Genomic DNA, 144,179 nt, shown 5'->3' on the forward strand with positions numbered 1-144,179 from the left:
GATCTCTGAAATAATATCTCAGCATCCAGTAACCATGGTTAACAGATCACAACCATTTAATACCAGTTTATCTCCCTTAGCACCTCACCATGGGGAAGGACGCATTCATATGCCTTCACCAGCCCCTGCATTAAACATGCAGAGAGTTACACAAGGTAGGGACTGATCTCTGAAATATTAGTGTATAGATAGGCCCCTTGGGTATTACCAGTCATGGTTAACTGATGGCTCTCTCACAATGCCCACCTCACTAGGAACGGCAGTCCCTCCTCGACTCCCTCAACCCCCCTCACCAGCACCCCTCAACATGTGGCAGACAGAGGAGCCTGGACAGGAAGACAGAGGGGGAAGAATGGCCGACAACATTTCCTGCTCTGGTGAGCAAATACCGGATGGTCATTCTGTGCCACAAATTTTGGAAAAAATTCAAATTCACAAGCAATCACATATTTTCTTCAAACTTTGTCAATAACTATTGTCATTAACTAAGGTCAATAGCTAATGTCAGGATTATGAGTAATGAGGATAAACACTGAAACATGTTAATTTTATACTGCTGTTTGTCAACAGCGCCTGAGGTAATCCAGATCCTTAGCCTGCTGGAAACTATTAAGCACAACCAAGACCAGCTGATTGCGAAGGTAAACTTCTTAAGCCTTGAATAGGTCAATAATTCATAATGACATTGATTTTGATTCATTATTATTTTTTAAAGAAAGAAACAGCCTACATGGCAGCTTTGTGTGATTAGAGTAAACATTGCTACATTTTCTTGTTACATTTCACCTGTTTGCTCTTTAAATACCACTTTTAATGATTTTTATTTATTTCGATCGTATTTTTTAAAAATGTGCCCTGGGGCCGTTAAAAAATGACCTGCAGGCCGCAAATGGCCCCCGGGCCGCACTTTGGACACCCCTGGCCTACACGAATACAAACATAGAATGATAGTACAAATATAATAAGAAAACAATGTCAACCTCCCAAAGTTGGGTTATGGATATTTATTTATGCCCCCCACCCCCAACCCCCCGCCGCCGTCATCCAACAGAGCCAAACAAGTACTCTGATCAAGGAACCAAATAACGATATTGTTTAAACATTATGGATGGATTTTGGATGTCTTGCACACCTATACCCTGATCACAAATTCATAGTTTACGCACCTTATTTTAACCACCTCCAGTAACTTTAAGTCATGTTTTTTTTTCAAATGTAATCTCCTTAATACCTATCACATATTTTGTATTGTGTAAGCATACTTGGCTTTGGATGCTACATACCATAAACATAAACGTATCTGTCTTGTAATCTTGTTTGATTACAGGTGCTGTGAGTAAAAATGTGTTGACAAGGTCAGCCACGGACGCTGAGGTCACCAAACACGCCATCAGGTGGTTCAACTTGGCGGGGGATCGGGCAACGAGGAGACGAGTCCTGCTTCCACCTCCTCAGGAGGAATAGAGATGTATATGTATAAATAAACAACCTTTTATTGGACTTCTTGTCATTCACCAGTTATTCATTTTCTGATATGTTAGCTGTGCATGGAGCAGCGTTTCCTTGAAGTTGTAGCCTAATAGATTAAATACGTATATTTACTTTTTAAATATATATTATATATATTTACTTTATAGAGTGAATTGACCATTTTCTGTTTCTGCCTATTGACAATATTGTTAGTTTAAAAATACAAGGCAATGCATATGTAAGCCTATATTGCTGTAGTAGGGCTTAGTGAATTTTTTAGTTTCCTATTTTATCCTACAGCAAGAACAGAAGGGATTTTGAAAATAAGATAAAGGGGTCCAAAACGGCCAGATGAGCCAGGGTTTTTATGAGTCCGTTGCTGGTCCGCGGCGGGAGGTTAGGCTTTGATCATGGGTGCGGAGCGGATGCAGCGCGCCGTCACGGCGCACCCGCCGCGGAAATAAGGCTTTGATCATGGGTGCGGAGCGGATGCAGCGCGCCGTCACGGCGCACCCGCAGCGGAAATAAGGCTTTGATCATGGGTGCGGAGCGGATGCAGCGCGCCGCCACGGCGGATCCGCTACCCGCCGCCACGGCGGATACGTTCCTGAGAGCAAGTGGACGCCGATGCGGGTCCGTTTCGCAGTTCCGTTCCGGAAAGCGCAATACCTCCGCGGGGGATCCGCCGCGGAGTGTTTTTGCTGTGTGGGTAGTAAAGAAAAAGAGTTGCTTCTTTATTCGAATCCCTGGGACCAATCCCGTCCCGACCAGAAATGCCCCGTGGGATATCACACGAAATGACGTCACATAGCTCAGTCATTAGGAGCAGATAGGGAAAGCAGGAAAAACAATGCACCAGAAAAAGCGCTCCAAGGTGTAATAAAGTTCAAAACAAAAGGTATAATCCAATGAATAACTTTACTGAGAGATTTGAGCAGGGTACAAACACATGACGAACACTTTTACGACCTACCGGAAACATAGCAACCAGGCTAGCAACGCACCTCCTTTACGGCAGCTGTCGCAACGTTCTTAAAGCAACCGCAGCACATACATATATATACAACATATATGACATCTCCCTTTTTTAACTTTTGTTTTTCTTTCCTTGTAAACAAAACACAATCACACTGTATATGTGTTGTCTGTCTAATTATAAATAATGCAGACAAGGCGTGTTGGCTGAGTTCTTGACGTTTACTTTCACAGCGTGCTCATAACCTCATTCTTAGCTGCCGGGTGGAGACATGCAACAACACTTTTCGGGGCTACCGCGCATGCTCGTCACTCCCGTTGCATGCTAGGTCACTACCTAGCATGCTACTACCTAGCACTACCTAGTTGTTATATTCCTGGCTCATAACATCACATCGTTCCCCCTATAAAGAAATAATGTTAACTCAATAAAGTGTATTTCTTTTTTTGGCTTTAACTTTTCATTTTTTAGCATTGTAACCACATTTGCAAACAGCTTTTCTCTTCATATATATTTTTCTTTCAATAAAGAAATAAAGTGCAAAAATGTCAAAGCATCATAACAAAGAGTTATGTCAAATAGCAGCAGAAGTGCACTTTTTGGAGAGCTGTATTATTTTCAGTTTTGTGCCCAAGGGACTGATTTTATTTAACACTATAGTATTATTTATACACCTATAGTGATCGCAGAGACAGGTTGTTTTTGTGTTACTGTATATATTTGTTTTTCTGAAAAATCCCACTTAATATACTTTGGGTAACAACAGTCAATATTTATTTTTATTTTTTTTAGGGGGGTAACTGTCAATATTTATTTATTTATTAGATTTTATTTTTTTCTTATATAATAAAAGTGAGGTTGTCATGTCTGTGATTGTTTTGTTTTAGTCATGTTCAGATTTGGTTTTGGACTTTTTGTGCACTTTTATTTGTCACCATAGCAACCATTAGTTTCACCTGGTTCACATTGTCATGTCACGCACCTGTTCACCTGTCTTGTCACGCACCTGTTTTCACTGATCACGTCACTATTTAAATCTGTCTGTTTCTGTTGTTCGTCCTGGCGTCCTCACACATTCACACTCTGATGATCCATGCTGCTCTTTTTCCTGTTTTTTCATGCCAAGTAAGTTTTGTTTATTAAGACCACAGTTAGTGTTGTTGTTTCTTTGTTCATAGTTTTTGTGCCAACGTGCATGTCTTTTGTTTCTTAGTCAAGTTGTATTTCCGCCTTTGTGCGTGCCATTTGTTTGCTTCCTTTTTTTGTAGTTTATTAGTGTTAAACAATAAATCATGTATTCAAACTCACGTCTGGCTCGCGCCAACTTTCCGTTGCCTTCTGGAGAAACAAGACCCAAGAACCCAGTCATGACAGAGGTTTTGTTAAACCAAATATTGTGTTTTTTTCCATATACAACAACCTATCTGGACTCGATAAGAAAATCGATAAGGAATCGGTTTGATAAGAGGATTCGATAATAGGCTCAAACTCGATAATTTCTTATCAAACATCATCCCTAATGGTCACTCTGTCAGAGCTACAGCATTCCTCTGTGAAAGAGAAGAGAACCTTCCAGAAGGACAACCATCTCGGCAGAAATCCACCAATCAGGCCTGCATGATAGAGTGGCCAGACGGAAGACATTTCTTAGTAAAAAAGTTTGCCAAAATGCACCTGAAAGACTCTCAGACCATGAGAAACAAAATTCTCCGGTCTGATGAGACAAAGATTGAAGTCTTTGGCGTGAATGTTTGGAGGAAACCAGGCCAATAGCATCCCTACAGTGAAGCATGGTGGCGGCAGCATCATGCTGTGGGGATGCTTTTCAGCGGAGACTAGTCAGGATAGAGGGAAAGATGAATGTAGCAATGTACAGAAACACCCTGGATGAAAACCAATGCTCCCCGTCCAACCTGATGGAGCTTGAGAGGCGATGTAAAGACGAATGGGCCAAACTTGTGTCACACTGTAATTGCTGCCAAAGGTGCATCAACAAAGAATTGAGCAAAGGCTGTCAATACTTATGTACATGTGATTTGTTTTATTTTTAATACATTCGCAAAAATGTTTCCATTTCTGTTTGTCAAGATGGAGTGTTGAGTGTACAATAATGAGAAATAAAATGAACTTTTTAGATTTTAGCAAATGGCTGCAATTAAACAAAGAGTGAACAATTTAAAGGGGTCTGAATACTTACCGTACCCACACAGCTGTGGTACTCAGTTGTAATACACTTTTACACCACTTGTGGCGGTAATGACAATCTCAAACAAACAGAAGAAGTCTGGAGCTAAAGTCATAGAAATGTTCCTAAGGGCAAAAATTAAGACTACAGTGGTGAAGCTGCATTTTGTATTTGCACATGAATTTTATTGACAGTTTAGTTAGGAAACATATTCATTATTTTGTCAGTTATTCATGAGTCCCTTGCAGTATATTTGGTCAGTACTTATTTTTCTGATCAGCCTGACCTGTGTTAAACAAATACTAATCGTTGTGATTAACACATGATTTCATTTAATTTGACAATGTTGTAAACATTAAGTAGGTTAGATATCATTTTTGAAGACCATTAAAATTTAAGGTAAAATGACTGATTCAGTGGAAATATTTGCCCTCTGTAGAAAAGTTTGGTCCATGGTCAAAAAGGTTAAGAACCCCTGGATTAAGGGCTACAATAAAATGATCAAATATAATTATTTTGAACAGATTTCACTTATAAATTCATGAATATGTATTGTTTCAAGTCAACGGGCAAACAAAAAAGTAATAAAAATGCTCAGTTTGACTGATGAAAAGTACTCTACCTGGTGGTGAGTACTTGTTATTGCAGATACAAATTCATAAGTTTGGAAACATGAGTGAGATGTTGTCACGTGTTAAGGTGCAACAATGCACATGCAGTTAACTACCATCGGTACATTTTGTAACGTAATGACTACTCACTAACTACTTTATTAAATATTGCATTTAATATGCAATGATCACACACTTGTGCACAATCAAGAAACAAAAGTGCAGTGAAGAAGTCAGACTAAGGATGTGGAAAATCTTGAAATCATTATGTGACACAAAACGTTAGTTATTGGTAGAAAACGTTCTCATATCGATTACTATTAAATAATGTCCTGAAAACATTGTGTTGCAAATTATACTGTATCCGTGTTTTATTGTTCAACACACTGCTTGCATGACTGGACCATATTTACAAAGTAGTACATGTTTGTGACTGTTGTACTACAGTAGGGTTACTCTTATTTTATTGAATATTAGTCCAATTACCAAGTGTATGGTTTCCAACTAAATTCATCAAAATGAATATCTGGGCTAAAACACTCCCAAGACATGATTCACATGTTTTGTTTGTATTTTAAAGTGCAAACTGACATGTTCTACAGATTACATGGTCAAATACTGACTTGGTATATTTACAACTGCAGGCCCAGGTCATGAGCATCTATGTCAAGAATGCAACCATCAGCTAATTTGAGACACAGGTGTCAATCATGTATTGAAATGTGTGGGGTGTAAACGTAAAGGCCCTAATAGTGGTACTACTATAGAGTGCATGTCATAATAAAAAGGACAGATAAAGGTATGACCAATACATAACTATAAGTGGTATCTTACAGAGTACCTCATTATTTCACAAGAGTGGAGTGGTTTGTCATAATAATACTCTTCATTATTCATCAGATTAAACAGATTTTCATTGGAGTTTTCTCGCAAAATGGAGTGTGTTCCTTGCTGCAACCAGCGGAGGTGCTGTTGTTTCAGTCTCAACCTGAGCCGTGTATAGAGACCATTTATAATACTGGGTTTTAAGAGCTGGTGTCCTCTTGGCAGCCCTCTAGTCACATAAAGGGCTTTTGACCAGTTATTTAGAACAGGGGGTTCTCAACCTTTTTGACCTTGGGGCCCGATTTTTCCCACTACACAGAGGGCCCACGGCCCATTCTAATATTTTCACTCTTGATTTTAATTGTAATCAATAATTATACCTACTTAAAGTTTACAACCTTGCCAAATAATATGAAAGCATGTGTTAATCACATAAATCTTAGGCTTAGGTCAGATTGATTATAAAAATACTACTGACGAAAAATACATTTACATACAATGATGATGTGTTAAAACAAATAAACTAAATTAATAATAGTTATGTTTTGTAACCAGACTGTCTATACAATTAAAGTGCAAATGAAATCTTGTTACCCTGCGTAATGACAATAAAGCTGATTCTGATTCTGATTCTGAAAATACAGCTTCACCATTTGAGTCATAATTTTTGCGCTTAAGAAACTTTTTTATGACTTTAGCTCCAGACTTCTTCTGTTTGCTTGGTATTGTCATTACTGCCACAGGTGGTGAGAAAGTGTATTACAATTATTTGTACTTCTGCGGCCCGTACCGGCCACAGCTGAGAAACACATATTTTTGGCGGATCTCAAGGGAGCGAAGCCTATGGTTAAGAAACACTGATTTAGGAGATTGTCTGCCCATACTCTCTGATTGGTCAAAAGCTCCTCACGTGACTACTGGGCGCCATGTTGGACACCAACCCCGTACTCGCTGGTTTCAACCAGTCTGAGGTCTGGAGAAGACAGCATCTATGTCATTTCCCACGCAGACCTTTGCTATGACAATAGGGCTATACATTCATTTGAAAGAAAAACTTTTAGTTTTATATTCCGTTGCTTCCATTAATTGTTCAATGAGTGTAACTACTAAAAAAGCATACTATCCGAACCGCATGGATTGCCCAGAATTTTAAATATGCAGACATATTTTCCGCACGGCGCCTGCAATAGGCGGCACACAAGTGGACACGTTAAAAGTGCAATTTCAACTTTGATGATGTGCAGTTATCAAGAAAACAAACTATGAAGGTTATGGAAAGCATGTTTCCCTAAAGTACGCATTGAGGCTATAAGGTGTTTATAGCTCTGAGTAAGTTAGATATAATTATTGAATATGATAAAAACAAGAGTAAGATTACTAATTCAGTGTTAATAATTGCGCTGGCCCCTCTATAGTGAAAAAGTTGGGCCCCGAGATCAAAAAGGTTAAGAACCCCTGGAATACAGTATATGACAATGGCTTCTTTGGACAGCAACTGGTTGAGACAGACTCAACAGTGCCTCTGCTGGCAGCAGCCAAGTAGTGCATTCCATCAGACACTACAGTCACAACCCGACAGAACTCTCCACTGTAACAGTTACTTGATTTTTATCCCCGTGTTTACGTCATTGTTGGAAAAATAACAATTAGACTACGTTCACACTGCAGGGTCTGATGACCAATTCGGATTTTTTGTCATATGCGATCTATTTATGTGATTTCTAACCCGACCCGCAGGCGGACGTGACGTCATGATGTCATGACATCGCACGCACTGCAGTGTTTATGGAAGTAAACATGGCTTCGCCTCTAGTCGGTCTCAGTACTGGCACTTCTGTGGCAATTTCAAGGATTTTGTGCAATCAAAGTCAGCATTTTCTAAAGCGAATTATTGTGCGTAGAAGATTAGGAAGGAAGAGGACAAGTATTTTGCCGGTTTTACGGGAAGTGGGCGAGCAGTCGTAGACAGGAGTGCTGGAACTTTCACTTTGGTTCCTAAAACATTTTATTTTCCCCTGTTTTCTGACCCGTTTTAAACTATTTTGTAACCGTCTATTTTGGCGAACTATTCTGAAGCTTTTTGATGACAATCTGGTTGGATGAATGCGACATTGACGTTGTCCCGATACCAATGTTTTGGTACCGGTACCAAAATGTATTTCGATACTTTTCTAAATAAAAAACATACAAGAGAACTTGTCTTTTAGTAGCAAGTAAGGAAACAAAGGCTCTTAATTTAGCTGCTGATGTATGCAGTAACATATTGTGTCATTTCTCATTCTGTTATTTTGTCAAAATTATTAAGGACAAGTGGTAGAAAATGAATTATTAATCTACTTGTTCATTTACTTTTAATATCTGCTTACTTTCTCTTTTAACATGCTCTATCTACACTTCTGTTAAAATGTAATAATCACTTATTCTTCTGTTGTTTGGATGCTTTACATTAGTTTTTGATGATACCACAAATTTAGGTATCGATCCGATACCAAGTAGTTACAGGATCATACATTGGTCATAATTTAAGTCCTCATGTGTCCAGGGACATATTTCCTGAGTTTATAAACATAATATGCATTTTTTTTTAAACGAAAAAAAATTTGTGATGCTAAAAAATATCGACATAATCATATTAGTATCGACTAGATACGCTCCTATACTAGGTATGATTACAGTTGATTTCAGGGTGCAGATCCACCCATGGCGTTTGTTTACATTGTGACGCAGGTGAGCTATTGTATCCTCCTACGGTGTGTAGTGAAGCATGTTTAGCTATTCTTCGTCCTGCAAGGATGATACTTGTATTTGTCGCCATGGAGGCGAGGATTAGTGATTTACAAGTAGTTAGAACACTGCAGCCTGCGGATGGACTTTAGCCGCTAGCGAACTAGCCATGTCTTAAAGCACCTCTTCCTGAGGGTGTTTCAGTGTAATAGCTTCACCTTTATTGTTAGTTTTTAGGTCAAATGTGTCCATTCTCCCTTTTCTGTCTACACACTGTGTTTGCTTGTAAGTACTCCGTGATTGTGCGTTGCCGAACATGCTTCTCTGCTCGTAAAACCAGCAATGACACGGGCGGGGTTCCGGTACTTTTTAGAGGCGGTATAGTACTGAATATGATTCATTAGAATCGCGGTACTATACTAATACCGGTATACCGTACAACCCTACATTGACAACACATCGCTCTTATATCCGATTTATTTCCACACACAAAGGGGTCCTGGGTCGGAAATGAGAACATTCGGAATCGCACTGTTCACATGGACATAGAAAAATCCGATACAGGTCGCATGTGGGGGGAAAACAAATGGGAATTGACCTGCAGTGTGAACGAGGCCTTAATCTCTTAAGACTGTTCACCTTCTCTATGGCCGATCAAAACCACATAGTCATTCCACGTTTCAAGGCATGTGTGGGAGACATAGTACATTACGGGAATACATTATTTCTATTGCTTGTTTTGAAAACTGTTTCAGACTTCCAGGTTTTGGGAGAAGAAAGAAGCTTGTATAAAATGGCATTTGTTGTGTTTGAAAGTTTTCCTTATGATAATGATTCACCAACACACTGGAGCGTCATTGCCCCGAGAAGTAGGACCCCTCACGCGTGTGCGTCTGGAGATGCCTTTTGATTTTGTCGGAGCGGCTGAAGCACTTGCCGCACACCGGGCAGCTATATGGCTTCTCCCCCGTGTGGATCCTCATGTGTACTTTGAGGTGCGCCATCTGGGTGAAGCCTTTCCCACAGATCTGGCACCTGAAGGGTTTTTCCCCCGTGTGGCTCCGCTGGTGCTCCTGGAGTCGGCCGGAGGAGCTGCAGCACTTCCCGCAGACGCCGCAGCGGTAAGGTTTTGCCCGTGTGTGGACCTGCACGTGCACGTGTAGGTGTCCCACGTGACTAAACGCTTCGCCGCATACCTTGCAGCAGAAGGACGATATGTGGTCTTGCGGGGGGGATTTCTGATGGGGGCAGTCTGCTTGGTTGCGCATTTGAGACGCCTGTCCTCGGTTTGCCACGGGTCCGTTGGCCTTAGCGCCGATCATCTGCCCGCCATTCTCCACCCCGATGATGTCAATGTTCTCATTTGAGCAATTGGGGTTGACTGGCGCAAGGGGCTGGGGGGTATTGGAGGATGTGGGGCCCCTGTGAACCCCTCCAGTCTCCGCCTTCACGTGCCTTGCGGGGCCGCGAGAGTTCGGATCCCGCTCCCTGTTCTCCGCGTCTTGACTCTGGGGGTGGTTGGACGCGTGAGGGCCGTCCTGCGTGTACTCGTTAGCGACATGCTGGGGGGAGAACATGTTTTCTGACGCACTGCAGGAACCGTGGTCGCGGAGCTGCTCGTCTACTTGGTTGGTCCGCAGATCTCGCTTGTCCTTGATGTGGATCGGGATGCGCTCTTCGTGCCCCATGCTGGGACTCCACTCACGCCGGGGATGCTCGCCATCCTGCTCTGCGAGCAGCGCCATTGATGGACGGTCTGAGGATGAAACCAGACGTCCGTGTTGAGCAAACTATTCACCGTTGAATGTGTAGATTTGAGAATGGGCTAATGACTTTTCCTGCACACAAACACATTGCGCTTCATACAAATGAACACTAAGTCGCACAATTTGAATTTACAACCTAACTTTCCACCTCAGTTCAGCACATATAAAAACTAAAACTGACAGACTAGAAAGAGTAATGCATGCCTTTGTCTACAGCAGGTTAGACTGCTGGAATGGCCTTCTCACTGGGCTCGCTAAACCAGGTGCAGTACATCCAGAATGCTGCTGCTCGAGGCCTGACTAGAAACAGGAAATACGACCATATTAGTCCAGCGCTAAGGTCACTGCACTCGCTTCCTGTCGCTCAGAGAATAGACTTTAAAACAGCTCTGCTTGTGTACAAGTCTTTTCACGGTCTTGTGCCAAAGTACATCACTGACATGTTAGAACCATATGAACCATCTCGGGCTCTGAGAACCTCAGACCGTGGTCTCCTGCTGGTTCCCAGAATCAGGACCAAACATGCTGAGGCTGCGTTTCAGTTTTATGCTGCTAAAATCTGGAATAGCCTTCCTGAAGATGTGAGACAGGCTTCAATGTTGGCAATGTTCAAATCCAGGCTGAAAACACTTTTATTTAATTGTGCATATGACAACTGAAAATACTGTACTTACACTCTTTGATTTTATTTTGAATTATAACTGTTTTTTTATAATTATAATTATGATTATTTTATTTTTAATTTTGCCTTCTTGTAATTTTCTGTGAAGCACTTTGAACTGCTTTGTGTGCGAATTGTGCTCACTAAATAAACTTGCTTGATGTTTTGCTTTTTCTTTGTCTTTCTAAAAAGAATGACTTTATAACTAACTGAAAGCAAAAGTTAACAGGCAATGAAACGTGACACCGACTTCTTATTGGTGGGGAAAAAATGCTTTTCAGAATAAGCCACTTTATTTTGTTGTGTACTGGACATACTGGAGGTAATAAATTGTAACAGCTTGGGGCCTTGCCTGGTTTTGAAGTCTTTGAATTATACATTTTACATTTTCACCCAAGTTTTTTTTTAACAGGCATTTTTACAGTATTAAAAATTTAAATTGTTCCAGGGTTTATCGATTAGAAAAAAAAATTATATTCGTATTTTGTTGCTTCAATTAATCGTTTAATGAGCACAACAAATCCAAATGTATACAATAAAATAATTATTGATAGCTGCAAACCTACATTTGTCCTACACCGATTTTTGGGGTTTTGGGTGGTTTTAGGCCCAATGTGTTAGGAGTGGGTCGATAAAACGATATCAAAATATATCACAAAAGACACGTAATCGATATCAAAAAAAAAATGCGTTCGATAACACATTTGATAAATATATCTTTTTTGGTCGGAAGAAATCAAATCAGAAATCAGGTTGGTTGCATGAACAAAGGCACTCACTCCCTGGTTAACGGAGCGAAACGGAAGTGATTAGTGAGCAATGGGAAGGACACGCTAACAGCCAATCACGTAACAGTATCAGATTTGGTTGCGCCATCTTGCTGTCTTGCTGTTGATTCTCTGCATGGTGTGAGAAGAGAAAGTAAAAATGAGTGCTGCACAGAGCGCAGAAATGGTCGATAAAACAGGAAAAGTTACCTACACAGGGAGGCAGTTTATTGAATTTTTTTACAACGAACTGTAGTCCGTAGCCGCGCTCACATCTTCTTTTTTTTTCAACCCTTGTCTGATACCTATTCGGGTACATGGAAACAACAGGTAGGAACTAGAGTGCAGGACTGTATAAATAAAATAAATAACAAAATATAACAAATGTGCGACTGTAAAATACTAGTAATTTGATCCAATAATATCTAAATAATATTTACTGCATACTGGTAATGCATTTCCATACTTAAATAAGAATAACGCAACGTTACACAGACCTTGGAAGTTCCTGGAACTAATCCTGCAAAAAGTAGTTATTCTCAGGTTTTTTTATGTTTAAAGGCCTACTGAAATGAAATGTTTGTATTTAAACGGGGATAGCAGATCCATTCTATGTGTCATACTTGATAATTTCGCGATATTGCCATATTTTTGCTGAAAGGATTTACTAGAGAACATCGACGATAAAGTTCGCAACTTTTGGTCGCTGATAAAAAAAGCCTTGCCTGTACCGGAAGTAGCGTGACGTCAAAGGTTGAAAGGCTCCTCACATTTCCCCATTGTTTTCAATGCAGCGAGAGCGATTCGGACCGAGAAAGCGACGATTACCCCATTAATTTGAGCGAGGATGAAAGATTTGTGGATGAGGAACGTGAGAGTGAAGGACTAGAGTGCAGTGCAGGACGCATCTTTTTTCGCTCTGACCGTAACTTAGGTACAAGCTGGCTCATTGGATTCCACACGCTCTCCTTTTTCTATTGTAGATCACGGATTTGTATTTTAAACCACCTCGGATACTATATCCTCTTGAAAATGAGAGTCGAGAACGCGAAATGGACATTCACAGTGACTTTTATCTCCACGACAATACATCGGTGAAACACTTTAGCTACGGAGCTAACGTGATAGCATCGGGCTTAACTGCAGATAGAAACAAAATAAATAAACCCCTGACTGGAAGGATAGACAGAAAATCAACAATACTATTAAACCATGGACCTGTAAATACACGGTTAATGCTTTCCAGCCTGGCGAAGGTTAACAATGCTGTTGCTAACGACGCCATTGAAGCTAACTTAGCAACGGGACCTCACAGAGCTATGCTAAAAACATTAGCTATCCACCTACGGCAGCCAGCCCTCATCTGCTCATCAACACCCGTGCTCACCTGCGTTGCAGCGATCAACGGTACGACAAAGGACTTCACCCGATCACCGATGCGGTCGGCGGCTAGCGTCGGATAGCGCGTCTACTATCCACCTCAAAGTCCTCCTGTTTGTGTTGCTGCAGCCAGCCGCTAATACACCGATCCCACCTACAACTTTCTTCTTTGCAGTCTTCATTGTTCATTAAACAAATTGCAAAAGATTCACCAACACAGATGTCCAGAATACTGTGGAATTTTGAGATGAAAACAGAGCTTTTTTTTATTGGATTCAATGGCGTCCGAATACTTCCGTTTTTTGAACGATTGACGTCACGCGCATACGTCATCACACATAGACGTTTTCAACCGGAAGTTTAGCGGGAAATTTTAAATAGCACTTTAGAAGTTAACCCGGCCGTATTGGCATGTGTTGCATTGTTAAGATTTCATCATTGATATATAAACTATCAGACTGCGTGGTCTGTAGTAGTAGGTTTCAGTAGGCCTTTAAATTTTCACACTTTCCACTATTTTGTTACACTTTATTAAACATTTCTTACATATTCCTTTCTTTTAACCTTAATTCTAAGAGTTTATTGTTAAATGTTCAATGTGATTTTAGAATTGTGTGTACGTAGTTTGAGTGTTTTCAATGCTTGTGTTGACATTTCCTTTCCTTTCTGCCTTGATACCCGAGGAAGGTTACATTTGAAAAAACGTGTTTAAATTTACTATACTTTTCTCCTGGTCCTTATTTTGATAAGTCATAAAAAATATCAATAATTATCGATACCGACCGATATAAAACACTTCTATCGTGATACAGTACTGAAGACAAGGAAAACAAATGAGACAAGTTTAACAGTTAAGCGTGAATTAATGCAAGTATGTAAAAAAGAAAACCTACCCTGAGGTTAAAAATGTATTTAATTTATTAGCTAAATAAGAGTATCTGCAACACTACTGGATAAATGAGAACATTCATAGACACCGTAGACCAGTGTTTTTCACCATAGGCCCAGGGCCCACTGTTGGCGCTCCCAACAGGGCCACTAAAAATATGTTCTCAGCTGTGGTCTGTATGGGCCGCAGTGGCACTCAGTTGTAATACACTTTTCCACCACTTTTGGCAGTAATGACAATATCAAACAAACAGAAGAAGTTGGGAGCTGAAGTCATAGAGAAGTTTCTTTAAGCGCAAAGAATGTGACTAAATTAGTGAAGCTGTATTTTTATTTACACTTAAATTTTATTGGCAGTTAATTTAAGAAACAGATCATGATTATGATGATTTATTATTAATTTAATTAGAATGTATTTATTTGACAGGCGTCAAAGTCGTTTTCACTGAGGGCCACATCACAGTTATGTTTGGCCCCAGAGGGCCGATTTTAACAGTGAACACTATTATTACACAATTTTGTATGCATTTTATTAGTAGATTTTTTTTTTAACTAAAATGTAAAAAAAATATGCTAAGTTGCAATAATTTCACCTCAAAATTTAGTGTATATTACTGTGAATGGAAAAACAGTACTGCTGTTTTTATGGGGGGGGAAGGGCAGCTCAGTTGCCATAATTTTACTGTAAAATGTACATTTGTTTTTTACTGTAAATAAAAAAATTGCATTTTTACAGTAAAATGTTGGCACCAGAGCTGCCAGTTTGTTTTTTTTGTTTTTTTACCGCATATCAACAACTCTATAGTTCGGCGTATTACTGCAAATGCCAAAACGGCACCACAGTTTATTACAGTAAAAAAGTAGTTTTTTTTCATTTAAAAAAAAATGCTGTAAAAAAACACAGTACATTTTACAATTTTACCTTTGAATCTATTGCTACTTTTACATTGCACAATTTGATGGATAACTTGCTTTGAAATCATTATTATTAGTATTTATTTCTATTTAAAAAATGGTTTGAATGTTTGATATTATATTTTTGCATAACTAGACAATATTTAAGTTAACAACATTTGTGATTGCATGGAGTACATGTATTTTTTTTTTTGCCAACATAGAAAGAAAGAATACATTTAGTAAGACAAGTTAGAGTACTTTATTGATACATATTATTTCCAGGATTTCGAGGGCCAAATAAAATGAAGTGTCGGGCCACATCTGGCCCCTGGGCTTCACACCTGCATTTTAGCACACACACAAAATTATCAGTTTTTAAGTCTATAATCTGTGATGGCCCTGCGATGAGGTGGCGACTTGTCCAGGGTGTACCCCGCTTCCGCCCGTGTGCAGCTGGGATAGGCTCCAGCACCCCCTGTCACCCCGTAAGGGACAAGCGGTAGAAAATGGATGGATGGATGGATATTTAATTAAGAAACATATAATATTATTGTTATTACTAATTTAGTTAGTTATTTTTTTGCACTGTGTAGTAGTGTGTAAAGTGATCTTTCATCAGTTTCTATAAATCCCTTTTTTGCAGTGTAATTTGATTAGTTTTTAATTTTTGTAATCAGCCTGACACAAGCCTTGATCATTAACACATGCTTTCATACCATGTGACAAGTTTGTAAACTGCAAGTACGTTATTTATTATTATTGTATACGATTACAAATCAAGCGTAAGAATACTAATTGAGTCACTGTCAAAATTTGAGTGGGCCGCGGGCTCCTCTGTAGTGGAAATGTTGGGCCCCGAAGTCAAAAAGGTTAGGAATCCCTGCTGTAGACTACTGCAGAACGAGACTATAAGGACACGCTCTAAAATGTCTGCATTTAATTACGCTTTAATGTTCTTCCGTGAAGACGACGTCAAAATGTGATCAATTAATGCTACAAGTGTACCCCTTATGCTAGGCTAATAAAGCTAACGAACAAAGGTTGCTAATAAGCTAGCAGTATCACAATAACAGTTGCTGCTAACTAGCGGCTAACGCTCCCTTGACTGAGAGTGCTTGTTTTGGTTGTTCTGTTCGATATTTGACTGTTTTGGCAACCAGCAGACACAGATTACTTCTCATTTTGATGGATGAAATAAAAGGTCAGGCGTTCCAAGGTGAGTTTAGAGTACAGCTGACCTGGCCATATTTCAATGCCAGCATCTCGCAGCCTTCGCCTCAGATGGTCGTTCTCTCGCTCCCTAATGGCTATTTCCTCCTGGTACTCCAAGACCGTGTCTTCCACGGACTTGTAGATCTCCTGTGCAGCGAGCATGAGTCGTTCGGTCAAGAAAACGTTTAAAAACTGCAGTTTGGTCATCTTCCTGGGCTACCTGGCGCTCACTCGCGTTCCTCCAAAATGGACCCCCCCAAAAAATGATGCTCCACTCGGTCACGTGACAAGTAGCAAGTCTCTGTCTCACACATATGGTTTTCTTCACCAAAATTTATCGATGTATTATTATTCCTCTACTTCTTCTCCAGATTTTGGCGTGCTCTCCCGTCCACATTTTTCATCCGATTCAGCCTATCGGGAATCGCGGGCTTTCCCTTGACAAATTCCAAACATTCCCAGAATTCCCGGTTTTCCGGGACATTTTCCCCATTTAAAATGAATTGGCCATTTTTCAAACTTCCACCATTTCCATATGCTTCAACCTATTCATACCATTCCACCTTCAACACATTCCACCATCCTGGAAAAAACGAACCTTTTTCCAAGTAAAAAAAAAGAAATCCAGGATTTTCTTTTTTTCTTTCTTTTAGTTTATTTCGAACATGAACACACTTACAGTATAATACATCACACAATGTCATATCATTTCACTTTACATCATGTCCGAAAAGGAGTAGGAAGAAGCAAAGCTTATTTAATCCTACCCCTTTCCCACTTCAGAGCGTTTACAATTATATAGAATCATTTACTGACCTTTTTATATAATAAAATAACATCTGTGAATTAGTATACACAACTGTTTTGTAATATATAATTAATTAATTCAGTCATTATTAACATACTGAGATGAAGAATATCTTACTTTCAATAAGGTTAAACGTATTTCTCATAATTCTTCTTCTTTGTACTTTGTAAGCACTATTATTTTGAACAACCTCTTAAACTGGATCATATCAGTACAATGTTTAACTTCTTTACTTAATCCATTCCATAATTTAATTCCACATACTGCTATGCTAAAGGTTCTAAGTGTTGTACGTGCATACAAATGTTTACAATTATTTTTTCCTCTAAGGTTATATTTCTCCTCTTTAGTTGAGAAGAATTGTTGTACATTCTTTGGTAGCAGGTTATAGTTTGCTTTGTACATCATTTTAGCTGTTTGCAATTTTACCAAATCACCGAACTTTAATATTTTTGACCTTATAAATAAAGGGTTTGTATGTTCTCTATATCAAACATTATGTATTATTTTAACTGATCTTTTTTGTAACACGGTTAACGAATGTAGCGCACATTTGTAGTTATTTCCCCATATTTCTACACAATAACTCAGATATGGTAACACTAGCGAGCAGTAGAGAATATGAAGTGATTTTTGGCCCAGGACGTATTTTGCTTTATTCATTATTGAAATGTTTTTTGCCACTTTATGTTGTATGTTTTGTATATGAGATTTCCAGTTCATTTGATCATCTATTAATACACCCAAAAATCTTGTTTTTTTTACCCTTTCAATGTCTACTCCGTCTATTTGTATTTGTGTATGATGCTCTTTTCTACTGTTACCAAATAGCAATATTTTAGTTTTACTGAGATTCAAAGATAGTCTGTTTTTATCAAACCATCTTTTTAATTTGTTCATTTCTTCTGTTATTATTTGTATTATCTTCTGTGTGTTCTCTCCTGAACAGAAAGCAGTTGTGTCGTCTGCAAATAAAACTAACTTTAGGTCTTTTGTAACTTTACAAATGTGTTTTATATAAAGATTAAACAATCTTGGTCCCAGTATTGATCCCGGGGTACACCACAAGATATATCTAGCCGTGTTGACATATTTTCACCCATCTTTACATATTGCTTCCTGTTGGTTAAATAGCTTCTTACCCAGTTCAAGACCAAACCTCTGATGCCATATCGTTCTAATTTTCGTATTAAAATATCATGATTAATTGTGTCAAATGCTTTTGTTAAGTCCATGAATACTGCGGCCGCACATTCTTTACCATCTATTGCATTGGTAATTTCCTCTGTTATTTTGATTATTGCAATGGTACATTCTTCAAAGTTCCACAATTCCCACATTTTCCATCTGATTCAAACTGTTCCAACTTCATAATATTCAGCCTGTTTGGGAATTGTTCAATATTAAAAAAAAAAAAATCCAGGATTTAAGTTCAACGTCAGGATTGGAACATTCACACGCAATTCCTTCAGGAATTGCCTCATCTAGTTGTATTGTAGTGTGTTGTATTTTATTATATGGATATGTGTAATTGATTTTTAAATAAGAAACATGTTCTTGTGGGTTCCCTCCAGGTACTCCGGCTTCCTCCCACTTCCAAAGACATGCACCTGGGGATAGGTTGATTGGCAACACTATATTGGCCCTAGTGTGTGAATGTGAGTGTGAATGTTGTCTGTTTATCTGTGTTGGCCCTGCGATGAGGTGGTGACTTGTCCAGGGTGTACCCCGCCTTCTGCCCGAATGCAGCTGAGATAGGCTCCAGCACCCCCCGCGATCCCAAAAGGGGACAAGCGGTAGAAAATGGATGGATGGATGGACATGCAAAAAAAATTGCGCCTTGATTTCTGCTACATTACGGTTACCGTAATACTTTTTTGGAAGAACTATAGTAATACACCTCCGGGTCAACAGGTGGCGGCATACAATTGTGTAAAGGTTTGTTTGAAGCGGAAATGACGACACGGTCTCTCATTCTCCACGTGCAGCAGAAGTGCAGTCACATTGGAGTCCTCGACACCAGTCCAAGATGAAACGACCAAGTAAGTCCAAAAATTGTCATGTTTTATAACATTATTTGTTCCTAAAAGTCTACATTAGCCGCTAACAACGACATACCCCTTTTTCTCGTGTCCTCAGAGCTAAAGAAGGCGAGTAAGCGAATGTCATGTTCCAAACGGTATAAAATCCAAAAGAAGGTAGGCCGACGATTTGGAAAAAACGCCTTGATACTCATTGGTGTAATTTACATTAACTCCTATTTTTTAGGTCCGAGAGCACAACAGGAAGCTAAAAAAAAAGGCAAAGACAAAAGGAGTTAGCAATCGACCCAAGAAAGATCTCGCAGTTCCCAATAGTGCTCCTTTTAAAGAAGAAGTCCTGCGGGAGGCTGAGCAGAGAAGACTGAAGGTTAGCGCTTGTACTCTCGTCTTTTAAGCTATTAACCCCTTTTTAAACATTACCAGAAATCTAATTACCCGTGTAAAATAATTATTAGTACACTGTGTGGTTATTTCCACTGCACCTCAATATTTCCTGTAATGGGAAGTGTGAATAATAGGCCCGGGCGGCAGACCCTAACAAGTTTTGCTGTGCGAAAATCTCACAATTTTTGCATATAAACTGGTATTGTCATTATAATTTTCAGATCAAATTGAAGCACTAATGTAATCATAATACAGTGTTAGAGCTAAGAATTTTCAAAATGCGGTCCCAGAGACCCCATCAAGTCATAAAAATGGGGTCCCCAGTACATTTTTGGGGTCCAACTTTTTTGTAAGCGTTTTGAAAACAAACGATAAATGTATGCATTATCCTGTTATATCTCACATCTTATATTGTGTTTTGGAAAAAGGTTCTCATAAACGTTAATTCATTAAAAATAATAATACAAAAGAAAACACATTTTTATGCATATGTAAGTTTATTCAGTTAAAAACATTCATTCACTTTCTTCTTTCCTTTATGGATCTAAACTTTACCGCTGCCGGTAGTTTTTTTCTGTATTTTCATTTAATAAGTTGTAGGCGTATTTATTTCAGTATAAAAGTGTAAAGTTTTTTGCTTCTGTCATGAAATTATGATAGTGTGTCAGGGCATGCATACATTCTTTAACGCTTAAATCTTTAGAGGCTACATTAACTTCAAATCAATCCGTCAATTCTAAGTTTTTCTTTTAATGTTGTTTTTTTGTTTGTTTTCTGCCCTTTTTTTGTCAAAGAAAACTGTTTTTTTATGGTAAATATGCAAAAAATCTTCCACAAAAAATATTTTTCAAAGTGGAATATTTGATGTGAAGTAATTAGAGCCTTGGATAGGTCACTAATTCATAAAAACGTTGATTTCGATTCAATATTATGTTTTGAGCAATGGCAATTTTAAAGAAAGAAAAAAGCTTTGTTTTATTAGTCAACATTGCAACTTTTTCTAAATTACATTTCAACTGTAAGATTTTTATTCCACTTTTGTTATGTTTTTTTTAATTTTAATAATATTTTTAGAATAGCAAATATAAACCATGCAAAACACCGGCGGAAAGCTAAAATCGATTTAAAAAAAAAAGCAAAGCAGCGTTTTGACTGAGACGGCAGGGTTGGTAAAAAAAATAACATAAACCCACGGACTTTTGGAAATGTGCGTCCTTTCTGATTTCCATGCATAAAAAGACACAACAACCGTGGTAATATATATGTAAGTAACCCTTCCAAATGCAATAAACTGTTATTATTCATTGGGACAAGCGGTAGAAAATAATGAATTGGTATTTTTTACCATTGTAACTGGAAGATCAATAACTTTTGATTATCCTACATAAGCAAACAAACATTAAATTGACTCGCAATCTATGTAAGCAAAACATTTTCTCCAGCTGAAAAAAATGTGCCGGTTGTGTTTTTTTTGGGGGGGTTCCATATCTAACTGCTTCTCGGCAGCGACTACCGGGTTTCCCCCAGATTGCCAAAATGCCTGCAGCGATGTGGTCAATATGAAGTTATCGTATAATTTGCATAATCAATGTTGATACATATTTTCTTTAAAAAGGCTTAAAAGGTTATACATAATTAATAAAACCAGTTATTAATTAGTATTACTGTATTTTCTGCACTATAAGGCGCACCTAAAAACCTCCAATTTTGTCAAAAGCTGACAGTGCGCCTTATAATCCGGTGCACCTTATATATGGACAAATATTGAGCCACAACAAACTTCATTTTCACAAAGTTTAGGTCTCGCAACTACGGTAAACAGCCGCCGTCTTTTTTCCCCCGTAGAAGAAGAAGCGTGCGGTGCATGCTGGGATATGTGACGTTTCATTTCCATTTGTGTGTTTATGTAAAGACCCCAAAATGGCTCCTATTAAGTGTGTTGTCTGTCTAATAATAAATAATGCAGACGAGGCGTGTTGGCTGAGTTCACAACGTTTTCTCACAGCGTGCTCATAACCACATTCTAACTGCCGGCATGGCGAGTCTTGGCGACATACAACAACGCTTCTCAGGGCTACCGCGCATGCTCGTCACTCCCGTTGCATGCTGGGTAGTGTAGTTGTTATATTCCCTAGCCTAGCTCATAACATCACATTAAGAGACACGCTTACGCGCTTAATTCAATATTCGCTGTCATTCCGGGTGGATTGACAAAAGAACTCCAGCCGCTAGATATTGGTGTCAACATGGCATTTGAAGCTAGACTGCTAACTGCGTGGGAACAGTGAATGACAGAAGGCGAACACACGTTCACCAAGACGGAAACAGCGCCGGACGACATACGCAACTATCTGCCAGTGGATCGTAAATGCCTGGGCTGATTCAGTCTCAACTGTGGTCCGAGCTTTCAGGAAGGCAGGAATTGTCACTGAACTGCTGGACAACAGTAGCGACACTGACTCCATTAATGACGACTTCGACGAGACATTTTGGATGCCGTATTCGCCCACTGTTTAATTCGGACACTGAAGAAGAAGAATTCAAGGGATTCGTAAATGAGGAATAATTTCATAAAGTGAGCTTTACATGTTTATTTTGTGTTGTGTGACATTAACGTTTGAGCAACGTTGAGATATTGTTATTGCTCTGCACTATTTTGAGTGTTACTATTTTGTGATCGCACGTTTGATTTACCGTAGCACGAGTAAATCAGCTGTTTATTCATTTTGTGAGTGAACAGAGTTGTCAGAACGCTGGTTTGTAATCTATTAATAAAGTTTGACTGACCTATCTGACTGTTTTGTTGACATAGGTGCGCCTTATAATCCGGTACGCCTTATATGTGAACAAAGTTTTGAAATATGCCATTCATTGAAGGTGCGCCTTATAATCCGGTGCACCTTACAGTGCGGAAAATACGGTAACATATTTTTTATTGTATTATATGATTTTGCTCTTTCAATTGCTGCTTATTGTACAATGTACTTTGAGATTTTTACAAGTGTCTAGAGACTTTTAGTGACTTTTTCCTTTATTAAAAACGACTACCAATAAATTAAGCATCTTTTTCTGGTGTGGTTAGAGACTCTATACTTCTGTGGCTCGTAGCCCTGTGATAAACAGCGAGAGCTGCAGCGAGCCTGACTTCATACTTGCGTGGCGCTGCTGATCCAGCTGCTTTTTCTCTCTTTAAAAGCCACCGCTAGGCTTGGGTATCGTTTGAATTCGAACGATTCCGATTCCTGGCGATTCTCGATTCCGATTCTTTTAAGAGGCAGGGTCAAAAAAAAGTTTAGGATATTTTAAATGAGCTAGCTAACCTACAGTCTTTCTGAATGAAATAGTCTGACATTCTCCATCAATTTTAATTCTATTAACTTTTTATGAACTTTACTATAAATTCCTCACAGGGCTGTTTTCAAGTAGAATATAAATATCACATCTATGAACTTGAATATAAATATTATAAATTATGAATACATTTTCCCAGGGGTACACTTTCCTCAAGAGAGCTTTATTTTTGAAAACCTCATGAAAACACATTTACACATAAGTGTATGATGCTGCAGGAAACCTCATGAAAACACATTTACACATAAGTGTATGATGCTGCAGGAAACCTCATGAAAACACATTTACACATAAGTGTATGATCCTGCAGGAAACCTCATGAAAACACATTTACACACACAAGTGTATGATGCTGCAGGTACTTAAAAATGTTACCGTGCTCCCACTGATGGGCTAACCTGGTGCAGAAAAGCAAATAAACAATAAGAAACAACTTGCAAAACCCAGTCCAGATTAGCAGCAGGTACAGTATAAAATCAGAGACAGTTTTTGTTTAGGAAAATGACCATATCCTTCATCATATGCCTTCTCAGGCAGGATGCGTGAGCGTTCTGGACAGATAGTGTCTCCTGCTGTGGAAAATACACGTTCGCTGGGTGTGGAAGAAGCTTGAACACATAAATAGGAGAAAGCGAGATATGATAGCAAAGGATAAGTCTTTTGTTGGTTCCACCGGACCACCACCATGCAGCAGGGTCGTCAGACATAAGTATCGGTGGAACGTCCTGGTACATCTGCAGCTCTCTCTCCACTCGTTTCTTGATGGACATGGAGCTCTGTTATTTCGCGGTTATTTCATTTTTTTTTGTAAAGTAAAGCCACACTTTCGACCGCCGACGCCCGTTATCCATGCTTGAGCTTGACTGACTCTCTCGGCTATGCTAACACTTCCGGCGGTGGGCGCTTCTTCGTTGGTGTTCAGCGGCTTCTTCTTCCGGTTCGGCGGGCATATTTTTTTCCGGTCGGCGGACTGGTATCGAAAATAGGAATCGAAATTTAAACTTTTGAACGATTCCGGGAGAATCGGAAAGTTAGTCCCGGTTCCAATCGATACTCGATACCCAACCCTAGCCACCGCTGTCCTTAACATTTGCACATTTTGTAGATCGCAATGTGGGTATATCTCGGATATATTAAAGTATGTCCACATTGCAGGAATTCCTCCTTTGCTCCAGACAATCATGTGCGTCTTGCCAATGTTATCACAACACCCTGTTTCAGCAGTGCTGTTTTGGTGATCAAAGTCTTTTTTTGGTGCCTCACCAGTTAGTAGTGCAAAAATAATAGGCTACATATATCCATTCATACTGTAACAACCTGCTGGTGTCAAAAGTTTCTGTTGGTATGTTAGTGATGTTAATTTTCACATGATCGTGAATACGCCGTGCCTGAAGTGAAAGAGGATTGGTGGAGAATGAGAAAGTGTTGTTTGTCTGCACGGAGATGGACGTTTGTGCACACAAGGGAATACGTGTTAGGATTAGGTTTGTTACAAGATTGGAAATAAAAGTTAAAGAGCGTCATACTTTCTTAATCTGGAAGCTACAATACATTATATTACTTTAATTTATCGCGTTAAAAAACCCCACACATTTTTAAGGTGTGGCGGCTTTTATTTTGCTGTGGCGATGTGCCACAATCGAATACATTTAGGGGGAACCCTGACGAAGACGCCATGTTTATTTTGTTCCGTGAGGTCATCATACAATTTGCACGTTATACATGCGGTCCAACCAAGGTGCGACTGTATGCATATTGCCTAAAGCAGTATTTGGCCCGCTAACAAAAAATACAAGTGTGAAGGCAAACCTGACCTAATTGAAGTGACCATCCAATATATTTTATACAATTTTTGGTCTGGACCACAGTAGCGAATTCCAAGTGCAAACGCACAATTCTAAACAAGTAAAACAAATATCCTGGGATATACTAAAATTAATTATAGGTAATTCTTGCAGTGGAACAAAAGATCAGTCAAGACTATACATAACCACTCACCATCTTGCATTGTTCCTGGAATGATTTCAGTTGTTTTGTCCAATTTCACCTTAGATTGAAGAGGAAAAGGAGAGAAAGAGAGAAGCTGTCAAAGAGGAACGAGCTAAGAAGAGAAAAAAGGAAAATGAGGTTGCTCGCAAAGAACCAGAACCCAAAGCCAAAAAAGCACGCCAGGTAAGAGAAAGGCAGAAAACAATGGCAGAAACATGGAATAATTCCATTATTATTCTTGTTTGTTGTGACTACTCTACAGGATGAGAAACCTCCAGAGAAAAATTGTAAAAAGTTTATTTGCGGTCAACTAAACAATGTAAGTAGAGGACACCGTAGGAGGTTTCAATGTTTGCTTGATGAGATGCTCTTCCTCTCCTCAGGTTATCGATGCAGTGGATGTTATCATAGAGGTGCTGGATACTCGTGATCCGCTAGGATGCAGATGTCCACAGCTGGAGGAGGCGGTGCTGCAGAGGGCCGGAAACAAGAAATTGTTTCTTGTTTTAACAAAAATAGGTAAATGGCATGACATCTGAGTTGTACAAGTTGTCTTTTTTTCCCAGTGGAATCTTGATTTTAATATCAATTGAGTCGCAGATCTGGTACCAAAAGCAAATGTGGAACGGTGGATTGAGCGATTACAGCAGGAGTTTCCAGTTGTAGCCTTTAAAGCATCCGTACAAGCTCCAGCAAAAAAGGTAGGAGGGTAATGCATTCTTTGTTTTATTTCAATTTTGTGCTGACACCCAACAATGTAATTAGTGAAAATTGCAATTATGATGCTTAAAGGAAAACTGCACTTACCGGTAGTTGAACCTTTGCCCATCATTTAAGACAAACACACATCTTCTTTTTCTGTTCGTTCTATTCAGTGGTATAAAATAAAAACTTCTAGCACAAGGCGACTGACAATGCAGGTAATGGAGTTTCCCCTACTGCAAATATGAAGCCCTCTCAAAAACTTCAGTAATGTTTTCTGTACATATTGTAACCATGTAGTAACAGACTCATTTATGATAACATTTAATTCTAACAGTATTTTGATCACTTTCAGCATTACCACAACTTATTTCCTGGCCACATTGATTTCATAGAGCACATGGCAACTAACACTAACTGATGGGATGGTTGTATCTTTCAGCACAGACTTGTGCTCCCTGTTAAGATGATGAATTCAGCATGATCCTCACTCGTCCGGTAAAAAAAAATGCTGGGATGAAACTATCACCTTGCTGCAACTTTCTAGCGATTCATTTTTAAAGTGGCAACTTTTAAAAACTCAAAGGCGATGTTACAGCACATTTCAGTAGGTAGCGTTACCTTTCGACTCTACAAAATAGTAGAATTCCAAATACCTGCATTGTTATCCACCTTGTGCTAGCAGATTTTGACTAAGTAGGATGAACAGAAAAAGGAAAGATGTATTTTTTGACTGTCCAAAAAGATTGAATGAAATGTCAAATCAATTTGACAATGTTTTCCATTCTTAAAATGATGTAAAAAGACTGTTAGAAAGCAGGGGTCTATTGGCCGTCTGAACCAGCAGCTATAGTCAAGAAATTAATTCCAAATGCATTTACTGTATTTTCCGGACTGTAGAGCGCATCGGTATATAAACCGCAATCTCAAAATTTTAGAGGAAAAAATATGTTTTCCATATATTAGCCACACCGGACTATAAAGATATATATACGTTGTGAAATTAGTTATTTACATACCTTAATTGTTTCCAAATGTTGCCTGTAACAAATAGCTGCGGAAGCTAGCTCTTCAATCAGCTAAACAGACTCAATAACTCCACGATGACATCTTGGTGGACTTATGAAAATAAAATAATACAAAAAGAATGGCATTGTAAGTTAACAATACTAACGCAGACACTTGTAAACGTGTTAGCTTATTAGCCAATGCTAACAACGTTAGTTTGATTACATTATGATAGTACATACAAATATGCATGAAAACACTCCTCCAGACATCAAACATGGGACGGTTTAATGAGTAATAATTGTTTGTTATATTGTAAAACTATTATTTACATATCTTGCATACCATAATTGTTTCCAAATGTTGCCTGTAACACATAGCTGGGGAAGCTAGCTCTCCAATCTGCTAAACAGACTCAATAACTCCACGGTGACGCTTTGGTGGATTTATGAAACAAAACAATACAAAATGAATGGCATTGTAAGTTAACAATACTAACACAGTATTAGCTGATGCTAACGACGTTAGCTTGATCCTGATGACATGTACAAATATGCATGAAAACACTCCTACAGACATCACACATGGGACGGTTTATTAAGTAAGGATTTTTTCAGTTACATTATAAAACTTAAACTTTGGTTGGAGTGATGAATGAAGAATCCATACAAGTAGAAACGCTATGTTTGTCTAGAAGACGGACTGGCACTAGTACCTCCGGTTGAAAGCTTACTAAATAGAAGAGCACTCCAGCACCTGCAGTGAGCAAACTCGTCCAAAAGATGGCGCAATAGCTCAAACAATGACACACCTTAACAGTGTCCTTGCTTGTTTTTTTTTTAAACTATTTGCATTATGCCCGCTATCAAAGAAAAATAAATTTGCCGCACCGTTTTTATAAGCCGCTGGGCTCAAAGCGTAAGAAAAAAGTAGTGGCTTATAGTCAGGAATTTTCAGTAAATTAGTTCATATTTGATAATGTGTTAAGTTTTGACATTTTTATCATAGACTTTACAGTACTGGTTGATCTGATCCATCCTGATATCACTAAAATAGTATTTTGATGTATTTATATACTGTTTATAAATACATGGATAAATAACGTCTTAAATTACTTTTCTTTTTAAAGCATATGTGTAATTTGCGCGTCGTCATAGTCACCAATGGACACATTTTTTTTAGTTTGATGTATCTTGTAGTTTTCAAATGTGATTGACTTTATATGACACAAATACAGCACTGTATAGTCATTCAGTTCCGTGGAGGTCTGAGAAGGTTGAGCAGCTTGTGTGGTGCTGCTTCAAACTGGTTACAACCTCCAACATCAACAGACAAACACAACATCAATAAGCTCCACTCACGTGTGCTGAGCTTCACCTTGTGTTTGTCGACACCTTTTGTTTTTATCGCTGCTTTGGGTGAGATTGTTTTTAAGGTGTGTTCTTTTGTGGTCCTGAATTGATCTGCAGGCAAAGAAGAGGGGCATGTTGGGGGCCTCCAATGAAGTCTTGGACCGTTCCAGAGGAGGGGCCTGTTTCGGAAGCACTCTTCTCACAGAGATGCTCACAAGTTACGCCGCAAGCAAGCAGGACCACTCAACGCTCAGAGTCGGCGTAGTCGGTAAGGACGTTCGTAGAATATGCCAACTGTGAGAACCAGTACTATGGCTGGGCGATTGTATTATCGTTGATCGCGATTAATTTGAGTTCGTGATTACCTCGACTAAACATGGCGGAACTGACTGTTAGACGTTACCGCTCTGGTAAACAGTGGGGAAGCAGCAATATTTGGTATAATCCTGCACGGAATAATCCACCGTTATTGACCGTGATCCTGTGTGTGTCTGTGACCTCCCGTTCCACCATTGCGAAAATCAGGCTCGTCACGACGTAATTAATGTTCAATCCGCGTTGTGTCTCTTCCCCTTACACAGCTGGAAGTGCAGTCCAGAAGAACAAAATAGCTAAATGACTAACACTAGCATAGTAGTTGAAACACAACATTTAAGAGCAGCGACTTTAGTGACATACTTTAGTTTCACTATCTGCTGCAGCTCAACAGTAATCCTGCCCTGAATGAAGACTTGCAGGCACTCACAGGAGTCTTTATTAGTCCCGACTGGGAGAATAAAAACACCCACTAATTTATTCAGAATAAGGCATTTTTATATCTAAATATTTCTGAATCAGACTTTTTGTTAATGTCTGCAAAGATTCCACTGATATAACATGTAATAAAAAATTCTACAGACACTTTGTTCTTTTTGTCTGTGAATTAAAAAAAATGTTGTTCCTGTAATAATCATTAAACTTGATGTATGTATTTTTACACATTATTTTACATCACCTCAAATTCAAACTGCACTTAAATGTATTTTCATTCAATACAAGATACAGAATTTGGGTTTTAAAAACTTCACAATGTGGGCCACCACTTGTTGTGGTGAGAAGCACTGATGTATACGGGTAATTAAAGAAAACTAATAATAATTTACCATTTGTAAGTGTTTAATGTTAACTTAAAGGCCTACTGAAATGAATTTTTTAAATTTAAACGGGAATAGCAGATCCATTCTATGTGTCATACTTGATCATTTCGCGATATTGCCATATTTTTGCTGAAAGGATTTAGTAGAGAAAATCGACGATAAAGTTCGCAACTTTTGGTCTCTGATAAAAAAAAGCCTTGCCCCTACCAGAAGTAGCGTGACGTTGTCAGTTGTTCACTTCCTCATATTTTCCTATTGTTTTCAACGCAGCTAGAGCTATTCGGACCGAGAAAGCGACGATTACCCCATTAATTTGAGCGAGGATGAAAGATTCGACGGACTAGAATGCAGTGAAATACATATCTTTTTTCGCTCTGACCGTAACTTAGGTACAAGCTGGCTCATTGGATTCCACACTCTCTCCTTTTTCTATTGTGGATCACGGATTTGTATTTTAAAGCACCTCGGATACTATATCCTCTTGAAAATGAGAGTCGAGAATAAGGCTGCAGCTAACGATTATTTTTCTATCGATTAATCTATAGATTATTTTTTCGATTAATCTGTTAATCTATAGATTATTTTTTCGATTCATCTATAGATTATTTTTCCTTTTACCGATTATTTTTTATTTTATTTTATTTAAAATGAAGATGAAAAAATAAAAGTAGGCCAGTTTTTTCAAAAGGCATGGCTTTTATTTACAAAAAAAAAAAGTATGGCCACTCAGTCAACATTGACAACAACATGACAAAATATTTTGTAACAATGTAAACATTTAAAACTTTTAACATTTAACAAAATTAAAAGTAGCTTATTTGCTTTTTAATGTGCAAATATAAAAGTAAACATCCAGTGCAAATCTTAATATTCTGCAATAGTATAAGCATTTCAAAAGTAAAAGTATTGCTTATTTTGCTTTAAAATGTGCAAAAATAAAGATAAACATCCAATACAAAAAAGTGCAAAACGAAATATTCTGTAACAACAGTGTAAACATTTCAACAAAAGTGAAAGTATTGCTTATTTGCTAAAATGTGCAAAAATAAAGATAAACATCCAATACAAAAAAGTGCCAATCTAAATATTCTGGAGCACTGTAAACATTAAGTATTGCTTTTAAAATGTGCAAAATAAACATCCAGTCCAACACAGTACACAAGAACCAATTCTACTCATTCCAGTGAGTGACTAACAGTTGTAATGAAGAAAGGTTAGCATGTCTACTTGCTTTGCTTCTTTTCTTGTTTACAATATTCCCAGCAGCTGAAAATAGGCGCTCAGAAGGGGTCGATGTGGCTGGAACTGAGAGCTAATTAGCCTTCACCTCAAACCAGGACTGCGAGCGAGCTGAGCTGCAGTTTAAGTTTCTAGTAGGTCAACGGGCTCATAGTGATGTTACTAGTAGTTGACTGGGAGGTGTTTATTATCATTTGGGGAGAGTCCGCTGCCTGATGCTCACCTGCTAAACACCTATCCGCTCGACGCTGAAGCGCTGACTACATGCGCTATGAATACGCACTGCTGATTGGCTGATAATGCTTTGTGTGTACCAATCAGATGGTTGTGTGGGTGGGACAATGCTGCGTGTTTACCAATCAGATGGTTGTATGGGTGGGACAATGCTGCGTGTGTACCAATCAGATGGTTGTATGGGTGGGACAATGCTGCGTGTGTACCAATCAGATGGTTGTATGGGTGGGACAATGCTGCGTGTGTACCAATCAGATGGTTGTATGGGTGGGACAATGCTGCGTGTGTACCAATCAGATGGTTGTATGGGTGGGACAATGCTGCGTGCTGAGACAGAGGCAGAGAAGCAAAGCAACTCGTTAAGACTTTAGCAGCTAAAGTTAGCTTTAGCTTAGAAACTCGTTCGGTACACCCCCGTACCGAACCGAAATCCCCTTACCGAAACGGTTCAATACAAAACACATACCGTTACACCCCTAGCAGATACAAATGACACATTCATGTTTTTGTGTAATGATGACAACGTATGCTAACGCGGACGATTGACTAGTTGATGGTTGATGGTTTTCTTTTCAAATGTTCGTTCATAGCTGTTGTGCTGCTATGATAGGCCATTTCCGCTCGACACAGTGTGCATACAACAACATTATTAGGCTGTGTATTGAAATACTCCCACTTTTGACGACTTTTGGCGTGCGTTTTTCCGCTCGCTCGCACAGTCTGCTTTGCGCTCCGCCGTGACGTAATTATGCGACGCGTCGACGCACAAAAACGGCATCGACGTATTTACATAACCGATGACGTCGACTACGTCGACGCGTCGTTTCAGCCTTAGTCGAGAACGCGAAATGGACATTCACAGTGACTTTTATCTCCACGACAATACATCGACGAAGCTCTTTAGCTACTGAGCTAACGTGATAGCATCTGTCTCCAATGCAGATAGAAACAAAATAAATAAATCCCTGACTGGAAGGATAGACAGAATATCAACAATACTATTAAACCATGTACATGTAACTACACGGTTAATAATACTCAGCCTGGCAAAGCTTAACAATGCTGTTGCTAACGACGCTAAGGCTAACTTAGCAACCGGACCTCACAGAGCTATGATAAAAACATTAGCGCTCCACCCACGCCAGCCAGCCCTCATCTGCTCATCAACACCCGTGCTCACCTGCGTTCCAGCGATCAACGGCGCAACGGACTTCACCCCAACATAGATGCGAAGGCGGCTAGCATCGGCTGGCGCGTCTGCTATCCAAGTAAGTCCTTCTTGTTGTGTTGCTACAGCCAGCCACTAATACACCGATCCCACCTACAACTTTCTTCTTTGCAATCTCAATTGTTCATTAAACAAATTGCAAAAGATTCACCAACACAGATGTCCAGAATACTGTGGAATTATGAAATGAAAACAGAGCTTTTTGTATTGGCTTCAATGGGCTACCGATACTCCTGTTTCACTGGCTACGTCACGCGCATATATCATCATCCAAAGGCGTTTTCAACCGGAAGTTTAGCGGGAAATTTAAAATTGCACTTTATAAATTAACCCGGCCGTATTGGCATGTGTTGCAATGTTAAGATTTCATCATTGATATATAAACTATCAGACTGCGTGGTCGGTAGTAGTGGGTTTCAGTAGGCCTTTAAGGTAAAAGTACTGTAGTATTCAGTACAGCACTGATACTTTTTTGTACTGATGAATGCACTTTTTGATGACAAGCAAAAACAATTTTGAGAGCAAAAGTTGTCTTTACTCCCACAAAATGTTGCGAAAAAGCAAAACCGTGCTCTAAAACCAGGTACAGACCGTAGCGTGGGTTACCTGTTCTGTTGCACCTCTAGTAAACACAATTTTATATCTATGAACAAAATGACCGTTAGCATATATTACCTTGATCAAAAATGGTGGAAATGTCTCTTACAAGATACTGCAGTAGTAAACAGTAGGGATGCAACAATACTCTGTATAATCCTGCACGGAACAATCTGACTTTAATTTTTGAAAAATTATCGTGATATTAATCGAGATCGGATGGTACGAAAAAATTGGGATTATTTGTTTTGCCATATCGCCCAGCCCTAACTAGTACAATGTCATTGAAACTAAATACTGTATAATATTGCTTTTCCATGCAGGCTTTCCCAATGTGGGGAAGAGCAGCCTGGTCAACAGTCTGAAGGGAAGTCACGTGTGCAACGTTGGGGTGAAGAGAGGCATCACAAAGTGAGTTCTTCAACATCGTACAAATACTCAAATAATGCTGTCTCATCGTGTTTGAATGTTCTGTCTTCAGGTCCGTGCAAGAGGTGTGCGTCTCAAGTCAAGTCAATCTTCTAGACAGCCCAGGAATCGTGGCGTGTCCATCCAACCCAGCAGCTTCCTTGGCTCTGAGGAGCCTGCAGGTGGAGGAGGGCGAGGAGAGCGTGCAGGAGGCTGCCAGGACCGTGCTCAAACTGTGTGACAAGACCCAGGTACCGTTGTGCCGCCGGCATTTGAGGCTGCACCGTTGAGGAAAAAACTCATTGTGAGTTTTCTATCAAATAACGATTTTTATATTTAATACATACAAATGCGTAAAACTGCGGAAATAAGGAGTGAAGGAAGATATGTTACTTATCGACTGCGTTTATTTTTCAACTCACATTTAAGCAAATACGGCGCAGCGTCAATTCCAGTCTTTCAACAATCGCTATTTCTTCAGAATCAATATATATTCATATATTACATATAGCCTATTATTTGTGCACTATTGACAAGTGATGCATCGAAAATTGGGGCGTCTTAAATAGACTTTCGAAACCAGATGTCGTGATGACTTCCGCTTGCGACTGCATCTTTGCCCGCGCACACGAGTGACGTAGCTCGCCCAAAGCTGACGAAATAGTCACATTCAGGTCACATTGTGTTTAGACTGAAGTCACATTTGTAAAGATCAGATCATCCTGATTTAGGACTACCTCCTGATGTGGTCTGAATCTGATGCCAAAAGATCAGATTTGGAGCATTAAGACTGGCAAACAAAATCAGATCTGTGTCACTTGAGGGCAAAAACATCAGATTTGGTGTGCAGTGTTAACAGGGCCTTAAAGGCCTACTGAAATGAATTTTTTTTATTTAAACGGGGATAGCAGATCTATTCTATGTGTCATACTTGATCATTTCGCGATATTGCCATATTTTTGCTGAAAGGATTTAGTATAGAACGACGACGATAAATATTGCAACTTTTGGTATCTGATAAAAAAAAAGGCTTGCCCCTACCGGAAGTAGCGTGACGTAGTCAATTAAACATATACGCAAAGTTCCCTATTGCTTACAATGATGGCCGCATGAAGTGAGAGAGATTCGGACCGAGAAAGCGACAATTTCCCCATTAATTTGAGCGAGGATGAAAGATTTGTGGATGAGTAAAGTGCAAGTGAAGGACTAGTGGGGAGTTGAAGCTATTCAGATAGGGAAGATGCTGTGAGAGCCGGGGGTGACCTGATATTCAGCTGGGAATGACTACAACAGTAAATAAACACAAGACATACATATACTCTATTAGCCACAACACAACCAAGCTTATCAATATGCCACAAATTAATCCTGCATAAAAACACCTACGTGTTTGTTATGCTAGCTCCTAGCTCCTCTGCTAGCTCCTAGCTTCATAGAACACGCCAATACAATTCAAACACCTGATCAACACACACAATCACTCAGCCCAAAAGACCGTTCACCTAACCCAAGGTTCATAAAGCTCATATATTTTTAAAAAGTTACGTACGTGACGCGCACGTACGGTCAAGCTATCAAATGTTTAGCAGCCAAGGCTGCATACTCACGGTACCTGGTATTCAGCTGGGAATGACTAAAACAGTAAATAAACACAAGACATATATTTACTCTATTAGCCACAACACAACCAGGCTTATATTTAATATGACACAAATTAATCCTGCATAAAAACACCTACGTCTTTGTTATGCTAACTCCTAGCTCCTATGCTAGCTCCTAGCTCCATAGAACACGCCAATACAATTCAAACACCTGATCAACACACACAATCACTCAGCCCAAAAGACCGTTCACCTAACCCAAGGTTCATAAAGCTTATATATTTTTAAAAAGCTACGTACATACGCAAAAAAAAGTTGCGCACATACGGTCAAGCGATCAAATGTTTAGAAGCCAAAGCTGCATACTCACAGTAGCACGTCTGCGTCTTTGTCATCCAAATCAAAGTAATCCTGGTAAGAGTCTGTGTTGTCCCAGTTCTCTACAGGCGTCTGTGTATCGAAGTCAAAAGTCCTCCTGGTTAGAGTCTCTGTTATCCGAGTTCTTCCATCTTGACTGCATCTTTCGGGAATGTAAACAAAGCGCCGGCTGTGTACTGTTGTTGCTGACTTCGTTCGAAAAATACGTCCATTTCGCACCGACAACTTTCTTCTTTGCTTGCTCAGCTTCTTTCTCCATAATGCAATAAACATGATTGCAACAGATTCACGAACACAGATGTCCAGAATACTGTGGAATTATGAAATGAAAACAGAGCTTTTTCGTATTGGCTTCAATGTGGAAGGCATACCCGTGTTCCCCGGGCTACGTCACGCGCATACGTCATCCTCAGAGGCGTTTCGAACCGGAAGTTTAGCGGCAAATTTAAAATGTCACTTTATAAGTTAACCAGGCCGTATTGGCATGTGTTATAATGTTAAGATTTCATCATTGATATATAAACTATCAGACTGCGTGGTCGGTAGTAGTGGGTTTCAGTAGGCCTTTAAACTATCAATCAACATATTCTTGTCTCAAGATGCCAGCTCATTTGCCAGAAATGTATTGCAAAATTATAATTTTTCCATTTACAGTAATGCACTGTAAAACAAGCAACATAGATTTTACGGTGAAAAAGCAGCTCAGTTGCCCGAATTTTGCGGCAAAAATGAAGAGTGGTACCGTTTTACAATTTATATATTAGTAAAGCACTGTAAGAAAATTTCCGTAGATTTTTCTGTTAAACTGGCAGCTCAGTCGACAAAATTTTCTCATAAAAAATTTCAATGGTATTTTTAATTTACATTAATGCACTGTAAAAATAAAAGCTAGACTTTACTGTAAAATAATTATAAAAAAACAGTATTTTGGTGTACAAAAACACCGTAAATTTTATGGTCAAATTCTGGTCACTGAGCTACCAGTTGTTTACCATAAAATCTATATGTTTTTGTACAGGCTAACTAGTTGGCCTCTATTCAACCTGTTAGTCTGGACCACCTTCTTCATATGACAGTATGAGGCTGAGTTCCTAGTTAACAATGGCTGCTTAGCCCAACATTGGCACATTTTCGTTTTGGCCCTTTAAAGGCAAAATGTTTGGACACCACTGGTCTACATCATGCTCCCAAACTGAAGAAATAACTGAAAAAAAACTATATAGTGTTTGTAATGTAATAGTAATATATAATTAAAGTAACTATTTTAAAAGGATATTAATTTTTATTTTTCATTAGTCGGATTGTTTACAATTGCACTGCAATTTGAAGGTAAAACACTTTATCCTAAATAACAGTATCAAGTCAAATTGCTTATTTGTTACATACTTGGCCAAATAATTATTCTGATAAATAGACAAACAAAAAAATAGACTCCTTTCTGTAAGCAAAATTTGCCTCAAAGAAATATTAAATATCTTAAAGTGCATTTTTTCCCTTGTCAGGAAATCTAGGTGTGGTCTTCTCGCAAGTCGCAAGGTTCTCAGTTTGCGCTTCCTTCCTCTGCGTGTAAGCAAGCAGAGCCGCTCTCCGCCCACCGAGACAAAGATGTCTGAAAAGAGGGCTCACTGCGTTCAGTTAGTTCTGCTGTTAAATAAACACGCTCGGGTGCTTAGAGTAACGCACAAAGTGAGACCTCTTTCTCACCGTTTGAAGCAAGAGACGAACAAATGCGAGGCTCAACAATTCTGATTGGCCAACATGTCTGTCACTCAAATGCCGTCGGCGGCAGAGGAAAACAAATCTGCGGTTAGTATATCGCACTAATGAAAACCTTGATGTTGATGAATAAAAACCTCGACGTCGATTGACGACAACCTTGACGTCGGTAACCAGAGCCTCGGTGTCGATTAACAAAAACCTCAATGTTTATTAACGAGAGCCTCTGTGTTGATGAACCGTGGAGGCTATGTGTGGTCATCTTATGAAGTAATTACATTGCATTTGTTGTGGTTTCAGGTCATGCTCCAATACAATGTTGCAGATTACAGGACCGCTCCAGAGTTTTTGACCCTATTGGCCAAAAAGCGAGGTTTTCTGCAAAAGGGCGGCAACCCAAACCTGGTGCAAGCAGCGACCGTGTTTCTTGACGACTGGACAGGGTGAGACCCCTTTTCCCCTCATCCATCCTAAAGACAGATGGCCAGCCTGTGGAAATGAGGACAAAAACGCTTTCACAGATGTCAGAATGAAGACTGTTAATCCAACTCTGATCCAAAGACTGGTGTACTAGAGACCGTGTGGGGATGTAAGAGTACACGCTGAATGTGTCCATGTTGTTTCTCCCAGAGCCAAACTGAGCTACCACTGCAAGATACCAGACAACCTGGGCCTCCCTGCCTACATGACCGCCACCTTGGTCACTGACATGTGGACCGGTCTGGACCGCAACCAGCTGGAAAGTGGAAACCAGAATACTCTGAGCAGTATGTGCATTTAAACTTGAAACTATAGGCCCCTTTCCACCTAAAGTTCAGGAACTAAAGGTTCCTGTAGAAGTGTGTGGTTTGTGTTTGTCACAGTTCAGAGTTTCTACAAATCAGGCTGATGACGTATGGAGGACTGGTTTACTATATTTAATCTACACTGATACATGTAAATAAACGATATTGGGTCACAGTTCCTGTACGAAAAAGTAAGTAAATAAAATACAAAGCAATACAATAACAAAACAATATAATTTAAAATATAAAGTTTACCAAATTGTTCTTAAAAAGTCAGACATTTGTCCAAAAGTCAGAAAGTCTTCCTCTCAGTAAGTAAATGATCAATTCATGAGAGTCAGACTTTTACTTTTGGTCCATTTCAGTTGTAAATAACAATACATCAAATAAATGTCAGTGTTTATCTGTAAATAACAATACGGTATATAAATAATACATGTCAGTGTTCATCTGTAAATATATAAATAAATGTCAGTGTTTATTTGTAAATAATATATAAATACATGTCAGTGTTTATCTTTAAATAACAATATAAATGTCAGTGTTTATCTGTAAATAACAATATATCAATAATTGTCACTTTCTCATGCAGACAACACGAACACATTGACTTCAGTGTTAGCTTGTTAGCATTAGCATTCTGTTCACTTGGGTGTTCACTTGGGTGAGGCTAATAACTACACAAATGGAGTGTCACTGACTACTTTTACAACATGTAATAATTAAATAGTTAATATTTAATGTTATTTACCTTCGTTCCACTTTTGTGCTGCCTCCTTTATTTCACATGTATCCAACAAAGTCAGCGTAGTTAAGCAGCTGAGGTCGTTGCTTCATACTCCTCCGTAAATAAGTTTTAAAGAGTCCGTCCACTTCTCGTAGCTTCACGTATCGAAATGTAGTTTGTAAAAATAATAAACATTAAACTGCATGTAGTTTAAAGATTACGGCTGAGTAAAAACACTAAGATAATTCCACTCATCAGCGTTCTTCAGCACAAAAGTTCCTTTCGTTCTTTCCGCTTGTCAAGTTTGTTGTGGTAGAAATACACAAGAAATAAACAAGCATGTTTTGTAATAGCGGTCGTGTGTTTTTCAAAATAAATAAAAAAATATGTTTTGGGAACGCTTCCACTGTGTTCAACCAATCAGAATTCGACAGCACAGCCCGCCCCCGGAAATGTTTCGGGTACCTCCCAGAAGTTCCACCTAGCAGGCAGGAACTCTGAAAGGTTCCTGAAGAACTAAATCTACCCAGGTAGTTTTTAGTGGAAACATGGGGGGGGGGGGGACTTTTATTTACCCGGTTAAGTGGAAAAGGGCCAAATGGTGTTTGTCACTACTTACTGCATTGTTGTTCTTCTCCAGGTGTAAAGTTCCCCAACCAGTCCAGCAGTATCAGCTTCATGTCGAAAAGTCCTACTGCAGGCCTGCTGGTGGTGAACGACATCCCTGAAGAAGTAGCAAAACCTGCAGAGAAGGAGGTCTTACAGGTAATCATTGACAGTCAGATGTTGGGTCAGTCCACTCTGGAAATGAGGACAAAATGCAAGTCTCGATTCACTGATGAAGACTTCTAATCCAACTCTGATCCTGCTGGGGACCAAAGTTGGAAGAACTCTGAGTCTTCACTTGTGTGACTGTGGAAATGTTTCCTTCCAGCCTGAACTAAGAGCTGACCAGACAAATGCAGATGAAGCAGAGCCAGTGTCCCCTAAAGGTACTTTAATGTTTACTTGCATTTTCTCCACAGCCAATGTGAACCGCCATAAAGACTTTTGTGTTTCCAGGAAAAACAAAGCAAGTCCAGTTCCAGTCGGCGCATATTGAGACCGTCTGTGCAGATGACGCCTATGACTTCAACACTGACTTTGTATGATGGTGGACCCAACAGTTCTTGTTTGACATGAACACATCCTCACTACTCTGCACACTTGTTGAAATCTTGTTCTTAACGTTGTCAAATTTGTGTATGCAAATGTTGTAAATAGACATAACTCGTGTAATAAACCAGTTTCAATCATGAATCTAATAGTTTTGTACATATGACTTTTCATACAGACTTCTGAACTGTTAGCAGAAAGACTAAAGTTTGATGTGGTCTGGAACTAATGTGGATCCACATTGATTGATTGATTGAGACTTTTATTAGTAGGTTGCACAGTGAAGTACATATTCCGTACAATTGACCACTAAATGGTAACAACCGAATACGTTTTTCAACTTGTTTAAGTCGGGGTCCACTTAAATTGATTCATGATACAGATATATACTATCATATATACTATCATCATAATACAGTCATCACACAAGATAATCACAATGAATTATTTACAATCAGGGGTGTGTGTGTGTGTGTGGGGGGGGGGGGTTAGGATATGGACATCAAGTAGTGGACATAGAGAGAGAGAGAGAGAGAGATCAGAAGGCATAAAAGTATCTGCATTTGATTGTTAGCAATCCGGGGAGGGTGTTAGTTTAGGGTTGTAGCTGCCTGGAGGTGAACTTTTATTGCGGTTTTGAAGGAGGATAGAGATGCCCTTTCTTTTATACCTGTTGGGAGCGCATTCCACATTGATGTGGCATAGAATGAGTTAAGACCTTTGTTAGTTCGGAATTTGGGTTTAACGTGGTTAGTGGAGCTCCCCCTGGTGTTGTGGTTATGGCGGTCATTTACGTTAAGTAGTTTGACATGTACTTCGGAATCAGGGAGGTGTAGCGGATTTTATAGACTAGGCTCAGTGCTAGTTGTTTAACTCTGTCCTCCACCTTGAGCCAGCCCACTTTAGAGAAGTGGGTAGGAGTGAGGTGGGATCTGGGGTGGAGGTCTAGCAGTAACATGACTAGCTTGTTCTGAGATGTTTGGAGTTTAGATTTGAGGGTTTTGGAGGTGCTAGGGTACCAGGAGGTGCATGCGTAATCGAAAAAGGGTTGAACGAGAGTTCCCGCCAGAATCCTCAAGGTGCTTTTGTTGACCAGAGAGGAGATTCTGTAGAGAAATCTCGTTCGTTGGTTAACCTTTTTGATTACCTTGGTTGCCATTTTATCTCAGGAAAGGTTAGCCTCTAGAATGGAACCTAGGTAGGTGTACTCATCTTTCCTGGTGATAACAATGTCACCCACTTTTATGGTGAAGTCATTGACTTTCTTGAGGTTGATGTGGGACCCAAACAGGATGGATTCTGTTTTACCCAAGTGTATGGATAGCTTGTTGTCAGCGAGCCAGGTGCAAGTTCTACAGAGCTCAGCACTGAGGATTTTCTCCACCTGTGACTTGTCCTTGCTGGATACCAGCAAGGCAGAGTCATCCGCAAACAAAAACAATTCACAGTCGCATGCCGATGACATTTCGTTTATGTATATTAGGAACCGAGAGGGGGGGGGGGACACGGTGCCGTTCACCTCTACCACCTGCTCCCTCCCCTCCAAGTAAGATTGCATCCAGCTCCATGAGTTTTTGTTAAATCCGATTGCTCTGAGCTTATCCATCAGTATAGCGTGGTTAACGGTGTCAAAGGCCTTCTGAAGGTCCAGCATGACCATGCCGCAGTATTTTCCCGCGTCCACCTCATGTTTGATGTGGTCGGTCAGATAGAGAAGGCATGTGTCAGTGGAGTGGTTAGTTCTGAAGCCGGATTGGAATTTGTACATGAGTTTATTAGTGGCAACGTAACTATCGACCTATTCATAAACAATTTTTTCCTTTACTTTCGAAATGGAACTGAGAATAGAAACAGGTCGGTAGTTGCCAGGTTCCAATTTGCTTCCTTTTTTAAAGAGGGGAGTTACTCTTGCAATCTTAAAATCTTTTGGTACTTGGCCTTGTGTAATTAATAGGTTTATTATGTGCGTGATGATCAGGGCAATGATGGAGGCAGAGTCCCTGAGGAATCTGGAGGGAATATTATCAAGGCCGGTGGCCTTGTTAGGGTGGAGCGCGCTCAATTTTTTAAACACCTCATCAGCTGTGACCATTTCTAATTCAAAATCATCGGATACTCCTAGCTTTCTGTAGAAGGCTTTAATGTGTTCTACACCAAAGCGACCAGAGTGGTGGGACAGTTTGTTGACAAGGGTTGCGGCTATGCTGGTGAAAAAGATGTTAAACCTGCTAGCTACCTCCATTTTGTCTGTAATGAGGGAGTCACCCTCCTTGATGCTGATGTTGGTGAGTCTTGTTTTAAGTTTCTGGCTGCAACCAGGAAGCTAGTTGAGAATTTTCCAGAGCTCACGTGGCTTATTTGTGTTTTCCTCTATTTTGTCGTTAATGTAATTTTTTTTTTAAGGATTTAGTCAGGTTGGTTGACTTATTTCTTAATTTATTGCATTGCTTTTTGAGAGTTGAAAGGAGTAATTTGAGGTTGATATTATTGGGTTGTTTATCTACTTCTGTTTTACATTTTTGGTATTCAGAGTATTTCCTGTCTCTGTCTTTTATGGCAGCTAATAGGTCCGGATTCATCCATGGTTCCGAGCGGGCTTTGATCCTGACTGTTTTCACGGGAGCCATGTCATTTAGTATCTTTAGGAACGCCGTTTTGAAGCGATCCCAAGCAACATCGACCAGGTTGCTCGTGAGCACAGGGGACCAGTCCCACTCATCTAATTTTAAATTGAAATTGTCATTGGAGTATTTTTTGAGGGATCTGGATTGGGCTGTTATGTGGCCATTGGCTTTAGGTTTAGCTATTTTGCGGGTGCAGAAGGTTAGATAGTGGTCGCTAAGACCACAGATCATGACCCCACTATTTTTTATTTTAGGCCGGTCTGAAGTGAGAATGAGATCTATGGTTGATTGGGTGGAATCACACACCCTTGTAGGTAGCGCTATTAGCTGGGAAAGACTGTGCAGATTACAAAACTTGCTGAAGGATCTGAAGACAGGCGCATCTTTGCGTTGAATATCTGTGTTCAGATCCCCAGTTATAATTTTCTCCACGTTGTCTGTCCCTGCCAAGCATTCTTCCAAAACCCCATAGAAATCACTCTTATTAGGGGGTCTATAAACAGTCCCTATTAGTACCGGCTTAGCGTTTTTAAATTTGATTTCCGCCCACAGATTCCAGGTCATTGTGGTTAAGATCAGTGCGAGTTATGTATTTAATATCTTGGTGAATATACATACAGACGCCCCCGCCGTGTTTATTCCTGTCCTTTCTGATAACCGAAAAGTTTTCTATTTCTATCTCTGAGTCAGAAATACTTTGATCAAATTTGGTTTCAGAGAAACACAAGATTTTTACCTTTGTGTTGAGGAACATTTCTCTGATTTGGTCGAGTTTGGCTCCAGAGAGGCTGTTCACATTAAGGTGGATGATGTGTAGTCCACTGGAACCAAAAAGGGCATCAGAGTCCGCTGTGTTGTGGTACTGACCAGAAAAGTTATTGGTTATTATTGCTGTTGAAGTTATTATTGCTGTTGAAGTTGAAGAACAGAAGGAAGGTTATTATTGCTGTTGAAATTGAAGAACAGAAGGAAGAGAAAGGAGAGAGAGAGAGAGAGAGAGGCATATTGTTCTTCCTCCAGGTGAAGGGGGAGGGGCGGAGTTGGAGAGGGGGAGAAGGGGATGCCAGGTAGGGTTGCTGGGGGTGGATTTCCTTTTGGCGGGCTTTTTTGAAGACAAAGAGAACAACGAAAATGTTTTTGTAAAGGCGCCTCTAAATCCAGTGTATGCCGCGTCCTCGACCGTCATGGACCGGGGAGAGGCCGCGTGGACCCCCGCCATCTCGTGCAGTTCCCCGCCATCACCGATGGCTGGGTCGCCGTCCACCGCCGCCGCGTCGTTCACCGCCGCTGAGTCGCTGCCTTCTCTGATGACTGGGTCGTCCTTCAACGCTGCCGCCGAGCCTCCGACCGTGTCGATGAACGGGGCAAAGTCCTCCGCCGAGCTGCCGACCGCTGGAGCACAGGTGAGCTTGAGCTGAGATGAGCCGGTAGCTGAGTTAGCTTCGATGGCGACGCTAGCAGTAGCATTGCTAGTCTTCGCCAGTCGGGACAACATTAACCGTGTTGTTACAGGTTCAGGGTTGAGTTCAGTGTCTCCTGATAGTAGAAGTAATAGTAGTATTATTGACTTTCTGTCTATCCCTCCAGTCAGGGGCATGTTCACTTTGCCTCGATGTGCAGTCAAGCACGATGCTAACACGTTAGCTCCAAAATCAAGGTGCTTCGCCGATGTATTGTCGTGGAGATAAAAGTCACTATGGATGTCCATTTCGCGTTCTTGACTCTCATTTTCAAGAGGGTGAAGTATCCGAGGAGGTTTAAAATATAAATCCGTGATCCACAGTACAAAAAGGAGGAAGTGTGGGATAATCCGAGCAGTTGTTTGAATTCCCGATCGGGAGCGAAAGAGGGTGCGACCGCTCATCTCGGCGCACAAAGAGGTTTAAGACAAATTTGCAATATTTATTTAAAAAATAAAATGACATTTACATCGGTGTGAAATATTTGTGCAAGTGTTTGCTTTAGTGGTTTGTATATTTAAGTCAATATTACAACCACATTGTAACAGCTGGGAAATAAACTATAACGTAAGACTGGTACAAATGACTGATTTAAAAAGACAACCTTTCCACAGGAAGTAATGAAATGAGGTAATTTCAAATTGATATGTAAAAAAGAAATGAACCCTAACAAATGCATCAGATAATCCTACATGTTGAGAGGAGGCTTACCTAAAGATGTTAGAATTTAAGCCAACGACTGACGTATTAATTTAAAAATAATGCTACAATGTATTGACAGGACATTGTGTTAATGATTTGAGGTTATTGTCAAGTTAATACTCAGGATGATGATGGCAAGGGAAGGTTTTAGCGTCTGCACTTGTGCTCCTGAGATATCCCAACAGAGGCGTGTTTCATTGTCTTATTTCTCCCCCAGGTGTTTTCGGACAGGATGAAACTTTCCCGTGGGGTCTGGGATGAACCACTTGTCCCACACCTCAGTGAAGGAGGAGCCTCTCCCCCAAGGCTTGTAGTGGCCATTCCAGTGGAGGAGTTTGGCTGCTTTTACAAACTGTGGCGAATAACGGCTTCCAGCACCTGTAGTGCCTGGAAAACATTGTCATGATTAAAAGTATGAAATATTAAAAATAATATTTTTTTATTGTTGATTAACTGACGAAGGAAACTAAAAAACAATCCCCCGTTTAATCAGCATATGCTAATATAGAATGTAAATATATACACTAATATATATACATATACAGTCGCGTTCAAACATGTACTTGTTGGTCACAAAAAAACATTCATGAAATGTGGTTCTTTTATGAATTTATTATGAGTCTACTGAAAATGTGACCAAATCTGCTGGGTCAAAAGTATACATACAGCAACATACATTATCAATTTAGGTGATGTAGAAATGTTACAATCAAATCAAATGAGCTTCATGGCATGGCCTCTTAACTTCATGTGAGTGATTACGATTGACGACACCTGTTGACTTCTCTGAGCCCATTTAAATAGGGCTCATGTGATGCAGTCATTAGACTCGGTTACAAACGCGACAATGGAAAAGTCAAAGGAACTTGACAGATCTGAAAAAACGAATCATTGACTTGAACAAGTCAATTTCCTTTATTTAACCAGGTAAAGACTCATTGAGATTAAAATCTCTTTTTCAAGAGCGACCTGACAAAGAGGGCAGCACAAACAAAGTTACAATAATAATTACACCATGATAATACAACAGAACAACAGCAGTCATACCACAACAGGTCAACAATATTTTAAAACTATTAAGTAATAATTCAATTTAAAAGCAAGTATATTGCCGAAGAGAACTGGTTTCTCAATCTTTTAAAATGGACTTAAACTCGTCAGCTCGGAGGTTGGATCTTGGGCGCAGTTGGGTGTTCCATAAGGACAATGACCCCAAACGCACGTCAAAAGTGGTAAAGGAATGGTTAAAATCAGGCTACAATTAAGGTTTTAGAATGGCTTTCCCAAAGTCCTGACTTAAACCCTATTGAGAACATGTGGACAATGCTGAAGAAACAAGTCCATGTAAAAAAAACAACAAATTTAGCTGAACTGCACCAATTTTGTCAATAAGAGTGGTCAAAAATTCAAGCAGAAGCTTGTGGATGGCTACCAAAAGCACCTTATTGCAGTGAAACTTGCCATGGGACATGTAAGCAAATATTAACATTGCTGTATGTATACTTTTGACCCAGCAGATTTGGTCACATTTTCAGTAGACCCATAATAAAATCATAAAAGAACCAAACTTCATGAATGTTTTTTGTGACCAACAAGTATGTGCTCCAATCACTCTATCACAAAAAAATAAAAGTTGTAGAAATTACTGGAAACTCAAGATAGCCATGACATTATGTTCTTTACATGTATGTAAACTTTTGACCACGACTGTGTGTGTGTGTGTGTACATACATATATATATACACACACATGTATATATTTATGTGTATATATGTATGCACACACACACACACACACACACACACACACACACACACACACACACACACACACACACACACACACACACACACACACACACACACACACACACACACACACACACACACACACACACACACACACACACACACACACACACACACACACACACACACACACACACACCAGGATTTCCAAGTGTACTTACCAAGGTGCCTGAGGTGCCACATGGGGTCAAGTGTGGAGTGACGTTTGTAAAAAACTATGAGGAGAGGAGGAGTGCTGATGCCCTCTGCCAGTGTTTTACTGTACAGATCCTCTCTGTGGGGGAAGAAGGGAAGGCAAACATGCTCCAATCTGGCAGAAACATGAAAGATGGCCGCTTCTGTGCCGCGTGGTGAATGAGAGAGCTACTGACTGCATGTTGAGCTGCATCCAGTGCTCCAGCTGACCACTGATGTTCAAGTTCCTCCACTCGGTCAAGTTGGCTACCATGACTCCCGGGTTGAAGGAGCAGGTGTTGGCCCTCATCCCCAGTTGCTTAATGGACTCCTTCTTGAAGTCCAGGAAACCTATGTAGTTATTCTAAATCCAAACAACACACTGTTAGAGGGCCTCTTTTCTAATCATATCGTGTACACTGTCAATCTGCATTCTTCCCCTTTTGGCCAAAACACTTTGATTCCTTTCCCCAACCAGGCCTACTCTGTTGCGCTTGATCCAGGGGTCAAAGGTCAGCTCTTGGTAATATTACAATTTTCCATGCTGACAAAGCAAGTACGCCTGTTAGAAAACGCTCCAACGTACAGTAAGGCTCCTCTTTCAAACGTGCTAGCTTGATGCTAATAGGATTTGCTACAAACATGCATGCTAACGATTAGCATTAGCAGTTTTGCATGGCAATTTCAACACATCCAAATTTTTAAGCAAGTGTGTGACTGTAGTGGAATTTCTGACCTTTTGAACCATATTTTGTGTCTGTCGAAGTCCGAAAAGAGAACGAGGTCGAAAAGCATTAAGAATGTCTGCTCGTTTCTTTTTTTTCTATTCTGTACCATTGAAGGAGCATATGTGGGTGAGAGTTGAATATATGGTTGGTCTGACCATTCTACAAAATGTTTTGATTGTTTGTTATGGCTAAAGGATTCAAGGAGGTTGCAGAATAAACAGGTCCAAAACAACAGGACCTTGACCCATGAGAGAAACAGATAAATGGCCAAGTAGACCAAGCCTGTTCATGATTCGCATGATTCTCGATTCATCCAGCGTCTCCGGAGGACGTTGTGTGTTTGCATGGGCAATTCAATCCAACTGTGTACCATTTGATTATGGGTAAATAAAACTTTTGTACTCAATTCACTTTTGTTGCTGTTTAAGATTCGGACCATCCACCACATAAAATTGGCGTCACGAACAGGATGGTCTAGAACGCTGCAGATCGACATCCACTCCCGGTCTCTCTCTAGGCAGACAAAGATTTGCACGTGCGCATCTAAAGGTAAGCAATTTTGCTTAATGTGTAAAAGCTGTCTGTCTGGAGATGATGACTAATTGTTGAACCTGTTTTTGATAAAAGATAGGTCTAGCCAGGTTCTCCAAAAACAACCTGGAATGGGGTATGTTATGGTTGGATTGGGTTGTTATATATGTGATTATATTGTCTGTGTGTTTGTTGGAAAACTTGTGATTTCTTGTTTTAACAATAAGGGGAACTGTTAATAGAATTGTGGTGGTTCAGGAGTGTCAAGCACAAACGATTTGAGGCAAATACATTTTTTAACCTCTTCCCCCTCTGGCAATGTCGGCAGAGGGGGTCTTCTTCTGCAAGTACATCAGATTATCAAATTTTGGAAAGGCATGTTTAACTAACTGGTGGTACATTCGACTATAAAGAAAAAATTGTTACGTTTGTGAATGTGCGACGCATCTGTCTTTGTGGAACTGCAGCGGTAGAAAGGCCTCATTTTAAGTGACCTTTTCAGTGACTCCGGTAAAGGAGATCGACTGAGCTGTCACGACATTCTTATTAATGTGCTGCAGTTAGACAGATGGAGATCGGGCTCCATACGGTAGAGCTTTGGTGAAACTTGGTGAAACTGTATGGAACTGACCAAACATGATGACTGTAGAATTGTTGGCTGATTACCAGTGACTCTACGGTGCCTTTAGGCTGTTGCCGTGTTGGTCAGGGTGGTAAAGCAGGGTCTGCTCCGCTGGACGGGTCAATCGCCGTTTTATGAGTAAGAAGGGACCTGTGTTCGTGTTATGAGACGGCCGTTCCACAAAAAGCACGCGTGTATAATTGTTTATACTGTCCGGACATTGGGGTGGGTATTATATTGTTAATGTGTGTGTATATTGGTGAATGTTGAAAAGTGTGTTGGATGTGGAGTGATTCAGTTTTTGTTGGTACATTTATATATATACGTATTTTAATAACACTTATGTATGAACTTTCGGTTCTGATCTGTTTCATTACCTTGAAAGGTAATCATTACTCCCACACTCCCGCATCCCCCCCCCCTTCACGCTTTCTCTCACATCCCTGCTAATCTGTAAAAGTTTGGAAATTGTCCAAAATGTGTGTGTTTATGAGAAGATAGACAAAGTTTATGTTCGGAAATCATATGAGTGAATGATCCATCCATCTATTTATCTTCTTCCGCTTATCGGAGGTCGGGTCGCGGGGGCAGCAGCCTAAGCAGGGAAGCCCAGACTTCTCTCTCCCAAGCCATTGCGTCCAGCTCAGAGTGAATGATAAATGTTGTTTATTATTATTAAGTTTAGATATAATACAGCTGTGCTTCTGGGTGTGATTGTGACTGTGCGATATTACAGTTGTGTAAAAAGTATCTGAGATTTTGATTACAAAAAGAAAGGCTCGCTCTTTGTTGATTTTTTTGTGCGCGTGTGACGCAGTAAGAAGAAGAGGAGGCTCTGTTAGGAGACATTTTGAGATAAGGTGTGTCGTTGTGACGAGGGCGTGTGACGAGGCTGTGTGACGTGCTGCACGTTAGACGTGGGCCGGAGAGGTGTGTCACTGTTAGCATAGCATAGGTTAGCATAGCATAGCATAAATTAGATTAGCATAGGATTAATTTAGCATTGAGCTAGGTTAGCAAAACATTAGCTTACTGAGGCCTAGTAAGGCTAGGTTAGCATTTAGCTTGGCATTACAAAATGTGAGGACAGCTGTACTCAGTCTGAAGAGAGTTTTGATAATAAGTAAAATAAAAGATACATAAATAAATAAAAATGTAAATATCAATAAATACATTTGGGTAGCTTTGAATAAATATTTATATAGCAAATACATTAAATAAAGTTAAATAAGTAAATTCAATCAAATTGAATTTAAATTTGATAAAGGTAAATTGATTATTTAAATATATTGAAATTTTAATTATTTTAAGAATAATCACGATAAAATAAAATAAAAATTTATATTCTAAAACATTCTTAACTTTTATCTCTGTAACTGGTATTAATCATATATTGTCAACGTTTATAGTCACACCTGTGTAAATCATGGAGTCTGAGTCGCAGGTGAGGAAGAAGTACAGACAAAAGTCGCCACACTCAGCGCTCCAGTCATAACAAAACGTAGAGCAGCGTTAAACAAATTCTAATCAGAGGACATACTAAGTTATGAGAACTTAAGTAAACAGACAGCAAGTAAACCAGAAATAATAATTGAAATAAATAACAAAGGAAGCAAAGTTCTATGTGACACTGAAGCATGTAGAATTACATGTAGAGAATAAAACTAAATGGAAATAAATGTCTGCAAGATAAGCAGTCTGTCCAGTGTTTACAAGGACGAGACGTCATGAACTGTGCTCGGATTAGCAATAGCGTCAGATTATGAAAGAGGAATAACTGTTAAGAGATAAAGAAAGACGCATGACATTATATGGTTTTGGATTGTTGTTGACCCTGTTGTATTTAATAAGACTGATTTATTTTGGATTGATGTGTTTTTATTGTGAGAGAGAGAGAGAGAGAGAGAGAGAGAGAGAGAGAGAGAGAGAGAGAGAGAGAGGTTTGAAAGGAAGGTGAAGAGAATGGATGTTTATAACCTTACGTGAATGGTTTCTAGGAGAGAATAGAAATAGAAACATTGTATGAAGTGTAAGGAAAAGATGGATACAGGATGTGGTTTGTAAAGGAAAAAGCAAGTTGAAGGAAAGATGAGAAAGTGACAAATGAAGGTATTCGTAAATGGTATTCGTGTGTGTATGCTGTTGGTGGTGGTTCGCTGCAAGTTTGTCTGTTTGTTTGTTTGGTTGGTTGTTTGAGTGAAATGGGAAGAAATCAATAGGAATAATTAGATGCAAAATGGAATAAACTATGAGTGCGACAGATAATTAATGAATGAATGAAATACGTTTATTTCACCATTTAACTCCTAAAGCTAAAAAACATTTGTATTTTATAATTGTTCTTACTTTACCTATTTCAGAAATCAATATCCCCGTAAATTATAGTTTTCTCCTCTTAATGTAAATAAGCTAAGAATACAAGCTGGAAGGCTGTTCTTTACTTAAAACATAATTTCCATTGTTTTTAAAAAACAGAATATCTGAACATTTTAACACATTATAACTTATAAATAATGGATTGGTAGGTTCATAGTAGCACGCTTTGTGTATTATTCTAATGATTTTTTAAAGTTTAAGCATTGGGTCTATATTTGTTCCATAAACATTTCCCCAAACTTCAACACAATATGTTAAATATGGAAAAATAAAAGAATAATATAACATATGCAGACATTTCTTATTCAGCATGTGTCTTACTTTATACAGAATAGCAATGGATTTGGATATTTTTCCCTTTATATATTCAATATGCGGTTTCAAGTCTTATCCTGAACAATATACATTTGTATCATCTGCAAACGTAATACATTTTAATTTAGTAGATACTGAACACATATTTAAATAAAGTATAAATAACTTAGGTCCCAATAACGAGGCTTGTGGAACCCCACAAGTTACTCTTCTTGGCTGTGATTTAGTCTTGTTAATTTCCATATATATAGATCGATTACTTAAATAACTACTTAACCACTGTTGTGAAACACCTCTTATGCCATAGTTTTACCATTTATGGGGGTATTGAGATAAGATGTGAGGAAAATGTCTGCTGTGGTTCGCCATATAATTTGGAATGTGCACTCACGCACACACACGACCTTGTGTGTGTGCCACGCTATCAAAATGACTGGAGCCCAACACTGTCTGTGTGTGTTGTGACTGGTTTGAATGAGCAGGTGGAGGAACGAGAATAAATGCACGCTTTTATTCTGTAGAATATCACGCACGACAGGAAGTCAGAGTGCACAAGTGAAGTGTAGCATGACAGCATGCTCGAACCAACACAAATGATAGTTTAATTAACTTATAGATAATCTTTAGTTGATTTAAAATATTACTTAAATATACATGAAGTAGTACGTATAATCTTTGAATTAGGGGTATTGATTAACATTTACTGGGACAATTAATGCTGTGATTTTAAACGTGATATGCAGAATTGGACTAAGCAAGAAGATAACGACAAGGCTGTGACAGAGCAGCAAGGAAACAACTCCTTAAATTACAGATCGCTGAAACTAAATGTCAAAAGAACCGTGAGGTCAAAAATCAGCTAAAGTATATTCAACAATGGGTGTACGTGTTTTGAGCTCCAGCAGATGGAGGAAAGAAACCTCAACAAACGTGAAACCAGACAGTCGGACTCGGGTGGTGGTCGCGGTTATCCTAGGTCAAGCCAGGGTGGAAACTGTTTTGCAGCCGGGTGACTGGTCATGTGACTGTGCCAACTTCTCTAAACAAGACAAGCTCCGATTTGCAGCCAGAACATCATACAGGTGAGACAGAGGACGCCCAAAGCAGGACAAACAACAGGAGATACAAACAGGCCCCTGCTAGACCTAAGTGTCAACGGACAATGTTATCAGTTCATGATTGACACTGGTGCCACACAATCATTGAAGCATCCCTTTGTGGTCGACCTGCACACACCTTGCCTGCTTGGTAATGACCTGCTTTACAAACTGTACCCTGACATTCAATATCACACAGAAGGAACCTTCCTGGTGTTGCCTGACAGCATGACATCTGCTGACATCTACTGGGTACACCTCCTCCCGGGAGCGAGTGAAAGACAAGGACTGCTCGAACTGTCCTATCAGTGAAAGCCCTGGCTGACTGAGGTGCGTCCGTGTGCACCGCCACATGTATGATCACCAATTAGACAACTCATAATAGGAGCCCTTTGACTCCTATATATGTTGGAACTCAAGGTATGGCCGCTCATGTGAACTATCCTTACAACAATTAGCATGGTATAAGATGGACAATTGCTGTCCCACATTGTTCCCTTGCCCTCTGTCCCGCCTACAAAACCAAAGACTTAGGTCGAATGATAAAACAGGGCGTAGCTGCCGCTGATTGAACCAACACGCAAATACCACATTTTCAATTGTTTCGGTTGTCTGTTAAAAACATGGCTGTGGGCTGCAATTTGGACACTCCTGCTGTAGGCTGCGAGGAGCTAGCAGCTACACAACAGCTGAGCTAAAACAACACATTTAAGCATATCAAATAATTATAGTTGCTTATTAAGTCGCTTAGAGACAGAAGTCTGATAGAAAGTATTCAGTAACAAACGTGTCCGCATCATTAAACTTTCTACAACAGGAACCATACTGAATAAGTCCAGCATTTACTGTCAGACTCTAATCTGGGGTACCTTTGTCTATCGGAGACATGGTTAAAACCCACAACACTTTTTGTTCTAATTAATGTCCCGGGTACAAGATTACAATTAAAAAACAGATCAAGTGACAAAGGGGGGAGGAGTATGATTTATGTAAGGGTAAACATGAAAAGTGAACAAATAACCCTCCCAGTAGATCATATTGAGTGTGTTGGAATTAAAATCACATTTTCTTCAGAAATGTGTTTCAAGGTAATTGTAGCATACCAATCAACCACAGCTAAAGACACTAAGGCTGCAGCTAACGATTATTTTTCTATCGATTAATCTATAGATTATTTTTTTCGATTAATCGGTTAATCTATAGATTATTTTTTTCGATTAATCTATAGATTATTTTTCCTTTTACCGATTATTTTTTTTATTCAAAATGAAGATGAAAAAATAAATGTAGGCCCGTTTTTTCAAAAGGCATGGCTTTTATTTACAAAAAAAAAGAAGTATGGCCACTCAGTCAACATTGACAACAACATGACTAAATATTCTGTAACAATGTAAACATTTAAAACTTTTAACATTTAACAAAATTAAAAGTAGCTTATTTGCTTTTTAATGTGCAAATATAAAAGTCAACATCCAGTGCAAATCTTAATATTCTGCAATAGTATAAGCATTTCAAAAGTAAAAGTATTGCTTATTTTGCTTTAAAATGTGCAAAAATAAAGATAAACATCCAATACAAAAAAGTGCAAAACGAAATATTCTGTAACAACAGTGTAAACATTTCAACAAAAGTGAAAGTATTGCTTATTTGCTAAAATGTGCAAAAATAAAGATAAACATCCAATACAAAAAAGTGCCAATCTAAATATTCTGGAGCACTGTAAACATTAAGTATTGCTTTTAAAATGTAGAAAATAAACATCCAGTCCAACACAGTACACAATAACCAATTCTACTCATTCCAGTGAGTGACTAACAGTTGCAATGAAGAAAGGTTAGCATGTCTACATGCTTTGGTTCTTTTCTTGTTTACAATATTCCCAGCAGCTGAAAATAGGCGCTCAGAAGGGGTCGATGTGGCTGGAACTGAGAGGTAATTAGCCTTCACCTCAAGCCAGGACTGCGAGTGAGCTGAGCTGCAGTTTATATTTCTAGAAGGTCAACGGGCTCATAGTGATGTTACTAGTAGTTGACTGGGAGGTGTTTATTATCATTTGGGGAGAGTCCGCTGCCTGATGCTCACCTGCTAAACACCTATCTGCTCCACGCTGAAGCGCTGACTACATGCGCTCTGAATACGCACTGCTGATTGGCTGATAATGCTTCGTGTGTACCAATCAGATGGTTGTGTGGGTGGGACAATGCTGCGTGTGTACCAATCAGATGGTTGTGTGGGTGGGACAATGCTGCGTGCGTACCAATCAGATGGTTGTGTGGGTGGGACAATGCTGCGTGCTGAGACAGACGCAGAGGAGCGAAGCAGCTTGTTAAGACTTTAGCAGCTAAAGTTAGCTTTAGCTTAGAAACTCGTTCGGTACACCCCCGTGCCGAACCGAAAGCCCCGTACCGAAACGGTTCAATACAAAACACGTACCGTTACACCCCTAGCAGATACAAATGACACAGTCATGTTTTTGTGTAATGATGACAACGTATGCTCGCGCGGACGATTGACTAGTTGATGGTTTTCTTTTCAAATGTTCGTTCATTGACGTTGTGCTGCTATGATAGGCCATTTCCGCTCGACACAGTGTGCATACAACAACATTATTAGGCCGTTTATTGAAATACTCCCACACTTTTGACCACTTTTGGCATGCTTTTCCCCCCTCGCTTGCACCGCTCGCATCGTCTGCTTTGATCGTCTGCTTTGCGGTCCGCCATGACGGTAGTGTGACGTAAATATGCGACGCGTCGACGCACAAAAACGGCGTCGACGTATTTACGTAACCGATGACGTCGACTACGTCGACGCGTCGTTTCAGCCTTAAAAGACACTTTTCTCAATTCATTTTCAGACATCCTCAAAAGGCACAGTATGAAAGAATTGATCGTTATGGGGGTTGTTAATCTGGACTGGTTAAATAAATTGCGTAGAAAGAAACTTAAGGATATTATAAACGGCTTTTACATGACACAAATGATAAGCAGCCCTACTAGAATTACATTTGGATGACAAAAATCAAAGAGATCATCTGTAAATACACTAAAACAAAACCCAGAAAGAAAAGTGCTAAAATAAAAATACCTTGTATTAATTAAACAATTTGGATTCTAATGAAAAATCGGGACTCAGCTCTCAAAAGAGCCATTAAAACAGGTCTAAATACAGATCGTATGATTTTAAAAGTTTTGAGGAACAAAGTTACAATGCTTATGCGGAAGTCTAGGGCTGACTTTCACTTAGAATTAATCAAAGCTGCAAAAGGGAACATTAGACAGTTATGGAAAACCATTGATAAACTCACTGGAAGAGAGCAAACAAGAAACAACACTATAACATTAAATATCAATGGCGATACTATCACAGACAGTCTGGACATAAGTAATCATTTTAATGAACATTTCATCCAGTCTGTACAAACCCTGAATAAAAAAATTCCCTCAAAATCAGTGCAAAGAATTGCCATTTATTCAGGATAGACTAATTTTAGAATCAACAAATGAAACAAAGGTAAACAAAATCCTCCCTGCATTATCAAACTCACGATATAGAGATATATACGGTCTGGACACTTTCTTCCTAAAAACGTATAAAGATAGTCTTACTGCTCCTATAACAACATTGATAAATAAATCAATAACAGAAAACACTTTCCCTACCACGTTGAAAACGGCTACTAACATCCCAATCCATAAAGCAGGAAATAAACAAGACATCAACAAGTACAGACCAATTAGCCTTCTCCCCGTTATATCCAAAGGAATAGAAAAATTTAAGTTAAAAAGTGGCTTTGGAGCAATCAAAGCTGCTCACACGGTCACTAAGGTGGGCATTATGTTTGACATATCAACTTAATGTGTATTATATTTATCAATGAGAGCATTTTTGTTGTAAATTGTGAGGTATGGCTGTTAAAATCATGGTTGTTTTTACAAATGATGACAGATGTGAACAAGAGCATGTATTGTCTTTGTAGGATGATGTAAATAAGGTGTGGTTGTATTGTATATTAAGTATGTGTCAATGAAAGGGCATTTTATGACTTTTCTTAATTTGATTACATGCTATAGTATGATTATTTATTGATTAATTATTAATTATTATTAATATATATACATTATTAATTATGATTAATTATTGTCATAATTTTATTGCATGATTTTTGTATTCCTTTAATTCAGGTAGCCAGGGACTGAAGATGGAAAGTAGCTATTTAGATATAATCTGGTACAGAACATATCTGTCTTTGAACTTAATGTTTCTGTGCATTGTCCTATCATATATAGACTCAATTAAATACAACTACTTAGTGAATTATTGTGGCCACAATAATTCACTAGGTGTTGCAAAATATCAAATTACTATTGCAAAAGCAAACATTGACCTCAAACATGACCTGTCCTCCGCCTCTGCTCTTGCTGCGCTTGACTATCAGCTGCCTTTTCTTTTTCTTGGATGTTTCTGAAAGTGCTACTACTACTACTACTATTACTACTACTACTACGACTAACACTGTCACTTTTTCAGGGACAGAGGGGGGAGGAGGTGAGTTTGGATTGTGTCAAGTTTGAGCGTGTCAAGGTTTTTATTTAATTGATATGATCAATCCGGTACAAGGAAAAAGGTACGTAATGACTTGTGTTGACAATTACAGTGGTTGGCGGAAGCAACCCCAACCTCAAAGGAGGATGCCAATTCAGTAATTAAATGACTTGTAAATGATCTAATACCCCGACATGGTTTCCCCAAAAAAGACTAGGTCAAACGGCACCCATTTTAAGAAAGCAGGTTATCATCCTCAGTCACAAGGTAAGGTTGAAAGGATGAACCAGAAAATCAAAACAAATTGGCTAGAATCTGTGCACAGACCAAATTGAATTTGATTGACATGTTGCCATTAGCGTTAATGATCATTCGAATGTCCCTGAATAAAACTGTTTTTACGGCTTTTGAATTGTTCACCCTATGAACTACATACAGATCAGCCCTTCCCAGGACCAGCAGCTCCCTTGGAAGGCGGAATCAGCGTGAGACCAAAATGGTAATTTTACAAAATGCAGAATTTGTGTGCCAGTTCTTCTGTGCAGATTCGAGGATGACAGCCCGCCACTCCAGATTCCCTTCCACCCGCCGAGAGGGTCAGGGTCAAAGTCGGATCCCAGACAACACCCGATACCTGACTGGGAGGAACCTCAGAAGAGAGAAAACACCTTGCCAGCGATGACGAGAACGACTAAGGTTGCCAGCCACGATGTGTCCGTCGGACCTCCAGCAGCTGTGGAAGGAGGTGTCGGGGGTGCCGAGCGGCGAGGAGGCCTTGAAGCAAGCCGAGGGCCTGGACTTGAGCACCAACAGCTCCAACTCTACCTCAGCCTTCCCCAAAGCGGCCAGCGCGCACATGTCACTGCACAGCCTGCCCAATGGACAGAGCCACACCCCAAAGAGAGACAGAGCCAGACTGTGTGAGTGGATCTCCTTCTCCACCAAACTTATTTAGTTATTTATATTTGCACCTTATTGCTTTTTATCCTGCACTACCATGAACTAATGTAACAAAGTCTAAGACTAATCAAAGGTGAGGCCACTAATTGTGTTCTGTGATACGATTTTACTGCAGGCTGATAACGGCGATCGCTCGGTGAGGGTCATAGAGGAATTTCGCCCCGCATAACAACATTGGGGTTTTCGCCTCTATCTGTGGTAGAGATTTTGTAAGGAAGTGGCCTAGGTCAGAAATCTGTATGGTCCAGGGTTCTAAAACCCTGGAAGAGGGGTATGTATTGGAATTTCTGACCTTTTGAACCATATTTTGTGTCTGTCGAAGTCCGAAAAGAGAACGAGGTCGAAAAGCATTAAGAATGTCTGCTCGTTTCTTTTTTTTCTATTTTGTGCCATTGAAGGAGCATATGTGGGTGAGAGTTGAATATATGGTTGGTCTGACCATTCTACAAAATGTTTTGATTGTTTGTTATGGCTAACGGATTCAAGGAGGTTACAGAATAAAACAATAAAACAACAGGAGCTTGACACATGAGAGAAACAGATAAATGGCCAAGGAGACCAAGTCTATGTATGATTCGCATGATTCTCGGTTCATCCAGCGTCTCCGGAGGACGTTGTCTGTTTGCATGGGCAATTCAATCCAACTGTGTACCATTTGATTATGGGTAAATAAAACTTTTGTACTAAATTCACTTTTGTTGCTGTTTAAAGGCCTACTGAAACCCACTACTACCGACCACGCAGTCTGATAGTTTATATATCAATGATGAAATCTTAACATTGCAACACATGCCAATACGGCCAGGTTAACTTATAAAGTGCAATTTTAAATTTCCCGCTAAACTTCCGGTTGAAAATGCCTTTGGATGATGACGTATGCGCGTGACGTAGCCAGTGAAACAGGAGTATCGGTACCCCATTGAAAACAATACAAAAAAGCTCTGTTTTCATTTCATAATTCCACAGTATTATGGACATCTGTGTTGGTGAATCTTTTGCAACTTGTTTAATGAACAATGGAGACTGCAAAGAAGAAAGTTGTAGGTGAGATTGGTGTATTAGCGGCTGGCTGTAGCAACACAACAAGGAGGACTTACTTGGATAGCAGACGCGCTAGCCAACGCTAGCCGCCAACCGCATCTGTGATCGGGTGAAGTCCTTCGTCGCGCCGTCGATCACTGGAACGCAGGTGAGCACGGGTGTTGATGAGCAGATGAGGGCTGGCTGGTGTAGGTGGAGCGCTAATGTTTTATCATAGCTCTGTGAGGTCCGGTTGCTAAGTTGCTAAGTTAGCTTCAGCGTCGTTAGCAACAGCATTGTTAAGCTTTGCCAGGCTGAGAATTATTAACCGTGTAGTTACATGTACATGGTTTAATAGTATTGTTGATCTTCTGTCTATCCTTCCAGTAAGGGATTTATTTATTTTGTTTCTATCTGCATTTGAGCCAGATGCTATCACGTTAGCTCAGTAGCTAAAGAGCTTCGCCGATGTATTGTCGTGGAGATAAAAGTCACTGTGAATGTCCATTTCGCGTTCTCGACTCTCATTTTCAAGAGGATATAGTATCCGAGGTGGTTTAAAATACAAATCCGTGATCCACAATAGAAAAAGGAGAGAGTGTGGAATCCAATGAGCCAGCTTGTACCTAAGTTACGGTCAGAGCGAAAAAAGATATGTTTTGCACAGCATTCTAGTCCGTCACTCTAACGTTCCTCATCCACAAATCTTTCATCCTCGCTCAAATTAATGGGGGTAATCGTCACTTTCTCGGTCCGAATCGCTCTAGCTGCGTTGAAAACAATAGGAAAATATGAGGAAGCGAACAACTGACTACGTCACGCTACTTCCGGTAGGGGCAAGGTTTTTTTTAATCAGAGACCAAAAGTTGCGAACTTTATCGTTGTTCTATACTAAATCCTTTCAGCAAAAATATGGCAATATCGCGAAATGATCAAGTATGACACATAGAATGGATCTGCTATCCCCGTTTAAATGAAAAAAATTCATTTCAGTAGGCCTTTAATATTCGGACCATCCACCACATGACAAGTACAAACCTTACAGCGGGTGTGTCAAACTCGTTTTTATCGAGTCACAATTATGGCTGCCCTCATGGGGCCGCGTGTAACAGTGAATATATAAGAATATAAATGTTTGATAGCCTAATTTGCACAAGAAACACTTTTTGATAACTATAATTTCTTAACAGATTGATGGATGACTTGCTTTGCTGTTGCAGGATCAGACAATATTCAAGTATCCGCAACATATGCAATTGGATGCAGGACATGTTAAAATAATAATATACATTATTATTATATACATATATTTATAAACAATAATAATACATTCAGCCAGAAAGTGCTTTATTATTTCAAGCCTTTTTTTGTGGGCCACAAAAATTATGCACCCCGTAAAATACGGCCTATCACATAAAATAATGTAGCATGTCACATAAATAATGTGACATATCACGTAAAATAATACGGCCTATCACATAAAATAATGTAGCATGTCACATAAATAATGTGACATATCACATAAAATAATGTAGCATGTCACATAAATAATGTGACATATCACGTAAAATAATACGGCCTATCACATAAAATAATGTAGCATGTCACATAAATAATGTGACATATCACATAAAATAATATGGCCTATCACATAAAATAATGTAGCATATCACATTAATAATGTGACATATCACATAAAATAATGTGACATATCACATAAAATAATATGGCCTATCACATAAATAATGTAGCATATCACATTAATAATGTGACATATCACATAAAATAATGTGACATATAACATCAAATAAAATGGCCTATCACATAAAATAGTGTGGCATATCACATAAAATAATGTAGCATACCACACAAAATAATATGGTCTATCACATAAAATATTGAAGCGTGCCACTTAAAATAATGCGCCATATCACAAAATAATGCAACGGGCCACATAAAATAATGCGACCCTTCACATAAAATAATGAAGCGGCCCACTTAAAATAATGCGGCATATCACATAAAATAATGCGCCATGTCACAAAATAATTCAACAGGCCACATAAAATAATGCGGCATATCACATAACATAATGATGCTGTCCACTTAAAATAATGTGGCATATCACATAAAATAATGTGACATATCACATGAAATAATGTGACATATCACATAAAATAATGATGCTGTCCACTTAAAATAATGTGGCATATCACATAAAATAATGTGACATATCACATAAAATAATGTGACATATCACATGAAATAATGTGACATATCACATGAAATAATGTGACATATCACATAAAATAATGATGCTGTCCACTTAAAATAATGTGGCATATCACATAAAATAATGTGACATTACACATGAAATAATGTGACATATCACATAAAATAATGTGACATATTACATAAAATAATGTGACATATCACATGAAATAATGTGACATATCACATAAAATAATGTGACATGATAATGCTGCATAGCACATAAGATAATGCAACGGGCCACATAAAATAATGCAGCATTGTAAAAAAAAATGTTGTTTTTTATTATTATTGGCTAATACCAATAGAAGAAAGCTAATATTGATATGTGTCAAAATGCCAAATATCTAATATACATATTTATTAACATTTATCAACACACACCAAAAATTGGTACCGATTGGATTACCGTAATTTCCGGACTATAAGCCGCTACTTTTTCCCCTCGTTCTGGTCCCTGCGGCTTATACAAGGGTGCGGCTTATTTACGGCCTGTTCTTCTCCGACACCGACGAAGAGGATTTCGGTGGTTTTAGTACGCAGGAGGAAGACGATGACACAATGATTAAAGACTGACTTTTCATATACCGGTAGGCTGGTTATTTTGATAACGTACAGGCAAGCACTTTGTATTACTTTGCACCGTTGTATTATTTGTACTCTGCACGAATGCTGTTCGCCATGTCAAAGATGTGAAAGTTTGATTGAATGATTGAAAGATTTATTGTTAATAAATGGGACGCTTTGCGTTCCCAAACAGTCATCTCTGTCCCGACAATCCCCTCCGTGGTAGCAGGAACCCCTATATACTACGGTAATTACACATCAAAACCCTGCGGCTTATAGTCGGGTGCGGCTTATATATGGAGCAATCTGTATTTTCCCCTAAATTTAGCTGGTGCGGCTTATAGTCAGGTGCGGCTTATAGTCCGGAAATTACGGTAATTGATTGGATTCCCACGTATGAGAATTGGTACCGTACTGGCTCAAATGTGATAAGTACCCATCACATCCTGCAAGGTGTTCCAATGACCCTACACGTGTGTTCTGTATGTGCCAACTAATAGTTACATACAAATCCATAATATCAATAAGCTTAGCCGAAAGACAAATTATTTGTGTCATTATTGGCTCATGCCTACTGATGCTGACTAGCAGTAAATACTGTACGTATGGTAAGAGGTTCCCACCTGATTTCCCGCCCCTCGAACGATGCCTTTAGCGGAAGCTGAATCGCAGTCGTCAGAGAAGGCTGCTGCATGTCCAGATTTTAAACTGCTTTCATAAAGCTCTTTAATATCCCCTGAAAGCAAAATGACAGGTCAGTTTTACTGGCAGAACACATGGAACTAGAATTTGCAAATCCGGTAGGAATTTCGTATGAACGCCCGATGTGCGCAAATCGCTAAATCGCCGATACACGTGAGCGGAACTGAATTGCTTGAATGTCCAAGGTGAGTGGAGTGTGTGGATGTTGGAACGGTTCAAATCGGTTGAGAAATGTGGGATATGGAGAAGTTTGTATATTGTCCATTCATTTTCAATGGGGGAAATTCAACCCGGAGATGGCTCTCCACCCTTTTCCGGGTGAGAACCATGGACTCGGACTTGGAGGTGCTGATTCTCATCCCAGTCGCTTCACACTCAGCTGCGAACCGATCCAGTAAGAGCTGAAGATCCTGGCCAGATGAAGCCATCAGGACCACATCATCTGCAAAAAGCAGAGACCTAATCCTGCAGCCACCAAACCAGATGCCCTCAGCGCCTTGACTGCGCCTAGAAATTCTGTCCATAAAAGTTATGAACAGAATCGGTGACTAAGGGCAGCCTTGGCGGAGTCCAACCCTCACTGGAAACGTGTCCGACTTACTGCCGGCAATGCGGACCAAGCTCTGGCACTGATCATACAGGGAGCGGACCCCCACAATCAGACAGTCCGATACCCCATACTCTCTGAGCACTCCCCACAGGACTTCCCGAGGGACACGGTCGAATGCCTTCTCCAAGTCCACAAAACACATGTAGACTGGTTGGGCAAACTCCCATACACCCTCAAGGACTCTGCCGAGAGTATAGAGCTGGTCCACAGTTCCACGACCAGGACGAAAACCACACTGTTCCTCCTGAATCCGAGGTTCGACTATCCGCCGTAGCCTCCTCTCCAGTACACCTGAATAGACCTTACCGGGAAGGCTGAGGAGTGTGATCCCACGATAGTTAGAACACACCCTCCGGTTCCCCTTCTTAAAGAGAGGAACCACCACCCCGGTCTGCCAATCCAGAGGCACCGCCCCCGATGTCCACGCGATGCTGCAGAGTCTTGTCAACCAAGACAGCCCCACAGCATCCAGAGCCTTAAGGAACTCCGGGCGGATCTCATCCACCCCCGGGGCCTTGCCACCGAGGAGCTTTTTAACTACCTCAGCAACCTCAGCCCCAGAAATAGGAGAGCCCACCACAGATTCCCCAGGCACTGCTTCCTCACAGGAAGACGTGTTGGTGGGATTGAGGAGGTCTTCAAGACATTCACACAATAATAATAATAAATAGATGATTTTTTTTGGTTTAGAATTGTATTTATGTGAATGCTTTGACATTCACACAATAATAATAATAATAATAATAATAATAATAATAATAATAATAATAAATAAATACAATTCTATACTTAAAAAAATCATTATGTGAATGCTTGGACATTCACCCAATAATAATAATAATAAATAATTTTTGGTGTAGAATTGTATTTGTTTGAATGCTTGGAAAATTCACACAATAATAATAATAATAATTAATGATTTTATGGTGTAGAATTGTATTTGTGTGAATGCCTGGACATTCACACAATACGTTCATATTCGTGTCTCACCTTGCACGATGATGTCATCGTCCAAATAGATGGTTTTCTCCGCCTCAGGCAGGTATGAAGGCAAATAATATCTGGCAAAAGTCAACTAAAAAATACAAGATGTGAGCCAAGGTTGCAAAAAAGTTTACGGATGGAGTGTGTAGGATGAACACCCTCACCGGTTTGGTAGTATCCGCCAGCTGAGGGTCTGTAGCTACCTTCCCAATGAGCAGCTCAGGCTTGAAGACAACCATCTTGTATTTGATGTGTTGTAGTCTGGGAACACTCAGCCACGCCCTGGTGATAAACAATCCCAAATTAAAAAGGTGTCTTCTCTGATGGGCTGTATGTGTGATTCTGCCTTTACCATGCTAGTCACTGTATTTCACGTTAAAATGGTATGAATTTTCAGTAATACAATTAGGGCCTTTGCGTTTATTCTTCTATACGTTTCAACGCCTTTATGAGGTCCTTGACATGCACGGAAACTCACCAAATTTTCAGTGCATCAGGTCTGGCGATATAATTTTACATTGTGGTGTTCAGGAAGACGAAGTTTCCAAATTGAAAAAATGAGCCCCTGCCAGCAGATTCACATATTGTCACAAAAATCCCTGGAGACGTCCCAAGAACCCATATTTAAAAACAACATCTTGGTGTCTGTCTGCCATTTTTAGGCCAAAAGCAGGGGTCGTGCTTTAACAAACTGCTCCCTGGGGCGTTGAACAAATGAGTCGCGGTTAAAATGACGGAGACTAGACAAATGGGCGATGCTGAATTGCGAAGGAATTTTGCCTATGCCGTGGGATGTGGGCGTGGCAAGGCGCCAAACTTTCAACTAATGGTTCGCCACAAAACTTTTAACATTTATAACTCAGCTCCAAAAGTTCAGATTTTGATCATAATTGGTTCAAATGAAGATGATGACACCCTGAAGTGCCAGCTGGGTCACTACCTATTGGTACACATTTGTGGTGGGCGGACTCTGGTGGCGACAACTGCTGCTCACCATCACCAATTAAACTGTCATTACTTCACTTTAGATGACAGATACTAAACTGATGGGCGATGATAAATTGTGAACAAATTTTGCCTACTGCATCAACTATCATTACTTCACTTTAAATGATCAGATCTCCTTCCAAAAGAGGCTTTAAGGTTGGGGTCTGATAATGACTAGTCAAACTATGGCCCACCAGCGTCCTCAATTAGGCCTGGGAGAGCTTTCAAATTAATCTGAAATACCAGGCAGTTTCCAAATGCTGCAGATTTGCTGCCATCTTATGGACAATGTAAGTAAATCAATGACCCATAAATGCTCTTTGATTTAATAGCACAGCATTTACGTATATGATGCAATCCAAACAACCTTTAACGACAACCAACACACAATGCAACCAACACAAAAAGTCAACACACATGGTCACACTTAAAAAACAACCTGCTCACTAAACTTTGTGGATTTTATGAAAAATTACCAAACACCATAACAATTTCAAAAGTACACCCATTTGAATCTATTAGAGTGCATGATGGCAAACATGTAAAACACTTTCTCCACACTTATCCATGTTTGGCGCATTTTAACTGCTTGATATTTCTGATCGATTACAAAACTTAAACAAGGTAGGAGTTGAACTCTCACAAACTTGTAATATTCAATTATATATATTTTATATTCATTATATTAACTATATACACTACCGTTCAAAAGTTTGGGGTCACATTGAAATGTCCTTATTTTTGAAGGAAAAGCACTGTACTTTTCAATGAAGATAACTTTAAACTAGTCTTAACTTTAAAGAAATACACTCTATACATTGCTAATGTGGTAAATGACTATTGTAGCTGCAAATGTCTGGTTTATGGTGCAATATCTACATAGATGTATAGAGGCCCATTTCCAGCAACTATCACTCCAGTGTTCTAATGGTACAATGTGTTTGCTCATTGGCTCAGAAGGCTAATTGATGATTAGAAAACCCTTGTGCAATCATGTTCACACATCTTAAAACAGTTTAGCTCGTTACAGAAGCTACAAAACTGACCTTCCTTTGAGCAGATTGAGTTTCTGGAGCATCACATTTGTGGGGTCAATTAAACGCTCAAAATGGCCAGAAAAAGAGAACTTTCATCTGAAACTCGACAGTCTATTCTTGTTCTTAGAAATGAAGGCTATTCCACAAAATTGTTTGGGTGACCCCAAACTTTTGAACGGTAGTGTATGTACACACACAAATTATATTTATATTGGTGGCGGGCCGTGCGTTTCCCACCTAGGCCTTCAGTGATGTCCTGTGTCCAATGATTACCTCTCAAAATACCATCATTTATGTCACCACATGACCATTGCTGGAGAAATACTATACAGAAACACATTTGCGCACTACTGAGCATTGAATCACCACCAACAGTGTACAAAACGGGTTATTTTCTGGCGCATTTAAGAATGTATAAACCCGCACCAGCAATTAAAACATATCTTATGTGGTACTGTCAAAATTAAAATTGCAAAAAACATATTAAACGTGAAAAAATAAAGAAATAAAATATCTGAACTCACAATTTGTACGAGCTTGGCCGACATCGTCTCACAAGACGTAGTTTCTCTTTAAATAGCCTTCTTGAAAATGACCTTGCAAATATATCTGTTGTCTTGTCTAATCATAACAGATGCAGATGAGGCGTGTTGGCTGAGTTCTTAAAGTTTACTCCACAGGGTGCTCATCAAAAACATCCTGCTGCCGGCGTGGCTAAACGGGGCTACTGTGCATGCTCTTCACTACTGTCGCATGCTGGGTAATGGAGTTCTTATGTTACCTAGCTCATAACATCACAATAGATATCTGCCTTAGGACAGCTAGAAGGCCTTACTGACAACAATTCGTGATCTGATTGGCTATCGCAAATGTCTGTCAAATGTTTGTGTCCATTCACTTAAAGTGCACCGCATTGTTGATCCTGAAGGCCTCAGGCAGATTTCGTACAAACAACATAAGCTAGCTGAATGCTGATTGGATAAAAACTCTATAACCCAAAAACAACAGCACTGGAAGGAGCATAACATGACATGAAGAGAATATGAGTACTTTAGGATATTTAGGGAAAGTAAAAAAAAAAGACTTTCTTGAATTATAATCATGATTTCTTTCTTTTTAATGATTGTCACACACACACTAGGGGGCGGGGCGGTATAGCTCGGTTGGTAGAGCGGCCGTGCCAGCAACTTGAGGGTTGGAGGTTCAATCCCTGCTTCCGCCATCCTAGTCACTGCCGTTGTGTCCTTGGGCAAGACACTTTACCCAGTAGTGTCACCAGTGCCACCCACACTGGTTTAAATGTAACTTAGATATTGGGTTTCACTATGTAAAGCGCTTTGAGTCACTAGAGAAAAGCGCGATATAAATATAATTCACTTCACTTAACTAGGTGTGGTGAGATTATCCCCTGCATTTGACCCATCCCCTTGTTCACCCCCTGGGAGGTGAGGGGAGCAGTGAGCAGCAGCGGTGGCCACGTCCGGGAATCCTTTTGGAGATTTAACCCCCAATTCCAACCCTTGATGCTGAGTGCCAAGCAGGGAGATAATGGGACCCATTTTTACAGTCTTTGGTATGACTCGGCCGGGGTTTAAACTCACGACCTACCGATCTCAGGGCGGACACTCTAACTCAGGGGTGTCAAACTTACGGCCCGAGGGCCGGATCAGGCCCGCAAGCAGGTTTCATCCGGCCCGCGGGATGAATTTGCTAAGTATAAAAATGAACCTGAAATTTTTGAACGAAAAAAACAGCTGTTCTCAATGTGTCCACTGGATGTCACAATAGCAATTCTTTGTATCTTTGTAGATGATGCTACATATGGACAAAATAAACCACACAATGTTAGTACACCAGTCGAGGAAAATGATCAAACTACATAAATAACATACTGTAATTAGATTTTTATATTATTATTTTTATCTTGATAGATTGAAATTTAACACCAAAGAGTTGACTGATGAACATTATCACATAATTTATTCAGAAAATATAAATAACGACAAATAAAGATAGAATACTACGAACCGCAACATGTGTCAGGTTCAAACACTGATGACATCTATCAAACAGACGAGAAGCAAGGAATCATGCAGAGACAGAGTTAAATTTGGCTCAATTGAGGAGACACGTTTTTTGGGCTGTACTCTAGTTACAGATCCAAACTACGTTCTAAATGTCCAGCCCACGTGCTTCCTCTATTTATTTGGGAGGTCCCTTGTTACATCACTGAAGCTGTCGCTGAGGTAAGGGGGTAATCTCGACAGCTCCAGTTAGACACAATATATAATTATACAATAATGCAGTTGTCATATCGCCCTGTCTCTGCTCTATCTGCGTCACGGCGGCGGTGTTCGGCCTTGGCAGTCAGTGGGCCATTCCTGGACACAGACACTGACACGAGACTGGCTTGCAATCTTTTGGATTGCCAGCTTTGCACAGACAAAGGAAAATACCACTTCAGCACATTTGATAATAACTATAGCAACGGCCCTTAAGAATAAGCGTTGTGTGATAATATATACATAATTATTCTAACATTTCCCTCCTGTTTATCACATAACTTACCCAGAATCTTCTTATCCCTAATAACTTCTTCTTGCGTTTTTTCAGTTAATAGTTAATTTCTTTAGGGCCAAGTTATGTTTACACTCAGAGTTCAACATCATCATATTTTTATATTTTTTATATATATATAGTCACCAGGGTCTGGAAACAGAAGCAAAAAAAATATGATTTGTACATTTTCAGAATGTGCTTGTTATATTTTTAAACAAAGAAAACAATCTGAAGTTGTCTTTAATTTTAAATTATTGTGCCGTGATTTTACCAGTCCGGCCCACTTGGGAGTAGATTTTTCTCCATGTGGCCCCCGATCTAAAATGAGTTTGACACCCCTGCTCTAACTGGTTATGTTAGGCCAGCAGAGAAGGCCTTCCTGGCCCTGACGGCACACCACTGATATATACACGCGCACGCACACACGCGCACACACACACACACACACACACACACACACACACCACACACACACACACACACACACACACACACACACACACACACACACACACACACACACACTTACTTTACATGGAGTCTGCTTTCGGCCCCCGGCCAAATTTTTTGAGCCCAATGCGGCCCCCCCATGTCAAAAAATTTGGACACCCCTGGACTAGCCGTTAATATCGACAACAATATCGTTGTGGTGGAAAATCATAACAGTATTAACTTGCACCTCCACATGCACCAATCTTTCTGAATGTATTTGTGGTGGGTCTCGGCATTGGGAAGGACGTGACAGCATGAACCCCGAATTGGCAGGGGTGCGAGGGTCCCTTTAATGTTGCTTGCAGCATTAATTGTTATTAGAACTACACTACATCGTACTGAGATGCATTTCTTAGTATGACGCAATGACAACAATGATCAAATAAAATCCAATTCAGAAAATATCAAGTCTTCGCAAAGTTAGCATGCGTTGGGGTTGTCAATGGGTTGCACAAAGTATACCTGCCCTACTGCCTTACTTCAGGTGTTCCACTGTGTCATTCAGGGTGACAATGGTGAAGACAACATTGGCCTTGGTGTTGTGGTAGATGCTGTTCATAACAGCAACAGCAGCACCAAGCCTCTCCTCAGCAGCACTGATGACAACAGGGATCTGGTCGCCTGTCCTCTCCACGTCCACTCTCAAGTCTGGAGATAATTCAGCTTCAAAAGGAAGAATGGCGCCAGTATCTGGAGGAGATAGATCAGTGTTAACTTGCAGGTGTGTGTAATGGTGGCCATGTTGTGCCAGCACCTACGTGTGATTTCTTTGTGTAAGAAGTCGCTGAGGTTAAGAAGATTCCGTTGTATTATGATTAGGAAAGCCACGGCAAGCAGCACAAGAATGACCACGTTAACTGGAGATAAAAGTGCGTTCGTTAATTATAACCTTCAAAAAAGGACAATATTATATAAAATGCAAACAAGCCTGAACGTACCTTTCCTCATTGCCGTGTTGGTCTCTATTCAATTACTGACACTGAGACGCCACGTTACTTTGGCAATCGGCGTGAAACTAATACACTACTACAAAGTAGCAAAAACAAATGTTATAACATTTAACCGTCCGCGCATATGTTAACTGAGTAAAAAAGCAAGTAGATAAAACACTGGAAATATTTGGACCAAACTGCCAACTCAACATCAACTCCTCTCGCCCGTACAAATAGTCTCCCGCGGCGTGCCTGACTAGAAGTTAAGACTATATTATTTGCAGTCTGAATTAAACAATTGGTTTCGTAAGACGTATAGGTTTAAATAGGGGAGATTTTTTTTTTAAATTACAAAAAAATATGTAAACGTGAAAACATTTTTAGACTGGCAAATAATTAAGCTACCTCAGGACGCACTCATGTTAGAGAGTAGACATTACTGCGTCCTTATGATTACGTCACTTAACTTAATTTATCCTTACTTTTAGACATGTTACATGTTTTATTCAAACAATGTCCGTACAAAACTACATATATACGTCAAACAGATGGCATCAGCTGAATTTTCTAAATAACTATAGAACGCGGATAACTCATCGCGTTGGTGGTATAGTGGTTAGCATAGCTGCCTTCCAAGCAGTTGACCCGGGTTCGATTCCCGGCCAACGCAGATCTTTTTAACCCAGATGCAATATATTCTTAAATTGTTTTCAGATATCACAAAACTATTCATGATACATTTTGCCTGCATAACTCATACATTCGAAAAAACTCGACAAACATTTATGACGTAATTATGTTTTAAAACATTTATTTTGGAGTCTTGAACTGAAGGTAACAGTAAGTTAAAGTTAAAGAATTGTACTGCACATTTCCATGTCCTTTTCAGCTTGTTTTTTGTTCAGCAAAGACGATGGCGGCACATTTACGGCAACAACATGACACTGTTATAGGGCGAAATGATCCAGCCTTTTTAAAATATTAACGTGACTGTGTGTGTTGACCAGAAAATATTCTATCACGTTTTAATTAAACCACAACCAGCGTATTGCGTGATGTCATCTAAAAGAGCCGGCCGCCAAAGGAGTCGCATTAACATGACGTCTCTTTTCTTGCCGGATATCTAATCGGTTAGGTTGTCGTGTCTCAAGTCGAAGACAAAATGAGGCTGTCTATATTTAACTCGTTGCCCACTCATATGGTAAACTTAATTTTTTTTGTCACGTTTGCTATTTTATCATGACCCCAATGCGCTCTAAACTAGCCTGATATGTAATAGCTAAACGCGTGGTGCTGCCAACGAGAGTGATGCTAAATTGTTACAGCTAATATCGACTACGGAGTACACCTGAGCTGTTTATTGTAGTGTGTTCAGTGCTTCCGACATTGAGTGAATAGACTAGTCTTTTTTAGAAATTATTTCATTTGTATTTGTCCTTATGCTATTTTAGAATGTTTCGGCCTGTCCCGCTTCTGTTAAATACCTGCATTAGTTATAAATCATGGTCTGATGGAGCTGATTCTTTTCATTCTATTCAGGACTATAAAGGTCAAAAATTGGCGGAACAGATTTTCCAAGGAATAATTCTCATCTCTGCGGTAAGTTTGCACACACATTTAGCACGTTTTGTTGTGTATGTATGATGTCAAATGATGTTGTCTCTGCAGGCGATTGGGTTTGTGTACGGTCTGATCATTCAACAGTTTGGGTGGACTGTATACATAGTTCTGGCTGGATTTGTTATTTCCTGCTTTGTAAGTTTATTTCCTAATACATCTGTAGTTTTTACCAACATACTGCATGTCCTAAATCGAATGTTTATCTATTCTAAGCTGACCCTGCCCCCGTGGCCAATGTACAGAAAGAATCCCCTGCCCTGGCAGCCTGTTATACCAGACAGCACTGCAGAGTTCAGCCCAAAGACCCAGGAGAGTATGAAGAAAAAGAAGCACAAATGAGTGCCCCTCATCTGGATATCTGTGCATCTTTTTTATATAGTAAATCATTTTGATCCAGTTACGGCTTTATAAAGAAACAAAATATTACAGGGATGACTTCGATGTGTGTCCAATAAAATGTCAAAATCTGACTTTATTTGGTGTGTGTGACTGTACACCATGTAGGGGAGAACTTTCCTGATACAAGAACCACAGCATTATAAATAATGGTCAAAATTGTGTTTTTTAATGGAAGGATTAATCAGAAATAATTTCCGTGTTAAAATCCATATTATGTGTATCAGACAAATGAAAATAACGTATCTGCAAAAGCTACAAAACAGCTACAACATACAGTAATATTTTGGCTCACAAGATAAATTAACAACTAACTACTCTACTAGAGCAAGTCAAAAAACATTGACTAATTTCAATGTGATTGAAAATGTTTGCATAGGCGTTATAATAAGCTACAACTAAAGGTACGAACCAAGGGTGTCCAAACTTGTTCCACTAAGGAATGCGATGTATTTAAGCTTTCTGAACAAAAACGTTGAAACCGAATTATAGATGACACAGCAAATTAGTGTAATATCTAATTGTATACCTCAATAATGAATTACATTTTTTACAATATATTGAGAACCAATTTAAAAAAGAACCTGCACTTTGGACACCCCTGATGAAAGCAATAGCGTACAGTAATTCATATTCAAGTGTATGGCATCAATACCAACAAGCATCAATGTTTATAAAAGCAGGAGTACCAAAGTGGCAACAGAAGTGTCATGGCACCTGCCTCTTTGGGGAAAGTGTCCATAAGAAAACATTTTCCCCCCTAAACCTTGAAGGCTATCTCCTCAAACAATTTCAGTTGTCTCACCATTACAGCATAATTTTGATACTTTTCATCGCCCATCTGCTGACGAAGACGCACCTGCGATTAAAGAAATAAGTGTCAAATGTCTTATACTTGGTACTTTTAAGCTTTAATCAACCAGACTTAACAACTTTGCACACTGGACAAATAGGTCAATATTGCTGATTTAACAGATGGTAATACACTACCGTTCAAAAGTTTGGGGTCACCCAAACAATTTTGTGGAATAGCCTTCATTTCTAAGAACAAGAATAGACTGTCGAGTTTCAGATGAAAGTTCTCTTTTTCTGGCCATTTTGAGCGTTTAATTGACCCCACAAATGTGATGCTCCAGAAACTCAATCTGCTCAAAGGAAGGTCAGTTTTGTAGCTTCTGTAACGAGCTAAACTGTTTTCAGATGTGTGAACATGATTGCACAAGGGTTTTCTAATCATCAATTAGCCTTCTGAGCCAATGAGCAAACACATTGTACCATTAGAACACTGGAGTGATAGTTGCTGGAAATGGGCCTCTATACACCTATGTAGATATTGCACCAAAAACCAGACATTTGCAGCTAGAATAGTAATTTACCACATTAGCAATGTATAGAGTGTATTTCTTTAAAGTTAAGACTAGTTTAAAGTTATCTTCATTGAAAAGTACAGTGCTTTTCCTTCAAAAATAAGGACATTTCAATGTGACCCCAAACTTTTGAACGGTAGTAATATTGTGAGGGGCATACTTTCCACTTTAGCATGGATTGTTAATTTAGCTCTTCTCTTGTTTGGAACACAGTTTTTTTCAAGGCCAAATACAATGAATCCACTCTGTTCGTATTTTCGCTCATACACACACAGGATACTTCCTTTTTGTGATGACGAGAAGAGGTGCCCAGTACAAGGTGGAGCAAAAGCAGAAGTGCATGTCAAAAACACACACTAAGGTTAAGTTTTGGTTGCGATAGACTGAAGCCCAAGCAACTCTGCTTGGGAAGAGTAGCAGAATGGACACTGCAAAAAATAGCTGGAAAAAATAAAATAAAAAGATTAGCTTTTAGGAAAAAAAAATACTAAAAACGAGTTACATTTTATGTCAATGCAGCTAGTTAATTTTACTTGATAAGACATCCTAAATTAAGAAATATATATCCAGTGTTGGGACTAACGCGTTACAAAGTTACTGTAACGCCGTTATTTCCGGCGACAACGAGTAGTCTAACGCGTTATTTTTTATATTCAGTAACTCGGTTACCGTTACTACATGATGCGTTACTGCGTTATTTTACGTTATTTTTTATATAGTATCGGATAGAAACTGAGAAGATCTGAGTGTGTTTTATTGGAAAGACCAGTCAGCAGGAACCATCTCGAGCGGAAACGGGTCAGCAGCGTAGAGATGTCCCCATCCGATGCACAGGCTAGCGGTCCACCCCCGGGTTGGGAGCAGAGTAGAAAAGAAAAGAAAAGAAACGGCAGATCAACTGGTCTAAAAAGGGGAGTCTATTTAAAGGCTAGAGTATACAAATTAGTTTTAAGATGAGACTTAAATGCTTCTACTGAGGTAGCATCTCTAACTTTTACCGGGAGGGCATTCCAGAGTACTGGAGCCCGAATAGAAAACGCTCTATAGCCCGCAGACTTTTTTTGGGCTCTGGGAATCACTAATAAGCCAGAGTTCTTTGAACGCAGATTTCTTGCCGGGACATATGGTACAATACAATCGGCGAGATAGGCTGGAGCTAAACCGTGTAGTATTTTATACGTAAGTAGTAAAACCTTAAAGTCGCATCTTAAGTGCACAGGAAGCCAGTGCAGGTGAGCCAGTATAGGCGTAATATGATCAAACTTTCTTGTTTTTGTCAAAAGTCTTGCAGCCGCATTTTGTAGCAACTGTAATCTTTTAATGCTAGACATAGGGAGACCCGAAAATAATACGTTACAGTAATCGAGACGAGACGAACGCATGAGTAATGATCTCAGCGTCACTAGTGGACAAGATGGAACGAATTTTAGCGATTATTACGGAGATGAAAGAAGGCCGTTTTAGTAACACTCTTAATGTGTGACTCAAACGAGAGAGTTGGGTCGAAGATAATACCCAGATTCTTTACCGAGTCGCCTTGTGTAATTGTTTGGTTGTCAAATGTTAAGGTGGTATTATTAAATAGATGTCGGTGTCTAGCAGGACCGATAATCAGCATTCCCGTTTTCTTAGCGTTGAGTTGCAAAAAGTTAGCGGACATCCATTGTTTAATTTCATTAAGACACGCCTCCAGCTGACTACAATCCGGCGTGTTGGTCAGCTTTAGGGGCATGTAGAGTTGAGTGTCATCAGCATAACAGTGAAAGCTAACACCGTACTTGCGTATGATGTCACCCAGCGGCAGCATGTAAATACTAAAGAGTGCAGGGCCAAGAACCGAACCCTGGGGAACTCCGCACGTTACCTTGACATAGTCCGAGGTCACATTGTTATGGGAGACACACTGCATCCTGTCAGTAAGATAAGAGTTAAACCAAGACAAGGCTAAGTCTGACATACCAACACGTGTTTTGATACGCTCTAATAAAATATTATGATCGACGGTATCGAAAGCGGCGCTAAGATCAAGAAGAAGCAACATAGATGACACATCAGAATCCATCGTTAGCAATAGATCATTAGTCATTTTTGCGAGGGCTGTCTCCGTAGAGTGATTTGCCCTGAAACCGGATTGAAAAGGTTCACAGAGATTGTTAGTCACTAAGTGTTCATTTAGCTGCTGTGCAACAATTTTTTCGAGAATTTTGGAAATAAACGGAAGGTAGGAGTTTACCATGAGGTCAGGATCGAGGTTAGGTCTTTTGAGCAGAGGATGAATAACCGCTTTTTTGAATGCTAGGGGAACAGTGCCGGAGGAAAGTGATAAGTTTATAATATTTAACACTGATGGACCTAATAATACAAACAGTTCCTTGATAAGTTTCCCAGGAAGTGGGTCAAGTAAACATGTTGTTTGTTTTATCCCACTTACACGCTGTAATAATTCCTCTAATGTTATTTCATCAAAAATAGAGAGACTATTTTGGAGGGCAGTGTCCGTCGTATATACAGTTGTATTTGTGTTAATGGAACCCAGTTGTAGCTGGGATGCGTTGTCTTTAATCTCCTTTCTAATGAGTTCAATTTTCTTATTAAAGAAATTCATAAAATCATCTGCCGAGTGGGTGGAGCTACTGGGAGGAGTCCCTTGTTGGGTTAGCGATGCTACTGTACTAAACAGAAATTTAGAATAGTTTTTGTTGAGGCGGATGAGATTTGAGTAGTATTTAGCTTTAGCTAAGGTAAGCATGCGTTTATAAGTTATTAAACTATCACTCCATGCTTGATGGAAAACCTCAAGTTTAGTCGCGCGCCATTTGCGTTCCAGTTTTCTACATGATAATTTATGAGCTGTAATTTCTTCTGTAAACCATGGGGTGCGCCTTTTAGGGGCCCTTTTTTGCTTTAGCGGTGCTATACTATCAATAATTTCGCGCAAGGCATCGTCAAAGTTGTTAGTGAGTAACTAGTGTAACTAGTTACTGGTTTTCAGTAACTAACCCAACACTGTATATATCAGGAAATTAGCAGGACTTTTAAACTAGAAATAAGTATTTTATTCTGAAAACAAGCATTCAACTATCCATCCATTTTCTACCGCTTGTCCCTTACGGGGTCACGGGGGGTGCTGGAGCCTATCTCAGCTGCATTTGGGCAGAAGGCGGGGTACACCCTGGACGAGTCGCCACCTCATTACAGGGCCAACACAGATAGACAACATTCACACTCACCTTCACACACCAGGGCCAATTTTAGTGTTGCCAATCAACCTATCAGGTACATGTCTTTGGAACTAAAAATTCTTAAATCAAGCATTTTTGGGATGTTGCAGAATCTTTAAACACAACCAAAGTAGTTATTTTCCCAATTTTTACAGGCTAAAACTGAAATAGACAAAATATAATTAATAATGCTAAAATTAAGATTAGGATGTAAAGTCAATGACTAAAAAAGGTAAATAGCTCTTAAAACTAGGGACATTTCTAGAAATACAAATTTAAATCTTGGCAAGTAGCAAATAATTTGCAGCGAAACAAAAGCATGTGAGCAGTGGGACCATTTTAAGAGAATGTGCCAGACTTTGTAGAGCTCTGTCTTTACTCCAGCGCTAGTTTTGCTAACGTTTCACTGGAGAAACTCAATCTCACCAAGTATATCATTCTAATTTCTAGTCAAAATATCTAAACAAACACAAGTTACAAGTCACAATCCCCTAAATTATGATCCATTAGAACTTTTTTTTTTTAGCCAGTAGCTCTTCTGAGGAAAAAATAACTACTCTTGAGCATCACAAGTTTTGTTATAAGACACACAACTTCACAATACTAGTAAGTACATATAATGTTTTCATTGCTAGTTTCCTATCTTAGGAAGTTTTACCAGGACAATTTTGACTTGTTCCATTGGCAGATTATTATTTTTTGCTCATTACAAGCAAAAATAACTTGTACAAGCAAAACATGACAAAAAAAAATCTGCCAATGAAACAGATCAAAATTGTCTCTATAAGATTTCTTGAAATAGGAAATCAGCAATTAAAACTTATTATTAGTTATACTTAATAGTATTGTGAAGTCGTGTGTCTTTTAACAAACTTGCAATTCTCAAAAGTAGTATGTTTGTCCTCTGTTGCCTAAAAACAAGTTATTATGTCTCACTGAACAGATAATATTCAGGGGAATGTGACTCGTATTAAGTTTGAGTTTGAGTTTTTTGAGATATTTTGACTGGAAATCAGTAATATATACTTGGTGAGATTGTGAGTTTTTCCAGCGTTTGTTACTCCATTTGTAAAATAAACTGATGAACTTCAGTTCGAGTCTCCACGCTTCATTTAGACAATTGTGCAATAAAAGAAACTGGAAAGACTTTGCCCTTCAAAGGGGAAGCCCAAACAATATCATACTTTTAAAGCATACTTCTCGTTTAATGTCATCCTCCTCCTCCATGATTTCCAGGACTTTATCCAACAGCTTGACTCCCAGGCCCTTCACCACATCTGTTCTCAGGAGCTCGATGGCCCTCCTGATCTTGGCTGGACCTGACGAGGAGCCTGCAAAAACCGAGTAGTCGTTAATGCCACACCACCTTAGTGAACTGGAGTTTGCCTGTATAGTATCTGACCTAGTGGAATTTCACCCAGTGACAGGTTCTCTGCTTCCTGCCGAGCTTTCCCGTGAAGCACCAGGGTGTCTCTGTACTTCCTGTTGAGTTTGAACTCTGGTAACGCCGTGGAGCCTAATTCTCTGTCTTCACTGACCATCCTCAAAGTTTGGGTCATCATGTGGACTAAATCTTGCATGTCTTTGGATTCAGCTTTTCTGCAGCAATGACAAAACATAATCCACAAACCTTAGTGGTGACCTTAGAATCACACAGTGTTCAATATTATGCATGTTCTCAGCTTCATTGCCTCACCTTTCTCTGCCATCTCCCTCTGAATGCTCTGTTGAGCTTGTGGACGAGCTGCACTCTTCTTCATCCAACATTTGCTCCAGCATTTTTTCTTGCTACAAAAAACAACAAAGGTTTGGATGATTCTAACTTCCATTTTTACAACAGTACCATATTTTCTGGACCATAGGGCGCACCGGATTATAAGGCGCACTGCCGATGAGCGTGTTTATTCAGGTTTTTTTTCAAACAAAAGGCGCACCGGATTATAAGGCGCATTAAAGTGGTCATATTATAATTTGTTTCTGAATGTAAAACATTTCCTTGTGGTCTACATAACATGTAATGGTGGTTCCTTGGTCAACATGTTGCATAGATTATGTTTTATAGATCACCTTCAAGTCGCTTCAGGATGTGCTGTTTTGTGGGCGGTCTTATTTACGTGGGTCACCTTCGGCAGCTTCTTCTACCCGTCATCTTTGTTTTACGGTGTTGTGTGCAAGGACGGGGGTTGAAGAAGTGTCAAAAGATGGAACTAACTGTTTTAATGACATTCAGACTTTACTTAAATCAACAATTGGCAGTATCTTCCCATCCGTGGCTCACTAGAACCTTTATTTAACCAGATAAGAAAACCCATTGAGATCAAGATCTCTTTCACAAGGGTGACCTGGCCAAGAGGTCAACAGCACATGTCACAGAGCAGTTTCAAAATAAATACATTAAGACATACATTTTAAAATACATAAGAGAACTGTAAAACAACAGAGATTTACATCTTTAAAAACACAGGCACTGTGCAAACGTCTCTCGCTGTTTGTCCCTCAGGACAGAACGGAAGGCTCCAAATGGAAGTAGTTCTGTAAGTTTCAGTTTCGTCTGCAATTCATTCCATGCCATAGGGGCAGCAATGCCAAAAGCAACAACGTGTGTCCCGTGAAAAACCGTCCAACCGGAACTCTCTAATTACTAAAGTTCCGTGGGTTCACCCCCTGGGAGGTGAGGGGAGCGCCCGGGAATCATTTTTGGTGATTTAACCCCCAATTCCAACCCCGTTCCAATTGATGCTGAGTGCCAAGCAGGGAGGTAATGGGTCCCATTTTTATAGTCCTTGGTATGACTCAGCCGGGGTTTCAACTCACAACCTACCGATCTCAGGGCAGACACTCTAACCACTAGGCCACTGAGTAAGTAGTTTTTAGCACTTCCATAGCGAGATATAAGTTACAAATGTACACTACTTTATATTAGAAATGGCAACATCAGAGGGTGAATGTCCCATAACAAGAAGATAGTAAAAAAGAAGAAGCTTATCGACCAAAGCATAGGCACAGACTACAGTGGCGGACGTGCGCAAATTTTCAGGACTTATGCAGATCTCAAATTATTATCAGCAAGTACCAGAAGGTAAGAAAAGTTGGTTTTGCATAATATTGTGAAACAAAAAGCCAGATAATATGTCTGCTAATGGCTTACACACACACACACACACACACACACACCATAGTAATACTTGTATCTCTGACTACGGTAGCCATAATGGGCCGTGTATCCATCAAGCGGTGCGGCTTCAAAATCATACTAAAACATTTTGACAGATTTTTGAGTGCCGTCTGCAATGTTCTTTATTTTTAATGGAAGATTTAAAGTTTTGGTGTTGTTTACTGGTGTCATATTGTAGTCTACACGTATCTGTTATGTGTGACTACCAACTACTGGTCACATTTTATCATTACACCACGTACCAAATAAAATAGTTTTGAGGTCGGTAAGCACAACCAGAATTATTCTGTACATTTTTGAGAAAATTAAAGGATTTTAAGTGCACCTTATAGTCCGAAAAATACGGTAAGCTTACCTTAGTGGTCTCAGTGGTAACATCTGAAACAGAGCTGGTTACAGAAGAGTTGTACCGTTGAGCCTCGGAAGCGGTGACATCATAAGATGCTCTTGCGGCACCTTTAATAATGATAAACCGGACCATTAACTTAGGCGCTGGTGCTGTTGAAGTGTAAGGCTAAAACAGTAATATGCAAGTACCTGATTGGCAGGTAGTGTCTTGGGACTGCCTCAGTCGTCTTCTTTCTCTGGCAGATAGAGGACGCTCCTGAAAATGAACATTTGCATTTCAAAATATGGGGAATTTCCCAGGAAAATAAGAGATCGTTGTTCTGTTTTCTCTCCGACTGCAGTCCTGGACAGCAAATATCTACTCTACTTTGCCGTCGGGGTAAAGATGAGAACACGTGACACAAGTGGGGAAGGCTCGACTGTACAAATGAACAACGCTGGTTGCGGCTTGAAGAGGAGCCTCCAAACGTGTGGACACTGTCCACCGCATAGGCTGGGTCCTTCGAAGGATGCAGACCCTGAAATTGGACACAACTCGAGGGTTGCTGAGGCCAAATAGACTGGAAGCTGGCCCGTCCCGGCTGTCGGCAGTACCAGAGAGGATTTTTTTTTTCCATGGAAGGGAAAAAAAAACATAAATGGGAAGATAAAGAAGGGAAATATGGGAGTTTCTCATGCATTATTGTGAGAGGTTCCATTTCAAAATGACATGCAAAATACTACCACAAAAATAAACTTATCGGGAAATTAAGTGGAAATCAAAACTCAGCGTAAATTAAGGCCGATTTTTTGATAGCATTTATCGGTTGGATCTTGGGTGCAGGGCCACCCCAGGCTAAACTGGGGTACAAGGCCCCCGCCCTCTTCCCATTACATTGTCTTTTTTAGATATGTGAATCGATTTTTATTTTTTTCATATTTCTTTCTTTAATCAAACATGAATTAATTCGATGTATTTTTCGTACCAAAACAAGTTCATGGGAAATAAATTGTTCAAAATGATTTTTTAGTGCAGAATAATAATTTTAACATTATTAAAACATAAATTACCATATTTTACGGACCATAGGGCGCACTGCCGATGAATGGTCTATTTTCGATCTTTTGTCATATATAAATCGCACCGGATTATAGGGCGCATTAAAGGAGTCATATTTATTACATTTTTTTTTCTAAATTGAAAACAACCATAACATGTAATGGTGGTTATTTGGTCAAAATGTTGCATGGATTATGTTTTACAGATCATCTTCCAGCCGCTTTCTGACAGTTGCTTCCGGATGCACCGTTTTGTGGGCGTTCTTATTTACGTGGCTCACCTTCGGCAGCGTCTTCTCCCCGTCATCTTTGTTGTACCGGTGTAGCATGCAAGGACGGGAGTGGAAGAAGTGTCATAAGATGGAGCTAACTGTTTTAATGACATTCAGACTTTAGTTCCATCAATAACGGAGCAGCATCTCCTCATCCGGAAACAACAAGGTGTGTCCCGTGAAAAACCGTCCAACCAGAACTCTCTAATACCTAAAGTTCACCGGTATGTTTTAGCGCTTTCATGGCGAGTTTACTGACAGATATAAGTAAGAACTTTACACTACTTTATATTAGAAATGGCAACAGTGGAGGATGAATGTCCCATAACAAGAAGATAGAGAAAAAGAAGAAGCTTATTGACTACAGAGTTGGCACGGACTACAAAGGCGGACGCGCGCAATTTTTCAGGATTTATGCAGATCCCATATACAGATACACAGGTACCAGAAGGTAGGAAAAGTTGCTTTTGCATAATATTGCGAAACAAAACGCCAGATAATATGTCTTACCTTATACACACACCATAATAATACTTGTATGTTTAATGCGCCGACTATCCATCAAGCGGTGCGGCTTCATAGCTTATCAAAGTCCTACTAAAACATTTTGATAGATTTTTGAGCGCCGTGTGTAATGTTCTATATTTTCAATGGAACATATAAAATGTTGGTGTTGTTTACTTGAGTCATATTGCCATCATATTGCAGTTTACACATATATTATGTTTGACTGCCATCTACTGGTCACACTTATAATTACACCATGTACCAAATAAAATAGTTTTGAGGTCGGTAAGCACAACCAGAATTATTCTGTACATTTTTGAGAAAATTAAAGGATTTTAAGTGCACCTTATAGTCCGAAAAATACGGTAAGCTTACCTTAGTGGTCTCAGTGGTAACATCTGAAACAGAGCTGGTTACAGAAGAGTTGTACCGTTGAGCCTCGGAAGCGGTGACATCATAAGATGCTCTTGCGGCACCTTTAATAATGATAAACCGGACCATTAACTTAGGCGCTGGTGCTGTTGAAGTGTAAGGCTAAAACAGTAATATGCAAGTACCTGATTGGCAGGTAGTGTCTTGGGACTGCCTCAGTCGTCTTCTTTCTCTGGCAGATAGAGGACGCTCCTGAAAATGAACATTTGCATTTCAAAATATGGGGAATTTCCCAGGAAAATAAGAGATCGTTGTTCTGTTTTCTCTCCGACTGCAGTCCTGGACAGCAAATATCTACTCTACTTTGCCGTCGGGGTAAAGATGAGAACACGTGACACAAGTGGGGAAGGCTCGACTGTACAAATGAACAACGCTGGTTGCGGCTTGAAGAGGAGCCTCCAAACGTGTGGACACTGTCCACCGCATAGGCTGGGTCCTTCGAAGGATGCAGACCCTGAAATTGGACACAACTCGAGGGTTGCTGAGGCCAAATAGACTGGAAGCTGGCCCGTCCCGGCTGTCGGCAGTACCAGAGAGGATTTTTTTTTTCCATGGAAGGGAAAAAAAAACATAAATGGGAAGATAAAGAAGGGAAATATGGGAGTTTCTCATGCATTATTGTGAGAGGTTCCATTTCAAAATGACATGCAAAATACTACCACAAAAATAAACTTATCGGGAAATTAAGTGGAAATCAAAACTCAGCGTAAATTAAGGCCGATTTTTTGATAGCATTTATCGGTTGGATCTTGGGTGCAGGGCCACCCCAGGCTAAACTGGGGTACAAGGCCCCCGCCCTCTTCCCATTACATTGTCTTTTTTAGATATGTGAATCGATTTTTATTTTTTTCATATTTCTTTCTTTAATCAAACATGAATTAATTCGATGTATTTTTCGTACCAAAACAAGTTCATGGGAAATAAATTGTTCAAAATGATTTTTTAGTGCAGAATAATAATTTTAACATTATTAAAACATAAATTACCATATTTTACGGACCATAGGGCGCACTGCCGATGAATGGTCTATTTTCGATCTTTTGTCATATATAAATCGCACCGGATTATAGGGCGCATTAAAGGAGTCATATTTATTACATTTTTTTTTCTAAATTGAAAACAACCATAACATGTAATGGTGGTTATTTGGTCAAAATGTTGCATGGATTATGTTTTACAGATCATCTTCCAGCCGCTTTCTGACAGTTGCTTCCGGATGCACCGTTTTGTGGGCGTTCTTATTTACGTGGCTCACCTTCGGCAGCGTCTTCTCCCCGTCATCTTTGTTGTACCGGTGTAGCATGCAAGGACGGGAGTGGAAGAAGTGTCATAAGATGGAGCTAACTGTTTTAATGACATTCAGACTTTAGTTCCATCAATAACGGAGCAGCATCTCCTCATCCGGAAACAACAAGGTGTGTCCCGTGAAAAACCGTCCAACCAGAACTCTCTAATACCTAAAGTTCACCGGTATGTTTTAGCGCTTTCATGGCGAGTTTACTGACAGATATAAGTAAGAACTTTACACTACTTTATATTAGAAATGGCAACAGTGGAGGATGAATGTCCCATAACAAGAAGATAGAGAAAAAGAAGAAGCTTATTGACTACAGAGTTGGCACGGACTACAAAGGCGGACGCGCGCAATTTTTCAGGATTTATGCAGATCCCATATACAGATACACAGGTACCAGAAGGTAGGAAAAGTTGCTTTTGCATAATATTGCGAAACAAAACGCCAGATAATATGTCTTACCTTATACACACACCATAATAATACTTGTATGTTTAATGCGCCGACTATCCATCAAGCGGTGCGGCTTCATAGCTTATCAAAGTCCTACTAAAACATTTTGATAGATTTTTGAGCGCCGTGTGTAATGTTCTATATTTTCAATGGAACATATAAAATGTTGGTGTTGTTTACTTGAGTCATATTGCCATCATATTGCAGTTTACACATATATTATGTTTGACTGCCATCTACTGGTCACACTTATAATTACACCATGTACCAAATAAAATAGTTTTGAGGTCGGTAAGCACAACCAGAATTATTCTGTACATTTTTGAGAAAATTAAAGGATTTTAAGTGCACCTTATAGTCCGAAAAATACGGTAAGCTTACCTTAGTGGTCTCAGTGGTAACATCTGAAACAGAGCTGGTTACAGAAGAGTTGTACCGTTGAGCCTCGGAAGCGGTGACATCATAAGATGCTCTTGCGGCACCTTTAATAATGATAAACCGGACCATTAACTTAGGCGCTGGTGCTGTTGAAGTGTAAGGCTAAAACAGTAATATGCAAGTACCTGATTGGCAGGTAGTGTCTTGGGACTGCCTCAGTCGTCTTCTTTCTCTGGCAGATAGAGGACGCTCCTGAAAATGAACATTTGCATTTCAAAATATGGGGAATTTCCCAGGAAAATAAGAGATCGTTGTTCTGTTTTCTCTCCGACTGCAGTCCTGGACAGCAAATATCTACTCTACTTTGCCGTCGGGGTAAAGATGAGAACACGTGACACAAGTGGGGAAGGCTCGACTGTACAAATGAACAACGCTGGTTGCGGCTTGAAGAGGAGCCTCCAAACGTGTGGACACTGTCCACCGCATAGGCTGGGTCCTTCGAAGGATGCAGACCCTGAAATTGGACACAACTCGAGGGTTGCTGAGGCCAAATAGACTGGAAGCTGGCCCGTCCCGGCTGTCGGCAGTACCAGAGAGGATTTTTTTTTTCCATGGAAGGGAAAAAAAAACATAAATGGGAAGATAAAGAAGGGAAATATGGGAGTTTCTCATGCATTATTGTGAGAGGTTCCATTTCAAAATGACATGCAAAATACTACCACAAAAATAAACTTATCGGGAAATTAAGTGGAAATCAAAACTCAGCGTAAATTAAGGCCGATTTTTTGATAGCATTTATCGGTTGGATCTTGGGTGCAGGGCCACCCCAGGCTAAACTGGGGTACAAGGCCCCCGCCCTCTTCCCATTACATTGTCTTTTTTAGATATGTGAATCGATTTTTATTTTTTTCATATTTCTTTCTTTAATCAAACATGAATTAATTCGATGTATTTTTCGTACCAAAACAAGTTCATGGGAAATAAATTGTTCAAAATGATTTTTTAGTGCAGAATAATAATTTTAACATTATTAAAACATAAATTACCATATTTTACGGACCATAGGGCGCACTGCCGATGAATGGTCTATTTTCGATCTTTTGTCATATATAAATCGCACCGGATTATAGGGCGCATTAAAGGAGTCATATTTATTACATTTTTTTTTCTAAATTGAAAACAACCATAACATGTAATGGTGGTTATTTGGTCAAAATGTTGCATGGATTATGTTTTACAGATCATCTTCCAGCCGCTTTCTGACAGTTGCTTCCGGATGCACCGTTTTGTGGGCGTTCTTATTTACGTGGCTCACCTTCGGCAGCGTCTTCTCCCCGTCATCTTTGTTGTACCGGTGTAGCATGCAAGGACGGGAGTGGAAGAAGTGTCATAAGATGGAGCTAACTGTTTTAATGACATTCAGACTTTAGTTCCATCAATAACGGAGCAGCATCTCCTCATCCGGAAACAACAAGGTGTGTCCCGTGAAAAACCGTCCAACCAGAACTCTCTAATACCTAAAGTTCACCGGTATGTTTTAGCGCTTTCATGGCGAGTTTACTGACAGATATAAGTAAGAACTTTACACTACTTTATATTAGAAATGGCAACAGTGGAGGATGAATGTCCCATAACAAGAAGATAGAGAAAAAGAAGAAGCTTATTGACTACAGAGTTGGCACGGACTACAAAGGCGGACGCGCGCAATTTTTCAGGATTTATGCAGATCCCATATACAGATACACAGGTACCAGAAGGTAGGAAAAGTTGCTTTTGCATAATATTGCGAAACAAAACGCCAGATAATATGTCTTACCTTATACACACACCATAATAATACTTGTATGTTTAATGCGCCGACTATCCATCAAGCGGTGCGGCTTCATAGCTTATCAAAGTCCTACTAAAACATTTTGATAGATTTTTGAGCGCCGTGTGTAATGTTCTATATTTTCAATGGAACATATAAAATGTTGGTGTTGTTTACTTGAGTCATATTGCCATCATATTGCAGTTTACACATATATTATGTTTGACTGCCATCTACTGGTCACACTTATAATTACACCATGTACCAAATAAAATAGTTTTGAGGTCGGTAAGCACAACCAGAATTATTCTGTACATTTTTGAGAAAATTAAAGGATTTTAAGTGCACCTTATAGTCCGAAAAATACGGTAAGCTTACCTTAGTGGTCTCAGTGGTAACATCTGAAACAGAGCTGGTTACAGAAGAGTTGTACCGTTGAGCCTCGGAAGCGGTGACATCATAAGATGCTCTTGCGGCACCTTTAATAATGATAAACCGGACCATTAACTTAGGCGCTGGTGCTGTTGAAGTGTAAGGCTAAAACAGTAATATGCAAGTACCTGATTGGCAGGTAGTGTCTTGGGACTGCCTCAGTCGTCTTCTTTCTCTGGCAGATAGAGGACGCTCCTGAAAATGAACATTTGCATTTCAAAATATGGGGAATTTCCCAGGAAAATAAGAGATCGTTGTTCTGTTTTCTCTCCGACTGCAGTCCTGGACAGCAAATATCTACTCTACTTTGCCGTCGGGGTAAAGATGAGAACACGTGACACAAGTGGGGAAGGCTCGACTGTACAAATGAACAACGCTGGTTGCGGCTTGAAGAGGAGCCTCCAAACGTGTGGACACTGTCCACCGCATAGGCTGGGTCCTTCGAAGGATGCAGACCCTGAAATTGGACACAACTCGAGGGTTGCTGAGGCCAAATAGACTGGAAGCTGGCCCGTCCCGGCTGTCGGCAGTACCAGAGAGGATTTTTTTTTTCCATGGAAGGGAAAAAAAAACATAAATGGGAAGATAAAGAAGGGAAATATGGGAGTTTCTCATGCATTATTGTGAGAGGTTCCATTTCAAAATGACATGCAAAATACTACCACAAAAATAAACTTATCGGGAAATTAAGTGGAAATCAAAACTCAGCGTAAATTAAGGCCGATTTTTTGATAGCATTTATCGGTTGGATCTTGGGTGCAGGGCCACCCCAGGCTAAACTGGGGTACAAGGCCCCCGCCCTCTTCCCATTACATTGTCTTTTTTAGATATGTGAATCGATTTTTATTTTTTTCATATTTCTTTCTTTAATCAAACATGAATTAATTCGATGTATTTTTCGTACCAAAACAAGTTCATGGGAAATAAATTGTTCAAAATGATTTTTTAGTGCAGAATAATAATTTTAACATTATTAAAACATAAATTACCATATTTTACGGACCATAGGGCGCACTGCCGATGAATGGTCTATTTTCGATCTTTTGTCATATATAAATCGCACCGGATTATAGGGCGCATTAAAGGAGTCATATTTATTACATTTTTTTTTCTAAATTGAAAACAACCATAACATGTAATGGTGGTTATTTGGTCAAAATGTTGCATGGATTATGTTTTACAGATCATCTTCCAGCCGCTTTCTGACAGTTGCTTCCGGATGCACCGTTTTGTGGGCGTTCTTATTTACGTGGCTCACCTTCGGCAGCGTCTTCTCCCCGTCATCTTTGTTGTACCGGTGTAGCATGCAAGGACGGGAGTGGAAGAAGTGTCATAAGATGGAGCTAACTGTTTTAATGACATTCAGACTTTAGTTCCATCAATAACGGAGCAGCATCTCCTCATCCGGAAACAACAAGGTGTGTCCCGTGAAAAACCGTCCAACCAGAACTCTCTAATACCTAAAGTTCACCGGTATGTTTTAGCGCTTTCATGGCGAGTTTACTGACAGATATAAGTAAGAACTTTACACTACTTTATATTAGAAATGGCAACAGTGGAGGATGAATGTCCCATAACAAGAAGATAGAGAAAAAGAAGAAGCTTATTGACTACAGAGTTGGCACGGACTACAAAGGCGGACGCGCGCAATTTTTCAGGATTTATGCAGATCCCATATACAGATACACAGGTACCAGAAGGTAGGAAAAGTTGCTTTTGCATAATATTGCGAAACAAAACGCCAGATAATATGTCTTACCTTATACACACACCATAATAATACTTGTATGTTTAATGCGCCGACTATCCATCAAGCGGTGCGGCTTCATAGCTTATCAAAGTCCTACTAAAACATTTTGATAGATTTTTGAGCGCCGTGTGTAATGTTCTATATTTTCAATGGAACATATAAAATGTTGGTGTTGTTTACTTGAGTCATATTGCCATCATATTGCAGTTTACACATATATTATGTTTGACTGCCATCTACTGGTCACACTTATAATTACACCATGTACCAAATAAAATTGCTTCGAGGCCGGTAAGAATTATTTCGTAAATTAGGCGCACCGGGTTATAAGGCGCACAGTCGAGTTTTGAGAGAGAAAAAATAATTTTAAGTGCGTCTTATAGTTCGGAAAATACGGTATAAACATAAAATAATTCTAAACCAGGGTTTCCCCTTAATGTAATCGATTGTGGCGCACCGCCACAGCAAAATTATAGCCGCCAGACCTTAAAAAAACTTCTTTTTTTTTTACGTGAAAACAAATTAAATACCTTGTCATTAATGATTTGGAGTTTTAAATGCATATCTTCACCCAAAACGCGGCCCTGCTTGTGTTGATGATGCAAGTCTCATACCTGTGGCATAAGGAATGGCCCGTCCTCAGAAGAATAAACAGCCTTTGGGATCACCGTCGCATTAGCTTTCTTGCTCTCAGTGTCCTTGTTTCTCTTCCTCACCTCCGTTGCTGCCGCTTCAGAAGCAGGAGGTAGAGGTAGAGGCCTGGGAGCTGCCGCTTCAGGCTGAAGAAATAAGATCAAGGATTTTGAAACGCTTTTGTCAATATTTAATCACTGAGCTCTTTACCATTTCCTGAAAGCCGGTGGTCCGGCCTTTGCTCCTCCCACTGTGCTGATGTATGCCGACAGGTTCCAGTGTGGTCACAAATGGAGCATTTAGACTTGGTGTGTTGATTAGTGAGGGACACTCCTCTTCGATAGGTTCCTAAACAGACACAATTACTGAAGCGTATTTGAAAACCTCTTTTATCAGTCTTATGAGGCAAAAAAAGGGTCAAATAATTAATACTTTTTCTTTATTTTAAGTCCTGTCCAGCCACTCAGGCAACTCATATTGTTGGTGTGGATCAGGCCTGGGCAATTATTATGCCTCCGGGGCCACATTAAGAGAAAAAATTGTGTTTGGGGGCCAGTATATCTATTTTTAGGAACACTAATACAAAACCTCACAATAATGTATGAATGCTAAAAACTTTATGACAGACCGCCTTAAAAATTGGAATGAGACACCCAGAATGTACATGAAATTAAAGAATGTGGGATTTACAATATTAACTATGAACAATAAAACACTGAATATTGACAACAAATGAACGCCACACCCCCTCTCGATCGACATATTTTACAATGAAGCGAAACGCAACAAACAGCGAAATATGAACATGAAGGGTAAAAAAAAAACCCACCTACAATCTGATATATCACTAAGCTTTAGAACTTTGTTATAAAAATCTCCTTCCGCGTCTGTCCCGGACACCCACATTTCAGGCTGGCCGCTCTGGAAACACTCTGTGGAAACGCTCCCTACCCTGAGCTGCTGTGACTTAGATTACCATAGTAACTAGTATATAATGCAAAATCGCAGAGTCCAACCATTGAAACACTTTGTATAGTTCAAGACTTATGGTAATTTGAAAACATCACTGCACATCGTAATCGCGGCTACAGTTTTGATCTTAAAGATCTAAAAAAATTAATTGATAATGTCCGGCGGGCCAGATTGAAAAGCTTAATGGGCCGCATGCGGCCTCGGGCCTTAATTTTCCTAGGTCTGGTGTAGATGATCATATCTGCTGTACACATTGACTTTAGAAAAGAGAAGGGTTGGATACCTCTCTTGTGTTTGACATTATTAAATGGATTTATTTAACGTTTGGCGCAGCTAGACCTGAGCAGGAGGGGATAGAAAGAAGAAGAAAAAGGAAGACAGAGGGGGAAATTGCAGGGACAAGAGGCGGATAAGACAGAGACAACAATAACAACATCAGCAAATACAATATGTACACATATGATATGACAAATTACCTCAATTATCAAAAAGACAATTTTTCCAAATGCAACGATACATATATGTAATGACAATTTGAATTACAAAAGAAAGCAGATAAATTGGAGGGGAAGAAAGAAAAGCAAACTATATTAACCTTGTAGATTGTTATAGTAAAAATAGGTTAAGCTTTATCAGTGTGCCATGTTTTACCTCATTTCCCCTGGGGGGGGGGACAAAGTTAATATATGTTTGATGAAACGTGATTATATGCCTGAGTGTATGTATGCATATGTGCTTGTATATGTACAGTATGTATGTATGTATGTACTATGTTTCTACAGTGAATGTATGTGTGTGGATGTATGTACTGTATTTGTGTATGTACAGTACAGGCCAAAAGTTTGGACACACCTTCTCATTGAATGCATTTTATTTATTTTCAGGACTATTTACATTGTTGATTGTCACTAAAGGCATCAAAACTATGGATGAACCCATGTGGAGTTATGTACTATACACAAAAAGGTGAAATAACTGAAAACATGTTTTTGTATTCTCGTTTCTTCAAAATAGCCACCCTTTGCTCTGATTACTGCTTTGCACACTCTTGGCATTCTCTCGATGAGCTTGAAGCACACCTGTGAAGTGAAAACCATTTCAGATGACTACCTCTTGAAGCTCATCGAGAGAAGGCCAAGAGTGTGCATAGCAGTAAACTTTTGGCCTGTACTGTAAGTGCGAGCGTATGTCCCTATGTATGTGCGTATGTATGTATAAATGAATGTACGTATGTATGTATGTATTAACAATTTTGCGTATGTGCGTATGTATGTGTGTTTGTAAGTACAATATACAGGGTGATTAAAAAAGAATATGCCAAAATCATCACACATTTATTCAGTTCTCAAGCATTGTAATGGACTGAATCAATGGTCATTTGATACAGGAGTTATCCAAGTTTTATTGTGTTAGTATTTCACCGTTGTGGTCATGTAATCCTTTCGGCGCCGTTCAATTGTAGGAAAACCACGTATTTGTTTACCCTCAAAATGGTGAATAACAGCAGCAATCAACATGGTGGATCGCGACATCGCGCGTTTGGGATGAATTCTCATATCGTCTTGAGGTTGTCCGTGCTGCCAGTGGTGGCCATACTGAGCACTTGTAAAGCATGAAATAAATACTCAAAGTCATGTACACACATGTGTTCAAGCTAGGTTTTCTATTGTTTTTCATTTTTGAAATATCAAATGATAATTTTGGCGTATTCTTTTTGAATCACCCTATATTTGTTTCCCAGTCGAGTCAAAGAATGAATACAATTATCGATCATTTACCACAGTTGGAGGTAAGGCTTCCAGCAGCTTTTCTGTCGACTCCAGATTTTCCTAAAAAGGCATCGATTCACACATGAGAATAACCAAAGAGCAGACATCTATTGCTGTTAATACACTTCTTACTTGTATGTTTTCATGTTGAGTTGGAGATCTCGTCCCTGACCCATTTTTATTCCCCTCAACGTTTCCCTTACTGATTATGTGTGCAGATCTGTTTTCCAAAGCTGCTTCTTGCTCCTCCTCCAATTTTGGATGCGGCATGTTAGCCTCTCTAAGGAGCTCCATGGTGTCGTCACTTAAATCAATATCTGCCGCCTTGTTCTCAGACACACAAAACGTTTCTTTCAGTGGATGAATGTGTGCAAATCCATTGGGCACTTTTCTCTCATCTCCTGGCCTTCTGTCTAATACACACTTCAGTGGGGGCTTATTGTGCGTAGGAGGTAGGGAGGCATCTTTTTTCTCAGCATGGGGTGGTTCTAAGGCTGAAACGACGCGTCGACGTAGTCGACGTCATCGGTTACGTAAATACGTCGACGCCGTTTTTGTGCGTCGACGCGTCGCATAATGACGTCACACTACCGTCATGGCGAAGCGCAAAGCAGACGATCAAAGAAGACGATGCGAGCGGTGCGAGCGAGGGGGGAAAAGTATGCCAAAAGTGGTCAAAAGTGTGGGAGTATTTCAATAAACGGCCTAATAATGTTGTTGTATGCACACTGTGTCGAGCGGAAATGGCCTATCATAGCAGCACAACGGCTATGAACGAACATTTGAAAAGAAAACCATCAACTAGTCAATCGTCCGCGCGAGCATACGTTGTCATCATTACACAAAAACATGAATGTGTCATTTGTATCTGCTAGGGGTGTAACGGTACGTGTTTTGTATTGAACCGTTTCGGTACGGGGCTTTCGGTTCGGTACGGGGGTGTACCGAACGAGTTCTAAGCTAAAGCTAAAGTCTTAACAAGCTGCTTTGCTCCGTCTGCCTCTGTCTCAGCACGCAGCATTGTCCCACCCACACAACCATCTGATTGGTACACACGCAGAATTGTCCCAACCACACAACCATCTGATTGGTACACACGCAGCATTGTCCCACCCACACAACCATCTGATTGGTACACACAAAGCATTATCAGCCAATCAGCAGTGCGTATTCAGAGCGCATGTAGTCAGCGCTTCAGCGTGGAGCAGATAGGTGTTTAGCAGGTGAGCATCAGGCAGCGGACTGAATGATAATAAACACCTCCCAGTCAACTACTAGTAACATCACTATGAGCCCGTTGACCTTCTAGAAACTTAAACTGTAGCTCAGCTCACTCGCAATCCTGGCTTGAGGTGAAGGCTAATTAGCTCTCAGTTCCAGCCACATCGACCCCTTCTGAGCGCCTATTTTCAGCTGCTGGGAATATTGTAAACAAGAAAAGAAGCAAAGCATGTAGACATGCTAACCTTTCTTCATTACAACTGTTAGACACTCACTGGAATGAGTAGAATTGGTTATTGTGTACTGTGTTGGACTGGATGTTTTTTTTGCACATTTTAAAAGCAATACTTAATGTTTACAGTGCTCCAGAATATTTAGATTGGCACTTTTTTGTATTGGATGTTTATCTTTATTTTTGCACATTTTAGCAAATAAGCAATACTTTCACTTTTGTTGAAATGTTTACACTGTTGTTACAGAATATTTCGTTTTACACTTTTTTGTATTGGATGTTTATCTTTAGTTTTGCACATTTTAAAGCAAAATAAGCAACTTACTTTTGAAATGCTTATACTATTGCAGAATATTAAGATTTGCACTGGATGTTGACTTTTATATTTGCACATTAAAAAGCAAATAAGCTACTTTTAATTTTGTTGAATGTTAAAAGTTTTAAATGTTTACATTGTTACAGAATATTTAGTCATGTTGTTGTCAATGTTGACTGAGTGGCCATACTTCTTTTTTTTTGTAAATAAAAGCCATGCCTTTTGAAAAAACGGGCCTACATTTATTTTTTCATCTTCATTTTGAATAAAAAAAAAAAATCGGTAAAAGGAAAAATAATCTATAGATTAATCGAAAAAAATAATCTATAGATTAACCGATTAATCGAAAAAATAATCTATAGATTAATCGATAGAAAAATAATCGTTAGCTGCAGCCTTAATCGGTTCGCAGCTGAGTGTGAAGCGACTGGGATGAGAATCAGCACCTCCAAGTCCGAGTCCATGATTCTCACCCGGAAAAGGGTGGAGAGCCATCTCCGGGTTGCGGAGGAGACCCTGCCCCAAGTGGAGGAGTTCAAGTACCTCGGAGTCTTGTTCACGAGTGAGGGAAGAGTGGATCGTGAGATCGACAGGCGGATCGGTGCGGCGTCTTCAGTAATGCGGATGCTGTATCGATCCGTTGTGGTGAAGAGGGAGCTGAGCCGTAAGGCAAAGCTCTCAATTTACCGGTCGATCTACGTTCCCATCCTCACCTATGGTCATGAGCTTTGGGTTATGACCGAAAGGACAAGATCACGGGTACAAGCGGCCGAAATGAGTTTCCTGGGTGGCGGGGCTCTCCCTTAGAGATAGGGTGAGAAGCTCTGTCATCCGGGGGGAGCTCAAAGTAAAGCCGCTGCTCCTCCACATCGAGAGGAGCCAGATGAGGTGGTTCAGGCATCTGGTCAGGATGCCACCCGAACGCCTCCCTAGGGAGGCGTTCGGGGAAGACCCAGGACACGTTGGGAAAACTATGTCTCCCGGCTGGCCTGGGAACGCCTCGGGATCCCCCGGGAAGAGCTGGACGAAGTGGCTGGGGAGAGGGAAGTCTGGGCTTCCCTGCTTAGGCTGCTGCCCCCGCGACCCGACCTCGGATAAGCGGAAGAAGATGGATGGATGGATGGACGATTATTTTGATTGATAGTGAAATCACGATTAATAACACGATTATTCATTGATTTGAAAACATGAGTATTTATTGTACCACCAAAACTCAACTTTAAATGTAATCTAAAAGAACAAATGATACAAATTAGAAACAAATAAGCAATTAATAAAATAACAATAGCAATAAAAAAAAAAAAACTATACAAAATAAGGGTTTCCGTTTAAAAAAAAATGTATTCCGTTTTTTTAACTTTTCCACTGATTTTATCACCATAGTGTGTGCGCGTTTTAAGAAAAATAAATAAAATGTTTGTTAATTAAATGCAACAATATTCACATCAATAAATCTTTGAACAATTTTGACCAGCATTTTAAGTCAAAGCATAATCATTTTGTAAATGTATCAGTAAGCGCTTTAAGTACATTGTGCTTGTGTTAGGTACTTTTTCGAAACCTTTATTTTGTTGGCACAGTCAACCGTAAGCACAGCGCTTTTATTGTGAAGGGGTGAAGTATGGTGCTGTTCTATGCTTGACATGTGGAGACGACTTAAGGCTGTTTAAAAAAAAAAGGCGAGAGCCTCTCAAGCCTCTCAGCTAGTACATTGGTCTTACATTGATGATGCAAGCAGATGAGATGTGTTGTGAGTATATGGATTGTTCTTGCTAGCTTTAGGCCATGTCTACACTGAGTCGTTTAACCCCTTAAACGAATAATTATTTAGCCTAAGCGCCGTTTCAGCCACACTAAACCAGTGTTTAAGGTCCCCTTTCTCGGACAAATTTTTACACGGGTAAGTGTGCCGTGTATTTCTTGAATCTCCGGCTCTTAGCTTTGTATGGACTCATTGATTGTTTACAAACTGAGTTCGGAGAGGAAGTGACGCCAGAAAGACTGCGACCCACACAGGAAGTGACGTCAGAAAGAACGTGCCACAGCCAGCTTCATAATAAAGCGGTTTCGTAACTCGGAGCTAACCACTGGAACTATGGAGGCAAGTCATCCAGACATGTGTTTCTCCTTCCGTCTGTACAGACGCTTGTGGAAATCACACATGAGTACCTTAAGAGAAAGCGATTGCAGCTATTTCAGATACAACACTTCTCAGACGGCAAGAGAACTTTCGAATGTCGAGGTCAGCTGTTATTTTACTTACCAAAAAACTTTGTCCATTTGTCGAAGGAGAGACAACGAGAATGCGGGCTCCTGTGGATGTGATAAAAAAGGTAGCGTGTGCTTTGTATTACCTGGTCATCGAGGGAAGACTACGGAAAACATTGAATGCTTTTGGACTGGCAAAGCAGACTGTTTCAGTTATTGTCCGCGATGTATGTCTAGGTCCAGAGCATATAAAGTCACCAAAAGCGAATGGACAATGAAGGTGAAGGCAAAAGAGTGAGGAGTGTCCTGACCAGATATCTAGATCACTAGTTTGATTGATGTAAAATGTTCTTTATCACATTGTTTACGTGTCTAATAAAGATTTGATTAATTTATGATGGCTCAGGTGTGACTCACTACAATAGGGCCCCACAGCGCACTGGATTCCAGTTAATTAAAATACCACAACAGTGGATATTGTTCAGATAAGTTAAATTTAAGAACTTGCACACAAAGCAAGTTCAGCAACACTGGAGGTGACTATGACGTGTGCACTTTCCGCGCATGCGTATTAGGTCGCGTTGCACCGGCGGACGGAGGGGGGAGGGGGTCTTAAACAGTGGCATTGTTGTGTGGGGACATGGATAAGTTTACGTAGGATTTACCCTGGATAACCTTATCTGGCTTAGTGTAAACGGGGCCTTAGGTACGTAGTTTAGTTGCTGTTTTAAATGTCCTGTAGTAGAATTTCTGACCTTTTGACCTATATTTCTTGTCTTTTAAGAATGTCCGCTCATTTTCAATACTCTTGTATTTTTGTGCCATTGAATGGACCAGTTGTGGGACAAAAGTGAATATTAAGTCGTGCCAACCTGTCTACAGAATGTGTTGACTGTCTAAAGGATTCGAGTTGTTATGGAACAGATGGGAAAAACAAAACAAGATATTGACGCACTCGATAAGGAACGATGACGCACAACAGACATATAAAAAATGGCAGAAGACCGGAACTCGGAAGTGATTTTGGCTTGTGTGTGTCTTGTTTGCTCCGGAGTAACTTGTGGTTTGTCTGCACGGCCAACTCAATTCAACCTGCACTTCTGATAATGGGTAAATAAATGTGTTGTACTAAACTACTTTTGTTGCCTGCTTAAGCTTCGGACAATCCACTACACAAATTGGCGTCACGAACAGGATGGTTTAGAAGCTACAGGTCGACAGCCGCTCCGCGCTCTCTCAGTCAGGCAGACAGTGTGCTGCACGCGCGCATAACAAGGTAAGCGTTTTGCTTAAAGTGTAAACATTTTCTGCCTGGAGAGAGCCGGATCGATAAGACTAATTGCTGAATCTATTTTTGATAAAAGATAGGTTTAGTCAGGTTCTCCAAAAACAACCTGGAATGGGGTAAATTATGGTTGGATTGAATTGTTTTATATGTGATCATTTGTCTGTGTGTTTGTTGAAAACTTGTAATCTCTTGTTTTTAACAAATGGGGATTGTTGATAGAATTTTGGTGGTTTGGAGTGTAGAAGCATAGACGATGTGAGACGAAAAATTTCTTTTAACCTCTTCATCCTCTGTCGTTGTTGGCAGAGGATGCTTTTTTCTGCAAGTACATTAGGTTAGCCGGAGTTGGACACAGCGAAATTTAAGGCAAGGTTGGCTAAACTGGTGTGACATTTGGCCCACACAAATTTATGACGTCTATGAAGGTCCTACGTATCTGTCTATGTGGAAGCTGCAGCCGGGTAAAAAGCCTGATATAAGGTGATCGTTCAGTGACTCCGGTAAAGGAGATCAACTGAGCCAAGTTGTCACGAATTTGGAAAATTGCTGCAGTATAGATGGATAGAGTAAGGGCTCCATATGGTAGAGCCTTGGTGAAACTATATGGACTGACCAGACACGATGTACTGTAGGATTGGGGGGTGATTCCTGGTGATTCTACAGTGCCTTAGGCTGTTATCCGTGTTGGTCAGGAAGGAAAAGCAGGGTATGCTCCGCTAAACGGGTTAATCGCCGTTATATGAGTAAGAATGACCTGCGTGTGTGTGTTATGAGACGGCCGATTCCACAAAAGCATGCGTGCATTAGTTGTTTATATTGGTCCGGACCAGGGGGGAGTGGTTTGTGGGATAAAAATGTGTGTTTTTTATATTTATATATATATATATCTGCGTATTGTAATAACATTTGTGTAGCACCTGGTTTCTTATGTTTTAATTCCCCTCTGAAAAAATCAACCTCTCCCCTCACGCTTTTTTCGCACCCACGCTGATCTGCAAGAGCTGGGAAATTGTCGGTTATGTGTGTGCGTGTGAGAAAATAGACAAAGTTATGTACAGAAAACACATGAGTGAATGATCCATCCATATAATTATTTTCTTCCGCTTATCAAGAGGTTGGATCGCGGAGGCAGCAGCCTAAGCAGGGAGGCTCCCCCTCTTGGGCGCTGCGAGCGAATTCCAGTCATTTGAATTTGTTTTTAACTATACTGGTGATTGTGACTGTGCGATATTACAGTTGTTTTACACACTGAGATTTTGAGTACGGGAAAAAAGGCTCTTGCTCGCTGGTAAATTCTCTGTGTGTGAGTGACTGTGTGACGCATATAAAAAAAAAAGCTGGGAGACATTTTGAGATAAGAGTGTGTGCGTGTGACGAGGCTGTGTGAGTGACAGCTGCGTGAGGCATTGGTTCGAAGAGGAGTGACACTGATAGCATTGAGCTGGGTTAGCATTGTGTTAGCATAGCATTGAGCTAGGTTAGCATTGTGTTAGCATAGCATTGGTCTAGGTTAACAAAAGTTAACCTAGACCTTACATAATAGATGTATGGAAAATTACACGTTTAAATATCAATAAATAAATACGGATTGTGGGACATTGAAACATTGTTTAATTCATCATTCATTTATATGTCTAGTATACTTTTTTTTGGTACAGCCTTGTTGCTTATCTGATCCATCCAGTTTCTGTGTGGAAGTTGAGACAAACACACACGCACGAACATCATAGATTAGGACACATTGTAACTTTGAATTAATAGTTATACAACAAATAAATTAATAATATTGAATTTAAATTTGATAAAGATAAATTGATCATACATTGACATTTTAATTTTTTTTAGGAATAAACACACAATAAAATAAAAGTTAAATTTATATTCTAATACATCTAAGGGCATCTGTGAAACATAGAGTCTGAAGAAGTACAGATAAGAGCCACTCAGCGCCATTGTCAAAACAAAACGTAGAGAAGCGTTAAACAAATTCTAATCAGAAGGAAGACAGACCAAAATATGAGAACTTAAGTAAACAGACAGCAAGTAAACCAGAAATAATAATGTAAATAAATAACAAAGAAAGCACATTTCTATGTGACATTGGTGCATGTAGAATAACAAAATGGAATAAAACTATGAGTACGATAGATAATGAATGAATAAATGAAATAGGTTTATTTTGGTCATATAATCAACCATCAACCAATTTGTGTGAGCAGTTTAACAGTAAATTAGACATATTAACAATCATACACATTTACACACAGAAAAGAAAAGAAAAAAGAATGACCGAAAAAAAAGAATAGGCGGAAGCCAAAGCTTATATTGGCCTATGATATACAATTACTGAACATTAAATTACCTGGAACATCAACGTTAAAAGATGAAAGTAATTGTTACTATATTTTATAATGTTGAGAAAACTTTACTTTTCAAGGGTCTTTTAAACCATAACAAAAAACTACATGTGTTCAGCTCATCACTGAGGATGGTACATCATTTAACTCCTAAAACTGAAATACATTTGTGTTTTTATTTTTATTTTACTTGACCTATTTTAAAAATCAATATCCCCCGTAAATGATAGTGTCTCCTCATAATGTAAACAAGCTAAGAATACAAATTGGAAGGCTGTTGTTCTTTACTTGGAAACATAATTGCCATTGTTTTAAAATTAAATTATCTGAACATTTAACACATTATGACTTAAAAAATGGATTGATATGATCATAATAATAATGCTTTGTGTATTATTGAAATGAGCCTTTTAAGTTTAAGTATTGGGTCTATAATTCTTCTATAAACATTTCCCCAAACTTCAAAACAATATTACATATGGAAAAATAAATGAATAATATAACATGTGCAGACATTTCTTATTCAGCATGTGTTTAACTTTATACCGAATAGCAATGGATTTGGATATTTTCTTTAATATGTTCAATATGCGGCTTCCAACATATTAATGATCAATTACTATTCTCAAGAATGTAGTTCATATACTCTGTCAATTTCCACTTGATTCAACTTTAATTTGTGTTTCACAATTTGACTTTGCACCCTGGACAGGTCGCCACCTCATCAAAGGGCCAACACAGATAGATAGACAGACAACATTCACACACTAGGGCAAATTTAGTCTTATTAATTTCTACATATTGAGATCTATTACTTAAAATAACTACTTAACCACTGTTGTGAAACACCTTTCTAATTTATGGGAGTATTGGGATAGGACTGAGGAAGATGTCTGCTGTGGTGGTGGTTAGTTTGGAAATTAATTTAATAAAAGTAACTTTGAAGTGCAGTCTGACATTTTAGTTTGGAGTAATTTATAGTTTTATTTGGACATTGCAGTGCACCATACCATGCGCCCGGGAATCGTTTTTGGTGATTTGGCTCCAGAGTTTTTTGTGGTCTTTGGTGTGACTCGGCTGGGGTTTTGAGCTTGCGACCTGCCGATCTCAGGGCGGACACTCTAACCACTAGGCCACTGAGATGAAGGAGGCAAACCAAATCTCAAACAGCTTTCAGTTAGCTACAGATTTTGAGAGTATAATGCGAATAACTATAACGTTACAACTGTTTGCTGTGAATAGTGTTGAATAATAATTACAAATAACAGCCTACATTAATAATTAGAATAAGAGCCGATATGTAAAGTTAAAAAAAAAAAAAAGAGGAGAAGTGTGATTAGGGCTGGCGCTTAGAGCATGGCCTTGTGTGTTTGTTATGACTAAGTTGGATAACCAGTCGGAGACATGCAAGGCAAGGCGGGGCAGCTTTGTTTGTGTGGCGTTTTTCCAGGAAAGGACAAGACTCAAAGTGCTTCACAGACAACAAAGTGAAATGAAAGAAAATAAAAGCAAAATTAAAATGCAGACAATAAAAATAAACACAGTACGGACGTTAAAAGTTAAAAGATTAAAAGATTTAGCTGAAAGATAAGGAGAAACGTGAATAAAAACATTCCTTTGTTTTGGAGAGTATCACGCACAGCAGGAGGTCAGAGTGCAAGCATGACAGCTTCCTCGCGCCTACTGATAGACAAATGATAGTTTAAATTAACTTATACATAATCTTTAAGTGAATTAAAAGGGTACTTAAATACACATGAAGTAGTACGTATAATCTTTGAATTAAGGTTATTGATTAGCAATTAATGGGATAGTTAAGACTGTAATTTTAAAACGTGATATGCAAAATTGAACTAACCGAGAGGATATGAAAACGATGGGTGTACATGTTTTGAGTTCCAAATTCTGGAGGAAAAAAAACCTCAACAAAACGTAAAACCATACAGACGGACTTGGGTGGTAGCCACGGTTGTGCTAGGTCAAGCGAGGGTGGAAAGGATGTGCAGCCGGGGGACTGCCAACTTCTCTGAACAAGACAAGCTCCAAAGTTGTAGCCAGAACATGCTCACAAAAAATACAGGTGTGACAGCAGGACGAACAGCAGGATACAAACAGACCCCTGCTGGACATAAGTGTCAACGGACAATGTTCAACACAATCTTTGAAGCATTCCTTTGTGGTCAACCTGCACACACCTTGTAATGACCTGCTTACGAACTGTGCCCTGACAATTCAATACCGCACAGAAGGAACTTCCTGATGTTGCCTGACAGCACGACATCAGCTGACAACTACTAGGGACGCCTCCCAGGAATGAGTGGAAGACGGGGACTGCTCCAACTGTCCTAGCGCTGGCTGACGGAGGTGCGTCCGTGTGTCCTGCCACCCAAACCGCCAAAGTGTATGATCACCAATTAGACGACTCATAATAGGAGCCTTTTGACTCTTATATATGGTGGGACTCAAGGTATGGCCGCTCATGTGAACTATCCTTACAACAATTAGAATGATATAAGATGGACAACTAATGACCCACATTGTTCCTTTGCTCTCTGTATTTGCGTATTGAACCGATACGCAAATACCACATTTTCAATTATTTCGGTTGTCTGTTAAAAACATAGCTATTGGTTGCAATTTGGACATTCCTGCTGTAGGCTACAAAGAGCTAGCAGCTATACAAAAGCTGAGCTAAAATAAAATTTAAGCATATCAAAAAATTATAGTTGCTTATTACATACACAAAGTCGCAGAGAGACAGAAGTCTGTAGAAAGTATTCAGTAACAAACGTGTCCGCATTATTAAACTTTCTACCCCAGGAAACATACTGAACAAATACAGCAGTTACTGTCAGACTCTAATCCGGATTACCTTGTCTATCAGAGACATGGTTAAAACCCACAACAACTTTCGTTCTAATTAATGTCCCGGGGGACAAGATTACAGAAAAGACAGATCGAGTGACAAAGGGGGGAGGAATTATGATTTATGAAAGGGAAAACATTAAAAGTAGATCAATTTGAGAATGTTGAAATTAAAATCACATTTTCCTCAGAAATGTATTTCAAGGTAATTGTAGTATACCGACCGACCACAGCTAAAGACATTTTTCTTGATTCATTTTCAGACATCCTCAAACAGCATAGTATGAAAGAAGTAACGTCATGGAGGACGTTAATCTGGACTGGTTAAATAAAACACGTAGAAAGAAATTTAAGGATATTATAAACGGCTTCTATATGATACAAATGATAAGCAGCCCTACTAGAATTACAATTGGATGACAAAAATTAAAGAGAACATCTGTAAATACACGAATACAAAACCAGAAAGAAGAGTGGTAAAATAAAAATACCATTGGATTAATAAAACAATTTGGATTCTAATAAAGACATGAGGACTCAGCTCTCATAAGAGAAATTATAACAGGTCTTAATACAGATCGTATGATTTAAAAGTTTTGAGGAACAAATTTACAATGTTTATGCGGAAGTCTAAGGCTGACTTTCACTTAGAATTAATCAAAGCTGCAAAGGGGAACATTAGAAAGTTATGGAAAACCAGATACAAACTTACGGAAAGAGAGCAAACAAGAAACAACACTATAACATTAAATATCAATGGCGCTACTATCGCAGACAGTCTGGACATAAGTAATAATTTTAATGAACATTTCATCCAGTCTGTACAAACCCTGAATAAAGAGTCCCTCAAAATCAGTGCAAATAATTGTCATTTATTCAGGATGGACTAATTTCAGAATTAACAAATGAAACAAAGTTAAACAGAATCTTCGCTGCATTATCAGACTCACGATCTAGAGATATATATATGGGTTGGACACTATCTTCCTAAAAACATATAAGGATTGTATTATTGCTCGTATAACAACGATTGATAAATAAATCAATAATGGAAAACACTTTCCCTACCACGTAGAGAAACTGCTACTATAATTAAATCCATAAAGCAGGAAATAAAGAAGACCAGAACATGTACAGACCAATTAGCCTTCTCCACGTTATAACAAAAGGAATAGAAAATTTGAAATTAAAAAAGTGGCTTTGGAGCAATCAAGGCTGCTCAGACGGTCACTAAGAGGGGCATTATGTTGACACATCAAATTAATGAGTATTATATTTATCTATGAGAGCATTTTTGTTGTAAATTGTGAGGTATGGCTGTTAAAATCTTGGTTGTTTTTACGAATGATGACAGATGTGAACAAGAGCATGTATTGTCTTTGTGGGATGATGTAAATAAGGTGTGGTTGTATTGTATGGTAAGTATGTGTCCATGAAGGGGCATTTGGTGACTTTTCTTATAATTGATTACATGCTACAGTATGATTATTTTTGATTAATTATTGATTATTATGAATGTATATATTTATTATGATTAATTAGTGTCATAATTTTATTGCCTGATTTGTGGATCCCTTTAATTTAGGTAGCCAGGGACTACAGATGGAAAGTAGCTATTTAGATATAATCTAGTACAGAACATATCTGTTTCTGAACTTAATGTTTCTGTGCATTGTCCCATCATAGATAGACTAAATTAAATACAACTATTTAGTGAATTATTGAGGCCACAATAATTCACTAGGTGTTGTAAAATATCAAAGTACTATTGCAAAAGCGAACAGTGACCTCAAACATGACCTGTCCTCCGCCTCTGTTCTTGCTGCACTTGACTATCAGCTGCCTTTTCTTTTTCTTGGATGTTTCTGAAACTACTAATACTACTACTACTATTACTACTACTATTACTACGACTAACACAGTCCCTGTGAGAGGGACAGAGGGAGGAGTTGAGTTTGGATTGGGTCAAGTTTGAGCGTGTTGAGGTTTTATTTAATCGATATGATCAAGGATAAAGGAACGTAATGATTTAGATTGACAATTGCAGTGGTTGGCGAAAGCAACCCCAACCTCAAAGGAGGGTGCCAATTCAGTAATTAAATGTTTTGTGAATGATCTAATATCCCGACATGGTTTCCCCAAAAAGATTAGGTCAAACAACGGCACCTATTTTAAGAAAACAGGTTATCATCTTCAGTCACAAGATCAGCACTTCTCAGGACCAGCAGCTTCCTAGGAAGGTGGAAAGACCATGAGACCAAAATGGTAAGTTTTCAAAATGTAGAATTTGTGTGCCAGTTCCTCTGTGCAGATTTGAGGATGAAAGCAGCCACTCCAGATTCCCTTGCACTCGCTAAGAGGGGCACGGTCAAAGCCAATCCAGGACCAACACCCGATACCTGACTGGAAGGAACCGAGAGGAGAGACAACACCTTGCCAGTGATGACGAGAACGACTAAGGTTGCCAGCCAATATGTGTCCACCGGGACTCCAGCAGCTGTGGAAAGAAGTGTCGGGAGTGCCGAAGCAGCGAGGAGGCCTAGAAGCAAGACGAGGGCCTGGACCAAAGCCCCACGCCCCATACTCTGCCCCAGCCTTCCCCAAAGCCCCCACAGCTCCAACTCTACCTGAGTTTTCCCCAATTTCGGCCAGCACGCACCGGCCACTGAACAGTCTGCCCAATGGACTGAACCACACCCCAAGAAGAGACAGAGACAGACTGTTTGAGTGGATCTCTTTCTTCACCAAGGCAACCAAAAGCCCAACGAGGTGTCGGCAGGCCACCAGCCTGAGGCACCACCGAGCCATCTATACGAGCACTAATCGAACATGGACTCATACGAAATTCAGTTGTGTGTTCAAAATTAATTGGTAATTAACAATATTGGTAACTACATCCATTGCAAATGCCGGGAAAAATATTTTTGCAAATGTCTTACAGTCATAAGTCTATATACATTCATCTATTTATGTTCAATGATGTTCATGATCAAAGTATTTGTTATTCCCTTACTAAATCAAAGGGTAGGCCACTAATTGTGTTCTGTGAGATGGTTTTACTGCAGGCTGGTAACAGCGATCGCTCTGAAGGAGGGTCATAGACGGAATTTTTGCCTCGTATAAAAACATTGAGGTTTTTGCCTCTATCTGCGGTAGAGATTTAAGTTAGTGGTCTATATCAGAAATTGTTTTGGTCCAGGGTCTTAAGACCCTGGAAGGCGGGTATGTAGTAGAATTTCTGACCTTTTGACCTATATTTCTTGTCTTTTAAGAATGTCCGCTCATTTTCAATACTCTTGTATTTTTGTGCCATTGAATGGACCAGTTGTGGGACAAAAGTGAATATTAAGTCGTGCCAACCTGTCTACAGAATGTGTTGACTGTCTAAAGGATTCGAGTTGTTATGGAACAGATAGGAAAAACAAAACAAGACATTGACGCACTCGATAAGGAACGATGACGCACAACAGACATATAAAAAATGGCAGAAGACCGGAACTCGGAAGTGATTTTGGCTTGTGTGTGTCTTGTTTGCTCCGGAGTAACTTGTGGTTTGTCTGCACGGCCAACTCAATTCAACCTGCACTTCTGATAATGGGTAAATACATTTGTTGTACTAAACTACTTTTGTTGCCTGCTTAAGCTTCGGACAATCCACTACAGTCCGTCTCAGCATTGTTTAGTTTAGGACGAGAGGATAATAATATGAGCCCATTAAATGTCTTTTCACATAAAACACATATCATAAAATTAATCATCCATCCATCTATCCATCCATTGTCTACTGCTTGTCCCTCTCGGGGCCGCGGGGTTGCTGGAGCCTATTCAAGCTGCGTTCGGGCGGAAGGCGGGATACACCCTGGACAAGTCGCCACCTCAGACCTCAGACAGACAGACACCAATGCGGAGGTATCATAACACTAAACATCCATCCATTTTCTACCGCTTGTCCCTTATGGGGTCGCAGGGGGTGCTGGAGCCTATCCCAGCTGCGTTCGGGCGGAAGGCGGGGTACACCCTTGACAAGTCCCTATCTCAGACCTCAGACAGACAGACACCAATGCGGAGGTATCATAAGATTAAACAAACAATCTATTAAATAGCCAACCTTTTAATAATTAATCAAATATATAATTGTACACATTGAGTCTATTAGAGCTGTGATGAGGTGGCGACTTGTCCAGGGTGTACCTCGCCTACCGCCTGAATGCAACTGAGACAGGCTCCAGCACCCCCCGCGACCCAGAAAGGGACAAGCGGTAGAAAATGGATGGATGGAGTCTATTAGAGTGATAAAATTGCCAAGAGTTAACCAATAGTCAATATCTTAGTGTGCAGCTTTTCAAACATCACAAAAAGCTTTTCTTTTTGACAAAGTTATATTTTGTGTTTTGCTGTTTTCTTTGTTGCTACTTTAACAGTTCATTTTTTAAACACATAAAAAAAGGTTAATTGTTTTTTTTAGCACTGCGCCTTTCCTTTCTTTTTATATGAAAACATTTTCAGAATCATTGTAATTTTTGTAACAGCTGAATGCGCAGCACAGTTACAGTATAAATAAATATTTATGACTTAACTAGTCATCTTTTTTGTTCGTAAGCACATCCTTGAAATAAGTTAAGCTGCATTTAAAAGTCGATTAGAGTCATTAAATATGTGTATGCTTTATTATCCGACTGGTCGACTAATCGTTAAGGTAGTCGTTGACTAATCGACTGTCAAAATAATCGTTAGTTGCAGCCCTACAGCTGACTTGGTTTACCAATATAGTGAGATACACTATCATTAATATCAGTGCACACTGTTTCAGGCTTCTGAATGGCCAAAATTAACATGACAGCGAGTGATTGTGTTTTTATGTGTACAGACATTGTGGAAAACGTGTTTTTTTTAATGAACCATGTCGGTGTAGACATGCACTGTATTAATAAGCAGGCTGTATGTCAAACACGTACCTGTTTCAACTTGGGAGGAGCTTCTTGCCGAAGACTTGGAGGCCTTGGCTGAGGTGGCGCCACATTGGCTGCATTGTTGTTTATTATGTCATTGCTGCCACCAACAACTTTTTGTCTCGATTTGGCAGTTTTTCTGAGCAAGAAAAACAAAGAAAGACCACAACATAAAAATAGTGTAGGACTTGTTTGAACATTTCAGAAAGAGCACGTATCCTAACACAAACCAGTGAAGAGCTAATACTTTGAGATTAACAGTCATGGTCAAAGCGCTTGGTAGTGACTCAAAGTATATAACCCGGAAAGTATCCGCTTTTTCCACATTTTGTCATGCTACAGCCCTATTCCGAAATGGAATACATTTATTTTTGTCCTCAAATTTCTACACACAATACCCCATTATGACATTGTGAAAAAGTTTATTTTAGATTTTTTTGCAAAATAATAAAAAATATAAAACTAATAAATCACATGTACATAAGTATTCACAGCCTTTGCCATGAAGCTCAAAAGTGAGCTCAGGAGCATCCTGTTTCAACTGATCATCCTTGAGATGTTCCTACAGCTTAATTGGAGTCCACCTGTGGTAAATTCAGTTGGTTGGACAGGATTTAGAAAGTCCTTTCTGGCAAATTTCACTCAAAATCACACCCTGACTTGACTTTAAGACAAAACTATTATCAAGTTTTGACCAAATAAATGATGTGATTTCAAGTAAAACATTTAAAAATGTTCCTGTATAAAATACTGACAATAAAATTGCATTTGTGTCCAAATATCCGGGTATTTTTTCTGGTTAATTCAAATTATGCAAGCGAGTGATTAACCAGGAAGAATCCAAATTCAAAAGTGTAATTAATCTGATTAAAAACAGCACTTTTTAAAATACATTGTTTGCATATCTACTGAAAAAACAATAACAAAACATGTAAGTTGACCTAAAAAATAAATGTGCAAAAAGTGAATATTTATCATGTTGACTCTCACAGTGTGAATGGTTGTTTATTAGGGGGTTTTGAATGAATCGCAATTCTTATTTGTAACAATTCTTAATAATTATAAGAAAATCTAAAATATTTTTGGGGGGGCGGTAGGGATCTGTCCTGTCCAGCCACTCAGACAAATCATATTGTTGATGTAGATCACAGGTGTCAAACTCAATGCCCGGGGGCCAGATCTGGCCCGCAACATCATTTTATCTAGCCCGCAAACACCTGAAAATGATATGTGGCAATAAAGTACTTAATATTTTCTCACTAAAAGGAATTTATTTTTTTCATTTTGACAGAAAGAATATATGTACTGCTTGAAATTGCATCGCTTTTAAACTTTAATAGTATCTATTATTGCAACAAATATTACAGTATATTATCATACTTTCCAAACATGTTTGTTTAAATAAAAATTTATAAAAATACTTAACTTTATAGCAAACTACCCATCAAATTAATAAAAATGACAATACATTTTACGTTGTTCTTTACAGCATATTATTGTAAATTGAAAAAAACGACTACGGTTTTTTGCGTTAAAATTCTGTTGACTGAGCTGCCACTTTTTGACAGTAATATCTACAGTTGTTGTTTTTAACGTTGTATTACTGTAAATAGAAAGACGGTACATTTGTTTTTACGGTAGAAAAACTGGCAGCTAAGTTGCCAGAATAAAAAAATAACTTGTACTGCCTTTCCATTCACAATATAATGTTGTAAAAAACAATGCAAATTTAACACAGCTTTTTCCGTAAAAACCCCTCCAAAAAACAGTGGTACTGTATTTTTATTTACCGTAAAACACTATATTTTAAAAGGGACATTTTGTAAAAGTAAAGTTTTTACTGTAAAATCGACAGTCTACTTTAAAAAAATTTTTTTTTAATTAATTATGAAATCCGGAGGCAAATTCATACATTATTCGCTGTTACAAGCGGCCCTCTGATGGCAGCTATAACTGCGATGTGGCCCTCAATGAAAACGAGTTTGACATCCCTGATGTAGATGATCTATACCTGCTGTACGGATTTACTTCAGAAGAGAGAAGTGTTGGATACTTCTCTTGTTGCCTTATTTGTATTTGACTTTATTAAATGTTTGGGTAGCATTTTATTAAACAAAACCAGTTTTTTTTACCAGATGAGGTGGTTCGGGCATCTGGTCAGGATGCCGCCCGAACGCCTCCCTAGGGAGGTGTTTAGGGCACGTCCGACCGGTAGGAGGCCACGGGGAATACCCAGGACACGTTGGGAAGACTATGTTTCCCGGCTGGCCTGGGAACGCCTCGGGATCCCCCGGGAGGAGCTCGACGAAGTGGCTGGGGAGAGGGAAGTCTGGGTTTCCCTGCTTAGGCTGCTGCCCCCGCGACCCGACCTCGGATAAGCGGAAGAAGATGGATGGATGGAGTTTTTTTTAAGTAACACAAAAATGTATCAGAGCTGTTTATCTATTTTATGGAGGACTGTACAAACCCCGTTTCCATATGAGTTGGGAAATTGTGTTAGATGTAAATATAAACGGAATACAATGATTTGCAAATAATTTTCAACCCATATTCAGTTGAATATGCCACAAAGACAACATATTTGATGTTCAAACTGATAAAAAACATTTTTTTTGCAAATAATCATTAACTTTAGAATTTGATGCAGCAACACGTGACAAAGAAGTTGGGAAAGGTGGCAATAAATACTGATAAAGTTGAGGAATGCTAATCAAACACTTATTTGGAACATCCCACAGGTGAACAAGCAAATTGGGAACAGGTGGGTGCCATGATTGGGTATAAAAGTAGATTCCATGAAATGCTCAGTCATTCACAAACAAGGATGGGGCGAGGGTTACCACTTTGTCAACAAATGCGTGAGCAAATTGTTGAACAGTTTAAGAAAAACCTTTCTCAACCAGCTATTGCAAGGAATTTAGGGATTTCACCATCTACGGTCCGTAATATCATCAAAGGGTTCAGAGAATCTGGAGAAATCACTGCACGTAAGCAGCTAAGCCCGTGACCTTCGATCCCTCAGGCTGTACTGAATCAACAAGCGACATCAGTGTGTAAAGGATATCACCACATGGGCTCAGGAACACTTCAGAAACCCACTGTCAGTAGCTACAGTTGGTCGCTACATCTTTAAGTGCAAGTTAAAACTCTCCTATGCAAGGCGAAAACCGTTTATCAACAACACCCAGAAACGCCGTCGGCTTCGCTGGGCCTGAGGTCATCTAAGATGGACTGATACAAAGTGGAAAAGTGTTCTGTGGTCTGACGAGAGACCCCGGACTGTTGAACAACTTAAGCTGTACATCAAGCAAGAATGGGAAAGAATTCCACCTGAGAATCTTAAAAAATGTGTCTCCTCAGTTCCCAAACATTTACAGAGTGTTGTTAAAAGGAAAGGCCATGTAACACAGTGGTGAACATGTCCTTTCCCAACTACTTTGGCACGTGTTGCAGCCATGAAATTCTAAGTTAATTATTATTTGCAAAAAATAAATAAAGTTTATGAGTTTTAACATCAAATATCTTGTCTTTGTAGTGCATTCAATTGAATATGGATTGAAAAGGATTTGCAAATCATTGTACTCCGTTTATATTTACATCTAACACAATTTCCCAACTCATATGGAAACGGGGTTTGTAGTTTATCAGAGAACTGACACCCGATGTTATTAAAAAAAGTATAGATTTTGAATTGAGAATCGTTTTGAATCAAGATTCGAATCGTTACCCCCAAGAATCATATCAAATCGAATCGTGTGGTACCAAAAGATTCACAGCCGTTGTTTATCTATGTGTGCCTTTTGAATGGCTGGCGACCGGTCCAGGGTACATGCTGGCGATGCAGGCTATCGGTGGAAATCAGCTGATATAGGCTCCAGCTTGACCCTAATAAGGATAAGTGGTGCAGAAAATGGATGGACTCTCACAAACATTTTGAAAACTAAACTACTCACTCAAACAAAATACTGTAGAAGTAATGTAAACCCTAGACATGACAGCAAAGTGAGTCAAAGATCACATTTTAGTCCGTCCAAAAACTAATGCCCAGTCTGGCTCACTTACACTTTGGTGGCTTCCAGGAAGATGGCAATTTGCCGTTTGATGTACGGCTGCCGCAGGATGAAATTGACATTGGGCCTGTCCTCGGGCTTCTTGCACAACATGCTCTTGATCATCTCTCCCAGTTGGGGGTCATATTTAATTGGCATCTGTGGCAGCTGAGGTAACAAAGAACAAATCTGTTCACGTGATTGCCTACTACATGCAATTATAGGAGTGGGTCCGTATCATGCGGGACCTTCTTCAAACATGCAAGTATTCACAGTGCTTCACTTTTCCCACATTTTATGTTACAGCCTTGTTCAGAAATTGAATAATTCATTTTTGTCCTCAAAATTCTCCACACAATACCCCATAATGACAAGGTGAAAGTGTATTTTTTTTTGTGTGAAATATTTGCAAATGTATTATCAATAAAAGACTAAAGTATACATAAGTATTGACAGCCTTTCCTCAATACTTGGTTGATGCACCTTTGGCAGCAATTACAGCCTCAAGTCTTTTTGAATACGATGCCACAAGCTTGGCACAACTATCTTCGGTCATTTTCACCCATTCCTCTTTGCAGCTCCTCTCAAGCTCCATCAGGTTGGATGGGAAGCGTCGGTGCACAGTTGTTTTCAGATCTCTCCAGAGATGTTCAATCAGATTCAAGCCAGGGCTATGGCTGGGCCACTCAAGAACATTTACAGAGTTGACATGAAGCCATTCCTTTGATATCTTGGCTGGGTGCTTGGGGCTTTCATCCAAGATGTCTCTGTACATTGCTGCATTCATATTTCGCTGTATCCTGACTGGTTTCCCAATTCCTGCTGCTGGATAACATTCCCACAACATGATGCTGCCACCATGCTTCACTGTAGTGATGGTATTGGCCTGGTGATGAGCGGTGCCTGGTTTCCTCCAAACATTCACACCAGACTTCACTATTTGTCTCATCAAACCAGATAATTTTGTTTCTCATGGTCTGAGAGTCTTTCTGGTGCATTTTGGCAAACTTTTTACTAAGAAATGGCTTGCGTCTGGCCACTATACAGGCCTGATTGGTGGATTGCTGCAGAGATGTTGTCCTTCTGGAAGGTTCTCCTCTTTCAACAGAGGAACGCTGTAGCTCTGGCAGGGTGACCATGGTCTTGGTCACCTCCCTGACTTGGGCCCTTCTCCCTCGATCGTTCAGTTTAGACGGCCTGCCAGCTCTAGGAAGAGTCCTGGTAGTTCCAAACTTCTTCCATGTACGGATGATGTTCTCACTAGGACCTTCAAGACAGCAGATATTTTCCTGTACCCTTCCCAAGATTTGTGCCTCGAGACAATCCTGTCTCGGAGGTCTACAGACAATTGCTTTGACTGAATTTGTTTTTTGCTCTGCCATGCACTGTCAAGTGTGGAACCTTATTTATAGACAGGTGTGTGCCTTTCCAGATTATGTCCAACCAATTAAATTTAACACTAGTGGACTCAAATGAAGCTGCAGGAACATATCAAGGACTATCAGTTGAAACAGGATGCACCTAATCTCACTTTTGAGCTTCATGGCAAAGACTGTGAATACTTATGTACATGGGATTTATTTGTTTTCTATTTTTTTATAAATTTGCTAAAAATTCTAAAAAAAAAATGTCTTTGACATTCTCATATGGGGTATTGTTTGTAGAATTTCGAGGACAAAATTGAATACACTGTCCCCTCGTTTAACGCTGGGGTCACGTTCCAAAAAATACCCGCTTTAAGTGAAATCCGTGTAGTAGAAGTTAATTAATTTTTTTGTTTTCTATGTGTTTTCGTTCATTTTTTTTTTTTTTTGTTAACACTATGTTTTTCATTTATGTTCATATTTTTTCGTTTACAGGTTTTTTTTAATCTATTATGTTTTTTTCGTTTACAGTACTGTATAGTATGTTTTTTCTTTTTTATGTATGTTTTAAGATTGTAAAACCCCTAACCACACACTTTATAAACTTTTCTCAGACAGGCATTAACATTTTCTCACATTTCTCTCGTTTAAACACTCTCAAAGTACAATACCTTTGTGGATTTAAAAAACAAGTACAGTACACTACTGTATTAAACAATGAAACCAAAGATCAAAACCGTTTTTTAGGGCTCTAGGATTTTTTGACCTATAAATAAATCCGGGTTTTATCATGAAGCCAGCAGCATTTCCACGCATAACCAGTCGCACGATCTTTTGGGGCCTTAAATCCTGCGCTTTTGGCCGTCCTGCATTGTAAAGGTGCGAGAGAGAATTCGTTTACAAAATAAGTCTGTCTCATCCATATCAAAAACTTGTTCAGGATTATATAATTTTTGCGCTTAAGAAATTTCTCTAAAGACATTAGCGCCAAACTTTTTCTGTTTGTTTAATATTGTCATTACTGCCACAAGTGGTAGAAAAGTGTATTACAACTAAGTATCGCTGTGGCCTATGCGGACCACAGCTGAAAAAACAGATACATTACATTATAGGGGGCGCTCGCAGCCTATGGTTAAGAAACACTGGTATGTAGTATATGGCAACAACGTGCCGGCGACCATCTTTTCGCAAAGAAATACGCCCAGGGCTCCCAATACTTCAGCGTTATAGTGAGTTGATTTTTAAAGCTAATTTTTTTGCTGTTTTTATCTGCCACACGTGAAAAGCCGGTCCGTGAAAATAATGCATACATTAAACCGGTCCCTGTGGAAAAAAGGTTGGGGACCCCTGGTGTAACACATACATTTAAAACCTACCTTTCCTCCTACAATGCGATAGACCAGCGAGTTCATATCCTTGGCATTGAAGGCGTGTTTAAGCGTGGACATTTCATACACACAGCAACCCAAAGCCCATACATCAGACTAGAAAAAGAAAACATGTCCATTGTTAAACTTTTCTCTTTATAAACAAAAAAAAGGGATGTAAATGAGATACCTTGTGGTTATAAGGTTTATTAGAGAAGAGCTCTGGACTCATGTAGTAAGGGGTCCCAATGAGCGTGCTGGCCATATCATTCTGGTTCTCCAATACTCGTGCAATGCCAAGGTCCCCGACTTTGATAATGTTGGTCTTTGTCAAGAAGATATTCTGTGTTTTAAGGTCCCGATGAAGAATGTTCCTTTTATGCAGGTACTGAAAGTGATCACGGAAGCGACTTAACATAATTTGACTTCACATAATTTGACTTCACACGGACTAGTAATCTTATGGGAAACCTACCTCCAGCGCCATGGCAATCTGGACGAACCACTCCACCACCTGCCTCTCAGGTAGGAGCTCTCCCTTTTGCTGCTTGAGCCTGTGATAAAGGTCGCCTCCTTCGCAGAAGCCCATGACAATGTAAAGCTGGAGGTCAGCGCCTTCCCAGGACTCCCTGTACGTGACGATGTTGGGATGTCGCAGCTGGGACAGAAGCTGCGCCTCCTGCTCGGCGGCCCGCCGTTCCCGCTTTGACGAGGTGGTTAAATTGAGCTTCTTGATGACATACTTGGAAGGAAATTGGTGAGAATGAATAAGAAGTCATCTTGCCATATGTTTAAGTACATGAAATTCCCAGATCCGGTACATTTACAAATGGCTAAAATAATGCACAGACCTAACAACAAAATAATTACATTCAACAAGAATATGGGAACTTTGAGGAATTGTGCAAGGAACTCAAACAATGTATCATATTATGTTTACAATGCGTATGGAAAAAGCAGAATGTTAACAACTGGAGTGTCTCATATCATGTATCCTAAATTTTATTGACTTATTACTTCTTAACAGGTGATTATTTATCATATACAAACCCCGTTTCCATATGAGTTGGGAAATTGTGTTAAATGTAAATATAAACGGGATACAATGATTTGCAAATCCTTTTCAACCCATATTCAATTGAATGCACTACAAAGACAAGATATTTGATGTTCAAACTCATAAACTTAATTTTTTTTTGCAAATAATAATTAACTTAGAATTTCATGGCTGCAACACGTGCCAAAGTAGTTGGGAAAGGGCATGTTCACCACTGTGTTACATGGCCTTTCCTTTTAACAACACTCAGTAAACGTTTGGGAACTGAGGAGACACATTTTTTAAGCTTCTAAAGGTGGAATTCTTTCCCATTCTTGCTTGATGTACAGCTTAAGTTGTTCAACAGTCCGGGGGTCTCCGTTGTGGTATTTTAGGCTTCATAATGCACCACACATTTTCAATGGGAGACAGGTCTGGACTACAGGCAGGCCAGTCTAGTACCCGCACTCTTTTATGATGAAGCCACGTTGATGTAACACGTGGCTTGGCATTGTCTTGCTGAAATAAGCAGGGGTGTCCATGGTAACATTGCTTGGATGGCAACATATGTTGCTCCAAAACCTGTATGTACCTTTCAGCATTAATGGCACCTTCACAGATGTATAAGTTACCCCTGTCTTGGGCACTAATACACCCATATACCATCACAGATGCTGGCTTTTCAACTTTGCGCCTATAACAATCCGGATGGTTCTTTTCCTCTTTGGTCCAGAGGACACGACGTCCACAGTTTCCAAAAACAATTTGAAATGTGGACTCGTCAGACCACAGAACACTTTTCCACTTTGTATCAGTCCATCTTAGATGAGCTCAGGCCCAGCGAAGCCGACGGCGTTTCTGGGTGTTGTTGATAAACGGTTTTCGCCTTGCATAGGAGAGTTTTAACTTGCACTTACAGAAGTAGCGACCAACTGTAGTTACTGACAGTGGGTTTCTGAAGTGTTCCTGAGCCCAGGTGGTGATATCCTTTACACACTGATGTCGCTTGTTGATGCAGTACAGCCTGAGGGATCGAAGGTCACGGGCTTAGCTGCTTACGTGCAGTGATTTCTCCAGATTCTCTGAACCCTTTGATGATATTACGGACCGTAGATGGTGAAATCCCTAAATTCCTTGCAATAGCTGGTTGAGAAAGGTTTTTCTTAAACTGTTCAACAATTTGCTCACGCATTTGTTGACAAAGTGGTGACCCTCGCCCCATCCTTGTTTGTGAAAGACTGAGCATTTCATGGAATCTACTTTTATACCCAATCATGGCACCCACCTGTTCCCAATTTGCCTGTTCACCTGTGGGATGTTCCAAATAAGTGTTTGATGAGCATTCCTCAACTTTATCAGTATTTATTGCCACCTTTCCCAACTTTTTTGTCACGTGTTGCTGGCATCAAATTCTAAAGTTAATGATTATTTGCAAAAAAAAAAAAGTTTATCAGTTTGAACATCAAATATGTTGTCTTTGTAGCATATTCAACTGAATATGGGTTGAAAATGATTTGCAAATCACTGTATTCCGTTTATATTTACATCTAACAATTTCCCAACTCATATGGAAACGGGGTTTGTATTACGTATAGATTTTTATTAGGGCTGTCAAAAATAATGAATTAACTCATATGATTAATCACACAAATTATCACATTAATCAAGGGTGTCCGAACTACAGCCCACTGGCAATAGTCCAATTAGCAATTAGCAGTGATTTCATATCGTATTCAAAGTGGTCTGACAGACGCCATTTTATCACCATCTGGTCGCAAACGAAAAAGGAACTCATATCAGTGACCATTAATTGTACATCCCGATGAATGTATGCACAGCAGTCATTTATATGACCCAATCCGAACAACCTTCCCTAGTTATGGTGCAGGAAAAAAAATAATCACCCAGCACAAAAATTCAACAAACATGGTCAAACATAACACAACCTGCTCATTTAACTTTGTGGATGTTAGAAAAAAAACGTCCAATCAGCATATAAAAAAAAATTGCAGCCTTTTAAATCCATTACAATAGATGATGGAAAAAATGCTAAACAATCTCTACACACGTATCCATGTTTGCCGCATTTAACTGCTTGATATTTCCAATTGATTAAAAAACTTTAAGGAGGTTGTCACGGAAGTAAACAAGGTAGGAGTCGAATGTTCACATACTTTTAGTAACTAATTATAATAATTATTAATTATATATACATTATATTATTATAATAGTCCATCCATCGATTGTCTACCTCTTGTCCCTTTTGGGGTCGCGGAGGGTGCTGGGGCCTACCCTGGACAATATGTACTTATATATACATATAGTTACTTTGCACGCAGTCAGCTTTCGGCCCTCGGTCTAATTTTTTAAGCCCAATGGTCCCCCCTGTCAAAAAGTTTGGACATCCTTGGTGCAGATTACTTGTAATCACGCAATTTATTTTGTTCGCACATGCTCCTTAACATACAAAAATACACCCTGACTTTAGATTAAAGTGTTGAGCAAATAAATTACATGCATTCAAGTAAAACATTTGAAAACATGTTCCTGGATGACAATAAAATTGCAATTGCGTCCAAACATTGGGGTCTTTTTTAAGTTGATATAAATTATGCAAGTGAGTAAAAACATGTGATTAATCATGATTAATCCAAATTCAAAAGTGTGATAAGCTGCAGCACCCCCGCAACCCCGAAAGGGACAAGCGGTAGAAAATGGATGGATGGATGGATTAATCAGATTTTTTTTTTTTTAAATCATTATTTGAAAATACTTTTTTTACAGTACCGTGTTGCTATTTAGTGTTTATTATTTTCATTATTGAAAAACCAGGAGTTCTTAACTTTTTTTTGATCTCGAGTCGAGACCCAACTTTTCCACTACAAAGAGGCCCAATCAAATATTGACACCGAAAAAGTAAGAATACTCTTGATTTTAACGATATTCAATAATTATATCTAACCTACATACAGTTTAACAGAATAAATCTTGCCAAATTATATGAAAGCATTGTGGTAATCACAAATATTATTATTAAGGCTTAGGTCAGGCTGATTACAAAAATAAATGCTAATCAAATATAATGCAAAAGAAGGCACTCATGAAAACTGATGAAAAGATAAATGTACATACAATTAGGCAGTGTTAAAATAAATACATTCTTACTAAATTAATATATTATAATAATAATAATATATGTTTCTTAGATAAACTGTTAATAAAATTTAAGTGAAAATGAAATCAAAGTTTCCCCACTTTAGTCCTAATTTTTGCGCTTAAGAAACTTTTTTGTGACTTTAGCTCCAGACTTTTTTCGTTTGATATTGTCCTTAATGCCACAAGTCAGCTGAGAAAAAATATATTTTTGGTGGCCATCGAGAGGGCCCTCGCAGCCCAACAGTAAGCATCAGCCCTACGGTTATGAAACACTGAAATAAACTAAACAACATGTCAAACCCAAGGACGGGGGACATATTTGGCTCGCCATATAATTTTATGTGGCCCGCAAAAACATGGAAATTATATGCGTCAATAAAATACTTTCTATTTCTTCCTAAATATATTCGTTTTCTCCATTTTGATAGAACAAATGTATGTATGCCATGACATTGCATATTTTTTCAACTTTAACATTATCTGATCATATTATACATATTCACGCATACTGTACAGTCATCCCTCGCCACATTGCAATTGGAATATTGCAGCGTCACCACATGTTTTTGAATTTTTTTGGTCCTAAATTAAGCATTTTCAAACATACGAATGGCTACATAGACTAAATTGGCCACTGGAAGAGACCAAACCCATGAGAGCGCATTGTTCAGTCTCATGGCCACTGATTGGCTCAGCCTCAGGCAGCATTACTATACTGGATTCAAATAGTGTAAAGGCGACTAAAGGGTGTTATTTCATGTCTAGAGCGCTCTCATAACAGGTTGTATGCAGCTTTTTTATGCTCTAGCTATTAAAATATTTGATTTATAATTAATGATTCCAATTTCACGGAAATTAATTTATTGCGTTGATGTCGGGAACCAATTAACAGCAATAAACAAGGGACGACTGTAGTATTTTTTTGTAATAATAAAATATTCGTGTCACCTTGACCTATGATTTCAAAGCAAATTATCCATCAATTTTCTGTCAAATGTATTAAAACGAATTCAAATTCACAGTCAAGTGGCCCTCAGAGGGCAGCCATAACCACAACGTGGCCCTCAATGTAAAGTAGTTTGACACAAAGCAGTTTAGAGGTGCATTTTAATCTAGTTATATCAAACTTAAATTAGTTCACTTAGTGAATGTTGTAAATAATAACAAACTAACAAAATATTTTCCGGGAAATGTATCAAAGTTGTAGCTTATTTGGCAAATATGTGGTTGACTTCACGCTGAGGTCATACAATCTCAGTACACGTAAACAAACCACTTAGCACTGCTAGGCTAAGTGCTATACATGCTAGCTGTCGCTTTATCTGTGTCCATTTATGACCAAACTTTAATAGTTATAACTTTATTATGCCAACCAAGGACTTCGCTCACCTGTTTTTTGTCTGCCTTGTGCTTCACCAAGTTCACCTCTCCGTAGCTCCCTTTCCCAACCACCCTGATGAAAACATAGTTATCCATCTTTCTTCAACAGTCTTCATAACCGAGCTGGGCTACACGGGTGTTGCACAGCATTCCTAATGGGAGGAGACGTGTTTACCAGGCCCATAACGTTAGCTGCAAAGCCGAAAATAAAAAAACATTTGAAATGTGTTCGTTAAAAGTTCGACGCTATCTTAGTCGGGAGGGTTTTCTTCGGAGAGACAGGAAAAGGAGCTTTTAGTCACTAGGCAACTGGCAGCAGACGACGGCAGGAAGAAGGTCCATGAGCGCTCAAATAGCAGCTTCACAGCACAGCGTCGTCAGCGGTTGGTCATTGAACTGCAACTAAAGTATTCTTTCTGAGAAATACACTCCACTAGAGGGCGGACTATGCGAAAAAAATGTACTCACTGAGCGTCCTATTGTAAATTGCTGTGTTTTTTCTTCTCTCCGTTTGGACGCCTTTTTGAGGTATTGCAATATAATTTATATTCTGGGGGTCCTGAAATTGAAATATCAAAATTGGCTCCCTAGTGCCACCATTAAAATTAGAAAAAATATCCCCTCCTACCAGCTTCACTACATGAAAATCACAGGAGATGTATATCCTGACGGGACGCACATAAAAGTCTCAAGAACCCATTCCTGAAAATGGACAGGAAGTCGGCCATCTTGGTTTCGTCTTCCATTTTTAGGCCAAAAAAAAGGGGTCATACTTTAACAAACTTCTCCTATGGACTTTTACCAAAACAGTTTCGGTTACAATTACGGATACTACACATATAGGTGATGATAAATTGCAAACTAATTTTCCCTACACCATAAGATGTGGGCGTGGTATGGCGCCAAACTTGGCCGCAATGGTTTTTGGCCATTTTTTTGAAAAATACTTTAACAAACTCTTTGTAGGGACTTTTACCAAAACAGTTTCAGTTAAAATTACTGCTACTACACATATAGGCGATGATAAATTGCGAACTAATTTTTCCTACACCATAAGATGTGGGCATATGGCGCCAAACTTTGCCTCGATGGTTTTTGGTCATTTTTCGGCACAAAAAAGGTGTCATACTTTAACAAACTCCTCCTAGAGACTTTGACCAAAACAGTTTCGGTTAAAATTACATATGTTACACATATAGGCGATGATAAATTGCAAACTAATTATTCCTACACCATAAGATGTGGCCGTGGTATAGCACCAAACTTTGCCTTGATGGTTTTTGGTAATTTTTCTGCAAAAAAAAAAGGGGTCGTACTTTAATTAACTCCTCCTAGGGACTTTGACCATAACAGTCTTGGTTAAAATTACTGATACCACACATACTGTATAGGCGATGATAAATTACAAATAAATGTTTTCCTAAACCATAAAATGTGGGCGTGGTATGGCGCCAAACTTTGTCTCGATGGTTTTTGGCCATTTTTGGGCACAAAAAGGGGTCATACTTTAAGGAACTCCTCCTAGGGACTTTGACCAAAACAGTTTTGGTTAAAATTACAGATACTACACATATAGGCGATGATAAATTGCAAACTAATTTTCCCTACACCATAAGATGTGGGCGTGGTATGGTGCCAAACTTGGCCGCAATGGTTTTTGGCCATTTTTTGGAAAAATACTTTAACAAACTCATTCTAGGGACTTTTACCAAAACAGTTTCAGTTAAAATTACTGCTAGTACACATATAGGCGATGATAAATTACAAATAAATGTTTTCCTAAACCATAAAAAGTGGGCGTGGTATGGCGCCAAACTTTGTCTCGATGGTTTTTGGCCATTTTTGGGCACAAAAAGGGGTCATACTTTAAGGAACTCCTCCTAGGGCAGGGGTCTCAGACACGTGGCCCGCGGGCCAATTGCGGCCCGCGAGACGTTATTTTGCGGCCCGCACCTTAATATGAAAATTTAATGTTAGTGCGGCCCGCAAGTTTTATATGAATGGTGCTTGACAGCGTCATACTTGCCAACCCTCCCGATTTTTCCGGGAGACTCCCGAATTTCAGGGCAACAATTCTCTCGGATGTCTGCCGATTTTCACCCAAACAACAATATTAAGGGCGTGCCGTGATGGCACTGCCTTTAGCGCCCTCTACAACCTGTAAAACAGCGTGCCAGCACAGTCACATGTTGAATTTGGCTTCTGTACACACACATAAGTGACTGCAAGACATACTTGATCAACAACCACACAGGTCACACTGAGGGTGGCCGTAGAAACAACTTTAACACTGTTACAAATATGCACCACACTGTGAACCCACACCAAACAAGAATGACAAACACAGAATAAATACACAGAATCCCATGCAGCCCTAACTCTTCCGGGATAGAATATACACAACAGCTACCACCCCCCCCCCCCCACCCCCACCCCCACACCCCCCTCCGTGCGTCGGTTGAGGTGGGCGGGGTTGGGGGGGGGTTTGGGGGGGGGGGTTTGGTGGTAGCTGGTGTGTATATTCTAGCCCGGAAAAGTTAGGGCTGCAAGGTGTTCTAGGTATTTGTTCTGTTGTGTTTATGTTGTGTTACGGTGAGGATGTTCTCCCGAAATGTGTTTGTCATTCTTGTTTGGTGTGGGTTCACAGTGTGGCGCATATTTGTAACAGTGATAAGTTGTTTATACGGTCACCCTCAGTGTGACCTGTATGGCTGTTGACCAAGTATGTCTTGCAGTCACTCACGTGTGTCATACAACATGTGACTGGGCCGGCACGCTGTTAGTATGGTGAAAAAGCGGACGCGACGACAGGTTGTAGAGGACGTTAAAGGCAGTGCCATCACGGCACGCCCTTAATACTGTTGTCCGAGTTAAAATCAGGACAAATTCGGAAGAATGGTTGCCCCGAGAGATTGTCGGGAGGGGCACTGAAATTTGGGAGTCTCCCGGAAAAATCGGGAGGGTTGGCAAGTATGTTCCTAGGGCGGCATAGCCATTCAAAGAAGGTGAATTCATTAAAAAGTGCATGTTAGATTTTTTAAAGAAATCTTTTCTTGCGGCCCAGCCTCACCCAGTTTCTGCATCCAGTGGCCCCCAGGTAAATTGAGTTTGAGACCCCTGTCCTAGGGACTTTGACCAAAACAGTTTTGGTTAAAATTACAGATACTACACATATAGGCGATGATAAATTGCGAACTAATTTTCCTTACACCATAAGATGTGGGCGAGGTATTGCGCCAAACTTTGCCTCGATGGTTTTCGGTCATTTTTCGGCAAAAAAAATGGGGTCGTACTTTAACGAACTCCTCCTAGGGACTTTGACCAGAACAGTTTTGGTTAAAATTACAGATATTACACATATAGGCGATGATAAATTGCGAACTATTTTTTCCTATACCATGAGATGTGGGCGTGGTATGGCGCCAAACTTTGCCTCGATGGTTTTTAGTAATTTTTCGGCAAAAAAAGGGGTCGTACTTTAACGAACTCCTTCTAGGTGTCACAGTCTCTGTCTGTGTCTATGTGTTTGTCTTTGTGTGTGTCTTTGGGAGAGTGGGCGTGTTTTGGGCATAGGCTTGGTTCCAGCTCTCAGCCTGGCACAGCTGATCCCAGCTCCCTAATCACTCACCTGCCTGCCATCAACCCATCACCTGCAGCCTACAAATGTTTGGACTTCACTCGGCGCGACCGCCAGATCGTACACCGTTCTATATGTGGTAACGCTTCTCGCCAGTTTGTCCTGGAATTTTCGCATTTTTGATAGTCTTGCTGATCAGCTATTTTTGTGTTTCTGCCTCCTTGTCTTATCCCTGTTTTTCTCTGCCTTCAGTTCCCTACCTGCTGTGTGTACCTGCCTCAGCCTGCTAGCCTCAGCCTGCTAGCCTCAGCCTGCTAGCCTCAGCCTGCTAGCCTCAGCCTGCTAGCCTCAGCCTGCTAGCCTCAGCCTGCTAGCCTCAGCCTGCCCTGCTGGACCGCAAAACCAAGGACTACGAGCTCCCTCCTTTCCCTCTGGTGTTTTTCAATAATAACCATTGAACTATAATTCTGCCTGTCTTTTCTGCATTTGGGTCCACCAGTTTTACCAACCTTGACACTAGTCACTTTGACCAGAACAGTTTTGGTTAAAATGACAGATACTACACATATAGGCGATGATAAATTGCGCAATAATTTTTCCCTACACAATAAGATGTGGCTGTGGTATGGCGCCAAAGTTTGCCTTGATCGCTTTTGGTCATTTTTAAGCAAAAAACTTTGACGCATCGCTCTTGCCCCTGACATCCTGCCTGTCCCTGGACCTCCGAGCCTGCCTTGCCCACCTTGGACTTCCGCACCTCGCTCAACTCTCCCGGTAACACTCCTCAGATAATCACTACACATAGTCTCACCATACACTGTAAAAACTATTTCAGTGGTATTGTCCATTTTACTTTATTTTTAAAAGTATATTTATTCCAATAAATCAATTTATTTTTATAGTTTTTGAGTTATCTATAAGTAAAAAGTGTGAATATTGTCGTAACTTACTTTTTTATGTGATAAAATTAATTTTATTGGACTTCCAACATAAATTGATTTAGCAAAACTCAGTTCAAAGGTTTATATCAGACCTAAAACGTCAGGACCCGCCCACCTGCATGCAGCTGTGGAAGAACAAGCCCAGGTGTGAATGAATGATGGGTTCCCACTTCTCTGTGAGCGCTTTGAGTATCTAACAATACAAAAGCGCGATATAAAATCTAATCCATTATTATTATTATTATTATTAGACACGCCTCTTCGCGGAGCCCAAGGAAAACACTTTACCGAACTCATGTAAGTAACAATTTATATTAAGTCAGTATTTGCCAGGATTGAAATGTATACCGGTACATTTTCAAAAGCATGGCTCAACGTTATATTTAGTTTGCTACTTTTCCCGCCGACCGCCATTTCGAATGTGCTCTTACCTCCAGCAGCTCATTAACTTCAACCAAACATTGTTTATAGCTGTGCAGTTTATAATTAGCGTTTTCTTTGCGTGGTAGTTTAATATTTTATTCTTCAGTTTATAAGCAGCCACATTAAAGCTGCTTCACTAGCTTGCATTAAAAGTTGCTAGCAGCTGATTGATTGATTGATTGATTGCGACTTTTATTAGTAGGTTGCACAGTGAAGTACATATTCCGTACAATGGGTGAGGGCCGACATCCGGGCAACTGAGCTACATACGGGTTCTTCGAGCCATAGCAACCAGACTGGCGTTGAAAACAAACCGTTGCCATTACTCTTTAACCTGTCGACCTACGCTGGTTAAACCCGTCATTCTGCCTCCAAAATGCCGAAAAACTGTTTTTTGTTGTGCTAACCACAACTGGAAACAGGGAAAACAAAGGTTGTATTTTGTTCTGCTAAAGCATGATAAAAGCCCACAGAGACGAGACAAATGGCTCGCAGCTTTACACTGGGAAAACGAGGACGGTTTTCACTGGAGTCCCCCAAAGTCCTGGGTCGTGTGTTCGGATCACTTCGTTTCTGGTAAATATAAGGAACAAAAATCCACCTTCTTAACCACAACTTGGCTATACGTCCGTGCTAATGTTGTACTTGTTGAATTTGTACCTTATAACGTTCAACAGCTGAAGTTGTTGTTGTACAAAAATAACATGCGGTATATACTATATAGTCTATAGCCTAGCTAGCTATTTTCGAAAACCGGACAACGAGAGGATACCAAAGGCAGCGTTAAGATGGACACCACCGGGAAAACATAAGCCAGGGTGGCCAAAGAACACCTGGCGAAGAACAGTTGAAGGGGAGCTGAAAGAGATGAAGCTTACATGGGGCGAGGCACAGAGACGAGCACAGCAGCGAGATGAATGGCGTCGAGTCGTCGAAGCCTTATTTCCCATCCGGGAAGAAGAAGATTAAGTTAAGTAATATACTATATAGTCTATAGCAGGGGTCACCAACCTTTTTGAAATCAAGGGCTACTTCTTGGGTACTGATTAATGCGAAGGGCTACCAGTTAGATACACACTTAAATAAATTGCCAGAAGTAGCCAATTTTCTCAATTTACCTTTAACTCTGTTATTATTAATAATTAATTATATTTATCTTTGTGGAAACACTGATCATCCTAATGATTTCTCACAATAAATATATATAGAAACAGATAAATATCAATATGCAACACTTTATTTTTATATTTTCTCTAAGTGCACATTTTTCAAATTGAACATTTTCAAATGATCACTTCTAAGACAGTCTTGTGAAATCACAATATCCCATTTTAACTAGCTAGCCACTAACATTTTTTAACAAATCATGAATTACTTTGCACCATGTTTGTACAAATAATAACTCATGTAAAATACAAAAGTAAACTAAAATTTTTAAATCATGTCACACTTTGAACTGGACACCAAATCTGTTATCTGTTTCTTTGTCAGTTAGTGGGAAGCCTGGCATTGCATGCTGTTAACTAGTGTGTAGTACTCTGGTGTGTAACTTGACACTGCAACTCTGAGTGAGTCTTGCAGATGTGCATCAGTGAGGCGTGTTCTGTGTTTGTTCTTGATGAAGTTCATGTCAGAAAAGGCTGATTCACAAAGATAAGATTTTTCCTCATTGCTTGCGGAACCTTCTTAATCTTTTGGACATATTATCACAGCAATCTGGCCTTAAGCTTAATTATGATAAATGTAAAATGTTAAGGATCGGAAATCTAAAGGGAACGTCCTTTCGAATGGAATGCAAAGTGCCTGTTTTGTGGACAGATGGACCAGTTAACATACTTGGTGTTGTTGTCCCAGAAAATCTGGAAGATCTAGGCTCAGTAAATTATGATAATCGACTAAGAAAGCTGGACAAAATTATGCAGTTATGGAAAGGGAAATCCCTAACCTTGTATGGTAAAATGTCTATTGCCAACTCGTTAATTACTCCTCAATTTATTTATTTGTTTTTGTCATTACCAGCTCCATCACAAAACTTTTTTAAGATTTATGAGCGGAGGGTCTTCGATTTTGTCTGGAACGGCAAACCAGAAAAGATTAAAAGAAAGGTTTTGTACAAAGAGTATGAATATGGGGGCCTGAAACTTCTCAACCTTGAAGCTATGTGTCTGTCTTTAAAAGCATCAATTGTTCCAAAGATGTATTTAAACATTGAGTGGTACACAAATGTCCTGTTGGACAAAAAACATGTACTGTATCAAAAGAAATTGTATCCTTTTTTACAAGTGATCCCCTCCCAGAGAGTCTGCTGGGAAACATGGCGGGGTTCATAAAGGAAACAATCCACTCATAGTGGTGTTTTCAATTTTATGTGCCAGAAAAAAGAGACGATATTTTGCAGCAGTTAATATGGATGAACTCTAATATTGTAATAGATGGAAAGCCTTTCTTTTGGAAAAATATGTTTGAAAGAGGAATCATTTTTGTCAATGATATCAATGAGAATGGTAAAATTATGAAGTATGATGAATTTAGAGCTATGTATGGTGATGCTTGCTCAAGCTTTTCATTTTATCAACTAACTGGAGTAATTGGGAAAAGATGGAAACGAATAATTAATTATGGAACTACTAAATTATTAGTTTGTAAACCTCTAATAAGAAATTCTAGTTGGCAAAAAGGAACTAAAATAAATAGAAAAATATATAATTTTTATTTAATAAAGAAATCTTTGAAGGCTGCCTCATACAACACAAATGGAAAATGGGAGGACTTTTTTGACTGCCCGTTGCCATGGGATGCCATATTCAAACTAATCTATAAAACCACTATCAATGTGCAAAATCGCTATTTTCAAATTAAAATTATTTATAACTTCTTACCCACAGGGAAAATGTTAAAATTATGGAATATGACAGAGTCAGATGATTGCCGATTTTGTTGTCAGGAGCCTGAATCCACCCTGCATTTGTTTTGGTATTGTCATATTGTGTCTTTGTTTTGGGTGGAAGTTGAAAAAATGTGTTTAAGGATTGGTTTGTTTATGAAGCTTAATGTGGTTTCTGTTATTTTAGGAGAGTTCATTGACAATCATGATTTAGTCAATTTAATTATAGTACTCTGTAAAATGTTTATTTTTAAGGCCAAAAACAGATATTCACTTAGTATTACTTTCTTTAAAACATTTATTCAGTATTTTCTAACTTTAGAAAGTTACATGGTTGAAAACGATAATGATGCCAAAAAACAGAAGATGAGAAGTCCTCAAAGGCTTATTTTGAAAGTATAATTATGTTTATAAATTATATGATATCTGTTGTTGTGTTCCCTAATTTGAGTGACCTGGACATAATCTGGACTGTACATAAATGCTTATTTTGAAAATGTAATTTTGTTTATAAATGATATGCAATCTGTTGTGTTCCCTAATTTTTTTCTGTGTACATGAATGAAGGTGTGTGTTGCTGAGTCCGGCTTGGACATTATCTGGACTGGGCCTGGTTTAAAAAACCCTTTAAACAAATCTAATTTCATTGACAACCTGGTCTGTTGAAGATAAGGCCCTGTTTTAAAAAATAGAATAAAATAAGATAAATAAATAAAAAACATTTTCTTGGATAAAAAAGAAAGTAAAACAATATAAAAATAATTACATAAAAAATAGTAATTAATGAAAATGTTAGTGGACCAGCAGCCTATACAATCATGTGTGCTTCAGGGACTGTGTCCCTTGCAGATGTGTTGTCTATGTTGTGGGAACCAGAATATTGGTAGCAGAAAGAAATAACCCCTTTTGTGTGAGTGGGTGTGGATGAGTGTGCATGCGGGAGGTTGTTTGGGTCGATGCACTGATTGAAAGTGTATCTTGTGTTTTTTTCTATGTAGATTTAATTTAAAAAAAAAAAAAAATTTTTTTATTTATTTATTTTATTTATTTATTTATTTTTAGAACAGGCCCGCGGGCGACTCATCTGGTCCTTACGGGCGACCTGGTGCCCGCGGGCACCGCGTTGGTGACCCCTGGTCTATAGCCTAGCTAGCTATTTTCGAAAACCGGTTTCGTTTAAATTTGCACTTAACAGTTGGGTTTTTAAAAACCAATAAACCCTATAATTCTCATGTTGCCATTCAATACATGTAGCCCTCAAATCTCTCAATATTTTATACACTAACACAGGGGTCACCAACGCGGTGCCCGCGGGCACCAGGTAGCCCGTAAGGACCAGATGAGTAGTCCGCTGGCCTGTTCTAAAAATAGCTCAAATAGCAGCACTTACCAGTAAGCTGCCGCTATTTTTTAAATTGTATTTATTTACTAGTAAGCTGGTCTCGCTTTGCCTGACATTTTTAATTCTAAGAGAGACAAAACTCAAATAGAATTTGAAAATCCAAGAAAATATTTTAAAGACTTGGTCTTCACTTGTTTAAATAAATTCATTAATTGTTTTACTTTGCTTCTTATAACTTTCAGAAAGACAATTTTAGAGAAAAAATACAACCTTAAAAATGATTTTAGGATTTTTAAACACATATACCTTTTTACCTTTTAAATTCCTTCCTCTTCTTTCCTGACAATTTAAATCAATGTTCAAGTACATTTATTTTTTTTATTGTAAAGAATAAATACATTTTAATTTAATTCTTCATTTTAGCTTCTGTTTTTTCGACGAAGAATATTTGTGAAATATTTCTTCAAACTTATTATGATTAAAATTCAAAAAAAATATTCTGGCAAATCTAGAAAATCTGTAAAATCAAATTTAAATCTTATTTCAAAGTCTTTACAATTTTTTTTTACATTTTTGTTCTGGAAAATCTAGGAGAAATAATGATTTGTCTTTGTTAGAAATATAGCTTGGTCCAATTTGTTATATATTCTAACAAAGTGCAGATTGGATTTTAACTTATTTAAAACATGTAATCAAAATTCTAAAATTAATCTTAATCAGGAAAAATTACTAATGATGTTCCATAAATTGTTTTTTTAATTTTTTCAAAAAGATTCGAATTAGCTAGTTTTTCTCTTCTTTTTTTTTCGGTTGAATTTTGAATTTTAAAGAGTCGAAATTGAAGATAAACTGTTTCAAAATTTAATTGTCATTTTTTTTCGTGTTTTCTCCTCTTCTAAACCGTTCAATGAAGTGTAAATATCATTAATTATTAATAATAACATAGAGTTAAAGGTAAATTGAGCAAATTGGCTATTTCTGGCAATTTATTTAAGTGTGTATCAAACTGGTAGCCCTTCGCATTAATCAGTACCCAAGAAGTAGCTCTTTGTTTCAAAAAGGTTGGTGACCCCTGCACTAACACTTGATCTTGTTGTTGATAACTTCCGCGTCTCTTTCTTAGTAGCGCGCAGGCTAAGCTAACTAGCAAGCTAAGCTAAGCCTGAGAAGCTTTAAAGTTCACTGAGACGAGTCTGACGCAAATAATACATTTTCGTTTTTTCACACGATATGCGAATAAGTAAAAATGCGTAAATGAAGGATTTAACGCAGACTTCCAAGCCACAACGCTCGTTAAATGCTTTTTCTGTCAATGCTGTGTTCGCTGTGAGCTGGTTTGTTTTCAACGAATTCCCGGTTGCTAGGGGATTGGTAGGCGGAAGTGACGTAGGTCCGCCCTCACCCATAGACCACTAAATGGTAACACCCGAATAAGTTTTTCAACTTGTTTAAGTCGGGGTCCACTTAAATTGATTCATTATACAGATATATACTATCATATATACTATCATCATAATACAGTCATCACACAAGATAATCACATTGAATTATTTACATTATTTACAATCAGGGGTGTGGGGGGGGTAGGATATGGACAGCAAGTAGGAGAGAGAGAGAGAGAGAGAGAGAGAGAGAGAGAGAGAGAGAGAGAGAGAGAGAGAGAGAGAGAGAGTGCAGAAGGCATAAGAAAAAGTATCTGCATTTGATTGTTTACATTTGATTATTAGCAATCCGGGGAAGGTGTTAGTTTAGGGTTGTAGCTGCCTGGAGGTGAACTTTTATTGCGGTTTTGAAGGAGGATAGAGATGCCCTTTCTTTTATACCTGTTGGGAGCGCATTCCACATTGATGTGGCATAGAAAGAGAATGAGTTAAGACCTTTGTTAGTTCGGAATCTGGGTTTAACGTGGTTAGTGGAGCTCCCCCTGGTGTTGTGGTTATGGCGGTCATTTACGTTAAGGAAGTAGTTTGACATGTACTTCGGTATCAGGGAGGTGTAGTGGATTTTATAGACTAGGCTCAGTGCAAGTTGTTTAACTCTGTCCTCCACCTTGAGCCAGCCCACTTTGGAGAAGTGGGTAGGAGTGAGGTGGGATCTGGGGTGGAGGTCTAGAAGTAACCTGACTAGCTTGTTCTGAGATTTGAGGGTTTTGGAGGTGCTAGGGTACCAGGAGGTGCATGCGTAATCGAAAAAGGGTTGAACGAGAGTTCCCGCCAGAATCTTCAAGGTGCTTTTGTTGACCGGAGAGGAGATTCTGTAGAGAAATCTCGTTTGTTGGTTAACCTTTCTGATTACCTTGGTTGCCATTTTATCACAGGAAAGGTTAGCCTCTAGAATGGAACCTAGGTAGGTGACCTCATCTTTCCTGGTGATAACAATGTCACCCACTTTTATGGTGAAGTCATTGACTTTCTTAAGGTTGATGTGGGACCCAAACAGGATGGATTCTGTTTTACCCAAGTGTATGGATTGTCAGCGAGCCAGGTGCAAGTTCTACACAGCTCAGCACTGAGGATTTTCTCCACCTGTGACTTGTCCTTGCCGGATACCAGCAGGGCAGAGTCATCCGCAAACAAAAACAATTCACAGTCGCATGCCGATGACTAGCTAGCTAGGTAAACTTGACAGAGCTATCTGAAGCCCCCTCAGACCTGCTGTCCATGCACACTCCTAGGCAAAACGCTACACTTGTAAGAATAACACTCATTGTGTAAGTCTCAATCTCAACATTTTTTCCCCCCCAAAATCTCACCAGTAGTCACCATTTAAAGCAGGGGTCCCCAAACTACGGGCCGTGGGCCGGATCCGGCCCCCCAGCATCCAAAATTCGGCCCACAACAATGTTTTTTTTTTTTTTTAATCTTTCCTTTCTAATCCATTTTCTACCGCTTTTTACTCTTGGTGTCTCCTAGCCGCTCAGGCAAATCATATTGTCTAAAAATGAATATTCCCATCGATAACGTGATAATGTTAAATGTTGATGAACATCAATGTTAATTGATGTTAAATGACAAAACGGATTATAAAGACTATATATATATATATATATATATATATATATATATATATATATATATATATATATATATATATATATATATATATATATATATATATATATATATATATATATATATATATATATATATACACACACACACACACACACACAGCCTGGCCCCCGGCCAATTTTTTTTAACCCAATGCGGCCCCAGAGTCAAAAAGTTTAAGGATCCCTGATTTAAAGGGTCATTTTTCAAAATTTTCTTCCGTGGGGGCATGCCCCCGGATCCCCCTACTGTTGCTAGGTTACCAACTTAGACCACCACGGCTACAAAAAAATCCAGAGGAAACACTGCAATTGAGTATATTAGGGTGTAAAAAAAACAGATATAAAGGGCTCTCATCAGGCTTATATATCCAAGAGGTTAGACATGAACCATAACTTGTCTTTTTTTCTCTCTCTCTCTCTACAATGACAGATGGGATGGCCCTGTAAATTGTGCAGCACTGTTGTACCAACCAAGAGATATTTTTTAAAGCATTACAGACTGCACCATGGGACCTTTGGACACAGCCATGCCTTGCCTTGCATTCATGTAGGTTGCCCATGCTCTTTTAAATGCTGGAGTTCCCTTCGCTCTCATCTGTCAAGATACCACCCAAAAATCCAATTCCTCAACTCACCTCAAGTAAGTCCTTCATTCACCTGCCCCCGTGTAAAAGGACTGTGCCAGGAGCATCAATGATATGATGGCCAGAACATACAGTTGGAGAAGACAGGAAGTTGTTGCCAAGTCTCCTGCTGGGGTGGCAGAATTTAAGGAAAGATGGCCTGCCCTCTTCGAACCATTCCAGGTAAATGATTAATCATTCTATTTTTCCTGACCAAGTTTCCATTGTGACTTGGACATGACATACTAGACTCACTTTTTGCCTGAAAATGTATACTAAAACCCTTAATATCAGTAACGGTCAACATTTGCTGTCTTACAGATTAATGAAGAATTCCGAAGGTGCACTGCTGTTCCACTGGAATCAACATTTATGTCCCAGCTGGACAGGTACACTCCGAAACTCCTGGAGCTCTTCAGTGCAAAAGGTGGACTGACTGGTCAGCGCATCAAGAACTTGTTGATGGAACTGATACAGGTGGGTTAAAAATTTAAAACTGAATCTGTAATCATGCTCTAATAACGATATCACAGATTTGGAGTAAAATTGGCAACAAAATTAATTTATTTATTATTCTTCTATTAACTCTAGGACCCAAGTGCCTCTGCAGTGATGAAGAGAGATGTGACTCTGAGATGCCTCATAGAGTACATGGGAGCGAGTGGACAGGAGCTAATCTCTGACTACTGTGTAAGTATTGTTTAAAAGCAGGTTTGGATCAGTCTGATGTACAAGCTTAAATTTGGTTTACTTATGTGAACTGACTGAACCAGCAGTTGTCAGGTGGAGGTCGAGCATGCAGCTAGTTGACAGGAGCCCCAGGATAGCCAATTAGCATAGCACCACAGAGTGATGCTTTCTGTCTTGTGTTTCTGTTTGCCCTAAGAAAAACAATGCAAACAAAAAATACTCCCCTTAAACAAGCATTAAAACATTTACTCTATATATATATATATATATATATATATATATATATATATATATATATATATATATATATATATATATATATATATATATGTATATATATATATATATATATATATATATATATATATATATATATATACTGCGATGAGGTGGCGACTTGTCCAGGGTGTACCCTGCCTTCCGCCCGATTGTAGCTGAGATAGGCTCCAGCGCCCCCCGCGACCCCAAAGGGAATAAGCGGTAGCAAATGGATGGATGGATATATTACATATTACTGTTTGTTTGTTTGTTTTAATTTCTGGTGGTTCTATTCAGGTTTTTTATATGCAAATTAAAAATGGCAATAAAAAGCATGTGGCTGGAAATGCATCTATTGTACCAATTTTCATGTACAAGATCTCAAATTAGTATTCAAAAGTTTTCAAAATGGTCTTCACAAAAGTAATCATTATCTGAATTAAATCACACAACTTATATTAAATATAAAATTAGATGTTTGTTTTTTTAAATTACTGTTTTTGTATCTCAAAGGGAACTGCAGAGACCACTGTTCATGAGGACCTGGAAATGAAGAATATGAGCATCTACATCTGTCGTCAGCCAAATGCAGTAGGAATCATCATTGAGGGAGTACCAGTCCTTACTCATCTTGGAAAATCTGGCCAAAGCATGCTGCCTACTTCTGGGGTTGAGTATGCACTTAATCTTGAGTATCCATCCAAACTTTCCAAAACATTTGAAGTGTTTCAAAGACTTTTTGTGGGACTCGACACACTGCGCCCAAAACCAACCCCCAAATTCATGACTCTCAAAAACAAGCTTCTAGCCTAGGCAGTGAGCCATAACTGTCAGCTTGCACTTTTGAACAACTATTTTCTTGTGTCTTCAAAATAATTATACATTGTTCATTGAGTGGAATTCTTCAGAATGTTTTAACGGTTTGTCCTGTTCAGGTTTTATACAAAGCTCCAGGTCATCGTTTCTGGTGTGTAAATTAAGTTTTTTTTATGTATCATACACACTAAATTGCTCCACTGTGAAGCTCCAGCTGGTCAGAAGGAGGGATCTGTGAGTTGTTTAAGTTAAAATGTTTCAAAATATACACACTGAAAGACACTATGGTGAAGGTGTTCTGCTTGTGAATTGTTACAGAAGTACAGATAATCTTAATGTTAAATTGTTTTAGCAAGAAACTGTACTGTGAATGTTCTAAGTAAAACTTGAGATTCTGAGGTCATGCATTCTTTTATGCACTAAATAAGTGAAGTGAATTACATTTATATAGCGCTTTTTCTCAAGTGACTCAAAGCGCTTTACATTGTGAAACCCAATATCTAAGTTACATTTTAAACCAGTGTGGGTGGCACTGGGAGCAGGTGGGTAAAGTGTCTTGCCCAAGGACACAACGGCAGTGACTAGGATGGCGGAAGCGGGGATCGAACCTGCAACCCTCAAGTTGCTGGCATGGCCGCTCTACCAACCGAGCTATACCGTATACTGATGTTCTTGACTGTTAATACTCTCCAGCTTATTTACACGGTTTGGATATGGCTTGTGAAAATGTTTTAATAATATGTTTACGGTTAAAAAAAGAAAACTACTGTGAAGGTGATCTATACAGCACTTTAAAAAGTTGAGGTCATACATTCTATGCACTAAATATGGATGTTGACTGTTCATACTGTCCAGCTCATTGCCACTGTTTTTATATGGTAATGATTTAATAAAGGTTGGAATTTGGTATGTCTTGATTTTTTTATTATTATTCTAAGTAATTATTTTAAGCAGTTTCCATTTTCAAAACAAAGAAAGGGTAAGTTGGTCAAAATTAATAAAATTGAGTACAAAAATTATTTTTTCATTTAAATGTTACTTATTTTAATTAAGTCTTGTGTGTTTAATATGCTGATGTTTTTTACATTGATTTTACTCAATTTGTTGGCTTTTTCTGTAAACGCAACTTAATCTTTTTGCATAAATCGAAATGCATATTAAGTTCTACTTACTCAAAATACCAATTCGTTGACTAAACTAACAAAAATTGCTTGGAAAATGTTGCCTTATTTTTATTGAGTTAGATCTAGGCAACAGTTTTTACAGTGTACATATTTTGGTTAGTTTCAGACTTCATAATATTGTATTTATAATAAATAGAGCTAAACGACGTCCTTGCCTCTGTGCCGTCTTCTTCCCCCGCTGTCCCATAAAAACGTACTTAAACTCCTCCTAGGGACTTTAACCAAAACAGTTTCGGTTAAAATTACAGATACTACACATAGGCGATGATAAATTGCAAACTAATATTTTCCTACACCATAACATGGACATCACATGGACAAAGATAAGACCTTGTGGCGGAAAGGTCTGTGGTCAGATGAAACAAAAATGAGTTGTTTGACCACAATACCAAGCAATATGTTTGGAGGAGAAAAGGTGAGGCCTTTAATCCCAGGAAGACAATTAAGCATGATGGTGGTAGTATTATGCTCTGGGCCTGTTTTGCTGCCAATGCAACTGGTGCTTTACAGAGCGTAAATGGGACAATGAAAAAGGACAATTACCTCCAAAAATTGTTCAGGACAACCTAAAATCATAAACTGGCCGCAGTTGGGTGTTCCAACAGGACAATGACCCCAAACACATGTGAAAAGTGGTAATGGTATAGCTAAAGCAGGCTAGATTTAAGGTTTTAGAATGGCCTCCCCAAAGTCCTGACTTAAACATGTGGACAATGCTGAAGAAATAAGTCCATGTCAGAAAACCAACAAATTTAGCTGAAGTGCACCAATTTTGTCAAGAGTGGTCAAAAATTCAAGCAGAAGCTGTCACACCTGGGTGAAGTTTTGTCTGGATTTCGTCTGGTGTCATGTTGTCTTGTCAATTCCTGTTTTATTTTGAAAGGTCAACTCTCCCTCTCATTTCAGGTCACTTGCCCTTCCTCCTGTTTCACTGGTCTGATGTCTCTCCTGATTGCCTGATTGTGCCCACCTGTGTCACACTCCCTAATGTGTATAAATGGCTCGTCCTCCTCTTGTCTTGTGCCAGAGTGTCTCGTTACTTCATGTGCGTACCTCCTTGCTATCACCACCTGAAGGAGGTCTTTAATAAGGCAAAAGCTACATCGCTCCCACCACATCGTCCTTACGATTGTGCTATAGACCTCATTCCCGGATCTACCATCCCCAAGGGGCGCCTATACTCGGTTTCAGGTCCCGAAAAACATGCTGTGAAAGACTACATACAATCCTCACTTAAAACGGGACTCATCCGTCCCTCATCGTCACCTGCTGGAGCAGGGTTTTTCTTTGTATCCAAGAAAGACGGCACCCTGCGACCATGTATAGACTATAGTCCCCTCAATGACATAACAATAAAGAATCGGTACCCTCTGCCATTAATGTCATCAGTTTTCGATCAGCTCCAGCAGGCCAAAGTTTTTACTAAACTTGACCTACGGAATGCTTATCACCTCATTCGCATTAGGGAGGGTGATGAGTGGAAAACCGGATTTAACACCCCTAGTGGCCACTACGAATATTTAGTAATGCCTTTTGGTCTCACTAATGCCCCTGCTGTTTTTCAGGCTATGATTAATGATGTGCTGAGAGACTTTTTGGACAATTTTGTTTTCGTCTATCTTGATGACATACTAATTTATTCTGACAATCTGGACATTCACAGACACCATGTCAGCCAGGTTTTGAAACGGCTCCGGGAAAACCACCTGTACGTAAAAGCTGAAAAGTGCAAGTTCCATGCCGACACCATCTCCTTCCTGGGCTTCATTGTAGCCCCTGGAAGAGTACAGATGGATCCGGCTAAAGTTAGCGCAGTCGCCAAGTGGCCAACACCTGATAGTCGTAAGAAGTCTCAGCAATTCCTCGGTTTTGCGAACTTCTACAGACGATTTATCAGAGGCTTTAGCGCAATAGCTTCCCCTCTCCATGTTTTGACTTCCCCACAGGTGCGCTTCCACTGGTCTCCGGAGGCAGAGAGGGCGTTCAGGATCTCAAGCGCCGCTTCACGACTGCACCCATCCTCACGCTACCAGATCCTCAACGCCAATTTGTGGTCGAGGTGGACGCGTCGAATGAGGGAGTTGGGGCGGTCTTATCCCAAAGACTGGAGGCAGATGGGAAGACCCACCCCTGTGCTTTTCTGTCTCGCCGGTTGAGCCCTGCAGAACGGAACTATGATGTTGGCAACAGGGAACTTCTGGCGGTTAAGGTAGCGCTGGAAGAGTGGCAACATTGGTTAGAGGGGGCACAACATCCTTTCATAGTTTGGACTGACCACAAGAACTTGGAATACATTCGAAACGCCAAGAGACTGAAATCACGTCAGGCCAGGTGGGCATTGTTTTTCAATCGTTTTAACTTCACGTTGTCTTACAGGCCGGGGTCCCGCAACGTCAAGTCAGACGCTTTGTCACGCCTCTACGACCCTGAGCCTGTTGCCAAGGTACCAGAACCCATTCTCCCACTGAACTGTGTGGTTGGAGCGGTCACTTGGCAGATAGAACGAGAGGTAAGGAACGCTAATGGTGAGACCCCTCCACCTAGTGGGTGCCCAGAGAATCGCCTGTTTGTCCCGGTCAGTCTGCGCCCACAGGTGATCCATTGGGCTCACACCTTGCTGCTTACCTGCCATCCGGGAGTCCGGAGAATTATGTTTATGATCTCACAGCGGTTCTGGTGGCCATCCATGGAGGCGGGGGTCCGGGAGTACATCGAGGCGTGTCCGGTCTGCGCTCGTAACAAAACATCCTCCGGGTCACGTGTTGGACTTCTACAGCCTCTGCCTATCCCCTCCAGACCGTGGTCTAACATCTCTATGGACTTCGTCACTGGCCTCCCGGTCTCAAGAGGTAACACCGTGGTCGATCGATTTTTAAAGATGACACATTTTATTGCCTTGCCAAAGTTGCCCACAGCCAAGGAGACTGCTCAAATATTGATGCAACACGTTTTTAGAATTCATGGATTTCCCACAGACATTGTATCAGACCGGGGGCCCCAATTCATCTCACAGTTCTGGAAGGAGTTCTGCAAGCTCATCGGGGCTACAGCCAGCCTGACGTCAGGATACCACCCGGAGGCAAACGGCCAGACCGAGCGCCTCAATCAACAACTGGAAACCGGCCTCCGATGCTTCGTGTCCCAGAACCCAACAACGTGGAGTTCCCACCTGGTCTGGGTGGAATATGCCCATAACTCCTTGCCTACCTCTGCCACTGGTTTCTCCCCCTTCAAGTGTGTCTACGGCTACCAACCGCCAGTGTTCCCAGACTCAGAGCCAGAAGTTTCTGTGCCCTCCGCCCACGCCCTGGTGCGCCGATGCCGTCGTATTTGGCTCGCGGCCCGACAAGTGCTTGCTCGCCAAGGAGATCGGGTCAAGAAAGCAGCCGACTGGAAGCGACGCCCAGCACCTGATTACCGGCCAGGACAGAGAGTATGGCTATCCGCCAAAGACCTGCATCTCAAGGTTCCCTGCAAGAAATTAGCGCCCAGATTTGTGGGTCCCTTCCCCATCACCAAGGTCATCGGTCCAGCAGCAGTACGCCTACGCCTACCCAGGTCGCTCCGCACCCACCCTACTTTCCATGTCAGCCAAGTCAAGCCTGCCAAAGAAAACCCCATGGTCCCAGCCACCAAACTCCTCCCGCCGCTGGAAGCTGCAGACGGAGGACTTCTGTTCCGGGTCAAGAAACTTTTAGCGGTACGCAAAAGAGGTCGAGGTAGACAGTTCTTGGTGGATTGGGAGGGGTACGGTCCAGAAGAGAGACAGTGGATTCCCCAACGGAACATTGATGACCCCTCCCTGATCCGGGACTTCTATAGACTCCACCCTGAGGTCTCTGGGCCGTCAGGAGTCGGCCCTAGAAGGGGGGGTTCTGTCACACCTGGGTGAAGTTTTGTCTGGATTTCGTCTGGTGTCATGTTGTCTTGTCAATTCCTGTTTTATTTTGAAAGGTCAACCCTCCCTCTCATTTCAGGTCACTTGCCCTTCCTCCTGTTTCACTGGTCTGATGTCTCTCCTGATTGCCTGATTGTGCCCACCTGTGTCACACTCCCTAATGTGTATAAATGGCTCGTCCTCCTCTTGTCTTGTGCCAGAGTGTCTCGTTACTTCGTGTGCGTACCTCCAGCGTTTCCTTGCCATAGCAGTGTCCACAGCCACAGCCACGTATCTTGTACCTATTTTGGATCCACGGGAGTATTTTGATTTGTAAGTTTTCTCAGGTAAGAATAGCTTCCTAGCATCACCTCCATTGGAGCGGCTTTTGTTATACTTAGTAGTTTTTTGTTCATAGCCCCTTTTTCCCTCCGTAGACGGAGCGTTTTTGAGTTATTGATATTTTTGTTAGTTTAGAGCTCAGGTCAGTTGTGTTTTTTATAGCCGGTTTGTTTCTCCTGTTTTGGACCCCTTCCCTTGTCCAAATAAATATATTGTCTTAAAATCCTGCATCTGTGTTCAGAGTCCTGTTCTGGTCGTGACAGAAGCTTGTGGATGGCTACCAAAAAGGCCTTATTGCAGTGAAACTTAAGGGACATGTAACCAAATATTAACATTGCTGTAAGTATACTTTTGACCTAGCAGATTTGGTCACATTTTCAGTAGACTCATAAAAAATTCATAAAAGAACCAAACTTCATGAATGTTTTTTGTGACCAAGTATGTGCTCCAATCACTCTATCACAAAAAAATAAGAGTTGTAGAAATTATTGGAAACTCAAGACAGCCATGACATGTTCTTTATAAGTGTTTGTAAAAATTTGACCACGACTGTATAAGCGATGATAAAATGCGAACACATTTTTTCCTACACCATAAGATGTGGGCGTGGTATCGCGCCAAACTTGGTCTTGATGGTTTTTGGCCATTTTCGGCAAAAAAGGGTCGTACTTTAATGAACTCCGCCTATAGGCGGAGTTCATTAAAGTACGAAACTGACCCTATAGTTTCGGTTAAAATTACAGATACTACACATATAGGCGTTGATAAGTTGCAAACTGTTTTTCCTACACCATTAAGATGGTGTAGTGTCCGAAAAAGCTTTCGTAATGAAGACCAAACATTTTTTTATTTTAAGGACACTTAAAGGCCTACTGAAAGCCACTACTACCGACCACGCAGTCTGATAGTTTATATATCAATGATGAAATCTTAACATTGCAACACATGCCAATACGGCCGGGTTAACTTATAAAGTGACATTTTAAAATTCCCGGGAAATATCCGGCTGAAACATCGCGGTATGATGACGTATGCGCGTGACGAAGTCCGAGTAACGGAAGTTATGGTACCCCGTAGAATCCTATACAAAAAGCTCTGTTTTCATTTCATAATTCCACAGTATTCTGGACATCTTTTGCAATTTTTTTAATGAACAATGAAGGCTGCAAAGAAGACAGTTTTAGGTGGGATCAGTGTATTAGCAGCGGACTACAGCAACACAACCAGGAGGACTTTGTTGGAGCGCTAGCCGCGCTAGCCATGCTAGCCGCCGACTTCACCTTGACTTCCTACGTCTCCGGGCCGCCAAACGCATCGGGTGAAGTCCTTCGTCCTTCTGCCGATCGCTGGAAAGCAGGTGAGCACGGGTGTTGATGAGCAAATGAGGGCTGGCTGGCGTAGGTGGAGAGCAAATGTTTTTAGCATAGCTCTGTGCAGTCTGGTTGCTAAGTTAGCTTCAATGGCGTTGTTAGCACAGCATTGTTAACCTTCGCCAGCCTGGAAAGCATTAACCGTGTATTTACATGTCCACGGTTTAATAGTATTGTTGATTTTCTATCTATACTTCCCGTCAGGGGTTTATTTCTTTTGTTTCTATATGCAGTTAAAGCAAGATGCTATCACGTTAGCTCGTAGCTAAAGCATTTCACCGATGTATTGTCGTGGAGATAAAAGGCACTGAATGTCCATTTCGCGTTCTCGAGTCTCATTTTCAAGAGGATATAGTATCCGAGGTGGTTTAAAATACAAATCTGTGATCTACAATAGAAAAAGGAGGGTGTGGAATCCAATGAGCCAGCTTGTACCTAAGTTACGGTCAGAGCGAAAAAAGATACGTCCATCGCTGCCTCTCAAGTCATTCACTGTAACGTTCCTCATCTACGAATCTTTCATCCTCGCTCAAATTAATGGTGTAATCATCACTTTCTCGGTCCGAATCTCTCTCGCTCCATTGTAAACAACGGGGAATTGTGAGGAATCCTAGCTCCTGTGACGTCACGCTACTTCCGGTACAGGCAAGGCTTTTTTTTTATCAGCGAGCAAAAGTTGCGAACTTTATCGTCAATTTTCTCTACTAAATCCTTTCAGCAAAAATATGGCAATATCGCGAAATGATCAAGTATGACACATAGAATGGATCTGCTATTCCCGTTTAAATAAATAAAAAATCATTTCAGTAGGCCTTTAATCCACAACAAAGCAGCAGCATCTATAACATTAGCAGTGGCTAGCCAGCCGACACTTTCTTAGGTTGATTGTTGATTAAATCATAATTAAACCAAAATTAACACCTATATTGATGACGTCTTTTGTATTTGTATCGGTCTTTTTTTAAATTGTATTTACACTACACACTTTTTAATGTATGCCTTCAGTCTTGTCACGGTGGCCAATAAGGTGGTAGGACTTCACCAGCTTCGACTGGGATTGGACCATTTTGTCCCCGCCCTTTGCTGACGTCACAGTCAGCACTGGTGAAAGAAAGAACGATTTGCGAGCCAGCCGGGCAGAAGCGCGCGGAACCCGACCACTCCACGAAGCTCTATCGTAGTGACACCGCAGGTAAGACCGCCTTTCACCGCGACTGCTTGGCGAAGACTCGGCTGGGTAAATCTTGACATTTGAGTGTTAGGCTGTAGTGTGACTTGTGTTTTTATTGTGTGTAAGGGTCCCCACAATGTCCTCCACCATCATCTGCTCCATAAACCGTCTTTTATAATCCCCAAGACAGATAATTTGTGCCTCAGTAATCATCATCTTCTCCCTTAAATACGAAGTATACTTTGATTTAGTTTCCTTTCCTTCTCCCTCGTCCACTTTCCGTATATCCTGATAAGCTGCGCACCATTCAGCTGACCAGAGGCTGCTTTTTGACAAGTGCAAGAATGTGACATTTAGTAGCCAGTGCTTGTTGACAAGAGTGACAACTGAACAAACAGGAAATGCATGCATGCATGCGTCCTTAAATGGCTTTTAAGGACGCATTTTGTGCCTATTCTGCAACAGAAATGGGTGACATCACAGAAGTGCTAACTTTATATGATATAGTTAAATTGTGGAACATCATTGTTTGTTTACGTTCCAGTATGTGTATTTCATAACCCACTATTTACAAAAATACATGCCACTCGCTGACTCAGTGCGTGTAAATGTCTTCAGTTTACACCCAATTTGTATGATGAATCACCAAATGCTTAATTTTTCTGCTTTGTGTTTCAGTTAGTATCAAAAAACTATAAAATAGAATACTTTTTTATCCTTGTGTTCAATTACAACACATTTTAGGAATGCTGTTCCTTAAGCCAATTTTAATTAATGCAGTGTAATTGTAACAGGTTTTAGAATGATTTATTCTACAGGAAATAATCCAGAGTCAAACATTTGCCGACATTTATTTACGGTGTTTAAAAGGGGTCATATTATGATTATTTGCATACGTTTAAAACCCTTCCTTGTCGTCTACATAACATTTAATGGTGCTTCTTTGGTCAACATTTTGGGTAAATGGTATTTAAGTTTGGCTTGCGCAAATTGCTAATTCTCGTGTTTTTTGTGTGTTATGTTCTAATCTGGGATGTTTTATTTTGTCTTTAGAATGTTTAGAAAAACAAGCTGCGGGCCGAAAATGGCCCCCGGCATAAAAATGGCTAAATGACAAAAAATATCAATACTACAACAGATTTGGGCACTAGACGAGACCAAAACAATCCGACCGTGCTGTTCAGTATCGTGGCTTAGGTAGCATTACTAACATTAGCATGCTATCTTTTTTAGCCAATTTTGTAGCCAAACGCCTCACTCATATGGCTGTTAGCATGCTAACTGTAGTATGCTAAAATGCTAACAAAAACGTGTTACCTTTTTTAGCCAACTTTGCAGCCGAACACCTCAGAGTCATGGGACTTGGTACTTCACACATGCTAACTGGTAAGCATGCTAACTGTAAGCATGCTAACTGTAAGCATGCTAATGTAACCTTAGCAGTTTAGCATGCTAACTTCTTTAGCCAATTTTACAGCCAAACACCTCCATATAACTAGGTACCTGACACATGTTAATTGTTAGCATGCTAACTTTTTTTAAACTAAATTTGCTAATACGCTTCCTAGTCATATGACTTAGTACTTGACGCATGCTAACAATAGCATTTAAGATTGGCTTGCGAAATTGCAAATTCTCGTGTTTTTTTTGTGTTTTAATCTGGGAAGTTTTATTTTGTCAAATATTTTTAGTGCGTGGTCTGTAAAACATAACCTATGTGTGTGGTCTAAAAAATGTTGAGTTATTTTGGTAACCAAATGTATGTGTTGCTATTGTTGAGTTACATTTTTGGGTTACTTTCATGAAGAGAAATACATTTTTTGGGTTAAATGGCTACTATTTTAACCCAATTTCTAGGTTTTCAAGGTTATGCACAATTTTTGGGTTATTTTTCAGAGCGTAACCCATTTTTGGTTAGTGCAGGGGTGTCCAAAGTGCGAACTGGTGACCATTTTTGGCCCGCAGCTTGTTTTTTATTTGCCCGTGACACATTCTAAAGACAAAATAAAAACATCCCGGATTAAGAACATAACACAAAAAAACCCAGAGAATTTGCAATTTGCGCAAGCCAAACTTAATTGCTATTGTTAGCATGCATCAAGTACTTAGTCATATGACTAGCAAGCGCACGCATGCAAAATTAGCTAAAAAAAAAGTTAGCATGCTAACAATTAACATGTGTCAGGTGCCTAGTTATATAACTCTGAGGTGTTCGGCTGTAAAATTGGCGAAAAAAGTTAGCATGCTAGAATGCTATTGTTACGTAAGCATGCTTACAGTTAGCATGTGTGAACTACCAAGTCACATGACATGGGGTGTTCGGCTGTAAAATTGGCTAAAAAAGGTAACGTGTTTTTGTTAACTTTCTAGCTTGCTACAGTTAGCATGCTAACAGTTATATGAGTGAGGCGTTTGGCTGCAAAATTGGCAAAAAAAAATTTGCATGCTAATGTTAGTATGCTGCCTAAGCCTTAGCCACGATACTGAACAGCACGGTCTGATTGTTTTGGTCCCGTCTAGTGGCCAATACTATTGTAGCATTGATATATTTAGTTAATTTAACAATTTTTATGCTTGAAAAACGCATCATTTAGGGCATTTGATGACTACTATGACCATCTTTAAACCGCTTTTGGACCGTCTCATCAGGATGCGCTGTTTTGTGGGCG

General features: G+C 39.6%; 5 protein-coding genes and 3 non-coding genes across 18 annotated transcripts; 5 read left to right on the plus strand and 3 right to left on the minus strand.

Annotated features, from left to right (window-relative positions):
* Positions 1-4,443: 4,443 nt before the first annotated feature.
* Positions 4,444-16,830, minus strand: LOC133654403 (zinc finger protein 572-like). Of its 8 annotated transcripts, none has more exons than XM_062054739.1 (6): positions 16,583-16,830; positions 16,389-16,509; positions 12,200-12,290; positions 11,998-12,117; positions 10,762-10,857; positions 4,444-10,547 (listed from the first exon to the last, which is right to left on the minus strand). In XM_062054739.1, exon 6 carries the CDS (start codon positions 10,534-10,536, stop codon positions 9,646-9,648), a length of 891 nt encoding a protein of 296 aa, XP_061910723.1. In that variant the 5' UTR covers positions 10,537-10,547; positions 10,762-10,857; positions 11,998-12,117; positions 12,200-12,290; positions 16,389-16,509; positions 16,583-16,830; the 3' UTR covers positions 4,444-9,645. The 8 variants fall into 8 exon arrangements, with proteins under 8 accessions (XP_061910723.1, XP_061910722.1, XP_061910727.1 ...); XM_062054738.1 differs by having other exon boundaries at positions 12,196-12,290; XM_062054743.1 differs by lacking the exon at positions 12,200-12,290.
* Positions 16,831-18,942: 2,112 nt separating this feature from the next.
* gnl3 (G protein nucleolar 3) lies at positions 18,943-39,340 on the plus strand. The gene is made up of 15 exons (XM_062054715.1): positions 18,943-19,212; positions 19,310-19,368; positions 19,439-19,579; positions 25,000-25,119; positions 25,199-25,255; positions 25,320-25,455; positions 25,537-25,637; positions 28,116-28,266; positions 32,756-32,843; positions 32,914-33,091; positions 36,836-36,978; positions 37,166-37,302; positions 38,688-38,812; positions 38,982-39,039; positions 39,110-39,340. Exons 1-15 carry the CDS (start codon positions 19,200-19,202, stop codon positions 39,196-39,198), a joined length of 1,596 nt encoding a protein of 531 aa, XP_061910699.1. The 5' UTR covers positions 18,943-19,199; the 3' UTR covers positions 39,199-39,340.
* On the plus strand, positions 27,907-28,043 carry LOC133661174 (small nucleolar RNA SNORA47). Its single transcript, XR_009827909.1, has one exon. It is a non-coding gene; the product is annotated as a small nucleolar RNA SNORA47 (small nucleolar RNA).
* Positions 37,028-37,102, plus strand: LOC133661141 (small nucleolar RNA SNORD19). Its single transcript, XR_009827906.1, has one exon. It is a non-coding gene; the product is annotated as a small nucleolar RNA SNORD19 (small nucleolar RNA).
* Positions 39,341-43,749: 4,409 nt separating the features above from the next.
* glt8d1 (glycosyltransferase 8 domain containing 1) lies at positions 43,750-69,602 on the minus strand. The gene is made up of 9 exons (XM_062054748.1): positions 69,312-69,602; positions 69,132-69,230; positions 68,853-69,063; positions 63,463-63,580; positions 63,305-63,389; positions 61,626-61,738; positions 46,168-46,334; positions 45,958-46,070; positions 43,750-44,375 (listed from the first exon to the last, which is right to left on the minus strand). Exons 1-9 carry the CDS (start codon positions 69,319-69,321, stop codon positions 44,191-44,193), a joined length of 1,101 nt encoding a protein of 366 aa, XP_061910732.1. The 5' UTR covers positions 69,322-69,602; the 3' UTR covers positions 43,750-44,190.
* Positions 69,603-69,903: 301 nt separating this feature from the next.
* trnag-ucc (transfer RNA glycine (anticodon UCC)) lies at positions 69,904-69,975 on the plus strand. The gene has a single exon. It is a non-coding gene; the product is annotated as a tRNA-Gly (tRNA).
* Positions 69,976-70,359: 384 nt separating this feature from the next.
* Positions 70,360-71,395, plus strand: spcs1 (signal peptidase complex subunit 1). The gene is made up of 4 exons (XM_062054749.1): positions 70,360-70,506; positions 70,845-70,904; positions 70,974-71,060; positions 71,139-71,395. Exons 1-4 carry the CDS (start codon positions 70,468-70,470, stop codon positions 71,262-71,264), a joined length of 312 nt encoding a protein of 103 aa, XP_061910733.1. The 5' UTR covers positions 70,360-70,467; the 3' UTR covers positions 71,265-71,395.
* On the minus strand, positions 71,355-119,298 carry nek4 (NIMA-related kinase 4). 4 transcript variants are annotated; one of them, XM_062054745.1, is made up of 22 exons: positions 118,970-119,298; positions 113,864-114,130; positions 113,579-113,776; positions 113,398-113,505; positions 110,671-110,825; positions 106,615-106,747; positions 91,305-91,496; positions 91,182-91,232; positions 88,642-88,779; positions 88,413-88,577; positions 86,177-86,243; positions 85,995-86,095; positions 83,992-84,058; positions 83,810-83,910; positions 81,807-81,873; positions 81,625-81,725; positions 79,622-79,688; positions 79,440-79,540; positions 77,606-77,697; positions 77,312-77,508; positions 77,107-77,240; positions 71,355-72,180 (listed from the first exon to the last, which is right to left on the minus strand). In XM_062054745.1, the coding sequence occupies exons 1-22, from the start codon at positions 119,054-119,056 to the stop codon at positions 72,082-72,084; spliced, it is 2,688 nt and encodes an 895-aa protein (XP_061910729.1). In that variant the 5' UTR covers positions 119,057-119,298; the 3' UTR covers positions 71,355-72,081. The 4 variants fall into 4 exon arrangements, with proteins under 4 accessions (XP_061910729.1, XP_061910728.1, XP_061910731.1 ...); XM_062054744.1 differs by having other exon boundaries at positions 91,305-91,502; positions 118,970-119,297; XM_062054746.1 differs by lacking the exon at positions 91,305-91,496 and having other exon boundaries at positions 71,372-72,180; positions 118,970-119,294.
* Between the last annotated feature and the right edge of the window lie 24,881 nt (positions 119,299-144,179).

The sequence above is a fragment of the Entelurus aequoreus genome, linkage group LG01 (genome assembly GCF_033978785.1).
Source record: "Entelurus aequoreus isolate RoL-2023_Sb linkage group LG01, RoL_Eaeq_v1.1, whole genome shotgun sequence".
NCBI classification, from domain to species: domain Eukaryota; kingdom Metazoa; phylum Chordata; class Actinopteri; order Syngnathiformes; family Syngnathidae; genus Entelurus; species Entelurus aequoreus.

What these genes read in the sequence shown, in the direction of transcription:
- gnl3 (XM_062054715.1), top strand. An exon ending in GGTATAAAATCCAAAAGAAG is followed by an intron (nt 19,369 to 19,438) that starts GTAGGCCGACGA and finishes CCTATTTTTTAG; the next exon opens with GTCCGAGAGCACAACAGGAA. An exon ending in TACAAGCTCCAGCAAAAAAG is followed by an intron (nt 25,638 to 28,115) that starts GTAGGAGGGTAA and finishes ATTGATCTGCAG; the next exon opens with GCAAAGAAGAGGGGCATGTT.
- glt8d1 (XM_062054748.1), bottom strand. An exon ending in CTTACACAAAGAAATCACAC is followed by an intron (nt 69,064 to 69,131) that starts GTAGGTGCTGGC and finishes TATCTCCTCCAG; the next exon opens with ATACTGGCGCCATTCTTCCT. An exon ending in TGGATGCAGCTCAACATGCA is followed by an intron (nt 46,071 to 46,167) that starts GTCAGTAGCTCT and finishes CTTCCCCCACAG; the next exon opens with AGAGGATCTGTACAGTAAAA.
- nek4 (XM_062054744.1), bottom strand. Translation starts at nt 119,056, where the DNA reads ATGGATAACTATGTTTTCATCAGGGTGGTTGGGAAAGGGAGCTACGGA. An exon ending in AGACACTACCTGCCAATCAG is followed by an intron (nt 81,726 to 81,806) that starts GTACTTGCATAT and finishes TCATTATTAAAG; the next exon opens with GTGCCGCAAGAGCATCTTAT. An exon ending in AGACACTACCTGCCAATCAG is followed by an intron (nt 79,541 to 79,621) that starts GTACTTGCATAT and finishes TCATTATTAAAG; the next exon opens with GTGCCGCAAGAGCATCTTAT.
- spcs1 (XM_062054749.1), top strand. Translation starts at nt 70,468, where the DNA reads ATGAGGCTGTCTATATTTAACTCGTTGCCCACTCATATG. An exon ending in ACTCGTTGCCCACTCATATG is followed by an intron (nt 70,507 to 70,844) that starts GTAAACTTAATT and finishes CATTCTATTCAG; the next exon opens with GACTATAAAGGTCAAAAATT. An exon ending in GAATAATTCTCATCTCTGCG is followed by an intron (nt 70,905 to 70,973) that starts GTAAGTTTGCAC and finishes TTGTCTCTGCAG; the next exon opens with GCGATTGGGTTTGTGTACGG.
- LOC133654403 (XM_062054720.1), bottom strand. Translation starts at nt 16,569, where the DNA reads ATGACCAAACTGCAGTTTTTAAACGTTTTCTTGACCGAACGACTCATG. An exon ending in TGGCATTGAAATATGGCCAG is followed by an intron (nt 10,548 to 16,388) that starts GTCAGCTGTACT and finishes TTTCATCCTCAG; the next exon opens with ACCGTCCATCAATGGCGCTG.